Raw genomic sequence first — 144,179 nt, forward strand, 5'->3', positions numbered from 1 at the left:
TGTTCCTATAATCTCCACTCACTGGACCCCGTTCTGCTCTTTGGGGCCATACTAAGCAAAGTAGAATTCTTCTAGGCAGCAGCTGTCCAGATGTTGAAAACAGCAACCATGGCCCCCCAGCCTTTTCTTCTCCAGGCTAAACCTCCCCAGTGTCTTCTACTGTTCCTCCCATGACCCTTTCCGGGGCTTCTCCTTTCCCTGTGCCTCCTGGAATTTAGCACCCCAAACACAATAATAATGCCTGGAGTGAGCGAGCAGCTGAGCATGGGAGAGATGGAGTGTTGGCAGACGAGTGTCATTCACAACGTCAGTGAAAACGATGCTATGGCTTATTAATACATAAAAGAAATGTATCCATACAGAGATACAGATACTATTTTCTGAGGCAAAGAGAGTCCTCAGAGCTTGCTTTAACTGTTGCTCTGGATGCAATGGGCCATCTGATCTCCATGAAGTTTTTGTCTTCAGAATGACTGTAAGATGCGTTGAGTGGTACCATGTTGTCTGTGACTTACAGTGAAATTTGAGGAAATGGGGCCCGTGGGTGTTGCAGTCTTCAGGAAAAGGATCAACAACACGACCGGTTAGCGAGGTCATGCAATTTGATTCAATATTTATAGGGCACCTACGAACTTCCACACAGTCTCCGCACATGGGATATCGGCACATCGAATTAAAGAGCCAGGTTTTTACATGAGGTACAATAGTTTGGCCGGTTGCTTGACTGCGTCGGACACTGTTGGCGTCATACCGGCTAAGTGTGCAGACACCCCCTTGGGGCCCAGTGAGGTTCCCAATGGCCAGGGGCTGTTTCTTTCTTTTTTTTTTTTTTTTTAAGATTTTATTTATTTATTTGAGAGAGAGAGAGAGAGCACATGAGAGGGGAGAGGGTCAGAGGGAGAAGCAGACTCCCTGCCGAGCAGGGAGCCCGATGCGGGACTCGATCCAGGGACTCCAGGATCATGACCTCAGCCGAAGGCAGTCACTCAACCAACTGAGCCACCCAGGCGCCCCCAGGAGCTGTTTCTAACAGCAAGATTCAAAATACGTTTCACCAAGACCAGGAGTTTTAGCCTGCGTCAATCTAGGTGAAGTGGAGTCAGGTACTGAACGACCATTAGAAGAATGGGATCAATGCAAATAGCCAATTGAGTTGTTCAGATTCTAGAAGCCAGCTTTCCCCTGTGACAGGGATTTCGGACCGTTGTACTCTTCCTTTTGTGTAACCTACTTCCGCCCTGTCTCTATGACATAGCTATAGGACTAGACCAGATAGTTCTGTGGGCTGTATGGTATTGCTTTGGCCTGACAGTTGGCTTTTGGTTTCATTTCAGGTGATCAGGACCCTCAAATTGCAGCCCACGTCATAAGTGAGGCCAGTAGCAATGCAGTGTCCGGTAAGTCCAAAGCCTCCGAGCTGGTCACCTGGGTGGGAAGGCTGGGATTCGCAAGCAGGACAGCCTAATGACCAGGCTCCTCTCTTCCTCTGGGGCCCAATTTACCAACCCACCCATACACCTCTCATATGCTCTCCTTTGTCTTCAAAGTGTGCTCAGATGCACAGATGGGACTTGAAGGGACAAAAGGAGGTGGGAAGCAATCCCGATGTTCTCATTATGTTCTTGCTCAATGGCCGATTCTAAATGATGAATTGCTGGGTAGAGGGACCATTATTCTGAGAACATAGAAGAGATGGCAGGTAGTGACCTCCTGGCTGGGAGCATCCCTCATGCTAACCCCTCTTCGCTGTGGGTAAATGGGCCTCAGGGGGTACTTCCTGCCATCTGTCAATCCCTGTATGATTAACCCCAGCCTCACGGGGGCCAACCTCAGGGAAATTAAAGGTAAAATCATTCTGCAAAGATCAATAGGTGCCAGGACGTTAGATTTTCCAATGAAGTAACAGCAGACGACATACTGTAATCTTTTCAACTCTGAATAAGTTTATTTCCATATACGTTCTGCCATCATTCTAGCTCTTAGATCTTTTTTCCCAAACCCGTACCTTGAGAGAGCTGGTGCTGGAGAATGTGTCGCATCTGATAAATGGATGGAAACATGCCCGCGAGCACGAAACCCCCTCGCTAGATAAATGCAGTCTGAGGGCTTCAGAGCAGTCTTGGAAAAATTTAGCACAGTGTTCCAGAAAGGAGTTCTAAACAGTGCGTGTGTGTGTGTCTGTGTGTGTGAGTGAAACACACATACAATGAGAGAGATAGACAGAGACAGAGACAAAGAGAGAGAAGAGGAGATACCACTTCATCTCTGAGGCGGCTTGGGCTTCTCAGTGAGCGTAACACATACATGGTTATCACGGATCATGATACGGAAGGAAGAGCACTGGATAGGAAGTTTTTGAACTGAGATTCTAGAACCGTGACTACCACTTGCTAGGTGACCTTGGGCAAGTCCCTTTCCTGCCGTGTCCCACCTCACTTACTTCACAGGGTCACCCTCAGCCTCAAATCAGCTGATGTGGAAGAAGGTCCTACTGTCATGTGGTAGACAAATGTAAGGTGCCGTTACTCAGCTTCCTTCACTATAGTTTAGATGTCAGAAGAGTCGCAGAAAGCCCTTCATTAATACCAGTTATTCCTACCATATTTAATAATCCTGCCAGGTAGCCATTCTCAGAAAATACACTTATGGGAGAACATCCCAGCTGCGGTGGCTTGTCCGGGGTGGTGGTCCACATGACACTTGCACACCCGGATTGCATGACCTCAACAGAGACACCACTTAGAAGAGTAGCTTCCCGCTGGTCTTTGCCCACCGGCGCAGAAATCCTTGCCCTTGGATAGATTTCATGGCCTCAGATTCTGCCAAAGAGTCCAAGATTGATATGGTCCCGGCATATTTCGGTCCGCCTCACAGGAGGTCCGCAGGGGATCAGGTGTGAAGACAACAACATCCCTCACCACCCCCCAGTCCTAACCCCCCCACTCCTGCCTGGTCATGCTGCCACAAGCTTGACCTGCACCCCACAGCAAGGACAAAGATTAGGTAAGGATTTACAGAGATAATCCTAGTGGACTGAAAGAGAACCTGCCCTTGGCTTCTCAAATGGCCTGAAAGTGAAAACATCATAAGGAAGTGTCATTTCTGGAGTGGTCCGGAGGGCCAAGACATGTCAGACATTTCAGGATGCCTTTCCTGTTACTAAAGGATGAATCTTAACAGCTTGAATCTCACACCCTGATAGATCGCCAAACAGGAATTTTTAAAAAGGGCTCAAGGAAGCAAATGATCGATACTTTCACTTCTCCCCAACCCCCACGCCCGGCAGTCTAGCTGGCTGTGGGAGCTGAGATTTGAAATCGGGTGCACACACTACTTTGAACCCACTCAACATCTCCACCGAGAAAATGGCACACCGTTGGTGGGTACTCAGGTTTAGCCACAAGAACACAGGTACTTTCAAGTTGGTGGCGCCCACTACAATGGAAGATCAAAACACACAGTGAAATGACAGGTTCATTTTCATACTTCCTTGCCTAATTTTAGTCCTTGCTGTGGGAGGCAGGTCGGGTTTGCGACAGCATGCGCAGGTAGGAAGAAATGGGGTCTTTCTTTTTGTCAGCTGAGGCTGAGCTACATAGACCGGCAACTCTTTGACTTTGTAAGATCCAAGGAAGGCGAGATAGTGGTGTTCATATCAGCAAGGATTTTGTCCAAATGTCTTATAAGTGTGCATAGTTCAGGCCATGGAATTTTGAAATCACTCACACTTGAAGTTCAAGGGCAAATTGGCTCTAAACGCTCTAAAGGAAGAAGGAAACTCACTGTGCCCGGTTGCTGTATTTAATCTTCAAAACAAGTCTCTGAGAGACTCTGTAATACTAGCCCCGTGTTACAGATGAGAAACTAAAAGCTCAGGGCGATTGAGGGTCTTGGCGCGAGCTTGACTGAAGTCTGGATTGGAGCCCAGCTCCATCCGACTGTGAAGCCCCTGCCGATCGGTCAGCCCCCAACGATCACGTGTGTATGAAGCTGGTATCGAACCTTAGACTCTCTGTTCTGGAGGAATGGGAGCCATGCATGCCTCACCTCACCACGAACTCCCCCTCTCCGTTACAGTTCTCCAGTGGGCCCCGAAAGGATACTACACCATAAGCAGCAACCTGGTAACCCTCGAAAATGGGAAAGAGCTGGCCGTGAAAAGACAAGGACTCTATTACATCTATGCCCAAGTCACCTTCTGTTCCAATCGGGAAACTTCGAGTCAAGCTCCGTTTATAGCTAGCCTCTGCCTGAATTCCCCGAGCGGATCCAAGCGAGTCTTACTCAGGGCTGCAAACACCCGCAGCTCCTCCAAACCTTGCGGGCAACAATCCATCCACTTGGGAGGAGTATTTGAATTGCATCCAGGTGCTTCGGTGTTCGTCAACGTGACTGATCCAAGCCAAGTGAGCCACGGGACGGGCTTCACGTCTTTCGGCTTACTCAAACTCTGAACAGTGGCCCCTCGCAGGCTGCGGCTGAGCTCATGCTGGTGGTCTTCGTAATACAGCAAAGCAGTTAAGGCCACCCCCTGTTGAACTGCCTATTTATAACCCTAGGACCCTCCTCGTGGAGAACTATTTATTGTACACCCCCAGGCATGTAGGGCTGCGGGCATCCAGAGAGTCCCATGAAAAGACGAGACCATTATGCGCAGATGGAATTGTGAGTAAACGGCAGATCATTAGTCAAGTTTCATTTCGTTTCTTTGCATGCAGTGTCTTTCCGTGGATAATGTATTTGATTTCCCAGCGAAGACGCGGAAGGGCGACGGGGAGCCTCAGCCCTGGGTCCCCGCGGCCCTGATGGAGGGGGCAGGCTCTAGAAAGTCTGATGCAGCGGAGAACTGAAAAACCCTGCCCCCACCAGCCACCCTGACTCTCACCCTCTCCCTCCTCCGCCGCCCCGCCCCCCAGACACACACGGCCAGGCTGTTGCTAATCGGTTATCTTATTTCAACCCTGTCGCGTCTCCAGCACTGTAGGCGGGAGGGGAGAGCAGAGGCGGAAGCTCTGAGGCTGCCCACTCCTCCTCCCGAAATGACTGTATTTAAAGGAAATCTCTCGTATCTACCTGCAGTCTCCCTTGTTTCCAGAGTGAACTGGTGATGATCTTGTTATTTATTTTTTGAATAATAAAGTGCCCTTAATGTTATTGTTGTCATCTAGCACCTAAAGCCCTCGGCCAGGCTGGGCGGGAAGGGTGGAGGAGGAATTGTTCGGAAGGGTTCTTCCCAACCTTGGTGAGGGGTTCATAAACTCGGTTCTCAAGCTTCTTGCACCACTAAATATCTTGGCGACCGCACCCTGCCTGGCAGTCTCCGATAGGCTTTGATGGATTGACGTGAAGCTCGTTCGGTGAAAAGCAATCTGGGTCTTTATTTCCAGCCTGCTCTGGAAAGGCTGCAGGGGATGAAAAAGAGACTTTTTGTTCTTGATTAATCACGGCTAAGCGAGGCTGGAGGGAGGGCCTTCAATGAGAAGCAGTTGCTGATCTTTTTCATAGCTGGCTAGGTGGTTGTACCTTGGGTGAGAGGCAATGGAGCTGGGACAAACTGGGGAGAAGTACTGGTCCCCTGTTCTTCCACCGAAGCCAACAGAGCTATTCTTGGTCACCTCCAAGAAACCCAGAGTGGCTTGTTCATTTTTATTGGTAGAGTTCGTTGCTTAAAGCAAACACCTAGGTTCAAGCAGGAAAATATTACTGTAGGAATAGGAAAGGGGAATGGGGGGGGGTCCACTCTGCCCACCGGCCCTGCTCTTCGGTCCTGTGGACCACACAGCCCCTCCCGGACTGAGTGACTTTGAAGATGTCCTAGCATGAATTGCTAACACCAGGCTGAAATCATGCTAGTTGAACTTGCTTGGCTGCATACCGTCTTCAACGAGAGAACTTTGGTATGAGCAGAGGTGACATTGCTTGATTCAGGGACTCCTGGATATGTCCTCAGTGCTGTCTTGTCCTCCGGAGCAAAGATCCTTCTACAGCAAAGATCCTTCTACAGCCTTGTCCTCTGCACGGGACCCTTGAAGGAAGTGGGGCAGGGGCATGGCAGCAAGGAGACATTGGTCATGAGATTCTCATAGGTATGGGGCTCCCTTAGGAAGGTCAGGACCCCAGGTCCAGCTGAGAAGAGGGCCTGGCCCAGTCCACAGAGAAGAGACAATCCACGGGTCATGATTTTCCCTCCCTCACGGTACCTGAGTGCCCACTTTGGGGAACAGTTGTACTTGCCCAGCTCGCCCGGGTGAGACATGGGGGCGGGGGTGGGAAGAGGCATTACCCGTTTAGTAGGGTTCCTGCGAAGGGAATCCATGTCCAGCCTGGACAAAACTTTTATAGTCTTCGTATACTCACACGCTCTGATTTAAACATCGCCCTTGCACTTCACCCTACCTTCTTCTTTGGACATCATATCTCCCAATTATCTCTGCCTCTGGCAACCAAGTTGCTAACGATATCTGTTATCAGAAGGAATGCTATAGGTACAAAAACTACATGTTCTAGTCTATTTCTTCTGCTCACATGCTTCCTACTGCTTACTAAAAGACACCTCCCAGAGCTCCCATCCAGAACTGTCCCCTGCATGTCAGCCTCACCTAGCCAACTGCCTTCAACCTCTCAGACTACTTCCTCATGAGGTCGCCTTGTCCTTTCCAAGAACTCCAGTCCCATCCTTTACCCTCGTATCTTCCTGTCCTACATGCTCACAGTGGGCTGTCTCCTCAACCCCGCCAGCTCATGGGTTCAACCACCACCTTCATGCCTTTAGTCCTGACCTGCCTCCTGCAGTTAGTCCCCTCAAGCCCAGTGCATCCAAATGGAACTCCTAATCTTTCCCCCAACACAACGGGGTCCACTTTGCCAGTGAATGGCAGCCTCATCTGCCCTGCTTCCCAAGCCAGGAACCTGGCTTGACTTCTCACTGTCCTCACTCCCATGTGCAATCCTACCAGCATAAATACATCACCCCTATTTCTTAAATAGTCTTTAAATTAATCTACTTCTTTCTATCTCTGCTGCCACTATCCTAGTCCCACTACCGTTCATCTCTCTCCCAGAATACAACAACAGCCTCCTAGCCTCCCTGCCTCTACCATTGCTCCCTCTCATTCATTCTCCATGCACCACCAAAGTGAATTCTTAAATGAAAGTCTGATTTGGGGTGCCTGGGTGGCTCAGTCGGTTGGGCAGCTGCCTTCAGCTCAGGTCATGATCCCAGGGTCCTAGGATCAAGCCCTGAGTCAGGCTTCTTGCTCAGTGGGGAGCCTGCTTCTCCCTCTCCTTCTACCCCTCCCCCTGTACTCTCTCTCTCTCTCTCACTTGCTCTCGCTCTATCTCAAATAAATAAAATCTTTAAAAAAATAAGTAAAGTCTGATTTTTCCACTCCCCTGCTTCATCATCTCCTGCAAATACCTCTCTCAATGTCTTAAGTTCCAACCCTCAGTTCCGCTAAGCAAGGCTACACGTACTCTCCTGCCTTGGGACCCAGGCATGCTGTTTGCTTGGAAGCCCCGTCCCCCTCCCCACTGCACCCTGCATTGAGCTTCACGGCACTTACCAAAGTTGAGGTTTTTCCTACTATGCTGTGAGCTTTTTGAGAACCAAGACCTTGTCCTGTTCACCTGCTCATGGTGACTCCAGTGTCCACCACAGCGCCTGGCATAGAATTGGCCCTTGATTCATTGTATGAAGAAAAAAATGAATGAATAAATGCCCCTGCTTATAACTTGGTTAAGTAGTTCGTGAAATAATTCTGGGTGTTGGATAAAGCATAAATTTGCAATACTGTAAAAATATTTTATGTCCACAACATGTATATGATAAAACTGTACTCAAGGAGCACAGAATGACTGTGAATTGTACTGTAGATAAAAATAAATAATCTCTTTTTCTGGGGCGCCTGGCCAGCTCGGTCGGTGGAGCATGTGACATTTGAGCTCGGGGTCCTGAGTTCGAGCCCCACGTTGGGTGTGGAGATAAAAATAAAATCTTTAAAAAATAAATCATCTATTTTTACTATATGGTTCATGATAGTTTGCAAAACAGTACATGAAGTTGGTCCAAACTTCACTTGAACATTTTCAAAGTTGTTCTAATAAATGATGGGGACTTGAGTACCTATAATATTCTGATCATAAATTATCTAATATCATCCCATTTTTATAAACATGTTACTTTTACATTCCATCTAAGGGTTGGCAGGAAGGGAATGCTTGAAATGACCACTGATTTTTATTTCCAGGTAAAGAGAAAATGAACAAAGTACGCAATATCACTATCACTCTTACTTGGTAGGAAGCAAATGTCTAAACGATGCAAACAGTGTGCCCTAGCAAGCTGTGGGTACGGGGCACCCCAGTTAAAGGAAAACAACACATAGACTCCCGGGATCCAGGAGGGAACGCATTTCACGCTGAATTTGACTATTTCCACAGGGCCTGATGCCACTGTGTTGGAGGCCACGCTGACGTAGGCCTTTAAAGCAGTCTGAAGTAAGAGATGCAGAAACCTGGAACATGAAGCTAAGTAGAATTTTTTTCTCTCTCTCTGAAACACATTTCCAGTTAAAAAAACAAAACCAGGCATGCCTGGATGGCTCAGTCAGTTAAGCATCCGACTCTTGATCTCGGCTCGGGTCTTGATCTTGGGATCGTGAGTTCAGGCCCCGCATTAGGCTCCACGCCGGGCATGGCCTAATTTTTAAATAAGTAAGTAAGTAAATAAATAAATAAAAACGTTTTTTAAAAACTGCAGAAAGGGGCGCCTGGGTGGCTCAGTCGGTTAAGCATCTGCCTTCGGCTCAGGTCATGATCCCAGAGTCCAGGGATCGAGTCCCGTGTTGGGTTCCCTGCTCAGCAGGAAGCCTGCTTCTCCCGCTCCTTCTGCCTATCTCTCTCTCTCTCCCGCTCTCTCTGTCAAATAAATAAATAAAATCTTTAAAAAATAAATAAAACCCTCAGACATAGTCATTGTAGTGTAGTGGTTGCTTCTGGAGTCAGAAAGACACCGTCCTAATCCAGGCTCCGCTCTTTTACCACCTTTATAACCATGGCAAGTCATTTCTCCTCCTCTGGGCCTCAGGGTCCTTGTCTGGAAAGCAAGGTTTGTGAGGGTTTAACGAGATCATTCACAGAAAGTCCCCAGCAGAGCCTGCTCTCTGGAACAGAACACCAGTCTGAGACATCTGAGACCAAGGAAAACAAGCCTCGCCCATTGTAGTAGACCAAAGACCACACCCAGTTTGAAGGAAAGTAAAAGAAAAAAAAGGCAGGGGATTAGATCACAAACCTAACTACAGTAGACTTATGTGTAGCAAAGACTCTTTCTTACGGTTTCATTGTCAAAAACAATGAACCACTGGAGGCTTGGGGTTGCCAGATATGTCAGTTGGCTTGAGCAGTTCCACATTTAGCATATTTAGGAAGGTTTTTTTTCTTTCTTCTTCTTCTTCTTTTTTAGTTTCAGGGGTAGAATTTAGTGATTCATCAGTTGCATATAACACCCGGTGCTCATCACATCACGTGCCCTCCTTAATGCCCATCCCCCAGTTACCCCATCCCCCACCCCACCACCCCTCCAGCAACCCTCAGTTTGTTCCCTGGACTTCAGCATCTCTTATGGTTTGGCTCCCTCTCAATTTTCATCTTATTTTATTTTTCCTTCCCTTCCCCTGTTCATTTGTTTTGTTTCTTAAATTCCTCACTGTTGGTGGGAGTTCAAACTGGTGCAGCCACTCTGGAAAACAGTATGGAGCTTTCTCAAAAACTTAAAAACAGAACTACCCTACGACCCAGCAACTGCACTACTAGGTGTTTATCCAAAGGATACAAACATAGTGATCCGAAGGGGCACATGCTCCCCGATGTTTCTAGCAGCAACGTCCACAATAGCCAAACTATGGGAAGAGCCCAGGTGTCCATCTACAGATGAATGGATAAAGAAGAGGTGGTTCATATATACAAGGAAGGTTTCTTTTAAAAAAGACTGTGATCATTGCTTCCCGATCTAAAGGATATCAGCACACAAATGTACCCCTTCCATACCACACTCCTCTGAGTAACCCCGATAGGCAACTCGGCAACTCTCAAGAACACCAGTGAAACACACAGCGGGTTTCCCATCGCCCACTCCTGGAGTTACACTGAATTACCTTCCCACTTCCCTGCCAACGTAACCCCACTTAAAGTCCAATAATTTTTGTCACAAACTCTGTTCCTATCTTCTGTACTTCTCTGCTGTAAACCTCTTTGAAGTTCAATGTGCAACCTTTAACTCAGATTTTTTTTTTAAGATTTTATTTTAATTTATTTGAGAGAGACAGAGATAGGGACAGAGATAGCAAGAGAGAGCACGAGCCAAGAGGAGAGGGAGAAGCGGGCTCACAGCTGAGCAAGCAGCCCCACTCAGGTCTCGATCCCAGGAGCCTGGGATCGTGACCTGGGCCGAAGGCAGACGCTTAACTGACTGAGCCACCCGGGTGCCCCTTTAACTCAGATTTGATTCCCATTTCTTGTTACTGGGTTTTTTTTCATCCATCCACGCACCCATCCAACGCTGATTGACGTTATACCTTCTGTGCTAACATGAGACGAATGTGATCCAGTCCCTGCCCTCAAGGAGCTTACAGTCTTCTGCATATCAGAGGTGCAAACATTTAAAGCCCAGGGTCCACACTGCAGCAGGGGTTAGGGACCAGTGTTGCACGTGATACACGCAGAGGACACATGACTCAGACAAGCAGAGGAAGGCCGGTGTCAGGAAAGGCTTTCCGGGAGTGGTGGCACAGAAGGGTTCAGGGCAGCTCCCAGAGGGCCTTGCGTGGGAACCAGTCTGCTTTCCTGTCCTGGAGGGGCTGACTCCACAGCATCCTGGGCTACGGCATGAGCTCATGCGGAAGCCCAGTCAAGGAAGAGGCCCGGAGCTCATTTGGCAGAGATAAACCGCCCTTGGGCCTGCTTTCCCGGAGGGGCTGACTCCACAGCATCCTGGGCTACGGCGTGGCTCAGGTGGCCCGCGGGGCAAGTTGTGAGAAGGTGGCCGGGAGGCTTGGGCCACAGACCCTGCAGGCTCGGAGGCCGCGGACCGCTTAGACCCCCCAGTTGGCTTCTGTTATGGACACTAAGGCAAGTTTTCACAGGTTTCCCATTCAAATTATTTGGAACATTTGCTCGTTCAACAAATGTTTATTGAGTAGGTACGATGGGCTGGCCCCTGTACCAGGCCCTGAATTGGCAAAGGCGACAGGAGTCAATCCCTTAACATTTCATGTGGGAGAAGACCCAGGCAGAGGCTGCACAGTTCAGGAAAAGGGCTGTTGGAGTCTGGATTCCCTGAGGAGGCCAGACTTGAGCTCACTCTTTTTTTTTTTTTTAATAAATTATTTCAAAGTTACAGAGAAGTTGCAAAAATAAGAGTATAAATAACAGTGTATCTTTTTCCTGAACCACTTGAGGGCCTCGGTGTATTTCCCGAGAATAAAGATATTCTTCTTTATAAGCACAGCACAGGTTTGGATTTTTTTCAGCAAATGGAATAAATGTATTCGCTCTTCTTTAAGATTTTCTTAATAACATTTGCTTTGCTTTGGCTTACTTAATTGTAAGAATACAGCATAGGATACATAGAACATACCAAATATACGTTGACTGTACGTTATCAGTAAGGCTTCCAGTCAACAATAGGCCATTAGCTTAGTTTGGGTGGGAGGGGAGTCAAAATTATAGGTGGATTTTTTACTGTGGGGGCGTCAGCGCTCTTACCCGCAGATTGTTCAAGAGTCAACTGTACACTTACCAACTTCCATAAATTTAACATTGATACTGATCTGCCATTTGTATTCCAATTCCATTAAATGATACAATAATATCTTTTATATCACTTTGCCCTTCCAGTACAGGATCCAGTCTGGGGTCAGGCACTGAATCTAGCTGTCATGTTTCTTCAGTTGCTTTTCATCTGGAACATTTCCACAGCCTTTCTTTGTATTTAATGACATGGACATTTTTACCTTAAATAATAACAATCTCTCTTCCTTAAAAAAAAAAGAATGTTCCTTATTTTGAGTTTGTCTGATGCTTCCTCGTGGTCAAGTCCTAGTTATGCTTTCCTGGATGGCAAACCACATACATGATGTTGTGTTCTTCTCAGCGTATTACATCTGGAGTCACATGATGGCCATTTGCCTCTCATCGCTGATGTGGATTTTGATCACTTGGTGAAGGAAGGTGTTGTCTAGTCTCTGCACCCTATAGTTATCATTTTCACCTTTGTAACTAGTAAGCAGTCTTTGGGGAAACACTTTGAGACCACGCAAGTATCTTTCTCATCATCAACATTTTCCCCTTTATTTAGCATCTGAGAGTCATTTTTGCCTGAATCAGTCTTTAGTATGATGGTTGCAAAATAATGATTTTCCAACTCTGGGGTTCCTTCCACATTTACCAGTCAACACTCAGCATGGTCCTGTAAACAAGAGCTTTCCCTTTCTCCCCACTTACTTATTTATCAGCATGGACTCATAGATTTCTACGTTTTTCAATGTTTTCTAATTCATTACTATCCTTATTTTGGTGCTCAAATTTACCTTTATTTGGCCAGTGGGAGCCTCTTCAAGTTGGCCTCTGTGTCCTTGAGATGTGGCCCTGTCAGATTCCTTTCTTAGCATTCTGGTACTTTCTGGCACAACAAGATGTCCCAGGCTCATCTTATACCTTCCCTGCTTCAGCCATAGAATCAGCCATTTCTCCAAGGAGCTCTGATTCCTTTCAGTACAGAGTATAAGTGTTTAGAAACCAAGTTCTGGGTACTAACTGTGTTCCTTGCTATTAGGGTGTCACTGCTCCTAGGAAATATATATATATATATACACACTAATAACTATAAATATATATATTTATACACACTCACACAAAAGCTGTCAGAGTTAGCAAATAAAAATTCTGGATACCCAGTTATATTAGAATTTCAGGTCAACATTGAAAAACTTAGTATAAATATATCCCATGCAATATTTGGGACATGATCTATACCAAAACAGTATTTGTTGCATCGCTGAAATTCAATTTTTTTTTGAAATTCAATTTTTTTAAGTAAGCTCTAAACCCAATGTGGGGTTTGGACTCAAGACCCCAAGATCAAGAGCTGCATGTTGTACTGGCTGAGCCACCCAGGCACCCAGCTGAAATTCAAATTTAATGAGCATCTTGTATTTTATCTGGCAATCTTAATACATACAAACATTCATAGTGCATACATATAAATGTACACATACACATGCAGAGACACACATATATACAATGCATTTTAGAAATCATGAGTTCACATCGATACTTGAGCTGACTCTAAATGGAAAGGAAAGAATTTGCTTGATGGACAGGGATGGGAAAGGGATTTTAGGCAGGGCAAAAGGCATATTACAGGACTTAAAAGAAATTCATGGAGATTAAATTTTACTGTGTGGTGGTGAGTAGCAAGAGATTAAAAATTTTTTTTAAAGATTTTATTTATTTATTTGAGAGAGAGAGAATGAGAGAGAGCACATGAGAGCGGGGAGGGGCAGAGGGAGAAGCAGACTCCCTGCCGAGCAGGGAGCCCGATGCGGGACTCGATCCAGGGACTCCAGGATCATGACCTGAGCCGAAAGCAGTCGCTTAACCAACTGAGCCACCCAGGCGCCCAAGAGATTAAATTTTTAAACAGATGAATGACACTGACCTCTTAGGTAAGCATGCTACTGGCACCAAAAAGGACAGACTAGAGAAGGTGGCCCAAGAGGCAAGGAGACGCATTAGTCCGAGGGAGAGATGACAAGTGCCAAAAACAGGTGATGGTCAAGAGGACGGAGAGGAATTCAGGAGACACAACATTGTTAAAAATGTTAAGACTGGATGACTGGACTTATAAAGGGTTATAAATTTATACAGGGTTGAGGGAGAGGATGGAGCAGAGGATCATGCCCATTTTCCTGACTGGGGCAACGAAGTGCCAGGGGTGCTGTTCACTGGGATGGGAAACATTGGAGGAGCAGATCTGGGAATAAAAATGAGGAGTCCAGTTTTGGACATGTTGAGTTTGAGGTGCTGTAGGACACCCAAGTTGAGACTGTCTAGGAAGTAGCTGCATCCATGGGTCTGGAGCTCAGGAGAAAGATCAGGATGGAAAACTATGGACATGGGAATCATCTGCATATTGATCAATGAAGTTATAGGAGTACGCGAGGTTGTCCAGGAAGAGGCCATAGAAAGGAAGAGAAGAAGAAAAGTGTCGAGGATCAGCAAATGTTCAAGGGACAGGCAAAGGAGGTGGAGGCAGCAAAGAAGACAGGGGTGGTCAGAAAGGTTGAATGAATGTCAGAAAAGTTGGGATCAGGAAAGCCAAGGAAGGAGAGATTTATCAAGGAGGAGAGGGTCAAATAACGTGGAGAGGTCAAGATAGGAACTGAAAAGTGTTCCCTGGATTCTTCAATTAAGAGCTCATTAGTGACTTCACGAGAGTAGGTGGCTGAGATAGTAGCCTACTTAGCAGGTGCCAAGTACAGAGGAGAAAGCATGGTGGAAAGAGCATGGATCCCAGAGCTGGACAGACCAGGGCTTCGAATCCCAGCTCCACACATACTAGCATCTTGTTCAACATCTGTGCCTCTGTTCCTTTGTAAGATGGGGCTAACCAATACCTCATAGGGTGGTGGTGAGGGTTTTGTGAGCTCAGCCATATAAAACACTTGTGATAGAGCCTAGCACATGGAGGTGTGATACTGTATCTACTGCTTCAGAGTAGGAAACAGAAACTGCCAAAGGCATCCCAAGCAGAAAGGTAATACTCGGTGCCTACAAAATTGTTGGCAACAGAAGTGGAAGTCAGGGGGCTTCCATTGGACTAATGGCTTCAAGGTCATTTTATTGTAGTTGTGACCCAAATCTAGTTCAGGAAGTTTCTGCTCCACCACCGCTGCCATGACAATCTCCCACGCACAAAGCTGTGAGTGGACACACTGGAAGCTAGAGTACGGAAGCCACAAACACATCTCTGGAACTGCCCGCCAGCCACCAAGCCCAGGAAGATGTCCTCTGCCTAACGTGAGCCTTCCAAACATCGTGCAAAGGCATCTCATTGGCAGAACTGAAAATGTATCAGAACCCACATTGTATAGAGAACCCTAGCTGCAAGGGAGTCTGAGATAGGTCTTTTTTTTTTTTTTCTTTTCTTTAGGCTTCCAAGGAGAAACACAAAAAGGGTAGGAGGGGATGCTGAGTAACAACAGATAATATCCAGCACATCTGTCTCGAGGTGGATTTTCATCTTGACAGCTGATACCAGCATTCCAACTGTGGTCAAAATGTAGGCTATCACTGGTTGACAAAATCCTGATACCGGACAGAAAATGGTGTACAAACAGTCCATAGGTTGGGACCTGAAGGACAGGGGTGGAGAAGTTAAGGAAGGTTCTGTCTTGTGGCATGAATTATCACTGTAAAGTGGGGAGCAAATATCACCTGCCCTGACGGAAACAGGTGGAAGGCGGCCAGGGGACCCGATGAGAGCGGATGGCTAATGAGTACATGGGGGAGGAAGCTGCCACCGCGTGAGAAATCCTTCTGCACACTGGCTAGCAAAGAAAACACGGGACTTAGTTTATAAAGCATTGTTATTCTTATTTATTGAAAATGTCCATTTTAAAAGTCTTCAAAATAAAAACAAGTTAGAAAATTTGAGCTTGTGTAAGAAGGGACATGACAGAAGAGGAAGTAAAAAGCCTCTAAGGGCAGCAGTTTAATTACAGGGTAACAGGAACCCACTTACAGAGTGTTGTAAACAACACAACTATGGAGACACTGCTCTCGGGTTAACATGGCTTCATTTCCTTTACATTACTGCTTAATATGTGAGTGCGGACACCACTCTGAGTACCGAGGGCCTCTCCTCAGAAGGGCCAAGTTCCAAAAACATGCATATGTACACGTTGCTTTAAAATAAAGACCTTTCAATATTATAAGCAATCCTATACCTTATCAACTATTTTGTAATCACAAAAATGTTCCCTATGGATGTAGTTTGCGCATTTACTTCAAGCCATTGATTAACCACAGGCGGGGCAGATGCTCAGATCTGTGTGGTTGTTGTTAATTTTTAGGTGAAGGACGGCATATCTAAGCTGTTGGGCTTAAAAACAGAACAACAGCCATTTCTAGAAATCTTCTTCACTCTTGAGCTTCCAAAGATGGCTGTGTGTGGTTGGCTGATGGCGGACTGTGGAATCATCCTCTTCCTGTGGGGAGCCCTTCCTGTGCAGCAAGCAATCAATAGCCCTGTACCGTGTAGCTATGGGAACTTGAGAGCCCCCCCCCAATACTAGAAAGAAAAAGAGCTTAGCAAGCTGGGGGATTCAAGCTTCAAGTGTGGTTTCTAAACACCATTTGCAAAACCCACATTTATAGGCACCCATCAAATGTATCTGGTAGACAACCTTGACCAGTCCATTGGCCCTTTGCCTCTCTTTCCAGTGATCTACCCCACCTGCCCAATTGCACCTGTCTTGGGGAGAGAGAGGGGCAGGTTGCACTGCTCTGTCCTGGAGCCTTGTGCCGACTTTCATTTGTGCCGAATTTGGATGTGTTTTGTTCTTCTGGGACCCTCTTCTAAACCTGGTTTACCACAGTTCTAATTTTGGGGACACTTACAAAGGTGATCGTTTGATTCAATGAGCAACATTAGTAGACCAGTTCCAAATACTGAGCTTCGCTAGCAACCAGCACACGACCACTAGAGGGGTCCCTTCTTTCTGGATATACAAACTGGACCAACAGCACATTTCTGCAAATAATGCTTCAAGTCCTACTCAAAGAGGCTGATGAATATTACAGCTTCTCACTGCATAGAGCGATAGAGTGAATTAAAGCGGTCTACTAGGGCATGATATCTCCTCAATGCAGATTGTTTTAAAGGATGAGAAGTCACATGTTGAATATGCAATGTAGATGAAGTAACTGCTCACAGTCTATATTTTCAAAAAAGTAAGCAAAGTGCACACATACTAGTTTACACACCGCTTCGTACGGTTGGCTGAAAGCACTGGGGAAATAGAAAACTTACACACGAGGCAGACGGTTAGGGGGGAAAACCTATCATGCACTGGGCAGGGATGGTCAACTCTGCAGCTGAAGGGGAAGATTGTCTAGTGCAATTTGCTAATGGGTCTGGTACTGGTGGGGGTGACCGGAGCTTCTGCCCCACAGAGTTAAAATGTAAACCCACACAAAAGGAATAAGGGTGCTACTGTTTTCTTGGCCTTATAGACAACACAGGGCAGTAATTAAAATAAAAAGTGTGCATTGAGGGGTGGCACATGATAGTCAGGGCAGGGTGGCTGGGTCACTGGGCAAATGTGCTAGTCTTCCATTCATCCTACCCTAGTCATAGCTCAAGGAGCTTTGCCCTCCTTAAACTGGGTACTGAGGGCCTTCCAGATACAAGAAAGCATGAGAGAAAAAGTCAAGTTCACATTTACTAAGCCATGGCCAGCCACTCTGATATGGCAGCCAGCCCCAAAAGAGTGACGGGACGGGGCGGGGCAGGGAGGAAGGTAATGGCTGGTGAAGAGGCACTATGAATTGAAGGCCATCTGAAGACCATTTAAGTCATTTGCCTATACTAGTTGTCCTTTTCTTATTAAATGGAAAAGACTCTGGGGAGACTTCCACCACTACCTCTCGCTTTTACCCCAGTCAAAAAGAAAACAACCAATAACCGAACGACAACAAACACTCAAGCAAACAGAAAGACAGAGAAAGAGAGAGAGCGGGAGAGAGAGAGAGAAAGACTGACTCAGGTACAAAATAAAAACCAAGGAAGTGATCAAACGAATCATTCAGCTGGACATTTTGAGATAACCCCGGAGGCACGTGTGCCCAGCTGCACAGTGATGGTTATGGAAGAATGGAGGTCTTGCTACTGGACTCGGCCCGAATACACTCATCAGTCTGCTTCAACAGCCTCCGGACCAGCTTTTCTAGGTCCCTTCTTGATTTCAATTCTTCTTCCAGGCATTGCTTCATTCTTTTATTTTCCTGTGATGGCAAAAGACTTGTTAATTCCCCAACCAAGAAGCGCCTTCCAGGGCTCCTCCTGCTCATCCTTTTAGCAGCCTTCACCACTGACTGTACTTTCCTTCCTCAGGCTCCTTTCACTCAGCTTCTAAGACAAGGCAGCCCCCTGCCTCTCTGACCCCTCTCTGGCCGAGTCTTTGCATTCTTCTTGCTTGCAGTGTAAGCGTCCTCTATGGCTCTGGCCTGGGCCCTCTTCCAACTCAGCTCTCTTTTCACTTAGTGTCTCTTTTCCCTCAACTCAACTCAGGGGCCTCCCGAGTCCCTCTGACACTTGACCTCATCTCACGAGCACTAGGTCCACAGTCCCCAGTGTCAACTTGATATTTACAAGCACCTCAAACTCATTATGTCCTAAAATGAACTCAGTGTCTCCACCGTCACCCCAAACTTCTCTTCCTCCTGTGGCTCCTGATCTCCATGAAGGGCACCACCCTGTCAAACTAGATACCCATGTAAAAAGCTTCATCTTCAATCCCTGGCTCTCCCTCTTAATCCCAACATCACAGCATCATTTTCCACAGGCTCTACCCTTGCGATGTGCCTTCCTTTATGTTCATTTTCCTCTCTCTACAGCCTCAATGGCACTGCCTCAGTTCAGAACTCTATCGTGTCTCACCCTGAGTTTTGTGATAACCTCCCAAGTGGTCTTCCAGTCTCTGTTCTCCCCCCTCCAGTCCATCCTTTCCCCTGTCACCAGGTACAGCCAGTCCCCAAACACCAGGAAGAGTGTGCATCATGGAACACTGGATCACATCTGCAGAGGATCCCACAAATCAAGATTTACGGTTCTCTTTACACTCACACACTCAGGGATGACTTATCTTTGTTAACAATCTGTTCACAAATGTCAGAGAGCATGAAAGTTGTAACTAAGTATGGGACCCTATTGTAAACTGCTAAATAGGTATATGAGCAATCCTGAGAAATTTAAAGCCAAGACCACGTGGTAAAATCAACAAAACCCACCATGAAGACACAAGAAAAATCCCCACCTCACCACCTTGTTCCTGTTATGTGACCCAAGAAAATGACTTTTCTATTTCATTACCTGTTTCAGTTCTTTGACCTCATCCTTCAAGGCATACACAGTGTCGACCAGACTCCTAGAACATAAATTTCAGAGATTAAGAGCCGGCACTGAAATACTATTAAGAAAAACTTAACCATAAAAGCAGCTTTCGAGAACTACAGCTCCTGAAGAGCAGTGGACTTTCTAGCTGGTCGGGAGATACACTGCTGTGAACGGTCCCCATGGTCCCTATTTTCAGGGGCAAACAACCACCAGCACATGTGGTCATTCGAATGCCATGTCATGGCACCTTTTCTTTTCTTTTCTTTTTTTTAAAGATTTTATTTATTTGAGAGCGAGAATGAGAGACAACATGAGAGGGAGGAGGGTCAGAGGGAGAAGCAGACTCCCTGCTGAGCAGGGAGCCCGATGCGGGACTTGATCCTGGGACTCCAGGATCATGACCTGAGCCGAAGGCAGTCACTTAACCAACTGAGCCACCCAGGCGCCCCATGGCACCTTTTCTATACTGCCCTCCTCCTTGGCCGCTTGCTTCCCAGCTTGGGAGAGTACAAAAAAAGAGAGACTTGGGCTCATCATAAAGTTTTGATTCTTCCTTTGGGGCAGGAACGAACATCACCTAACATGTAATGTGGGGTGTCATGAGACCTGCCTACCTTATGATATCTGTGCAATGGCAGAGCTGTTCTCACCTCTCCGACCCTACACGACCCTACATGACACAAAGTTAGGAGCATTCTTTCTGTCCCAAAAGAGGATAAAGTGCCCTGGCTGAGTCATGGGACAGTTACTTCTCAGATGGCTCTCTCCCTGGACAAGAACTCTGGAGATCCGGGTTCCAGTTTGGATCCTCCCACTTACCAGTCCTCCAACCTTGGGTAACCAGTTTCTTTCTCCTCCTCTCCTTGTCTGACTTTCTTCACATACAAAATGGCAATAATACCACATTCCCCGCAAGCCTCACAAAGTTGTTGTGGGGATTAATATAGCTATTATAACAATTATTATTACAACTGTTATCATTTACTGAGTGATGACCATGTGCCAGCCTTTATACTTATTCTTCCATTTAACCCCACCACAAACCTTAAAGTATTACTATCATACCCATTTATGGATGGGGAAACCGAGGCACGGAGCGGTAAAGAGGCTGGCCCCCATGTCACACAGCTAACACGATGCAGAATTTGGACTTGAACCAGGGCTGTTCTCTCAAGCCCAAGGGCTTTACCATTTTGCCACATCACTTCATATACCAGATGGGAAAATACATTGACGATGTCGAGCACTTCGAAATATGCTATCCTATGCAAATTTAGGCCTGACTTCAGAAATGACTCAAGTTTAAACAAATGAATTATTTGGCTACTTTGTATTTATTTTATGAGCCCATAGGTACTTAACCTGATTTTCCCCCATTGGGCCACCCTCACTAGTGTGCAAAGGAAACCTCCGGAACATCATTACCCTGAGCCTCAACTTCAATAGAAGTGGTGAAAGTAATGCTTATCTCACTGGGTTTCTGTAGGATTCTAAATAGGTCAAGTATGTGAAAGTCCAGGGTTTGACTCAGTAAATGTGAGAAGCAACCCTCTGGCCATGGAAACTGGTGCTGTCGCCTTCCCAAGTGCCACCTAGACCCATCTGGAGTGCTATTCTTGCGTACCCTAGAGCACCTTCCCGTGTGGGGGAGCCACCATGCAGAGAGTTCCACCCCCTCTGCCTCCCCTCCCCACTTCCCCTTGTTGGGGAGCAGCCCTCTCACAGGTCCCAACTGCGTGAGAGCAAACAGGGCTATATTCCCAGAGAAGGAGGGACTGTCCTTCAGTGCAGGCTTTGCAAGAGACGCACTTTTCCAGCCCCCAGACAAATCAGAAAAGGTAGCCCACTCTACTCACTTTTCTTCGATGATAGTCTGGCCATTGCTCCTGGTTTCTTCAATGATGAGTTTCTCCTCCTCGGGGAGTAAGACTTGTGGGAGCGAATCTTTGCGCGCACCTACAAACAAGGGTTGCGAGAGGAGAGTCACCCGAGACTACCCTAGGTGTTGGCCCCTTCTACTATTGTCACTGAGGGGTCTTTGTTGATGGCACATTGCTGCCCTGCACCCAGAGAACAGTCATCCAACATTTGCTGACTAAATCTTCCTGATGTGAGAAAATAGACAAATACATCGATTCGATTTTGGCCAGGGTGGGGGGCATTTTGTCAGTGAAGTCCATTCCAGTCAAAGGTGGAGCAGGGGGTGGGCGTTACCACATCAGCACAAAGACGTGGGCATGTTTATGGCTCTGCTCAGACTCTCTCCAGGCTCTGGGGATGGAAGAGGTGACAGAAGAGACAAGGGACCGGACCAAAGAGCTCTCCTGCACCTCCAACCCCCCCCCTCACTTCTGGATCCTTCCTCTTGGAGCTTGAGCCCTTAATCTTGAATCTTCGAGTTGTGTGCACTCACTGCCTCCCCCTTGCTGAGGTGGTGGTGTCTCTGCCTTCCACAGGGCCCAGCACTCCGTGGGTGCTTACTAAGTAGGCTGCAGACTGACCAACTGACTGGTTAAATGCACTCAGTTCCCCGGGAAACAGGACTTCTGGCTGGAGAGAGGGACAGAGGATGGGAGGCCGCCATGATGCTAGACACTTGCCACGTGTCAGGGGCAGGCTAGGCAGGAGGGGCGGAAACACTGCCTCCACCTCCTACAGATCTGCGGACGCTGTCGATGTGAAGAGAGCAGGTTCAGGGAGCAGATGAGGTCATGTTTTGTATGAGGGATGCTTCTTCTGGTGTCTCCCTGTCCCCCTCTCTTTCCTAGTTTTCACGCCCCAAACTGCTCTCACTTTCCATTCCTGCCTCCTCGAAACTTGTTCTCAGAGCCAAGATCTGTCTGTGAAGCAGAACGTAGGATAGTCCTCTCTTCACGGTCAAATGTGTCAAGTCTGACATCAAATGTTTTCCTCACGCCAGCCTTGGGGACATGTTACTTTGAAGGCATCGGTCAAGGCCATCAGCCCAAGCGATCCCCACCCCTACTCAAGTGATTGGTCATTAGCTGTCCAACAGGGAGCATTATGGAGAACTCACTTCTTCTGCAGATGCAAACACCTTGCACCAGGTCTCCTGAATGTCTATAATCACGGCAGACAAGACAGAACTGATGCGACCTGGTTTTTTAAAAAGCTCAAGGAGCAATCAGAAAAACCTCATCTGGCTTTCAGTTTGTAGCCTGAAAGGTGCTGGGAGGTGGTCGTGGGGGGGTGCCCTTCCCTGGTAGCTCCCTGTAAACTGCACACATTCCAAACGGCCCCTGCTGAGCAGCTACATTTCCAGATTTTCAGAGCAACTTTGAAACCTGAGCTGGGTGAAGCACTGTTCGCTTAAATATGCAGCTGATCAAAGATAGTATTGTGACTTCCTTTCCAAATCTGCCTATGAGAAGAGATTAGCATCAGTTCACAGACACAGGAACTCTCTGGGCTCTTTAATTCCTAACTAGTGCTGGTGAAGGTATCTGTGTACTTCAAAGGAGAAGGACTTTAAAAAAAAAAAATCTTCTTTTTTTTTTTTTTTTTCCTCCTTTCTATCACCTCCAACTTTTTTACTCTTGCGTCTCTCTTTCTCTCTGGGTGAAAAGAAACAGCGGGTAAACAAACCGCCTGGCGCTCAAAGCACCTTATCGGAAAGATGCAGTTCTGAAGCACTCCTCTGCACCCGGTCACCTGCTTTTCTCTTTTTTCAAAGAGGCGCTGAGCAGTCAAAAAGAAATAGCGTTCATTAGAGAAAGTGGTTTGGGAGGGAACCTACTTGAGCCGTGGCCTTGTTGGAAATTTGCGCTGGTGCAGTACGCTTCGATCACTTTAAGGATCTGCGCATCCTCTTCCAGAGCAGCGGTACCTGTCGGATTTAAGGAATGAGGACTTTGCGGACACAAATCTGCCTCTGGACCCTCGAGATGACGCGGTGCACTCCGCTGCTGGGGGCTGGCTTCCCTGACTGGAAAGCCTCCTCTGGCCGCTTTCTTTCCATTTTTCTTTGCTGAGGAAACGTTTTCATCGTTTGGGGGCTTCTACTAAGACTCCGAGGGGCCACGATGACCGCGGTGGGCGTGGCCCTAGCCTCGGTTCTCACCTGAAATACACCACCACCTGCCTCCCCTCCAAATTGTAAGGCTCCCCTTCTCTAGGAGGCTTTCCCCCCTAGGCCCCACCCATTTTTTCCAAGCAGCCAGCAGAGTCATTGATGCTCCCTTCCTCCCTCTCCCTCTCCAACTCGTTCTGGAAAGGACTGGGGCATGGAACCCTGCTAGAGGGCTGATGCGCGCCCCCAGGGGCGGGCTGGGCTATGCAGAAGCTGGAGTCCGGCAAAGATTTCTCCAGACTGTATTTTTGGCTGAGACACTGAGGAGGCATCCCTTACTCCTTCATGTGTGTCCCAAAGTACCTCGGTCCCAGCCATAGAGGCCAATGCACACATATGGACTGGCCAACCGACTCTGCAGTCCGCCTGGGAATCAAGCCGTTTCTACACGGCAGCAGGCTGATACCTTGGCTAACTGGGAACGTCACTGAGCATTAAATTTCCAGAAGGATTTCAGCCTTCAGGTCTGTTTAGTCTATCTCAGTAGGGGAAAACATCTTGGGCATCAGAAACTAAGGGAGAAAAAATGTATCCATAGCAGACGTGGCCCTTTAGTGGTTCTCAACCAGGCGGGGCAAAATCTTCAACGCGATGATCATACGGAGGGCGTTTGGCTCAGATCACATGAAGTGCAGTGGGAGGCAGCTCGTTCAAAAAGCTCAGAGGTGACCAAACCCTAGAATGCGTGCATTTTTCTTTGTGTAACAGGTGATACAGAGGACAAACTACTCTCCTCATCTGCTTCCAACAAAATTCTTCTGCTAGCTCATCCATAGCTGACCGTCAAAAAGTATAAAACACATGGCGCCTGGGTGGCTCAGTCGTTAGGCGTCTGCCTTCGGCTCGGGTCGTGGTCCCGGGGTCCTGGGATCGAGCCGCGCATCGGGCTCCCTGCTCCGCAGGAGGCCTGCTTCTCCCTCTCCCACTCCCCCTGCTTGTGTTCCCTCTCTCTCTCTGAAAAATAAATAAATAAATAAAATCTTAAAAAAAAAAAAGTATAAAACACATACTTTTCCGAATCACATATTCCTCCTCCGATGGCTTTCTTTCTGTCTTTCTTTTGTGAAGAAACTTCTTCATTGTTTTGGGGCTCTTACTAGACTCCTGTAAGGATAGAGGTTTCTTTATGAATTAGAATTCTCCCCCCGAAAACAAATTAAAAATAGCAAATGAAATTAAACCGAATGGCTCTCTCTTATTTTGACAGTTTCCAGAGTGCATCAAAATTTAATAACGGACACAATAAAACTGGCTCCAATAAACTCTAAAAGCTTACATAAAACAGAGGCAATGACATTGTCCTCTCAATTGCCATAGGGACAGGAGCCATCTGTAGTGAAAGTAGTGGGTGTTGATCCTAGGGAAATAACCGTATTCCTAACGTGGTCTATAGTCCTCACTGATACGGTTTTAAGGGAATTAAGTAACAACTGTAGTACATACTGCTTTTCAAAGAGCTTCAAAGCGGTTTAAATCTATTTTCCTTAGCAACAGTCCCCCAAAGAAAAATATTAATTTCCATTTGTCAGATGGGAAAATTAAGGCAGGGGGACCTAATACTTTCCCTGAAGTCAGGGAGAAGAGCCAAATGAGGGATCTCCGGATAAATAACTCAGGGTCAGGAGTCACGGGTGTAGACCTAAGCTTAAATATACATATATAAAGCCATATTTTTAATTAGGCGATAAAAGAGCCATGAATTATTGAATTCGCTTCTGCCATCTGAATAACCAGTGCCCATTATCAGGTATCCAAGTAAACGGATTAGAATCTTAGACCCTGGTGACCATTCTTCTCCCAATCTCCCATGCGATGCATATCTGTGATGTATGGATAATAATTAGTACCTTAAAATATACGGAACAAAGAATTTAATTTCTTCCACTTAGCCACAGTGACCCACTTAGACTTACTTGAAAACAGACAGACATGGAAAACTCACACGTGACAAAAAGAACAGGAAAAACAGCATTAAAAAAACACACACACACAAGGAAAAACGGGCATTTTTAGGGCATCTAAGACGACGTTTTCAAACGTATTTCACAAGAGCCTGCTTTTTTGAAGAAAGTACTTACATGTCAGATTTGCATCTTCACATTTTAGCCACCAATTAGAACAAGGGACAAAACAAGCATAAAGGAAAGCTTCATTCATCAAAGGTTACAGCACAGCATTATGATGTCACTGTAAGCCAAAGATATTGTTCTACCCTTACCTTTAAGATATAAGACATCCTCTAAAGTGAATATGTAAAGAAAGAGAAGATGAGCGTGAGAGGTCGATGGTTATAATGACCAAATCCATTTATCAATAATTCTAAAACAACATTTGAAATGTTAGTGTTATCATCAATTACACAGAGAGAATATCATCATGTTTCCCACATTAGTCTCAGATGCAATATCATCATGCAAAAGCCCAGGGAATACAGTTCTGTGCGGAATAACAAATACTGAAAATAACCGAAATACACACTATGCAGTAAGAATATATTAATAACTCTCTTCTCCCAGCAGAAACAACATGATCATGCCTTAGTTTTAATGGATTAGTTCTGTGAAGGATTAAGTCAACTTTACCCTTCAAGGCTCACCTGCATTTGAACTTAGTAACTGACAATTACAAAATATCCATCGTTAAAAAGGGGACCCAGGTAACTATGACGTGGCACTCCTGGTTTACGTAATCAGAGAAGAAAATTGGATGCCTGTGGGTATCACTGGTCGATTTCCAAAGCAAACCTGTGGGACTATTTCCTGGCCCAATTCTGGACGGAGGTACATAATAAGGATTCAGCTCGAGCATTATTTCTTCTGTCGTGCCCAGCTGAAACGATCAAAAAATCCTCCGGTGTCCAAAGACTGTTTTATTTTTACTGCACTCGGAGGCAACAATTAATCAAAACAGCAGCATGGTGTTTGAGATCGGGACAAATTTAAAATTGAGCTAAATCTGTGTCACGCATCAAAACACATGTTCGAAATAGAAATATATGCTGTCTTTGCCCCCTAATTCTAAGATGTGCCTCATAACCGTCACGGACTTAAACCTTCACTCGGTAAGACCTAGGTAAAGAAGAGTTCCTAATAAATGAGGCTCTTTACTGAAAGCTGAAATGATGAGAAACAGCTTAGGGGAAAAAAAAATTAAAAACACTGTTTGGATGGAAAAAGTAACACTCCACAATCACAGGAGCGAGTGACTGACATTTCCTGACTGCAACTTTCAGGAAAAAATAGAAAGAACCTTCAAGTGCCCACACTACCCAAATATCCAATGCCCTTTAAGGTTGTTGCCTAAAAGCCTCTGCTTAAAAGACATTCTTTTCATTAAATTCTTTTCCCTTCCCAACTGCAACAAAAAGTCCAGGCCCTCATAGTTCAGACTCATGGCCTGGTCCCATATGACTTTCCTGGTTTGGCTTAATAGATCAAAATGATCCAAAAATGCAGAATTGGGTCTGCTTGGGTGGAAATTCAGGTCGAATGAAGTGGCTCTTGTTTGAGACGTGTGGATGTGATCACCAAAGTATACAACTGTCGTGTCATCAGAAAGGTGAAGCAGAGGCACTTTAGGAGGGGACCAGGGAACTCAGGCAGTGCACATAAACCCTGTGGATATTTGATAAATATCTGTACAGGGACACTGGAGAAACGGGAAATTAAAAAAATAAGAAATCCCTGAGTCTAACAATTCACAAGTGACTGACATCTATCCCCTAGCATAAATTCTAGCACATTGCCACAGAACTATTTGTAATGAGCTATGAAATGAGCTTGTCAGAAGCATTTTATACCATAGGTAGCAAAATTACCTCTTTATAACCTAGTGCTGCTGATGGTCTAAGTGGAGGTGCAGGTCGTAGACAACTTAAACTCCACGGTTTTATAATTTGAGGAGGTTCCAGGGGTCCTCGGGGCTGTCCAGTAGAGCTAAAAGACTGGGAAAATGTCTGATGAGATGTTGGCAATCTGCCATCTGAACCCGACCTTGGGCCACACGGCGAGAGAACAGCAAAAGTGTCATTGGATCAGCAAAGCCAGCCATAGAAAAGGAAAGGTGGGCAAACAAAAGTCTCCAGTTTGAGAACTGGCACTTTCCAGTCCGGCTTATGGGGTCTCTAAGGAACAGCACCACATGGACTCAAAATCCTATGATCCTGTCTTCCCTCTCTCTTCTAGAATTTCACTCAAGCCAGGGGTGGCTTTCCTTTAGAAGAGAGGAAAGCAGAGTCAAGACTGAATGGGTTCAGTCATGCGTTGGGCGCTTGACTAGGTGCCAAGATAGGTTATTTCAGCGGAACGACCAAAGACAAACCTCAGCAAAGTAACTAGCTGGCGACCGACAAAGCCAAGATTTGAACTCAGGTCTGATGTCAAAGCCCTCGTTCTTCCCACCACAACACACAGTGCTTGAGACTGGAGTTTTGGCATCACCAGTTGGAGTGTTAACAGACAACACGGCAACCTTCACTCTCACTCAGCAAGTACGGTAAAATCTCACTGATTCCAATTCCAGGAATTCCAAAGTTGTGATAACTCAGAAGAAGGCAACGCTGAAAGTTTACCCTCGAAGGTGACCTAGTGAATGTGGTAGCATCGATGAGATTGCATGGCGGGGCTTAAGTAATGGGGAAGGGAATCTCTGTGTTTTGACTCAGCATACAATGAAAAGGAGACTAACGGTCGCTAATTAAAATGAATTTTGTGTATCACTGAAATATCTTAACGGGACTTGTGATGAGAAAAACTTTGCCGGCAGTCAAACAAAAGTGCACACCTCTTGGTACACCTTTGTCTTAATTTGGATGGGTCTCCCTCCAAAACAAGAAATGAGAATTCGAGAGGTTTTACTGTACTTTGAAGCCTACAAATATAGGTGAGCTGAAGACTAAGGGCATGCTCACTGCTTCTCATAAGTCCTCTGCAGGCAGGTCTGACGAGAGCCTCAACAATCCCCGGACAGCGCGAGTGGACCACTTACGGAATGACCGCTGCAAGATGATGATGAGGTCTTGGATAACGAACTGCAGGAGGCGGGCCCCCGGATCAGTCGGCAGAGATGCTCCAGCCACTCCTGCAAGTCCTGGTTGCTGCCGCAGTGGATCACGGTTCTCTCTACATTACCTGCATCGCCCGTCGGGGAGCATTTGGAAACAAGAGCGAGCAGAAGCCTGAGCTCGCCTCCTTCATAAACAGACTCGACGCAACTAAGACTCGGGTGTCTGTTTTTAAGGAGGGTTCACACCTAGGGGCTAACCCTGTGGAGACGTCTATGTCGGGGACAGGTCATGAGGTCAGGAAATACATACCTGTATCTGATTTCTAAAGCTGTCCTTGACTTCTACTGCTCACAGAATCTGAGGAAAGTAGTCTAAAACTTTAAACAAACTCACAGGGCAGAAAGTGCCTCAGACACTATTCAAAGTTGAATCAACATCTAATCTCGGGCTCCCTACTGGGGAAGAAGGGGGTAAGGCCCCGGGGCCGACATCCCAGTGTCAGCCACTGTTCTGTGTCCGTGCAAAACGTGGAAATCACACAGGCCTGGCAAAAGGGATCCCAGGCCGAGAGGTCAGGCCTGGCATTTTGCTTGGTTTGTGCATTTACATCAGTCCGATTTGTTATTTCTGAGTCCCAACAAGTGGCTCTCTTAGGCAAGAAGAGATTGAAACTAATGGCAAAGCCAAGGCTTCTGAGTGACCAGGAGACTGTTCTATCGCTGGACCCTAATTATCCCGGGAGAGCTAACATACTAGGCCGTGCCCAGGTAAAGCTCACTCATAGCCTTATCACAGAAAATAATGGCATTTATTTATTCAAATCCCACCTTGTCTCAAAAAGGATTTCAAGTAGCTACTTGAAAAAAGAGAAAATTACCTACCTGTGATTTCAAATGTGTTGTCATTCCCTTCGATTTCATCTAATCTAGTCACCACCATTCCTGCTACTGGTATTTTTCCCTATCGGAAAAAGAACATTCCCATTAATTCTGTGGTTATATGCACCTCTGCTTATGTCTATTAGATTTTTCTGACCCTCTCAGGAATCCCTGCTGAATGACGGCTAGACAGATTTCTCTGGCCTGTCAATAGATAGTATGTTTCCCTGCTTTCAATTTTAATTAGACAAGAAAGCAAGGGGGAAATATGGGTTGTGTTTTGCTAACACGCCCTAAACCATACGGTGGAGATTTACAAACAGCTTACTTTTTTCTAACACATTTGCAGGAGACTCAGTCAACAAAGTAAAGACTCAAAAAAAAAAAAAAAAAGTCCAATTTTACGAAAATCAGTAATTGCTATGCCAGATATAACAGGCAACCGTAACTCACAGCCCTCCACATTTGGGGAGCAGGCTGAAGGAAGTTTAACTTCCTAAGGAGTTTCACGACTTGCACCTCCGAACCCCGAATCATGTGATATGACTGCGACCAGACAGTCACAGGAGTGGGTCCCAGCTTTATAGCTTCTCAGCAATAATGATATGAGATGAGCCCGTGAAACATGGCTGCTAATTTATCCACTTGCAGACTTAGAGTTCTATTTAAACATTCATAACCTAGCTCACAACCAGAGCAGTGGACATGGAAGATAAACTCATTACAGCAATATAAAGGTTTCTGATCTAAGGAACATCTGTTCTTATAAGCAGTTTAATTGCAACAAAGGGTCAGAACACTGTGTTCTCTGGCTGGAGCTTTTAATGCCATAGTGGAAATATTGCATCTGGATGGAAACCTGTTTTCATTCTGGGTCCTGCTATTTGCTTTATATGAAATCTACTAACCTGATAGATAAAGCCACTCATCCGAGGACTTGCAGATAACATTATCAAGACACTTGAGAACAACAGGAGGTACCGCTCCTCTTTTTCCTAAAGTGAAATGAAACATGCTAAGCGGAGAACAGAGAGTGGACATTTTATTTGTTAAGATTTTCAGGAGTCACTGTTATGTAACAGAGAGCTTGTGAGGCAACAAAACACGAACAGTGAGCTTTTAAGAAAGATACCCAACCTCAGAGCACCAAACTAGTTGAATTTTGCTTTGAAAGGAGTACAAACCCACGGTTTATCTTCTTCCTCTACATAACAGTTAGATACAAATAACCATGCTTCGTTCCCAAGTACGCACGCCTGAGACGTCACAGGGTTCATGCCAAGGCACAAGGCTCTGGGGTCACAAAATGAAAATGATTTTACTTTGAAAAGGAGCAAAACAGAAGGGGCTTTCAGGCGATAGTAAGTCTCCTATGCTCTAGCATGTGTATTAAATTCTTATTCATAAAACTACTTTTAATCGGTAAGAACAAGATAACTATCAGACCCCTGTAATGGGAAGAAGTAAATACTTTCTGAAAATGGCAGGAAAGAAAATTTCACACAGGAGGGCTTCTCTGAACCCCTTAAACAGATAGGCGATTAATAGGTGCAAAAAAATTCTGTTCGGCTTACACGCCCAGCCGTGTTAGCTACAATGATCCTTATGCCTCTCTCCATCTCCTTCCTTGCACTTGAGAAGGGCAATCCTTCGAGGCTCACTCTCCTAGCAAGTTCTCTGCAGCCTCTCGCATCTTTCTCTTGCTTGGTTTCCTTCTGCAGACACTTCATCTCTTCCTTCTCCTTCCAGCAGCCTCTCCTGCTTAGCTAGTTTCTTCTCTTTTGCCTTTACCATCTGCCCATCTCCTGTCCTTCACTGGCCCCTGTGGCTCCTTCTTCATAACACGGGCCCGCCTCGCTGTGCTGTGCTTCGCAGATGCTGCCTTTTTTACGATTGAAGGTCTGTGCCAACCCTGCGTGGAGCAAGTCTACAGGCACCATTTTTTCCAACAGGCACCATTTTTCTAGCAGCATTTGCTCACTTTGCATCTCTGTCACGTTTTGGTACTTCTTGCCACATTTCAAGCTTTTTCACTATTACTGTATTTGTTCTGGTGATCAGTGATTATGACTCACTGAAGGCTCCGATGATGGTTAGCATTTTTTAGCAATAAAGTATTTTTGATGGAGGTATGTACTGGGTTGCCCGCTTAATAAACTACAGGACAGCGTAAAGAAAACTTTTACATGCACCGCAAGACTGAAAACTTGATTTGACTCGCTTCACCGTGCTGTTGGCTTTGTGGCGGGGATCTGCAACCGGACCTCCAGTGTCTCCTAGGTATGCCAGGACCCTGTGCCTTGACATTCTCTTGCCAAGTTACTTGCTCCCTTCATTTTTCCCCATTGATTCCTTCCTAACTGCGGCCCCACTGCCCTCTCGAAGTCATCAATAACTGCCTTCTAGCGAAATCCAATGGCTTCTTCTTGCTCTCCGTACTCCTTGACCTCTGACCCTTCGGCAGCACTCAGCGGGCTGACCACTTTCCTCCCCCTTCCTAAAAGACATAATCCATCTTCAGCCTTCCGTGCCTCTCTCTGTATATTTTCTTCCTAGGAAGGCACATCTGTCAGGAACAGCTAAATCTCTGCCTCCAACTCTGCCCTCCCTCCCACGTTTCTCTACCTTAGTAACAGCCGCCTACAAGATCTCTCCACCTGGAGACCTACGGCTGGTTACCTGCAAGTGAACAGGTCTAAGATGACACCATCATCTCCAGCCCACAGGTCACTGCTTCCTCTCCACTTGCCCTCCTAACCGGGGCTCAGATTTGCCCCCTGCAGTTTTATTTTCTCCTCCACCACCTTCGTGGGCGGGGGGAGGGGGTGCTTCTCACTTTGCAACCCAGCTGGTCCTTCTGTGGCCAGCCCCCTCCCCTCCGGTTTCCATGACGCACATGCTTGTCAGATGTAAGCATCATCAACTCCCCCTTCGTGGTGTTTCTCTACGACTTGAGCCTCTAACAGCTCCCTGCTGCCCGCTGTGTGGATCTGAACGGCTCTTGCCCGATGCCTGGGGTTCTCAAAACCCGACTGTCTCCCTCCGTCTCTTTCCCTCTCCCAGCACGCTTCCTCTGCTCCTGACCGACTGGCTTCCCCACTGTCCCATGGCAAAAGGCCACGCTCCTGTTCTCTCCTGAGATAAGAATGGCCTCTACCTTACAAAATCCTCGCCTTTCTTCTTTGTGGCCCTCCTCCGCCAGTCCTAGCTCCATAAGGTCTTCTTGCTCTCCCCCTTCTCCGAACTTCTGTGGAATCCACTGTGGAGATATGCACAAGCTACACCGACTCCTTGGGTCTGTTTGCTAGGTGCAGCTTAGCTTGCAAACAAGGCATTCCTTGAAGGCAGGGATCACCGCGGATTCCCTCGCCTATCTCCCGCAGCACCTAGCAGAGTGCTGGACAAGGAAGAGCTGCTCAGTTTCTTTGAACGTTCAAGCACTTGACCTTGACGGAAAGACAAGTCAAAGAAGAAAAACAGGAAGGAGGAAAGATGGAAGCAATGGCACTGAGGTCTGAGACGTCTTACCTCGCACGTTCCCTGCTGCACCATTACTTGTGACATAAACAGCACATTTCCCAAGGTTTTAATACTCTCTCCTTCCCAGGCCTGAATGGGCTCAGAGAGTATCTGCAACTCCAGCTGTTTTCTCTTTCTCAGATCTTGGCACTGTCCCTACAGAGCCAAAGCAGAACATAATGGACTAGGAATTCTTGCGAAACAGACCCAGATCAAGACTTAAAGTGAGATGAAGTTTTGGACTTCCGGATTTCCAGAGTCCCTACTCCTCAGCATGACGTGTCCCCAGCAGACAGCAAGATCCACTATCCTAACTCTCCAGCCAGAGGTTTTGTGAGGAAGAGCTACTTTGGCCAAAACATCAGGATAAAGCGGTAGCAGGGGCCATGCATTTGTTTCGTTATAAGATAGATTCGATTCACTGTAGCACGGCCCTGTACTTTAGGGACTAGTAGTAGACTGGTACGGGGAAAAAAATACTAAATTAATTTTTACTCCTAAGAGGACTGAGAAAAAGAGATACAACTGAATTTTACGCATACAAACTGAAAATACAAGCCAGGAAACAATATGTGGGATATGAATACGATATATATAAATATCACTGCTTCAGAAAGCATGAAGCTATTTCTTAGAGTAATTTAACAGTATTCATTCCAAGTTGAATATGAAAATGAGCATATGGTTAGTTATGTTACTGTTTCCAAATAAATGTCATAGTTTTTTGGGGTGTGTTTTCTATACAATCTCTGCTGCCCCTTTTAGCTCATACATGGCAACTGGAGGACATCAGTTCACTCTACACACATTTGTGAAGCATCTAAACTTGGCAATAAATATACTATGACCATCAAAGCAAGCTTCGCAATGTGGAAAATGGTCAGAGAGACCTATTATTTTTTTATTTTATTTATTTATTTTTATTTTTATTTATTTTTAAAGATTTTTTATTTATTTAACAGAGAGAGACATAGCGAGAGCAGGAACACAAGCAGGGGGAGTGGGAGAGGGAGAAGCAGGCTTCCCGCAGAACGGGAAGCCCAATGTGGGACTCGATCCCAGGACCCTGGGATCATGACCTGAGCCGAAGGCAGACGCTTAACGACTGAGCCACCCAGGCGCCCCGAGACCTATTATTTTTTTAAAAAGGAATGTTACATTCAATTTACATAGGAAAAAATAAAGGGGACACAAAGAGTCATAAAGGCCATGGGTGTCAGTGGGCCGTTCGATTAGGTTGAGCCATGTAACTGTTTTTGACCTACGACAACAGCAATTTTAACCTAATACCTTACTCTGGTTTTCAACTTGCTGTTTACCTGTGGACACATCAGGTACTGATCTTTCGACAGCAATAAAAATGAGGTGATGGTGAATGTCCCATCACAAGCTTATAGCAAGACTCAATAACTAACCGTGGATCCCAACTACTTGGAATGCTACAGAAATGTCTAAAATGAAGCTAAACTTGGGGTGCCTGGGTGGCACAGTTGGTTAAGCACCCGACTCTGGGTTTCGGCTCAGGTCACGATCTTGGAGTCGTGAGACTGAGCCCCACATCCAGCTCCATGCTCAGTGCAGAGTCTGCTTGAGGTTCTCTCTCCTTCTCCCTCTGCCCCTCCCGCTTGTGCTCTCTCTCAGACAAATAAATAAATCTTTTAAAAAAGGAAGCTAAATTTAATCAATCACCCAAAGTAACACTATCTTTTCTCCTAAAATGCCACCAAGTGGTTTTACATCAGTGGGTTCAAGAAGACATTAACCATCACGCTCAAGATACAAGATTACAGGTAGCTTTGATAGCAATCTATATAAAGCAATTGCATTTTGGTAGGTTTTCTCCTTTTAGATTTGACGAAGGATTTCTTTTTCATATGCAAAGAATAAACTCACACCTTTTGGCATAAATAGATGAATCCAGTATCAATGCCAATCAGTAAATGACAAGCTACACAGACATAAGGTGAACAACACGGGGGGAAAGACAAAGAGACAAAAGGAAACCCCCCACCTACACAGCAATGCTTAATGTGGCAGAGACTTCAAATGTGAGTGCTTTATACCCTCAGCCTGGCAGCCTTTCATAGGTAAGCATGATTTTTTGGAAGACAAAATTAAATGAAGCAATCACTGCGATACTGTTGCTAAAGTGTATTGTTTCCATTCTAAAGACCTTTGCATAAGGAAAGAAACGTTACACACAAGTCACTCTCTTAGGAACAAAGCATACAGAACGGAGAATTGTAATTTGAGAGCATTACCTACCATGAGAGTTTTGAATGCTATGATTGCTTTCAGAATATCCTGATGATCTGGATGCGTATCCTATTAAAGGAATACATTGTAAAACAATATTAAAGGAGAACAGATCAGCCGTTGTCAGGGGTCAGGGGTGGGAGGAGGGTGTGGCCACAAGGAGACAGGAAATCTGAGCGGGTGATGGAACCGTCCTGCATCCCCATCGCTGCGGTGGTCACAGGAATCCACACATGTGATAAAAGCCGTAGCACTGCACGCCCAAAGTAGGAAGTCCATTTCACTGTAGGCTAATTTAAAGATCACAAAATAAGACAGCACTTGAGCATTTGGCATCTCAGCACCTCCAGTGAGCAGGTGACCAAGAAACCAAGACAGCTGGTGGCGCTTCACGGATTTGGCAACAACATCCTAGGTGTGGTTCCTGAGACTTCAGATAATAACTAATCGGCAGTCGGGGGCCATCATCAGGCCATGTTGTTAATAAATGACAAGAGGTAGGGAACTGTGGGAACCGAGTGGTGGGTAGAGAAAAATCAATCCCATTTCACTTTCCTTCACAATCCTTCATTTTCCCTCTGCAGGCTCAACATGGCAGGTGGGAACAAAATTCCAGGTTTTATACCATTGTGCTCCTTACGACCCCGGCAAGCAGACAGGTTCAAGAACGGCTTTGAGGAATCCTTACGTTCATGACTGCTCATGAAGGGAAAGGGGAGATTCTTGGGGAGGCTGTAGACCTGACGTGGGGGTAGATGTCTATCTAACCTCTGGGATTCAGCTGGAATAACGGAAGGGCAAAATCTGCTGCTCCACCAGCCTTTGGTAAGAAGACACAGAGCCGAACGGACCCAGGTCAGGAGAAGGCATCTCAGCAGATGGCGAACTAGCGCTGAGGGAGGGTGTGGGTTAGCTGATGGTGGGAAATGGAAGGCAGGAGTGTAGACAGGCTCCAATTCAAGGAAGCCCAAGATAGAGGGTCCAGGCAGTGGGGGGGTGGGGGCGCATCTGGGGCTTCTCCGCCTCCAACTGAGTGTGTTTTGCTCAGAGGACGTGCTTTCAATCCTTACAAATGCTGACAAGACCGGCAGCGTGCAACCTTTTTCTTTAAAGATAATCAAACCCTTTAAAACCTCAAAACCTTTCCCCAGACACAGGAAGAGCATCTAGGGTAAACGCAGCCTCCCTCAGAGGGCCCTCCTCTCCCACCCACACCTCAAACACCCATGCTCGATGGCACAAGGACGACTCCAGAAGCTATCCCTGTTGACTGGTTTTTAATAAAAGGATCGGGCCTCTTGCTGAAACAGTATTCCATGATCAGGTCTTGTTGCCAGTCAACTCTAAGTTGATAAACACAAATGTGAGGGAACTTTGATGTAGGTCCATGGATACAAACACAGATAAACTAATACTGGACCCATTTATAAATCTTTAAGGAAATTCCAGAATGTTCCAGCATAATCCAGAGTCAGAAAGCTTAATGATCACAGGGCTCTCGAGATATTTAACCCTGTCTGTAGTGAAAGTGATATTTATATTTTCTATTGTTTTGCTTTGTTTATCTCCCCAAATCAGGTTGGTTCATAGACCAGAACAACAGAAGTTCTTGGTCGATCTTGACTGAACCACCATCTACAGAGGAGGAAAACGTAAGTCAACTTGAAAAAAGCAGCAGCACCGAGGCTGGGAGGGAAAATGATCATGAATATTTAGTAGTAAAGGAAAAAAATTAATGACTCTGTGAATTGATAGAGGTGTGAATTAACTTGCTCATGGTAATCATTTCACAATCTCTGCATATATTCAGCCATCCCATTGTACACCTAAAAAAATCCCATTGTACAACCTAAACATATACAGTTTTTATGTCAATCACACCCCAATACAAGTGGAAAAAATAAATAAGTAAAAATAAAAAAATCTTCAGCAGGGGGGGTGGGGAAGAATGCCCCCTCTTTATTTCACTGCATTAAGAGGGAAACTAGAAGCCCAGCAAGAGGGAAGACTGGATCAAGTAAAATGTGAAACCAAGGCTTTTTCTGAATTCCTCAGTGAGGTTAGTCTGGAGGGAGACTGGCGGCTTCCTCCAGAGCAGAGGCCCATACCTTGCTTTCCCTTACCTCCATATGCCGTTCCAACTCTTGCAAGAGAGTAACATACTTTTCCAGTCGCATGAATGGTTTGCTGAGGCTGGTTGTTAAAATGAGGATACCTGGGCTGGATGCACCTTGACTTTCCATGAACTGTTCCAGATCATCACTAACAAAAGAACGACCGTGGTTTTGTTACTGCTTCGTGTTCCAAGTAAAGAATTATCAACCAAATTATTGATTTATTATTAGAAGACTATTATTTTCTTGTATTTCGCACAATATAAAACCGAACAGAAATAAGTTTCATTAATCCAAATGCCGTCCGATTCACGTCAACTCCGTTCAGTAAACCTTTATTGAGTTCCTGCTATGTAATCAGCCTTGTGTCCAGCACTGGGGCTCAGGACCCCCAGCTTCCTCTGCTCGTACGACAATCCTTTATTGACATCTACTAAGTAACAGGCTCTGGTCTCTGTTGGGGGATACAGCAGTGAACAAAACAAAAATCCCTGCCCTTAAGGAGACTACCCCCATGGACATGGGACATACAGTCTACCAGATGGCCTCAACGTACGGTTTTAGTCACTTCAAACGTTCTAGTTATTGACTGGTCAATTGCCAAGGGTAGCAACTCACCACATACTCCCTATCACCGGGCACCCACTTGTAATGTTCAGAATCAAGTTCAAAACTCAGATAGCTGCATGTGTGTCTGACTAACCACAAAGTCACAGACAGTTCTATAAGGCGGCAGCTTGGTTAAAGGAAAAAGACTATTCATATGTCACGAACTCTACCCTATAAGCTTGTGCTTTTTCTTTCTTCCTTTTTGCACCATCTGGAGTGTCTCCTTTCCAGCAACGTGATACCGAGTCCTGGGGCTGCAAGCTCATTTTAATATTCATTTGTGCAAGGACCCCCACTGTCTACGGGATGGCATGTTCTGAAACTTCTGCTTCTGCCTTGGCCCCTTTTGCCTCCTTGCTTGCCCGTGCATATCTAATCAGTCTCAAGTTTATTCCTTTCCATTCGCACTGCCACTGCCTCGGTTCAGACCTTTATCTCCTCCCATCTGGTTCACTCCAAGAGTCCAACTGGTCTCCTGGCTCCTGGGCTTTTTGGCTTCCCAGCCGTCCTGCAGACCACCGCTCTAATCCTGTTGCTTTCTACTCAGGAACCCCTGCTTGCCTGCAAACCTGAGCCTGCACTTTCTAGCCTCCCACAGGTCCCACCCATCTCTCTCCTCACTCTTTCACGAACCCTCCACTATAAAATGACTTACTTATTCTCCCTAGAAGACAGCTCAGGCAGGACAGTGCCTAACCATGGCGTGTTGCAATCAGTGGTGAAACATGTTCAAAGAGACTTGCTATCAGCAGTAAAACGCTGAGAGGGGGAAGGGATGGGGTGGATTGCAGGTTACCCCTATTCATAGTCACACTCCCTCCTTGGGCTTTTGTGAGTGGGAGAGGAAGGGATGGGGTTTCGACTAATGCCCTGGCAACCGGGAGCCATGTGGGGTCACACGTATGTCAGAGGGAAAATGGGCTGGGAATCACTGCTTTCACGGAAGCTGGATCACGTCTGAGTGGTCACACCTGACAAGCCACGCAGAGGATTGTATCTGTTTTTGCCCCAGAAGCCCCTGGGAGGAAGGAGGTGCCCTGGACCTGGAGTCATAAAACAGGGCTGGTGACCCTGGATCAGTTACCTGACCTCAGCTGACTCAAACCTACTTCCTACTAAAATTCTGAAGATTCGCCATTGGGGTTTGGAAGGTGACTGTTCCATGGTAAGGTCTTTGGGAGTGCGTTTAATCCTACTTAATATGTGCAACGGCCCTTTCAACCCAGGTGTTATCCTCATTTTACAGATGAGAAACCTGAGTCTCAGGAAGAGTGAGTAATCGGAAGTAAATGGCTAAGTTGGGGTTTGTGCCCAGGTCTGAAGTCAAACCCTCAAGTCTTTCCATGACACCACACGCCTCTGTATAGAAAAGGATTTTGTAAACTTAAGTAGTTTGTAAATGCATTTGTATTACTATTATTACTGTGCCAAGGCAAATACCTTGCTAAAATCACATCTTTAGAAACTACCATTAAGCTGTGATTTCCAGCTTAATGGAAACTCAATTGAGGTTAAATTTCCAACCAAGAACATAAAGTGCACAAAGAGGCTTAAAAATTCATTGCATATAAAATATAATTAGGAAAATACTTGAATTTGGAGAGTGTATTTGAGTAGAAATATAATTTAGAGAAAATCACTTTCCTAATTTCTTTTCAATTTGGTAAACAAGTCTTATTTTTTCTTTCCATAACCGAATAAGTGCCCCCCCGTCCTCAATGTTCTACTCTAATTGATACAAGGCTTGCGACAATTAAAAGCAAATACTAACATGTACTTTGTTATTACTTTCCATGCAGCATTCTAACTTTTAGGCTTGCTAAATATTATAAAAGAGGTTGTTTTTTTTTATTTTACAATTTAACACACATTCATTGGCTGTTGGGAGGAAATGAACATTTTACTGTGCAACAAAAGGATAAAACTACCTTAATAAAGCTGCTGCCCATTACAATAACTAGATCCTGCAAGACACATTTTACTGAGCCAAATAAACTTAATCCGCAAATTAATGTCATTATACAAAAACGTAAAACTCAACTTTATATTGTTGTACCAAAGAACAAGCTGTCTTTAAAGTGCGGTTTTTAATTTTATACAGCCTGTTGGAAATGTCAGTGGGTTAAGGCTTGTTTTTCAAGCTTCACATGTTCTGTACACATGATGTGATACAAGAGAAGCAGTTCTCAATGTATAAATGCTGTCTTAGACTCAACATACGTTTATCTCACAGAATGCAGGGTGCATGGGGCTCTGGGATGCTCTGGCTTGGGCTGGAAGGCTCCAGGAAACTATCTTACCTTCTAATACCTCTACAGAGCTTAACCATATCATATGAGAGTGTTTCTGCGGAATCTTTGCATAGATTTCTACTTTGAATGATGAGAGGTCTACCTAGAACATCCGGGAAAGGATCAGATATTCCCCCCCACACACACATACACCCTCCTGCCCACACCCCTATCATGGAAATCACTGGAAAGGGGGAAGTGAGGCCTGAGGAGCTGAAGGCCCCAGGCCTCTGGCCAGTGGAAAATCCCAGGGATCCCGCAACTGAGTTGGGTGGATCCCTATTATCCCTTTTTCATTAATCTAGTCCCAGAGAGCAGGCTGTCTGCTTCTTTTTTGTCCCCACCACTTTTTATTTGTGATCAATCTCACTCACTCCCTTTCCCGGTTCCTCAAAGACACAGACAGGACCGAATCCAGTCTCAGAATGGTCCCTACGCTCCTTGTCCCCGAAGCAAGTACCTAACACAACTCTGGGTTTTGCTCAAAGTCTTCATTGCTGACAACAGGGTAAACAGAGTGACAACTAGCAAGAGGAAAAGGGCACAGTGGTAACGCAGTGGTGTCTGTCGCTGCAATGGACTTCACACCTGTCTTAGCACTCACTCTCCCCTCTTCTTGCTCACTCTTTCAATCCGGATCCCTTTCCCTCGTGAAAAGGATGGGAGCCACACCAAAGCAAGGGAGAGAGGTGGGTATTTTTGTAAGAGAGAGCTTATTCCCAGGAAGAAACAAGAGCTACACTAAGAAGCCTGAAGGGGAGAGAGAGGGGAAACCCCAAAAGACCTCAACCAGGGGATAACAAAAGACTGGGGCAGCCATTCAAATATATGTAAATATGGGGACACATCAAAGTTGGGGTCTGCTTCTATACCCATATTCAGCTAATACATTACTGCATTTTTAACAAGGTGCCAACAGGCCGTGAACTTTAAAGCTGTAGATCTTTGCCAAATGTCAGGCGCGTTGCTGGTATGATACTGCCATCTGCAGGCTGAAGGGAAGAACTTCAACTGACTGGCCTGTTCAGGCTGGAGGGATTTTCCAGTGTCTAATCACCCACAGATTCAGCAGGGAAAGAACAGAAATCCACCGATGTCCTTGTTTCAGCTGACACCTTCATCTAAAACAGGATTTTAGGGGCGCCTGGGCGGCTCAGTCGGTTAAGCATCCGACTCGGTTTCAGCTCAGGTCATGATCTCAGGGTCATGGGATGGAGCCCCACATGGGGCTTCATGCTGGGCAGTGAGTCGGCTACAGTTTCTCTCTCCCTCTCCCTCTGCCCCTCCCCCCACTCACCCTCTCTCTCTAAAGTAAATAAATAAATCTTTTTTTTTTAAAGATTTTATTTATTTATTTGAGAGAGAATGAGATAGAGAGAGAGAGCATGAGAGGGGGGAGGGTCAATGGGAGAAGCAGACTCCCTGCTGAGCAAGGAGCCCGATGCGGGACTCGATCCTGGGACTCCAGGATCATGACCTGAGCCGAAGGCAGTCGCTTAACCAACTGAGCCACCCAGGCGCCCCTAAATAAATCTTTTTTTAAAAAGAGAATAAAACAGGATTTTAGACCAAAATTTCTGTAAATTTCATTCAACTCTGCCTTGCCTCTACTAGCCAGCATAAATCACCACAAGATGCATGTAACAGAGCTGAGATTATATTAGAAGCACATCTGGGGAAACCCCCAAGCATTTCAATTTAATTTTTACCCCTTCCATGCAAATTACAGGTAAGATTAAAAATTCAGTTCTATGGGACTCCAATGAGTCTTCCATCATTTCAAGGGATATTTTAAGATTCTCAAAAAACACCACTAACCAAAATGAAGCAAATAGGATATGATAATCCCCCCAAAGTTGAGAACCTCTAAATTAACTTTAAATCATAATGTTTGAAGGGATCTGTACTGTTATTATAAAATTAAATTCCTAATGTGGGTAAATGCAGTCAGTAACATTTCAGCACACAGAGTTACAATAGAAACTTCTCTGAACACTACCATTTCTTTCTGGAATTGCTATTCTCAGATTAAAAGGAAAAGAGGGGCATCTCTTTTTATTGGTATTAAGAAATTTGCCCTTATATACACAAGATGTTTATGTATCCACCACAGGAAAAATGCTTCTGGATCTTTTTTTTTTTTTCTTTATTGAAGATAGGTAGTCAAGTACGAAAACATTCCTGGAAATGATAAAACCAAATTCAGGACTGTGGTTCCCTGTGGCATGGGAGGGAGGAGCAGGAAGGAGCAGGAAATAGGAGAGAGTACACACAGGACTCCAACTGCAGTTAGAATTTGTTAAGCTGACTGGTGACTTGATTTTATCTCTGTTTTTTGTCTGCTGGAAATACCGCATACCTTTCTTCTAAAAAGCAGCTAGTAGTGGTAGAAGATGAATACAGTAGAAATAAGGAGTGGCTACAACTACCTTGTGCTAGATACTGGGTCCCTTGTAGACATTATCTCATTTAATCCCCATACAAACCCACTTTGAGCTGAAGAAGCCAATTCTTGCCCAGTGTGGCTGAGAGGTTGGAGGCTTCCTTCTCTACTCAGCCCCCCGCTCACACACACATAGGGAGGAGGCTCTACCCCAGGACTGGCAGGCTGAAAACACTGGGACCCAACACCCTCACCCCCACTCACTTGTTGGGCAGAGGTTCTATGCTGGGAGAGGCAAGCAGAGAAGACCAGAGGCTAGTGGCACAAAGATTTTGCCCAGGGAGGAAGACAGCCTATAGGAACAGAGAGTTCTGAAGCTCTCCCCAGAGGAACTGGTTTTAGTTGAAAAAGAGTGGGGGGGAGGGGCGCCTGGCTGGCTCAGTTGGTAGATTATGTGACTCTTGATCTCAGGGGTCATGAGCTTGAGCCCCACTTGGGGGTAGAGCCTACTTTAAAAAAAAAAAAAGGAAAAAAGAAAAAGAGTGTGGGGGAAATCCAAGCCTAAAAGCTCTTGCAAAAACAATGAAGATTTTGGTGGCAAGCAAATAAGAGGATGCTGGCAGTTCTTCTTAATTAAGAGCAAGAATCTAAACCCTAGGCCAGTTAGGTCACGAGAAAGAACCAAGGAAAGAGACAGCTAAGAAGGGTCAAAACAAACTTCAAAGACTGGTCTCAAAAGCTACTTCGTTGGATCAGATGACAGATCAATTTATGCCCCCAGGGAATTGTCAAAAACATGGGAGCAATCAGCCGGAAATTAGTGGAGCCTAACAGCTGGAATCGATATGGAACTGAGGTAGACAGCTTATCAGGAAAATCAGGGCAAGATGGGCAAAGAGAACCCTGCTAATAAAACCACTGTCCTTTCAGGATGACTGTGTGCATGACCAAGGCTGGGTCCTCCAAGGAATGACATCAGAGGTGCACACTGTGGGCAAAACAGACCTCACTAGAAGAGTCTATCAAGTCACTAGACAAACAAAGAAGCAAACAACAACAAAAAAACACAGCCCCAAGAGGGGAGAAAGGAATCAGTGTCCAGAGTTGCTAAACCTAAAATTATTGCATAAAGTGTCTAGTTTTCAACAACAAAAAAATAGTAACACACAAAGAAACAGGAATGTGTGACCCATATATAGGAGATAAAAAGAGACAACAGAAGTTGTCTGTGAGTGACAAAATGTCAGACTCAACAAAGACTTCAAAGTAGTCATTATAAATGTGTTCTAAGAACAAAAGGAAACCAACCATGCTTATAGAATTAAAGGAAGCTATAATGACAATGTCTCACCAGAGAGTATCAGTAAAGAAACAAATTATTAAAAAAAAAAAAAAGAACCAAATGGAAATTCTAGGGTTAAAAAGTACAGTAACTGGGGCGCCTGGGTGGCTCAGTTGGTTAAGCGACTGCCTCCGGCTCAGGTCATGATCCTGGAGTCCCTGGATCGAGTCCCACCTGCTCGGCAGGGAGTGTGCTTCTCCCTCTGACCCTCCCCCCTCTCATGTGCTCTCTCTCATTCTCTCTCTCTCAAATAAATAAATAAAACCTTTAAAAAAAAAAAAGTACAGTAACTGAAATTTTAAAATTCGCTGGAGCTGCTCGATGGTAGATCTGAACTGGCAAAAGAAAGAATCAGTGACTTTAATGATAGATTCATAGAGATAATGCAATCTGAGAAAACGGGGGGTGGGGGGAACAAATAAAGAAAAATGAACCAGCTTCAGAGAAATGTGGGACATCTTTAAGCACAATAAGACATGCATCTTGAGAGTCCTAAATGAGAGGAGAGAGAGAGAATGGAGCAGAAAAAAATATTTGAAAAAAAAAAATGACTGAAAACTTCCCAAACTTGAGGAAAATGTTACTCTACATAGCCAAGAAGCTCAATGAATTCCAAGTAGGAGACATGCAAAGAGATCCACATACAAATTATAGTAAAAATGCTGAGAGACAAAAACAAAAGAGAAAGAGAAAAACAACTCATCATGGGCTATGGAACCTGAATAAGAATAACCGCTAATTTCTCCTCAGAATTAATAAGGGCCCGGAGGCAGTGAAATGACATACTCAAAGTAAAGAAACAAAACTAGGGCGCCTGGGTGGCTCAGATGGTTAAGCGTCTGCCTTCGGCTCAGGTCATGATCTCAGGGTCCTGGGATCGAGTCCCACATCGGGCTCCCTGCTCCTTGGGAGCCTGTTTCTCCCTCTGCCTTTCTCTCTCGCTCTGTCTCTCATGAATAAATAAATAAAATCTTTAAAAAAAAAAAAAAGAAACAAAACTGCCCACCAAGAATTCTATATCCATCCGAACTGTCTGTCAAAAACGTAGGTGGAAAGAAAACATTCCCCAATAAACAAAAACAGAGAATTCTTTGCTGGAAGACCCACCTTACAAGAAATATGAAAGTTAGATGATAAAATCAAGTAAATCCAGATGTAAATTCAAATCCACATAGAAAAAAAGAGCACCAGCAAAGGTAATCATGCAATTATGAAAGACAGTATAAATACCTATTTCTCCTTTTTCTCTTAACTAATATAAAAACAAATGTATAACGCAATTTCATATAATCATATCATGGGGCCTGTAACATATAGAAATGTAATATATTTTACAACCACACCACAGTGGAGGTGGGTGGGAGGAAAGCTCTATTGGATACCATGATACCAGATAGTAACTCAAATCCATAGGAAGAAATAAAACACATAGTAAATGAGAATGTTAATGGAACAGATGCTCTAAATATATTCTTGTTCTCCTTTCCTCTCTCAGTTTCATTAATACACATAAAATTACATCAAATAATATTTATAGCAATGTTACTGGGTTTGTAGCATAGAGATGTAATATGTATAACAATAGTAGCCCCAAAAAGGGAAGAGGACACAGAGCTATGCAAGGAATAACATTAGTATATCTCACTAGAATTAAGTTAGTGTGAATATAAAGGAGATTCTGGTAAGTTAAGATAGATAGATAGATAGATAGATAGATAGATAGATAGATAGATAGAAAGTCTCTGAGCAACCACCAAAAAAAGGAATTCAAAAAATCACTGAAAGACTTCTGGTTTCAGCTCTGACATGTAAAGAGTTTGGAGGGCATCATTACTATTCTCACAAGAAAAAACACTGAACTATCTGAAAATCAATGACTTTTCTTAGATCCACTGGGAATTGAGATCACAGGGAAAACCATCCCCTTCCAAATCTGGAAGGACCGGTAAATACAGAGAATTAAAACAGAGATCCACTTCCCTGAAGGAGAAGCCACTGGAGCCAGTAACTAGTTGCAACACTCAAATGCTAATTTTGATGAATTTTAAGAGTCTAAGTGTGGACTAGCTGGGCAGTTAAAAACTCCCGACCCAGTCTCGGGATCCCAATACTTCTGTGGGTTTTGCATCTAAGAGCCCATGCAAGTTCTCATGGTAAAGATTGGAGAAAAATCCCATTGCTTACTGTTCTTACACTTAAAAATTTGTTTAAGAGGGTAGATCTCTGGGGCACCTGGGTGGCTCAGTCGGTTAAGCATCTGCCTTCCGCTCAGGTCATGATCCTGGAGTCCCAGGATGGAGTCCCAGGATGGAGTCCTGCATCGGGCTTCCTGCTCAGCGGGGAGTCTGCTTCTCCCTCTGACCCTCCCCCCTCATGTGCTTTCTCTCTCTCACACTTTCTCTCTCAAATAAATGAATAAAATCTTTAAAAAAAAAAAAAGAGGGTGGATCTCATGCCATATATGTATTTTTGCCACAATAAAAATAAAAGGGAAAAGTTTTTTTAAAGTGGAGGAGAGGGGCATCTGGGTGGCTCAGTCACTTGAGTCCGACTCTTAATCTCAGCTCGGGTCTTGATCTCAGGGTCATGAGTTGAAGCCCCGCATTGGGCTCCATGCCGGAAGTGGAGCCTACTTAAAAAAAATAGTGAAGGAGAAATAATACTTCCTCAGGCAAACAAAAACTGAGGGAAATTATGACCAGTAGACCACCCTTGCAAAAATTGTTAAAAGAAGTTCTTCAGAGAGAAAGAAACTTAGATCTATATAAAAAAGGAAGAGTGTCAGAGAATAATAATAATTAAGAGTCAGATTCATAACCGACTGAGCCACTTTACTAGTACAATATGCTAGGAGAGAAGATAAAATGAAATCATATAAAATATTTAACTAAAACCAGAGAAGTCAGTAAAAGGGGGGTAGTAAAGAAACAAAGAACAAGTACAATGAATAGAAAACAGTTATAAACATGGTAAACATGAATCCAACTATATCAATAATCACTTTAAATGTAAATGGTCTCAATATGCCAATTAAAAGACAGAGATCATCAGAGTGGATTAAAAAACAAGACTCGGGCGCCTGGGTGACTCAGTTGGTTAAGCGACTGCCTTTGGCTCAGGTCATGATCCTGGAGTCCCGGGATCGAGTCCCACATCGGGCTCCCTGCTCAGCGGGGGGTCTGCTTCTCCCTCTGATCCTCTTCCCTCTCGTGCTCTCTGTCTCTCATTCTCTCTCTCTCAAATAAGTAAAATCTTTAAAAAAACAAAAACAAGACTCAACTGTATATTGTCTATAAGACATTGATAGAATAAAAGGAAAAGGACGCAAAAGATATATAAAAAAATAGCTGGATTATCTACATTAATTTCAGAAAAAGCTGACATCAGAACAAGGAAAACTATCAGGGATAAAGAGGGAGCATTACATAAAGGTAAAGGGCCAATTCTCCAACAAGATAAAACTATCCTTAACGTGAATACACCTAACAACAGAACATCAAAATACATGAGGCAAACATTGATAGAACTGAAAGGAGAAATAGATAAATCCACTATTGTGGTTAGAAACCTCAACATCCCTCTATCAATAATCAACAGATCCAGCAGATAGAAAATTAGTAAAGATATAGCTGAACTGGACAGCACTGTCAATCTAGTAATCTAATTTATGTTTATAGAATACTTCATCTAACCACAGAAAAATATATATTCTTCACAAGCTCACGTGGAACATTCACCAAGATAGATCCAATTCTGAGACATAAAACAATGTAACAAATTTATAAGGATAGAAGTCAACAAAGGGTGCTGGGACATTAGACATAGACACGCAAAAGAATGAAGTTGGACCCCTACCTCACACCATATGCAAAAAGTAACTCAAAAATAGATTAAAGAGCTAAACGTAAGAGATAACACTATAAAATTCTTAAATAGGCATAACTCCTCATGACCTGGATTAAGCAATAGTTTTTTAGCTATAACATCAAAAGCACAAGCAACATATATCGGACATCATCAAAATTAAACTTAAAATTAAAACTTTTGTGCTTCAAAGGACACCATCAAGAAACTGAAAAGACAACCCACAAAGTGGGAGAAAATTTTTGCAAATCATCTATCTGATAAGAGGAATGTAAAGAAGAATATATAAAGAAGTGGTGCAACTCAACAATGAAAAGATGAATAGCTCAACTAAACAATGGGCAAAGGATTTAAACAAACATTTTCAAAGAAGATATTATAGCCAACAAGCACGTGCAACTGTGCTCAACATCATTAGCCACTGGACAGAAGGAGAGTGACTGCTACTGGCTACACAGTTGCTTTGGGGGAGATAAAAATGTTTTGAAACTAAACGGTGGTGATGGTTGCCCAACCTGGCAAATATATTAACAACCACTCAATTATACGCTTTCTTCTTTCTTTCTTTCTTTTTTTCTTTCTTTCTTTCTTTCTTCTTCCTTCCTTCCTTCCTTTCTTTCTTTCTTTTTCAAAGATTTTATTTATTTATTTGACAGAGAAAGAGAGACAGCGAGAGAGGGAACACAAGCAGGGGGAGTGGGAGAGGGAGAAGCAGGCTTCCCGCCGAGCAGGGAGCCCAATGAGGGGCTCGATCCCAGGACCCTGGGACCATAGATCTGAGCCGAAAGCAGACACTTAACCGACTGAGCCACCCAGGCACCCCTCAATTATACACTTTAAAATGGTGAATTTATGGGACACCTGAGTAGCTGAGGCGGTTAAGCATCCAGCTCTTGATTCTGGCTCAGGTCATGATCTCAGGGTCCTGGGATTGAGCTCCGCGTGGGACTCTGCACTCAGCGGGGAGTCTGTTTGAGGATTTCTCTCCCTCTCCCTCTGCCCCTCTCCCCAGCTCGTGTGTGCATGCATGCACTCTCTCTCTAAAACAGATAAATAAATCTTAAAAAAAATAAAATGGTGAATTTGTGGTATGTACATAATTTCTCAATAATAAAACAAATAATCCAATTTTAAAATAGGTGAAGGATCCAAATAGACGTTTCCCCAAATGAAGATATACAAATGGCCAATAAGCCCATGAAAGATACTTAACATCATTATTCATTAGGGAAATGCAAATCAAATCACAATGAGAGATCACTTTACACCCATAATGATGGCTATAATCAAACAGACTGATAACAAATGGTGGGGATGTGGAGAAAATGGGACTCTCTGACACTGGTGGTAGGAACATAAATGGGTGCAGCCACTCTGGACAACAGTCTGAAGTTGCTCTGAAGGTGAAAACAGAAGAGTTATCATATGACCTCGCAATGTCACTCCTAGGAATCTACCCAAGAGGAGTGAAAACATACATCCACCCAAAGACGTGTAGCTGATGTTCAGAGCAGTGGATTATTCACAATCCATATGTCTGCAAATTGGTGAATGGGAGAACAATATGCAGTATCTACATAATGGAATCCTCTGTGGCAATTTAAAAAATGAGGTACTGGGGCGCCTGGGTGGTTCAATGGGTTAAGCGTCTGCCTTCAGCTCAGGTCATGATCCCGGGGTCCTGGGATGGAGCCCCACATTGGGCTCCTGCTCAGCGGGGAGCCTGCTTCTCCCTCTCCCTCTGCCCTTCCCCCTGCTTGTGCATGCGTGCTCTCTCTCATATAGATAAATAAAATCTTTTTTAAAAAGTAAAAAGTAAGGGCGCCTGGGTGGCTCAGTTGGTTGGGCGACTGCCTTCGGCTCAGGTCATGATCCTGGAGTCCCGGGATCGAGTCCCGCATCGGGCTCCCTGCTCAGCGAGGAGTCTGCTTCTCCCTCTGACCCTCCTCCCTCTCATGCTCTCTGTCTCTCATTCTCTCTCTCGCAAATAAATAAATAAAAAAAAATCTAAAAAAAAGTAAAAAGTAAAAAACCGAGGTACTAATAAGTGCTACAATACGGATGCAGCTTGAAAACATTACAAGAGAAGAAAGCCAAACACAAAAGGCCCAATGCTGTGTGACTCCACTTAAATGAGATGTCCAGAATTAGCCAATCCAGAGTGACGTAAAGGACTTTAGTGGTTGCCTTGGCCTGGCAATGGAGGGCACCTGCTAATGAGTATGGGTTTGTTTGGGGAGTGATGAAAATGTTCTCCAATTGATTGTGGTAATGGCTGCCCAACTCTGAATATGCTACAAATAATTCAACTGTATGCTTCAAATGGGTGAATTGCATGGTATGTGAAGTAGGATTCAATAAGGCTGGTAGATAAAAAAGGAAATGGTAACATTTTCTTTCTCTTTGTTTTGGTAATGTTTTATTTCTTAAGCTGGGTGGTGTGTACATGGGTGTTCATTTTATTGTAATTCTTTAAATTTGCATTTAAATTATTCTTTGTAGGTAAAATATAGATCTCAATAAAAATACTGTTTTTAGGGGCGCCTGGGTGGCTCAGTCATTAAGCGTCTGCCTTTGGCTCAGGTCATGATCCCAGGGTCCTGGGATCGAGCCCCGCATCGGGCTCCCTGCTCGGCGGGAAGCCTGCTTCTCCCTCTCCCACTCCCCCTGCTTGTGTTCCCTCTCTCGCTGTGTCTCTCTCTGTCAAATAAATAAATAAATAAAAATACTGTTTTTAGAAGTCTGACAGACCTAGATGCTAATTCTGGCTCAACCACTTAAGAGCTATGAGCTCTCTGGCTGACTATTTGACCTTCCAGGGTCTTATCTGTAAAGCAGGGATGGTAGTAATGGTAATTCCCTCATAGGCTCTTACGTCATGTGCCTGGCGTGCTGTCAGTACTATTATTAGCCAACATTAGCTCTAAGGAGTTAAGCCACTTGCCTAAATAACTCAGAATCATGGCCTCTCTTTCTTTAAACTCCAACTTCCGTATTTGCTATTCCACAAGAATTCATGACTTCGAATAAAATGGACCTTCAAGTGGGACCCACTGAATTCTACCTTTAAAATGTCCTTACTTAATGGCTCTATAAAGTCCATAAAGCTCCTTTTTAAAAGATTCATTCAGGGCGCCTGGGTGGCTCAGTCGTTAAGCGTCTGCCTTCGGCTCAGGTCATGATCCCGGGGTCCTGGGATCGAGTCCCGCATCGGGCTCCCTGCTTGGCAGGAAGCCTGCTTCTCCCTCTCCCACTCCCCCTGCTTGTGTTCCCTCTCTCGCTGTCTCTCTCTCTGTCAAATAAATAAATAAAATCTTTAGAAAAAAAAAAAAGATTTATTTATTTATTTATTTATTTATTTATTTATTTATTTATTTATTTGAGAGAGAGAGAGTGAGAAAGCACCAGCAGGGGGAGAGGGAGAGGGAGAAGCACACTTCCCGCTGAGGGACTCGATCCCAGGACCCTGGCATCATGACCCGAGCCAAAGGCAGATGCTTAACCGACTGAGCCACCCAGGCACCCAAGTCAATAAAGCTCCTAACAAACCAGGACAAAACCAAAATTTTCATCACTTCTGAGGGTTTGTGTCAACTGGTGTTCCAGTCTGGCCCTGGGGGTTCAGGTCTGAGCCAGATTAAGAAAAGAATATTCTTTCCGGTCGTGAGCAGCCTCCAGAATCCATATCCATTCTGAGTCTCGTCTCCAGGTTACGTCCTAACAGACTCTGTGTGGTGAGAGACAGCCCCCCTGCCCCTGCCAGATCGCTAGCACATGATTTCAAAGTTCAAACTGCATCTTTAAGCCTATCATCCAGGGTTCTGGCCCAGATGAAGGCATCTGTGAATGCGTCAGGGATGGGGAGTCAGGCGGTAAGGAAGGGCAGGAGAGATATGAACTTATCTGGGTCCCTTGCAAGGACTCTTAAAGGAGATACTGTTCCGTTGTTCCCCATGAATTGGAAACAATGTATACTCACGTACAAATATTATCACAGCCCACTGCTTAAAATGCTTGCCCAATAGTTCACCCTGCTAGTCTCCTTCCACCTTTCCATGTTAATGAGTATCTGCCTCTGAGCCATAGCGCTGTTGGAAATTTCCCCCACCCGCCAAAGGGAAAGTGAAAAAAAGAGACGAAGCCAGGCACTCGAGCTATCTGCCAGTAACTCAGATACACCATTCGCCGGGACAGGGGAAGGCGAAAACACTGGATCTAAATAGAGTTCGGCTTTAGGAAAGCCTTCCCTGATGTTACCCTCACCCCACACGAAGCTGATACCACGATGCAAAGTCTCATGGCATCTTTTTAATTTACCCTTTTGTAATACCACATGTTTATGACGTTTAAGTTCATGTCTGTATTTCTCTTGAGAGTCTATGTTCCAGGAGGGGAGGGACTTCCTCTTCCTTGTTGACTACTGTAACCCCCATCAGCTAGTACAGGACCCTGCCCACAGTAGATGCTCAGTAAATTATCCATTGCACTGACAGACAAGCAATCCGTGGAACAATGAATTAATTCCTGCAGTGATGCAGGAGGATGATCAAAAGTTCAACTGGAGACCTTGGGTTTCCAAATGAAGCGGTCCTCGGAAAGGATCTCACTGTGGAACAGCCTATCTGGGGAAATGGTACCACTTACCTGTGTTGTGTGAGCACATTGACAGCTGAAGGATGATTTGCACAGTAAGCCAGGTACATAGATTTAAAATGAGGCATGAGGTTCAGTAGGCAACCTCCTACTTTGTGTTGATTTTCCGGAAACCTGGAGGTAAGACAAGATGAAACACAGAATGTAAAATAAGAAAGAAACAGGGGGATAAAGGAAGAGGATTCCAATCAAATCTGGCGACACGCAAGCCTTTTGAATTCTTTTGCCAAACTGAAAAGAGAAACTAGATTATAAGCACTTTTGCCATGGAATGCAAGTTCTTGACTGCCACTTTATTAGTATTATTATTTTTTTAATGGGGTAATTGACCATCACTTCAAACTCGAGCCGCCAAACATAGCGCCCATATATAGGGGCCAGATACTTACTTGAAATGACCAGGTAGGGTTGTTTTTTAAAGATATTTGTTCAAATTACAATATTCAAAATTTTAGCCGGGCACACACAAAAATACTCTTGGCTAATTTATATGAAGTTCAAGTACAGAAAAAAGTAATCAAATCCCAAACTGACACATCAGAAAGGAATATTATGTAGTCTTAGGGGCTTGGTGGCTGCTAGACAGGATGGCCTGAAGATTTTAATTTTTTTTTTTTTAAAGATTTTTTTTTTTTTTTTTTATTCATGAGAGACAGAGCGAGAGAGAAAGGCAGAGGGAGAAACAGGCTCCCAAGGAGCAGGGAGCCCGATGCCGGGCTCGATCCCAGGACCCTGAGATCATGACCTGAGCCGAAGGTAGACGCTTAACCATCTGAGCCACCCAGGCGCCCCAAGACTTTAATTTTTTTAAGTTACAAGCCACCTGTTTTCATTTGTAGACCAATCAGAAAAGTGCAAGAAAGAAAAAAAAAATTACTCAGTATTCCACCATTCAGAGACAGCTATTAGAACAATTTTGGCATATTCCTTGGTCTTCCTTCTACATGTTTTTCTATAAAATGGAAAATAAAGATTACAAACCTAGTTTGTAATCGGTTCTTCTCACTTAGTGACTTATCTTTCCATGTCAATAAGCTGGATCCCTATCAGCATTGAGGACAGCCCCTCAGGCCTCTGGTGTGGGCTCTTACCATCTTCCTTCCTGGATGACCACCTGTGTCCCAGAAAGCTCAAGAAACAGGCAATCACCCCAATTTCCCTATAGATGATGAAAGTTGCCAACTTCTCTGAGATACAGTGCTTGGAAAATTAATCTTGCTACAGAATTATACTGCCTGAAGATCATTACAATCCATTCTGCAGTATGAAGCTGAACACCTCAACCATCAAGCTAGCCTTCCAATACGTATTGTGGTTCACATAAAGATATACTTTCCTTTCCCCACTTTTTGTGTATTTCAACTGTTAATATAATAGACAAGATACCAGGCGTGATTTAAAGAGAAAAAGCAGCTTATACAACTGAATGAATCACCTGACTAACTTTTCCAAGTAATTTGCAATGTACAAAAGAAAATATCGAATCAATATCAAAGGCAACGTCCCTGGTCAATGGAGACCTTATCTGTCTCTCATACTGACCAGGAGCAGTAAACCGATGCAATCTTTAAATAAAGTCAGAAATAATTTACTGCATGTAGAGCCCTGATACACAACCAGGGGTTTGGCTCTCCCTAGCGCATTTTCTCTGTACTGGGACAATTTATCAACGTTGTAACAAATGAGTAAATACGAAGTGTCCCTATCTAAGACAACAGCTAGCAGGAAAAGAAAACACACCAAAGAAATGGTGTTGCTAGCTATTCTAAAGGCAACATACAACACTTACTTGGAACATTCTTCCAAGGCTTGGCAGAGCGTCTGTTGAAATGCGCATACTTCCTCGAAGTTCCCCAGTAAAGATGTAAATTCCACAGTACTCAGACTGAAAAAAAACCAAAAAAACATACACAGTTTCAGTGGATAGAACTTCAGGATGATTCCAGTTATCCATCTCTAGTCTAGTGAGCTGATAATTTGCTAAAAAAATTGGCAAATGGGATGAGGGAAGCAATCCCTAGATTTTAACTTTCGCTTTTTAACTTACACCAGCTCTGTGGTCTTAAACAACATTTAAAAGCGTCTTTCCTTGATTTCCTTTTTCTACAATAAGAATAATGATCCTAAAGCAAACAAGTGTTTACCAAAGACATTTACGTGTTTTACAATGTGATGAGTGAACGGATAACAAGTGCGTAATAGCTAAGTATCTCAATAGGCAAAATACATCATGGCTGGGGATAAATGCAAACAAGTTTGAGTATTCTGGAGGAGCTGGGAGAGTAACTGAAAGATATTATAAATGCTCATAGACTGCACAGGGAAAAACCACAAAATCCAGTTTCTTTCGATTTAAAATGCTCATAAATCAACAAAGGGAAATCTTTATCAGAGGACGTAGAGGAAGAAAACAGTACTGATTTGTTTGTTTGTGGAATGGAATGGAGCAAATAAAGGCAAACTGAACAATTTTATCCAGAGCCTCTGTGCTATGAATTTTCTCCATTCTTCCCCTACCAAATGGTAGGTGATAACATGCACCAACACTACTCACACAAGCACTTAACACCTCTGCAGGTGTCTCACAAGTACTTTTATTTTTTTATATTTTATATTATTCTATTTTTATTTTTTTTACATTTTATATTTTAACCTGACAACAAGTTCACGAGGTAGGTGCTCTTGTTTCCATCTTACACGTAAGGAGACCCAGGCACAGAGAGGTTAAGCCAATCACCCAATGTCACAAAGCCAGTGAAGGGTGAAGCCAGGATTTAAACCACCACATTCTAGCTCCAGAGGCCATGCTCTTAAACACTTTTTGGGAGAAGACTTTTCTGAAGACTTAAAAGGCCAGTGTCAGCCACGTGTTCTTTCTTCACATCATAATACGAGGGGAGTGTTTCCAAGAGAGTGATTTTTGCTGACAAAGCAAAGGAAGCCCCACACAAACGATACCAGTAACCCCTCGAGCATCAGAAGCGCCCAGTTCCTCTGCCATCATGCCCTTCTGAACCACAAGCTGGAAAACCCCTAGCCATGGGTGTCAAAAGCGAAACCTTCAGCCGGCCAGTTTCCCTGACTTTCCTCCGTCATGGCCCCAAGAAGCTGACTGGGGGGCCAACTTGAACCTGATCAGGGACTTTCTTGGCCCCCTCAGGATCAGACAGTAAACAGTCTGGTTTGCTCCAGTCGCTCCGGGGTCCACAAGACAGCCGGTGGAAACTGACCCTGACTGCATTCTGAATTTATATGGCAACAGGGAAGTTCTGAGTCAGGCTCCTCGCCTCCTTCATTTGAAATCTTACCATCTCCCCTCCCAGGGTCACCACCTCGGTTTCCTGCCTCTGCCTGTCACCCCCACAAAATGGAAGGCACATTTCAGTCAGCGGCCGGAGGCGCGGTGGGTCGAGTCTGGCAGCTTACTGGCTGTGTGATGGCTATAGCAGTAAGCCTCTCTGGACTTCAGTTTTCTTATTTGTTCAATGGGGACAGTCATTTCTTCCAGGGCACTAGACCCAGTGATTCATTGAGGTTCCTTCCATTCAGCTCTAAGAAGTATGATTCACAGGATTCACTTCATGTTTTACATAATCATAACAAAAGACACTTTGTTGTTGATCGCATTTCAACTCTTACAAAACACAGGAATACAAAATCCTTTCATACTGAAGTGAGATTCCCACAGTGCCATGGAAAATAACCAACTGGGAAATTTAGCAAGACCTTATGCCTTAGCGAACATGATTTGGAAAAATAAAAAGGGGGGGGATCGCAAAATATGTTAAACTTATTTAAGCCTGAAGTCCAGTAGTTGAGACAGCTGTCCAGCAAAAGTAAACTCTGAGGGGAAAGAGGAGGCTTTTGTCCTCCAGTATGTGGGCCCATGGCTCAATTTTCTATTTGACTTATAGATTATAATCTCCAGTAAAGTATAATCAATTAAAATAAAAATAGGTCAATATTTTTCTTCTGTGAAAACGAAGTTTTCAATTCAAACCTCAGCCACTTCTAAGACCAGAATAAGGTTTGAGTATTTTATTTAAAACAAAACAAGACATTTGAACAGCTCTATCACTCTCTTTGGCCTGGGTGAAATACGAGCTCAATGGTGCCCTCACAAACATTCACAAAATGCCACACTCTTTCCACTCTCAGACCATAGGAAAGAGTTTCTGCCCCAGCAAGCCAAGGTCAGGGGGAGCGTGAAACTTTCCAGTTTACAGGTTTTCTGCATAAAAACACCAGCAGGTCCTGTTTGTGCAAGGTAAAACTGCATGTATCGCTTCTAAAATGTACAAGATAACAATTGTGGCAGACAGAGATGCAGATGTGCTCATTCCTTCCGCAGCTAAAAGAGACAGAAAGCCAAGCTCTCCAGCAGCAACATCTTGCGTAATTTCCGCTGCCTTGACCATGTTCTTGGCAACCTGTGCTCTATGGAAATTCTTCTAAAGGGCAAAATCAATTATTCAGTGACATAAGAGCAATGACTCTGGATACTGACATTATCTTGCTTTATTTAGCAAGGGGTTTAAAATGTAAATCTTACTTGTTATTGGACTGCAGGGGTCTTAAGTAAGTGACAAGTAGAGACTGAAGTTCTTTAGCATAATCCTTTTCAGTGTCCAAAATGTTCTGTAACACCTATAGAGAAACAAAGGTCAAGGTCAAGGTGAAGATCTTGTATTTGTCAGGGCAGTCCAAGGTAAGACAGAGCTTTAGATCTTTGAACCAAATTACTAGGCTAGCACTGTAGTAAAAGTAAGAAGCGCAAAATCTGACTGCCCTTTGTTTCATTCTAGCAAACTACTTTAATAATTGTACGACCACTGGTTATATTGCATAATTCATATGAATACAGTTTTTCACAGTTACTCATAACCGGAAGGACCTGGCCATTTATTTACACAGCGCTGTTCAGAATGCTTTCATGGGCTTTAAATCATTTATCCTCGGGAAAGGTCTCAGTTAGCTAACAAAGGATCATATGCCCATTTTATGGATGAGAACATTGAGACCAGCTACCTTAAGACATACAGAGTCAATGTCAGGATAATTTCACGATAACTGAGGTCAAATACCACAAAAGATTCTTCTTTATGTTTCGATAAGACCTTTAGGGGACAATACCTGAGGCCACAGGGTATTGTTAAGTAGAGTTAGAACGGGTCTTTTAAGAAAGGCAAAAAGTGCTAGTATGAACAGTTCAAAGAGAAGAGGAAGCTGAAGTGGGAGGAATTTAACAAGGGGAATAAAGCATTATGAAGAATAACCAAATTAAAATCCTCCAGGCAAAACAACCAACGTACAGAACGCAAGGTCTCTTGCCCCACCCGTCCTAGGGGCCTGCCCCTTTCCCCAGCCTCTTCTGCAAGTAGCTACAACCTACATTTCAAGCTCCTAGAGCTCGCCAAGCTAACATTTCTGTATGTTGTCTCTCCTAGCTCCTCATTCCTTCAACAGAAATGTACTGAAGGGGGGCGCCTGGGTGGCTCAGTCATTAAGCGTCTGCCTTCGGCTCGGGTCATGATCCCAGGGTCCTGGGATCGAGTCCCACATCGGGCTCCCGGCTCAGCGGGAAGCCTGCTTCTCCCTCTCCCACTCCCCCTGCTTGTGTTCCCTCTCTCGCTGTGTCTTTCTCTGTCAAATAAATAAATAAAATCTTAAAAAAAAAAAAAAGAAATGTACTGAAGGCCCACCCCGCCGGTAAACAGAGGATCACAGGACAATGTGAAGCAATCTTAGCTGCAAGGAGCCCTGCAGGCATCCAGGGTTCCAGACCCAGACTCACAAGACAATGCATGGCGATCCGGTTTTGAAAGGTGGAGTGGACAAAGCGAGCGGAGGCCCAGGTCACTGTGGGCTTTGCGGGGAAACTACCGGACTGGCAGGTGGTCGTCCAGGCTCTGCTACTGAGGGACAGGTGGCTACAGTTTTAAGGCTTCACTTGCCTCACCTCAGATTGTGACATTTCACCTACCTCAGGACCATTGTGAAGAGGCAGTGAGACGCTGTGCAGGCAGGTGCTGCAGGAGTGGGAAACAGTCCTGCCAGTGGACGGGCTTAAAAAAGCTACTGACACCAGAGAACCCTTGGCTGTGAAGGGCCGCCCTGGGCATTATGGGACGTTGAGCGGCGTCCCTGGCCTCTACCCACTAGATGTCAGCTGCACGCCCCCCCCCCCCCCCCCCGGGACGGCAACTGAACACCACCTGAAGGACAGTATCGCCGCAGGCGAGAAACCCTGGTTGAGAGGCCACTCATGTCTCCTTTCAGTTCCTCTATTCCTCAGAAACTACTCCCAAAAGGCCTAAGTGTCAATAAACCCCGGGGCCTGGAGGCACTAATGCTCTCTGAAATTAATCCAGTGACGGGATAGGAATGATCCCCCCCCAGCATAGAAAGCTGAAGCACCACCCAGGAAATGGGCAACTATCTGGAGATGAACAAACAAGAAAACACAGCATAAAAAACTCACGGGGGGCGCCTGGGTGGCTCAGTCGGGTAAGCGTCTGCCTTCGGCTCAGGTCATGATCCCAGGGTCCTGGGATCGAGCCCCGCGTCGGGCTCCCTGCTCAGCGGGGAGCCTGCTTCTCCCTCTGCCTGCCACTCCCCCTGCTTATGCGCTCTTTCTCTTTCTGACAAATAAATAAAATCTTTAAAAAAATTAAAAAATGGGGCGCCTGGGTGGCTCAGTCGTTAAGCGTCTGCCTTCAGCTCAGGTCATGAGCCCAGGGTCCTGGGATCGAGCCCCACATCGGGCTCCCTGCTCAGCGGGAAGCCTGCTTCTCCCTCTCCCACTCCCCCTGCTTGCGTTCCCTCTCTCGCTGTCTCTCTCAGTCATATAAATAAATAAAATCTTAAAAAAAAAAAAATGAAAAAAAACCCTGGGATGCAGTTAAAGCAGACAAATATATAGCTGTAAAATGTCCATATCGAAAAAGAAGAAAGAGGACTTCTGGTTTCTGGCCCAGCATTTAAGCAACGTGGCAGTCATTACTCCATCCTAACAATAAGTTGATAGCTGAACTAACTGGGAAAAAAACCCAACCCGCCTAACTTTCCTTCTATCTGTCAGGGAATTGAGGCCATGGGGGAAAATGCTACCCCCAAAAGTGGAGAGACACACAGGCAGATGCAGAAAATCAAAACTTGCTGGAGCAGAAACCCACGAGCAGAGTTCTCCACGGAAATCAGGAGCGGGGCAGGAAAACCCGAGCTGTAACTGAATTGCTGGGGGCGCAGTGTGGACAAGTCTGAGAGTTCAGACCCCCAGGGGGCCCAGTCACAGGGCAGCACACCCACCTTTTGTGGTACCTCCGGCAGCTCTACCAGGCTGTCACAATGAAGAGAGGAGGAAAATCTCCCTCCTGCTTCGGAAGCGGGAAAGGAAAGGTAGCCATTTTGAAATACACCAGAGCATTCTGTCCATCCTAACAAGGTCTGCCCTCAAGAGAGAAACGATTTGGGCGCCTGGGTGGCTCAGTTGGTTGGGCGACTGCCTTCGGCTCAGGTCATGATCCTGGAGTCCCGGGATCGAGTCCCACATCGGGCTCCCTGCTCGGCAGGGAGTCTGCTTCTCCCTCTGACCCTCCTCCTTCTCATGCTCTCTGTCTCTCATTCTCTCTCTCTCAAATAAATAAATAAAATCTTTAAAAAAAAAAAAAATCCTTTAAAAAAAAAAAAAAAAAGAGAGAAACGATTTTACCAGAGCTTAACCTATCAGGTTTTTACCAGAGTCTAACCTAGCTGGGGGAAGGGAAATACCCTACCTCAGCTTCCTCTAGCCTTCCTGTCCCCCCTAAAGGAGGAAAACAATCTGAGAAGCACTGGTGAAGTTCACAGTCGAGAGACATAAACTCACCAAAAGACCATAGGTCTTTTTTTTCCCAGTTAGTTCAGCTATCTACTTATTGTTAGGATGGAGTAATGACTGCCACGCTGCTTAAATGCTGGGCCAGAAACTGGAAGTCCTCTTTCTTCTTTTTCGATATGGACATTTTACAGCTATATTTGTCTGCTTTAACTGCATCCCTAATCGTTGGACTTCAGAATCCCTCCCCAGCCCCCACCACCGTATTACTAAAGGCCTACTTACTGCAGTTCCTTTTACCCAGTATGTCATGTTTGGCTTCCAACAAAAAGTTATAAGGCATACTAAAAGGCAAAAAACACAGTTTGAAGAGACAGAGAAAACACTGGAACCATAGTCAGGTATGGCAAGAATGTTGGAATTATCAGACTAGGACTTTAATATGACTATGAGTAATACGCTAAGAGCTCTAATGAAAGTAGACGACATACAAGAACAGACGGGTATTGTAAGCAGAAAGATAGAAATACTTAGAATGAATATGAAATGGTAGCGATCCAAAACACTATAATAGAAATGAAGAATGCCTTTGATGGGCTCATTGGTACACTGGACCACTGAAAAAAAGAATCTCTGAGTTTGTGGATATGTCGACAGAAGATTCTGAAACTGAAAAGCAAACAGAAAAAAAAAAAAAAAACTTAAAAAATGGAACAGAATACCTACGAATTGTGGGATAACACATGTTTAATGAGAATACCAGAAGGAGAGGAAATGGAGAACGGGAAAAAAGAGATACTTGAAACAACAATGACTGAGAATTTTTCCAAATTAATGTCAAACACCAAATGAGAGATCCAGGAAGCTCAGAGATAACCAGCAGGATAAATGCAAAAGACAAACCCACCTAGGCATGTCATATTCAAAGTCCAGATAAAGCAAAGATAAAGAAAAAACCCTGAAAGAAGCCGAGGGGGTGGGGGGAACCCAGCTTACCTATAGCGAAGCTAAAATAAGAATTATATCCAATGTATCCTCAGAAACCATACAAAGAAGAGGCGAGTGCAGTGAAATATTTAAAGAATTGAGGAAAAAAAAAATTCCACCAACCTGGAATTCTGTACCCTGTGAAATTTTCCTTCAAAACTCAAGGAAAAATAAAGATTTTCTCAGGCATACAAAAATTGAGGGAATTTGTTGCCAGTAGACCTGCCTTGCAGGACATGTTTCAAAAAAGGCCTTCAGAGAGGAGGAAAATGCTATAGGTCAGAGACCCAGATCTACATAAGGAAAGAAAGTATGAGAGAAGGAATAAGTGAAGATAAAATAAAAACTCTAATTTTTTATATTCTTAATTGATGTAACAGGTAACAGTTTGTTCAAAATAATAATAGAAACAATGTATTCAATTATATATGTAATTAAGATAAACATATGTGTATATGCTTATAAAAAAGATAAGCATATATATGCTTATAGATGGGCATATATATAATGCTTATGTATGCTTATGTAGAAATGAAATGAATGACAGCAAGGATACAAGGGATGGGAGGGAGGAATCTGGAGTACTCTGTTATTATAAGGTACTCGTGCTACCCGTAAAGCAGTATAGTGCTATTTTTGCACTAGTTCTAAATATACATTGCAAACTCTAGGTCAACCACTCAAAAAAGTAAAAAGAAAATTCTAGAATGATACAAACTACCAAAACTGCCCCACAAAAGAAACAGAAAGTCTCAACACCTGTAACAAGTAAAGACACTGAAAAAGCATTCAAAACAATTCCCATGAGTTAAAGCCCAGGATAGATGGTCTTACTGGTTGATTCTACCAAAAGTTGAAAGAATTCATATCAGTCCTTCACAAACTCTTAAAATCCTGGAAAAGAACAGAGTAGAGGGTACACTTCCCAATTCCAAAACATACCACAAAGCTACAGTAACAAGATAGTTTAGTACTGGTATAGGATAGATATATAGATCAGTGGAGTAGAATTGAGAGTCCAGAAATGAACCCACGGTCAACTGATTTTTGACAAGTGTACCAAGACCTTTCAATAGGGAAAGAACAGTCTTTTCAACAAATGGTGCAAGGACCACATGTCTACACGCAAAAGAATTTGCACCCCAAATCTATAACATATACAAAAAATAATTCAAAATGGACCCAAGAGTTAAAACTACCAAACTCTTAGAAGAGAACAGAGGAGGAAATCTTCATGACGTTGGATGTGACACCAAAAGCACAAGCAACAAGAGAAAAAACATATAAGCTGGAATTCATGAAAATTAAAAACTTTTGTGTGTCAAAGGACATTATCAAGGAAGTGAAAAGACAAGCCACAGAATGGGAGAAATATTTACAAGTCATATATCGGCTAAGGGTCTAGTATCCAGAATATATAAAGAACTCTAACAACTCAACAGTAAAAATAATTACTTGAAAGTTGGCTAAGGATTTGAATAGCCATAGAGTTTCACCATATGACCCAGCAATTTAATTCCTAGAGAAATGAAAACATACGCCCACACAAAAACCTGCACATGAACCTTCACAGAGCATTATTAATAACAACCAAAAAGTGGATACAATCCAAAGGTCCATCAACTGATAAATGGATAGACATAACCTAGTATATCTATACAATAGAATCTTAGCCATAAAAAAGAAAGAAGTACAGGTACATTCTACAACATGAACAAACCATGAAAATAATATGCTAAGTGAAAGAAACCAGATAGAGGAACAAACAGTGTATGATTCAGTTTATATGACATGTCCAGAATAGGCAGAATCCATAGAGACAGAAAGTAGATTAGTGGTTGTCAAGGTCTGGAGGAAGTGACTGCTAATGGGTACAGGGCTTCTTCTTTTTTTATTATTTAAATTCAATGTAGTTAACATATACTGTATTATTAGCTTCAGAGATAGACTTTAGTGATTCATCAGTTGCATATGAAACCCCGTGCTCATTCTATCATGTACCCTCCTTAATGCCCATCACCCAGTTACCCTATCCCCCCACCCACCTCCCCTCCAGCAACCCTATTTGTTTCCTAGAGTTAAGAGTCTCTTATGGTTTGTCTCCCTCTCTAATTTGTCTTATTTTATTTTTCCCTCCCTTCCCCTATGTTCATCTGTTTTGTTTCTTAAGTTCCACATATGGGAGTGAAATCATATGGTATTTGTCTTTCTCCGACTGACTTATTTTGCTTAGCAGAATATGCTCTAATTCCATCAATGTCATTGCAAATGGCAAGATTTCATTCTTTTTGATGGCTGAGTAGTATTCCACTGGAGATACCATATGATATGATATATATATGGGAATATATATAATATCACCTCTTCTTTGTCCATTCATCTGTCAATGGACATCTGGGCTCTTTCCATAGGTTGGCTATTGTGGACATTGCTGCTTTGGGTACAGGGTTTCTTACTGAGGTGATGAAAATATTGTAAAACCAGACAGTGGTGATTGTCACATAACTGTTAACTTACTAAAAATCAGTGAACTGTACAGTTTAAAATGGTGAGTTATGTGGTATGTGAATTATATGTCAATAAAGCTATTTTAAAAAGTCAAAGCACACATTTCTCAGCTGCTAATAGAAACTCTTTCTGGTTTTTCTCTCGGACTCCCAAGTCCTCATCCAGGAAGGTGTCCTTTCCAAACTCGAATCTGCCCATCGTAGAGCTCTCTGCCCAGCTGGGCCGCTGTTCACAGCAGTGCCTCAGCTCATCACCTATATTCATGCTCAGCACTAATATTCGTTTTGTATTCTTAGAAATGGAGAGAACTGCACCAGAATTCAGCAGTATCATCTTTTTTTAAGGAAGAGGTAAAACATATGCAGAGTGCTTTATTAACAATATTTATTTGTCTGTATGTATTGAGAGCGGGGAAAAGGATGGTGGCATGCCTTCCTGCTCACGTTCAGGAAGGAATGAAGTCATCTAATCATCTCCTTTTGTTCACATTTTTCTAAAAAGACCATGTCTGGAAACAAGCCATCCCACATCCTCACCCTCCCTTCAAGCACTGTCGCCTATAACTGTCACCCTACCCAAATTATAATGTCTGCTGGAAACAAGAAAAACAAAATAAAAAAAATCAAACTCGATCCAGTCATTCATTGCCTGAAGGGAATTTTTAAATGAGAAAAGTCAGACATTATTTACATCATAAAATGTGATTTTTACAACAAACAACACGGCTTTAATCCGACCTCCCTCTCACCACTGAAACAGCTCTATTATTTCAACTTCCTCTAAAATGCTATCATCTGGGGCTCCTTTAAAAGAAATCGCTAAGATTTTGCAAAGAAAAGAAAAGAAAAAAAAAAAGAAGAAATCACTACGATTTTGCAAGAAGGGTACCAATTGTCCTGCTCCAATGGGCTTATCCAATAGGTGAGGCAGCGCGCTCTGGAGAAGCTTCATTCTTGAAGGGGCCACTAGCCTGGGACCCACAGAAGGCAAAGGTGAGTTAGTGGGTGGACACCTGCTGCCTTGGGGTGAGTTCTGGAGACCTAACCCGAAAATGTATTTTAACTCATATTGTTGCAAGTTTTGAGGGTGGCTGAGTGCTGACTTTACAAATTAAACTGACAAAGGTGGTCAATGAATCCTTCATTAAGTAGTGCAAAAAAAAAAAAAATTGAATGGTAACATACTAAATAGCGCTGCCCTTGCTGTGGGTTGATTAGTAGAAATGCTCATCTGGGTGGATGCTTGGGATTCTTTCCCAAATTCATTTGGGCTTTTATTGCTTTCCTCAATCTCAAAAGACCAAGTGATGAACTTCTGAGACTGGTTCTTTATTTTTCAGGCCACGGGGCATCTACTGTAAAAGGATAAAAAGGGAAGCAGACAGAGGAGGCTATGTGTTCCCAAACAGAAGGCCTCAGTGGTGAGTCAGAAGGCAAGGGGTTTGGCAAGCCAACCAGCTGCAGAGCAGTACAGTTTGATCGAGATGAAATCCATTCGACCTCACTAAAATAGACTGTGCCCAGACATTGTCTTTGCCTCCCTGACTCTGTCTTCCCAAGGACAACTGAGTATCCTTTTGCTCCATTAACCTCTGACTAAATTCAGAATAAGACAGATGGTAAGAAGCCATAGCAAAAGAGGTGGAGGCCTTTTGTACCTCCATCCTGGGCTATTGATTTTCCAGTAAAATATATTTCCCACGTTTCCTGGAAAGGCTTGAGAGTGAGTTCATTTTTATAACTCTTTCTTCCAAAAGGAAAGAGTCATAGAGTATGAAGGAATTCTTTTAAGAGGCGAAAATGCATAAACCAAGGCTGAAAACGGAGAGCTGTCCCATGATCAAGGGGGACTCTAATGGCCTCAGGAAACCTTAAATCAAAGCAAAGGCATCATATTATAGGAATTCTGAGATAATTGTGATGCCTGTGAAAATGAGCTCATGTTGATAAAGTCCTACGGGACCTAAGAAGGCACCATATTACTGTATTTATATCATCTTTGGCTTATATGCTCCTCTCTTACGTCTGAGTACAGTGATTGGTTCCACGCCTCCAGGTCCTTGGCTTTCCCGAAACAAACAGCACTATCTCCCTATCAACAGACTCTGCAAATCCTGTCACCACCTCCACCCCCAGCTCTCAGATGGAAGATAAACAGTTGACCCTCGAACCACACAGGTTCAAACTGCGCAGGTCCACTTAGACGCGAATGCTTTTCAATAAATACAGTACAGTACTGTAAAGGTATTTTTTTCTTCCTTATGATTTTCTTAATAACATTTCCTTTTCTCTAGCTTACTTTGAGAGTGTAGCATATAACACATATGACATACAAAATAGGTGGTAATCAGCTGTTTGTGTTATCGGTGAGGCTTCTCGTGAACTGCAGGCTACTGGTTAAGTTGTTGGGGAGTCAAAAGTTATACATGGATTTTCGGCTGTGCAGGGGGTCAGCGCCCCTAACCCCCGAGTTGCTCAAGGCTCAACTGTATATGGATGGGTAAGACAGGAAATGGGTAGGTGAAAAAGTACAAGGAATATGGAGAAAGAGTAAATGGGTAGGTGTATAAAGTAGTTTAGGTCGGTAGATTAAAAAAGGGAAGGTGCACAGAGGACTTTCAGGGCAGTGAAAATACTCTGTATGATCCGCTAATGATGGATACGTGCCATTATACATTTGCCCAAACCCAAAGAACATACCACACCAAGAGTGAACCCTCATGTAAACTATGGACATTGGATGATAATTATTCTTCAGTTGTCACAGATCCCTACTCTGGTGGGAGATGCTGGTAGTGGGCGAGACTGTGCATGTGTCTGGCTGGGGGGCGGGTAGATGAGAAATCTCTGTACCTTCCGCTCAATTTTGCTGTGAACCCAAAACTGCTCTATAAAATAAAGTCTTAAAAAGGTGGGGGGCGGGGGCGCCTGGGTGGCTCAGTCGTTAAGCGTCTGCCTTCGGCTCAGGTCATGATCCCGGGGTCCTGGGATCGAGCCCCACATTGGGCTCCCTGCTCCGCGGGAAGCCTGCTTCTCCCTCTCCCGCTCCCCCTGCTTGTGTTCCCTCTCTTGCTGTCTCTCTCTCTGTCAAATAAATAAATAAAATCTTTAAAAAAAAAAAAAGGTGGGGGGTGGATAAGCACTAGAGAAAGGTAGAGAAAATTCAGGGTAGGAGCAAGTGGGCAGGTAGATGAGTAAGAGAGAAAATGGGGTAAGCAGAAGGTGGGTGGTGAGAGCAGAAATTGCAAGAGGTTTCCTGGCATTTTTATGGGATCTAACATGCCACACACGCCCCACCTTTCCTACCAAATGCAGGTTCTTTAAGACACACCCTTAAGGCATCTGCCACAAGTTACAATGCAGTAGAAGAAAGTTAGAAAAAAAAATAATGCTGCCTATTACTGCTTGTATTTGCCTGTTTGGGAGTAGGGAGACATCACCTCTCCCTCTGCAGACTGATGCTCATGGCCGGGATTGAACATTCGGATCCCTGCGTGTGGCAGTGCAAAGGACAGCATCCTTCCCATGCCCTGCAATGAATGCAGTGAATAAAGCACTGCACCTTCCCAGGGACATTTCGATGGGCGAAGAAGAGAGTGCAGTCCACCCTGCGACCTGCGGGACGGACTGCAGGCGTGCACACTCTCGCCTGGGCGACTGTGCCCAGATAGTTCCCCCCGCACGTGAACTCCCTTCTAGCTCTTCTCCACTTATCTAAGTCTTTTTTTTTTTTTTTTTTTTGAGACAGAGAGAATGAGAGAGAGAGAGCGCACATGAGAGGGGGGAGGGTCAGAGGCAGAAGCAGGCTCCCCGCCGAGCAGGGAGCCCGACGCGGGACTCGATCCCGGGACTCCAGGATCATGACCTGAGCCGAAGGCAGTCGCTTAACCAACTGAGCCACCCAGGCGCCCCACTTATCTAAGTCTTAACATGCTTAAATCCCTTCTTTCACTGAACCTTTCCCTTTATTGGTTCTCCAACATCAGTTTAGTGAGTTTCAGAATCACATGTGGGGGAGGGGCGAGGAAGGGGCTGAAGGCCTTGTTAAAAATGTGGTTTCCTGAGATCTGGGGCCAGAGATTCTGAGGTATAGCAAGTCAGGTGTGGGGCCCAGACAGCTGCACGTTTAACAAGCTTCCCAGGGGGCTTCGGATGCAGGATCCCTCGACCACATTTTGAGAAACCCATCTTAGGACACTTTATAACTTTTCATCATTCTCTGCCACGTGGCTTACACGATCACGTCCGTCCTGCCTTCCCCATGAGGCCGTGGGTGCTAAGACTTAGGTGCTGCATGTAAATTAAGCCTGATAATGAAGCCACTTAGATTCATTTTTTCAGTTTTACTGAGGTACAATTGATAAATAAAAAGTATATATATTGGAGGTATATAACTTGATATTTTGATATAGGTACACATCACAAAATGATCGCCACAATCAAGCTAATTAACATCCTTCCCCTCACATTGTTGCCATTTTCCTTTCTTGTTGCTATTGTTGCTGTTGTTCTTTATTTTTAAATACTTCCTGGCACATAACATCAAGTTATGATGGGGAAAGAAAGTCAAGGAGCAGGATAAGATTATCAGAAAAACAGTGACTAGAAAAATGATACACTGTTTTGCAATGGTGAAAAAAGCTCAACAAATGGCAGTGTATCTTGAGAACACAGAAGGAACCAAGATCAGGGGCAGCACAAGTCTCCTCTGGCCTGCCATGGCCCTAAAGGATGCTTAACACATATTCAAAACAACAAGCCAGTCTCAGACACATTGCACCAAAGCCTGAATGGGGCAGAAATCAGCAGACGATCCCTTGGAAACTTGAAAAGGGGGAGATGATATCCACAGACTTACCAATTCAAGAGGTCTCTACCCTGCCCAAGTTTATAGTATATAATGGTTAATTTAATTTTAGTTTTTAAAAGATTTTATTTATTCACTTGAGAGAGAGAGAAAGAGAGAGAGAGAGAGCACATGAGCGGGGGGAGAGGCATAGGGAGAAGCAGACTCCCTGCTGAGCTGGGCACCCGACATGGGGCTCCATCCCAAGACCCAGAGATCACAACCTGAGCTGAAGGCAGATGCTTAACCATTGGAGCCAACCAGGGGCCCCGTGATGGTTAATTTTACATGTCACTTCACTGGGTCACAAGGTACCCAGCTTAAACATTATTTCTGGGTGTGTCTGTGAGCGCATTTCCAGATACGATGAGACTTTGAATTGGGAGAGTGAGTAAAGCAGACTGCCCACCCCAATGTGGGTGGGCATCATCCAATCTGCTGAGGGCCTGAATAGAACAAAATGGTAGAGGAAGGGAGAACTGTTCTCTCTGCCTGACTTCTTGAGCTGAAACATCAGTCTTCTCTTACCCTCAGACTAGAACTTACACCATTGGTTCTCCTGGTTCTCAGGCCTTTGGACAATTCAACTTCTAGGAATCCACTCTACACATCTTCATATAGTTTGCCAAAGTCCTATGTATAAGATCTTCACTGCAGAATTGTTGATATAGCAGCAAAGAACCAGAAGCAATGCACATGAACTCCAACAGGAGTTGGGAGAGACAAACTGCAGGACATCCAGAATTTATATATAAGATTTACATAAGATCCATAAGAATCACAGAAGTTAATGTGCCTTGGATAATCCCAATGACATTTTAAATTGGTAGAATCATTGCATGTACATACTACATCTTCTTTATCCATTCATCTATCAATGGACACTTGGGCTGCTTCCATATCTTGGCCATTGTAGATAATGCTGCCATAAACATAGGGGTGCACGGATCCCTTTGAATTAGTGTTCTCATATTCTTTGGGTAAATACCCAGTAGTGTGGTTGCTGGATCATAAGGTAGTTCAATTTTTAACTTTTTGAGACACACACACACACAAACATACACACACACTGGAATATTATTCAGCCACAAAAAAGAATGAAATCTTGTCATTTGCAACAACATGGATGGAGCTAGAGAGTATCATCCTAAGTGAAATAAGTCAGTCAGAGAAAGACAAATACCATATGCTCTCACTCATATGTGGAATTTAAGAAACAAAACAAATGAGCAAAGTGAAAAAAGACAGAGAGAGGCAAACCAAGAAACAAACTCTTAACCACAGAGAACACAATGATGGTTACTAGAGGGGAGGTGGGTGGAGTGGGGGATGGGGGAAACAGGGGATGGAGATGAAGGAGGGCACTCGTGATGAGCACTGGGTGATGTATGGAAGTGTTGAATCACTAAATTGTACATCAGAAACTAATAATACACTGTATGTTAACTAACTGGAATTTAAATAAAAACTTGAAAAAATAAATTGGTAGAATCAGCAGAAGCAGAGACAGCTCCAAAGCAGCTTGATGGCATACTCCAAATCCACAGGGAGAAGAAGCTATGGTAATATTCTCATCTACCATTTGACTGCATCCTTTCTTTAAAAATTAAATCACTGGGGGGGGTGGGGGGGGCGCCTGGGTGGCTCAGTCCGTTAAGCGTCTGACTCTTGATTTCGGCTCAGGTCATGATCTCAGGGTCATGGGATTGAGCCCTGTGTCGGGCTCCATGCTCAGTGGGGAGTCTACTCTCTCTCTCCCTCTTCCGCTGTTCCTCCCCCAACTTGTGCACCCATGCGTGCTCTCTCTCTCCCTCTCTCTCTCTAAAATAATAAATAGGGGCGCCTGGGTGGCTCAGTCATTAAGCGTCTGCCTTCAGCTCAGGTCATGATCCAGGGCCCTGGGATCGAGTCCCACATCGGGCTCCCTGCTCAGCGGGGAGTCTGCTTCTCCCTCTCCCTCTGCCTGCCACTCTGCCTACTTGTGCTCTCTCTATCTCTCAGTCAAATGGATAAAATCTTTAAAAAAATAAATAAAATAAAATAAAATAAAATAATAAATAAATCTTTAAAAAAATTAAATCACTGGGGTGGGGTGGCTGGGTAGCTCAGTCAGTTAAGTGCCTGACTTTGGTTTTGGCTCAGGTCATGATCTCATGGTCGTGAGATGGAGCCCCCCCATTGGGCTCTGCGCTCAGTGCAGAGTCTGCTTGAGATTCTCTCCTTCTCCCACCCGCTCTGGCCCTCCACTTGCTCAATGTGCTCTCTCTCTCTTTCTCTCTCTCAAATAAATAAATAAAATCTTAAAAAAAATTAAATCACTGGGGATCACCTGGAAGCTAAAAGAAATGGTCAGAGAGGAAGGGAGAAGGGAGCCCAGCTCTGTTGGGTAATATATTTTAACCTCAGAAATGTAAGAAGAAAAATAGTGATAAAATTGTCCCCTATTATTATTGTCCGTGTCACCTATGAAGCTCCTTCCTGAGTTTTCATACCAACTACTGCTCACATCATCATTATGGAGCAAATTCACTGAAGAGCGCAATTCTGTCTTTTGAAACACAATGTATGGAGATGTTTAAAAACTATCCATGCGGGCGCCTGGGTGGCTCAGTTGGTTAAGCGACTGCCTTCGGCTCAGGTCATGATCCTGGAGTCCCGGGATCGAGTCCCGCATCGGGCTCCCTGCTCGGCGGGGAGTCTGCTTCTCCCTCTGACCCTCCTCCCTCTCATGCTCTCTGTCTCTCATTCTCTCTCTCAAATAAATAAATAAAATCTTTAAAAAAAAAAACAAAAAAACCCAGAAAACTATCCATGCACAGAATGAAAGGAGTGTGCAGTCCAAACGCATATCCAATATTGGGTGAAAAGCGACACTATTTCAGCTGAGGTCAGGGACGACGATGAAGCTACCAGACAGGAAAACGTAGAGGTTATGTTGACTTGACCTTTTCATTAGTGACTGGGCCAAGTCTGGAAAGGAGACATGAAGGAAAGCAGAGAGAAGATTAAGGAGAATAATAGGATTTTTTTTTCAAATGGGAACTTATTTTGAATATTGCACATGCCCTATTTATAGCTAATAGATTTTGACATATCTGTGTTCAAGCCAGAGCTATTTCATTCCTCCCTCTGTGCCAAAGGGCAGTCTTCCCTTCAGGCTCTCCTCAAACACAAGGTTGATAATATTTCCGAGGACATCATAATGGACTGATTGATTCTAAAATAAGATCACAGTATACGATCACTTAAAACTTATTGCTTAGAGGAACTTGGTAATTCACCTTCTAAATATCTGGTAAGGCTATATCTAATGGCTGAATTTCCTCATGATGCCTACATGTGAACTGATTTCTCTTTCGGCACTGTTTTATAGGCCTTGCTCTGAATCTTTGTGCTACCTTTGAAATTTTCAGTACAGTGGATATAAAAGTTCTAGCCATCTGTACAAGGCCTATTGACATTAGACCCTTGCAATACTCCGCCGAGTCTCCCATAAGTGTCACCTCAACGCATCTGTGGCTCAGCGAGTGAAAAGGTTCCATACAGACAGTCAAGAAATTCTTTGGTTATGATCTGAACACTCACCACAGTATAATAGTTCTTGGTAAGTGGAGTAGTTTCAAATCCTTTGACAGCTTTGGGGGAGAGAGGTCTCTCTGTGAAAAAGACATTTAAATTATGTTAATAACATCCAAGGCGAAGAGGAGCATTTTATAACGTAGGTCAACTAACCTACTACAAATATTGTAAAATGGAAAGATCAGTGGAAATGTACAGTCCTCAACAAGTGAAACTATACTTTTACTAAACTCTAGATGGTCCAAGTTAGATCTTATCCAGGCCCCCTCAATCTCTGAGGAGTTGACTCCAGGAAACAAACTGAGGGTTACAGAAGGGAGGTGGGTGGGGGGATGTGGTAACTGGGGGATGGGCATTAAGGAGGGCACATGGTGTGATGAGCACTGGGTGTTATACGCAACTAATGAATCACTGATTATATCAAAAACTAATGATGTACTACCATACATTGGCTAATTGAATTTAAATTAAAAAAAAAAAAAAAGCCTGACTAATGAATGGCAGGGCCAGGGCAAGCACTTTTCTCCATTTGGGCGTGTTTAATTACTGCAGTCTGTCTCTCCACTCAACTTATTCAAAACAGATAAGCAAAGCCAACGCTAACCAAATATATGTATTTGTAACTTGTAAGTTATTATACGAGTATAATATAATATAGAGAATAGCGACCATCCTCTCTTGGGGCTCTCTACTGTGCCAAAAATAAAATAATTAAAATCTCTAACACACTGAAAACTAGCAGGAAATTCTTGTTTCTTTTATGTATCATTTTAATATCATAACATTCAGTGATAAAATGCTTTCTTTTACAAAGTTACTCTTACCTACCAAACTCATGACTAAGACATCCTAACACATTCTTTCTTTAAAAAAAAAAAAATTTAAGATAAATACAAGATGGTGATCTTTTCTACCCTCATTTTCTCCTTTGCTTCATTTTGTTTTATATTCCATTTCTATCTTGCTATATTATATGCTGCTTTAAAGTCTCTCTGAAGTATGGTGGAGTATATATAAATAACCAAATGATAAGATAGCATCACACTTGATTTTTCCTTTAAAAAATATTTTCTAGTTTTAAATCTACTACATTGCCACCCTAAAAAATGCAAATTTTAGAAAAGAAAAGAAAAACCGATGATTAGCCCATCACTCAGAGCTAACTATCATCAGAGTAACATTATAAAGCGTGTCTTCCCATCCTTTTTATATATGTATTTGTGGACACACACACACACGCACAGGGATCTTTCTTACTTTACTTACAGCTTTGTAATTCTCCTAACAACCTTTTTAAAAAAAATTTTTTTTTATGTAATCTCTATTCCCAATGTGGGGTTCGAAGTCAAGATCCCAAGATCAAGAGTCGCACGTTCTACCAAATGAGCCAGCCAGGCGCTCCTCTGTAATTCTCCTATCACAACGTTATTTCATGAATATTTTCTCATCTAACCTTGACTTTTAATTATTATTATATTAAAAATACCCTTTACGTGATGTAATGAGCACTGGGTATTATATAAGATGACCTCTACCTCTGAAACCAATAATACGTTATATGTTAATTAATGGAATTTAAATTTTTAAAAAATCCTTTATATTTATTTGGCACTTTGTAGCTTTCAAGACATTTTATTTGATCCTCACAACAGCCCTGTCAGGCAGAGATGATCTCATTTTGCAGAAGAGGTCACTAAGGTCAGGGAGATGAAGTCAGTTGCCTAAGGGCACGTATCTGGGAAATGGCAGAGGCAAGGCTGAAGCCCAGGTGTGCCTTAAGAAGAGCCTGCACTCCTAACCCATATGATGTGTAGAGATAAAGCTACTGAAGGGCTCGGTTGATGGCATTGGCAGTGATCCCTACTGGAGATCAGAGGGGCCATCAGTTTGAGCTGGGATGGTCAGAAAAGACTTTGCTGGGCAGGGGGCACTTTTTTTAAAAAAAAGATTTTATTTATTTATTTAAGAGAGACAGAGCAAGCGAGAGAGAGCACGAGCAGTGGGAGTGGCAGAGGGACAGACTCCCCGCTGGGCAGGGAGCCTGATGTGGGGCTTGATCCCAGGACCCCAGGATCATGACCTGAGCCGAAGGCAGACACTTAACCATCTGAGCCACCCAGGTGCCCCATGGGGGCACTTGACCTAGTCCTGGAAGGTGGTGAGAATTCAAACTGGGAGAAAAAACAGTAGAGAGTTTTCCAGGTAGGGAAGATTCCAGAAGCACAGCTGTAGAAATGGCAATGCTCAAGGAACAACTGTTCCTATGACAGTGAATCGTCCAGCTGGGCCGTACTGGGTAGAGTGAAAATAAGGCAAAAAAGGCAGCAATCTGGGCCAATTCTGTCACTTCCAAGTGATGACAAGTGGGGCATAGCCAGTTTCTGGGAGCTTTACGCTATTTTGAGATCCTCGATCGACCTGGTGGCTTCACAAGGCCTAAATGGGCAAAGCAGAGCAATGCAGAGGCACCTTGCCTATACTTGAGATTGTAAGGGGCTGAGCCAGGACTTGAACCAGGTACTGAACTGCCAAGCGTGCTGTGCCTTCCAGTCTGCCACAGTGTTATACTCTTAGGCATATTCGAAAGTGGCCGCTGCCAAGTGCTTTTGAGTTTTTTTAATCAGGCACGTTTTCTACAGTGTAGCAATAATGGTTCTACTGAGAACTCAGAAATTTTGTGCAATGATGATGTAAACCAGTCTTGATAAAAATGGAACTTTCTAGCGATACCAGCAAGACGTGGTCACCTTTCAAAAGGCAGGCTGAAAGGGAGGGTAAACAGTAACGGAGAGCCTGCCAAGAAGCGGAAGAGGGAAGGAAGGGCCACAGGAATGGCGATTGCAGTTGAAACAAAATGTTAACTATGTCAAGTAGAATGGAGACACATGAATCGAAAGGAAGGAAGTGGCCAGTCCGGAGATTCCTGGGTGGCCAAACATGATGCAAAGACACAGCTGGTGCTTTGGTAAGATCAATAAAATTGTCAAACCTCTAGCAAGACTGACAGAGGAAAAAAAAGAGAGAAGACACGAATTACCAATATCAGGAGTCAAACAGGGGCTATCACTTAACAGCCCCTGGAGATATCAAAAAGATGATAAAGCAATAGTCTGAGCAACTCTACACATATACATTTGATAATTAGATGTGAAATGAACTACCTGTCCAGAAAACAAGGACTATCACAACTTACCCAATAGGAAATGGACCTTATAACTATCAGGGAAACTGAATTTCTAAATTTAAAACTCGCGAAAAAGAAATCTCCAGGCCTGTATGGTTTCGCTGGAGAATGCTATCAAATGTTTCAGGAAGAGGCAATACCAATTCTTCACAATCTCTTAGAGAACAATGAGAGGAGGGTTAACCTTCCAACTCATTTCATGAAGTCACTATTACACCGATCCTGAAGCCAGACAGAGAGTCTAAAAGAAGAAAACTGCAGACCAACAGCCCTCATGAATATAGATGCAAAAAACCTTAACAAAATGTTAGCAAATAAAATTCAGCAATATTTTTAAAGCACTGTAGGCCATGGAATTCATCCCAGGGATGCAAGGTTGGTTAAATATTCAAAAATCAATGTGACCCACAATATTAATAGTCTAAAAAGAAACATCGCAAGGCGTATCAATCAATGCGGAAAAAGCACTTGACAAAATTCAGCACTCTTCAAGGGGAAAAGACTCCCACCCTTCTCCAGCCCCCCAAAACAGGAATGAAGCGGAACTCCTTCAACTCAATAAGGAACATCTACCCAAACCCTGCAGCTAGTGTTTACGGCAATGGTGCGAGATGGAAAGCTGAGCATGCGCCCAGCTTTGGCAAAGCCTTGTAAAGTGGTCCCTCTCATCACTCTTCTTCAATTCAGTCCAATCACTGACATCAATCAGCGTTAGTGAAGAATTCAAACGGGTTATGTGGCATAAGGGAACTCAAAGAACAGCAGTACCACACAGACAGAGCCCTAAGAAACCCTCCTAATCCTGATGTAAAGATCTTTCCAATTAACCTCTGGTCCCTTCCCCTCCCAAAAATACATCTAATGACAACTAGTTTTTCTGGATAGGAAACATCCATGTGACATACCCAGGGGACTACAACAGGAAATCTAAATATAAAGCTCAATCCTAGTTTTGGTTTACGATCAGTAGGAAGAGCCATTTCTTAATCTGCCTTAATACAAATTTAATTAGAATGCTACCTAATCTTCTCATTTGATATCTATATTTACCTGCTAATAAGAAGTTTTAGAAGAAGGATTTAATGACCCTTTGACTGAACCAGTGGCAGAAGACAGAATTTGCTTAAAATATCTGTTCCGATCATACTTGCTTCAATACTTCCTTGGCATGGAAATTTTGCCAGGAAAATTTTAACGCCAAGTCCTGACAGAACCCTTAGTTTTTCCCTAAGTCACAAAGACAAAAATGAAAAAGAGATATAATTTACCATGTTCCTGATGTATTGGCAGAAATTTCTCTAAGGTATAAATAACATTAATTTATAGGTCACCACTGATTTTTAAGTAAAGGACTGAAAATTGTATCAATGGCTAATTTTCTTTTTCTTTTTTTTTAAAGATTTTATTTATTTATTTATTTGACAGAGAGAGACACAGCGAGAGAGGGAACACAAGCAGGGGGAGTGGGAGAGGGAGAAGCAGCCTTCCCGCTGAGCAGGGAGACTGACATGGGGCTTGATCCCAGGACCCCAGGATCATGACCTGAGCCGAAGGCGGACGCTTAACGACTGAGCCATCCAGGTGCCCCATCAATGGCTAATTTTCTTATTTATAATAAAAAAAAAACCCTTTTGGGGCGCCTGGGTGGCTCAGTCGTTGGGTGTCTGCCTTCGGCTCAGGTCATGATCTCAGAGTCCTGGGATCGAGCCCCGCATCGGGCTCCCTGCTCGGCGGGAAGCCTGCTTCTCCCTCTCCCACTCCCCCTGCTTGTGTTCCCTCTCTCGCTGTGTCTCTCTCTGTCAAATAATTAAATCTTTAAAAAAAAAAAACCCTTTTGTTCAAATTAGGGTTTATTTTTCTCATGTAACAAGAAATCAAGAGGTACACAGCAGGACTGGGAACGATGGCTCCATAATGTCACTACTGTCTGGGTTCCATAATCCTTGGCGAGAGGCTTCTCATGGTCACAAAACCTACTCTACCTTCAGCCTCAAGCTCATGTTGAAAGGACTTCTGTGTGTGTGCGCACGCACACGCGTGCGTACGTGCATATGTGTGTGTGTGAGAGAGAGAGAGAGACTCAAATATTCTATTTTTGAACTTTCTACAGTAGTAGATTGGTGGTTCCACAAGTCTTCTGAAACCAGCTTCCTCCTGAACAGAGGGAAGAAGCTGCCCCCAGGGCTTTGGCCATAATTATCTTCTCGACAAAAGCTACAGTGGAATCTAAAACTTAAAATCCTACTCCCCAAGGGCATTTACCAGAGCACAAAGTGCTCTTGTCCATGACAGGCTCAAGGGAAGGAAACACAGCAATCTGCAGGGCGAGGGTTTGCACGGGGCTAGGGTTGCTTGGTTTTGTTTTTAAGACAACACAAATGGGTAATGTCGGCCTGAATGAACGGTACCCAAAGCGACCATGAATGAGTTGGTCAGAATTACGGACTATTTGAGTGACCTCAGTGTTACATGTCTGATCCAATGGTAAGCAGACAGGGATCACAGGAGTCCTTTAGTTTGATGCCTGGTTCAACTTCTTGGATGACCCACGAGGTTGTATTGCCGTGAGGTTTAAAACTCAAAATGGACATGGGGCGCCTGGGTGGCTCAGTCGTTAAGCGTCTGCCTTCAGCTCAGGTCATGATCCCAGGATCATGGAATCGAGCCCTACATGGGGCTCCCCGCTCCGTGGGAAGCCTGCTTCTCCCTCTCCCACTCCCCCTGCTTGTGTTCCCTCTCTCGCTGTGTCTCTCTCTGTCAAATAAATAAATAAAATCTTGTAAAACTCGAAATGGACAGTGTCGTGTCTATGGAGAGATTCATTTCATCTATGAATCATTTAAAAAAAAAAACTCCTTAAAGACAAATCTCCTTTCCTCAGCTTATATATCAGTATGAGCTTCGTGGAAAGAAATTTAAAAATGGACAGGTATTTTCTAAACCAAACACAAAACAGCACAGCATCGAACTTAAAATTCCCTCAGCAGCATCCTCGATCTTCCCAACAAGACATCTTCACTCCATCAAGCTGATCTCCTCTACCATCCCCCAAGCTCCCTCTGCTCAATGCTACCACAGATCCTCTGTGGTTTTTGTCCTGTCCCCACCAATCGCTATGAGTTGGATTGTTCTCTCCTCTCATCTGGGCCTATCCACAGCCTCCATGTCTTTGAGGGCTCAGCTCAAGCCCTACTCCTCCCCAAAGCCTCTTCCCATCTCTCCACCCACAGCGCACTCCCTGTCCACTGATGATCTGCTATGGGGTTTACACATTATCATCATCTATCACTTTACACGGTCTGTTATTGGTTTCATCTCCAGCTGTTAGTTCTCCCCCGGACTCTAAATCCGTAAGGACAACTACCTGCCGGAAATCTTCTGAACTATGATTCTCTGGTGCCTCTACTCCACATGTCCAAAGCAACTCTTCATCTTCAGTGCCAACCACCCACCCAACATACACACACACACACACACACACCCTCTTCATCTTCTCTATTAATGGAGTTCAGCATGTATTAAACATTTCCTATATTTCCTGTGTCAAAACCAATGTGTTAGGCTCTCTGGAGACAGAAAGCTGACAAAGATGAGTAAGTCCCCATCGCCCTACGTGTCCGGTGAGTCAGGCATCCCTCTTTGGCTCACCATTCTCCACAGCACCCTGCATTTTAACTCCATCACTGAGCTTATCCTACCACATTCTAAGAGATCTCCCCCCACTTGCTAGACTAAGAACACAAGGGCAAAGCTCATGTCTCGCTTTCTCTGCTTCACCAGTGCCCAGGACAGAGCCTGATAACCCATTCGTGGCAAAGAACCCTTTGCTGGCTGGCAAGGTGCATGATACCACATGCCCTTAAAGAGCTCACCCTCAGGCTGGACCCTTAGACTTGGAGTTATCCTCACCTCTTCCCTTTGGCTCATAACAAATCATCAGCGAATTTTCTCGATTGTATTTTAACAGTGTCTACCGCACCCACCCACTTCTTCTGCTCCACTATCGCAAAAGCGGCTCGTACCACTACCTGGACTGCCTAGATCTGAGTAAGAGCCTCTACTGGCTTCCCCACACCCTCATTGCTTATCCCCCACCACGTCTCGGCCACCCAGCCCCCACACCACCGCTAGAAAGAGCTTTTGGAACCACAAGTGATCCCCCGCTTTCCGTTGACACCCTTCTTCATGGGGCTCCAGCCAAGGTCCCACTCCTCTTGACTTGCCTTCCCCTCAACCCAAGTCACCCTACCACCCACTCCGTGCCCTCCGACTTCCATTCTTTAACTTACTAACGCCCTCCAACCTTCCACCTGCAGAAGCTTCTTTTCGTCCCTCAAGACTCAATTTAAGTGCTCCCCCCGCCCCTGGGTTACTGTTAACAGAATCATTTCTTTACTCTCCAACAGCATCTTATCTAGGCTTAGAGCTTTGCCTGTGTTACTTAGCTTATGCTACCCGTTACAGTCGCTTATGTCCACACCTAGCTTGACCACTAGACTGTAAGGTCCTTGGAGGCAGGGTCCGTGAGGGCAGACTATTATAGCCCCCCCCCCACTACTACCCAGTATCTAACTGACGCTCAGTGAACAAGCCGAACAGAACGTAATGACCTGCCCCACAGTATTTGTTCATTTTACAGAGATTTCCTGAGCCTAAACAAAACAGAAGACCATCTCTGCCCTCATGGCACGTACATTCTCATGGTAAGATACAGACAGTGAATGAAATAAATAACCACATGTATACCACATTAGATGGAGAGAAGTGGTAAACAAACAAACAAACAAAAAAACAGAGCGGGTAGGGGGACGGGGCAATGGGCATAAGGTTCAGTTTTCTCGGGTGATCAAGAAGGCCCTACTGCGAGGCAGACAAGTAAGCAAAGACCTGAAGGAGGTGAGGCGCAGCAAGGGAGGCAGGTGCCTGTGTGGCTGAAGTAGAGTGAGGGGGAGAAAGGTCAGAGAGGAGGTCAGAGGGGCAACAGGAAGCCAAATCCTGGGGGGCCTCATAGACTAGTGAGATGACCTTGGCTTTTACTCTTTTTGAGATGGGGAGCCATTACCCAAGTTCCATTTTGAAAGAATCACTCTGGCTACTGAGTTTAAATTAGGTTTCATTTAACTAGCAGGCTTCCTGGCCCCAGCTGTCCAGGCCCATCCTTGACGGGCGGGTAAGATGCTTCTAAGGGTTACCTAGGTGCTCAAATCAGAGCCAGAGCTTGCCACGTGAGTCCTTCACTGAGTTCCAAACCAAAGAGAGTATAGGAGAAACTTGAAGGGAAGGGTCCAAAGCTCAGGACCAACAGCGCAGGGCAGTCCACAATGCAGCAGGCAGACTGCAGTACGAGGCATCTCAGTGAGGGACAGGACAATGAGGACGTGCTGTCTGTCCACTTCCCGAGTCCTCTCAACAATGCTTGGGGGTCCCAGGCAAGGCGGCAAGTGCTGTGGCCTTTAATTTGGCAGATGAAGACACTGAATCAAGGAACAAAGCTAGTGTGAATCTGGAAAGTTAGAGAGCCTGACCACCAGCTCAAAGTAATTGAAAGATGTAGCAGGGGTAAAAATCAGCTGTGAGAATCATCAAAACCAAGGAAATTCCAAGCAAGGCCTGTGAAAATATTTCAGGGCTCAACAGAAACGTCGGGATTCCCAATAATGAAAAATGCTAAGGGGCGCCTGGCTGGCTCAGTCGCTAGAGCGTGCGACTCCTGATCTCGGGGTTGGGAGTTCAAGCCCCACATTGGGTGTAGAGTTATGTAAAAATAGAATCTTAAAAAAATGCTGAGAAGTCTACACATACACATATAATTATAAATCCGTTAGCAAACATTTATTCCATTAAAGGAGATGCCCCCTCCCCACCCCCACTGCCCTTAAATGAACGCACAACCCAGAAAGTGTGCAGATTAAACTTTCTCTTAAATGCTTTAGGGGAAAAAAAGCTCCTAACAGTGGTTATCTGGGGGAGGGTGCAAAGGAGAGAGGAATTCGTATTATCTACATTACACGTCTCTGTAACGTTTTAATTCATTTACAGTGAGCCTGTAATTATATTAGTTAATAGTATTAATTTTTAGGCATTAAGAAAACAATAAAGACATCTACGAAAGGAAGAAAATGCACCGAGGAGCTAACTGCTCCTCAGTAGGAGTAGTACATATTTTGGGGAAGTGAAGAGATACAATAGTGGGAATAACTGAACACTATGTTATGTATATTGTGACATAGCTTTATACATCAGGGCTCTTTGGTAATATAGGCAGGGCCTACTTTCTTAAATAAGAAAAGGCAAGGAAGTTACCTAAGAAAGTTCTAGAAAGACTACTGAAGAATTATTAGATTTCATTCTCTGGATATTATTATGAAAGAGGATAAGTAGTTAGCAGTATGCAACGAGTTAAGGACAATCTTCAGAATCAAAACAGCCAGACAGCTTGCAGTCCTACGGTTGTTATTTCTCGAACACATCTCTGAGGCATTTAGACTTAGGTCTGCTTAAAGGGCTTAGGGCTAAAAAAAGGAAGTTAGCACATGGCCTCTCTTATTATTGTTTTCTACCATGGTGAGTCTTGGAGCAATGTAGTCCATGGGCCAGAATTAGTAGATAGAACGGGACATAGTTAAGGTGGAACAGTTGTTTGAGCTTTGAATTCTTTGGCTTTTTTAGGCTTTTGCTGCCTTGATGTAATCTAAATACAACTTTGTTTCAAAATATCTAATCACAGATTTTTCCCCCCAGTTCTCTTCTACCCTTATTGTTGGCATGCATGCGCAAATACAAAGAGTTTCTGGGAACCAATTAAAACTATAAGATTCGCAGCAGGAATACAAGAAAGTACAAGAGTCACGTTCAAAAAGGCTTTTAAAAGATCCACTTACCACTGGATTTAATTTCTCGGACATAATTACTAGGGAACCAGCCTGTTCTGCCATTTAATGTGCCTTCCCACCAGCCTCCTTCTTCCACTCTGGTGACATAAATGATGTCCCCTTTACAAACCGACAGTTCATCTTCGTTAGTCTGCTTAAAGTTGAATCTTGCCTTTACTATCAACTGATGGCTTCCATTTTCTGTCATCTCCTAGAGAAACGAAAGCCAGATTAAGCAGCCCTCTAAATGGGGCAGGGGCAGAAATTAAATGAATTGAGGCAAATAAAGTGGGGTGAGCAAGGATGAAACCCCAGGTCTACCTCGGTCTTGAGTTGTTAGCTGAGGAGTGGGACTGGGGGGTGGGGGGAGGTTAAGAAGCTGCTCAGAAGCGCATGCAACCTTTTGCATTTCTGAGAATGTGTGTTTTGAAGGGGGTCGTAGCTTTCATTTCCCTCTCCCTCACCAATGACCTGAAGATACTTGTTTAAATGAGCCGGGAAACAGAGTAGAATGATAAACCATTCCACCCTGCCTCTACCCAACACACAGACACGGTCTTACATAATTACACGGCCAAGATTAGGTACGAATCCACCCATAACATCTGCCTCCCACCTCCCGATTGCTAAGAATATCTTAAATTGGCTAAGATTTAGTCATACGCAAACATCAAATACCCCACTGTTACCTGAGTCGGGATTTGTTAACCGGTCATGGGCCCCTCTGAGAAGCTGATGAGCACAAGGGATCTTTGCTCAAAACACAGCCCCAGAAGTTCACACGCAGGAGATTTTGCATCCAATCTGAGAGGGTCCCAGGGCTGTGGAACTGTAGTGTTCATCAGCTCCTCAGAGGGATCGTGATCTCGAAAGGTTAAGCACTTTGGAAGTAGTTAAAGTGCCTTGGAAGTAAGAGCTCCTGATGGCTTGGAGCAAGTGGGTGGCTTCTGATAAGGAAGAAAGTCTCTAGTGAGCAGAAGACAGGCGGTTCCTCCCAAAGAAAAGCTCCCGTCAAGACCAAATGCAAAGATAATGGGGCTACAGCCCATGCGGGAGCTCCTCACAGGCTCCCTAGGAATGCAAGGAGAAAAATAAAACGGCCATCACGATGGTGAGAGCAAGTAATAGGTATTGACTGCCTCTGCCGTGCCAGGCCCAACCTCATTCCCCTAAGAAACGACAGCAAACTGCCATCCGGAAGTCGTTACCATGACTTCCATTTGCACAGCCTCCTCCACCACACGACTCACTCGGTTTGTGGAAGGGAAAGAACTCTGGGGCTTTAACCCCGGGGTCTCTGACCCTGTGGCCCACAGGCCTGAACTGGCACTGGGTTTCAGGGTAGTTTTGGGGGCGACGCCCCCGACACACAGGCCGGCTATCTCATCACAGATGCAGAGGAAACCGGGACTGGGGGCGGGGGGGGGGTCTCATTTGACGGATTCCAGAAGAGGCAAGGGGAATTGGGTTCTATACTCACCGCCGCCTTTGACTGCCTCTGCAGGCCTGGGGCTGTGCTAACTGTTGTCTGCGGGTTTGTCTGAGAACTGTTAGCAGCACTAAGAGAAGAGGAACGTCCACATGGTCTCTCTGAGAGCTGATCTGTGAAAAGAGGAAAAGGCAAGATAAAGGGAACGGCTCATGTCAGAAACACAGCTACAACATCACATCATCCTCCGTGGGACATTATCAAAGGCCCCCGGGGCCGTCCTCCTCACTGTTACCATTAGGAACGTGCCCAAGTGTATTTCATTCCGCCCCACCGCCACCCCCTCCAGTTTGGTGGCCAACGTCCTTCTGCGGAGCCTTACTGGCCATTGCTGTCCAGTAGAATGAAAAACAGCGACAAAGCCACATTTTCGCTTAACCCATTTCCCTACCACTCTCCCCTCTTGAACCAGTTGCAACAGCATGCCCTGTTAGCCAAGGCAGAACTATATTGGGTACCAAACAGCTGTTTGTGGCTCTTATTACTTTGAAATATTTCAAACTTCTCTCTTTGTGTTTTGGCCCTTAACGGGGTGGTTCTGTCTTCCTCGTAGGCAGCAGTGCATGTGGTGTCTGTAATGTAAACTCTCCCCCGGAGCCTGGGGGTGGGGGGTTGGGGGGGGGGAGAAGGCGAATCGGAGAGAGAATGTGTGTCTGGGAGAGATGCAATCTTGATACCAGGATTCTTCTTCTAGAAAATCAAACTCCAGAATCTTCTCTTCCTTGAAACCTTGTGAAATTCGATCAGACCAGCGCTGAGCTGGATGTTTTCCGTGTGCTCAAGAGAGGAGCTGGCTTCTTGACAAATTCAAATGAGGGTTCTTTTCCTCTCCATTTATTTTTAAAAGACATAAACTGCAAAACTCTAAAGCCCAAACATTCCCTAGGCGACAAGCTCAGTATCCAAGTAATTTCCTTGATGCTGTGGGCTTTAACTTTCACCTCCTTGTATTTTATAAATATCTGTGGCAAGGGAAGAGACTGTAAAACTTGCTAGCAGAGTTTGGCAAAGGAACGTATAATTTGTATGGCATAATGTTAGAATTATACGATCCTCCCTGCCCAACACTGGGTAGTTGTCATGTGTGTTAAATATAGTTACTTGAATTAGCTGTACTTTCTGCTATACGCCTTGCAATAGCTCAAAAGCATTTTTTTTCCCAAATAGCAAAAGAACAACTCTAGAGAAGTATTTTTACATTTATTGCTATTATATACAGCTCTTTTGACTAAAACTATAATTACTTGATAGCTTCCTAGATGTTCCATTCTATTTGGCAATTGACTAGATTGTCTGCTCTTGTTTGCTAATTGTTTCACGTGGGTAAGTTGAGTCTCCCTAAACAGACAGTCTGTTCTCAAGGGCTGGGACCATATCTCCCACTTCCTTTGTGGCGCCTGGCAGTGTGGGGCACACAGCCTATTGACTCTCCAAGGGTATGAACAGCAAGAGTCATGCTCGGGCATAAGGGTCCTGGGGTCAATCCGATGGGGGCTGGATCCCAGCTCTGCCACTTTCCAGCTGGGCAACTGTGGGCCTGACTTCCCTTATCTGTAACATGGACCTAATAATAATACCTACCCCCAGAGTCGTTTCAAAGATGAGACCACTGATGGTTCTTAGAATTGATTAGACCCATGGTGAGGGCTCGACGCATTTTAACTCGGGTTATTTCCACCCAGCTGTAGGTAAGATGCTGTGTCACAGAAGGAGTGAAGTTATACTCCAAGGTATCAGCATTTTCTTCACATTCATTAGGATTTATATTCAATATCTCCAATGTGGTGGCTATTAAGCATTTAAATAAAAAAAATACTCTTCACTCACTATGAACCTGAGGTTTCATTTCCAGAGCGAGGTTACTGACAACTTCCTTTACATGGATGGATACACACAAAAATCTATGAGAAAAACACATCTGTAGGGGGGACAAGGAAGTAACAGCTATCTTCTGTAAAGTTTATGAAAAAGAGAACTGGTCTTTTCCTTTTCATTTTCTGTCTTGTTACACTCCGTTGCTTATTCCGTAGCTTCGAACGAAATAGTTTCTTGGTTCTTATCATTATGTGAAGGGCATTACAGTAACATCTGTGAGAGGCATGTTAAAATCCTCAAGTATGAACAACTAAAGCATGTGACACCCACTGGGATTTATTTTCGAGGAGAGGAGCAATCTGCCCCATTCGAACAGTCCTGGCCACGGCTGGCTCCTAGGGGAATGAGAAGCCCGTGGGTCCAAACATGTCACGCACCACTCATAAATCACAAACCCTGCTTACCTTCTGTTGCTTTGTTGACAGCTAAAAGAGTGCTCAGAACCTTGGAGAAGTTGACCCCTGAATAAAGGTCATCAGGATCAAATACCTATGAGAAAAGAAATTGAAATTGTCAGACACTGTAAGGATTCAACTCAGCAAACCAAACTATCAAACGGCCACTTCCTCCGGCTCTCAGGAGACAAAAATGTACAAGCCGAGACCCAAACCTCTGTATACCTTCGGGAGAAGTGAAAGCAGCAGCTGAGCCACCCAATGACATGTGGCAGGCCATCGGTGAGTCAGAGCGAAGCGGTGATGGGAAATGACAGCCAAGCTGAGAAGCCAGGCGCTCGCCTGACCTGAGCATGTCAACACTCAGCCCGGTTCCAGGAAACCCGAATGCATGGGTTCCAGGTCATGCCCGTCACCTACACAACGTCCTTACAGTCCGCCAAGAAGGTGCTGGAGCCTTTCTGAGATGTTTCCAAGTGCGCAGTTCAGTCACCGGCTTCAGTAGGGCCACCGTCCACACTGCCTTGTCCTCTGCTCCCTGTCCTCCCTGCTGCCACCCACTGGGTCCCAGCGGCCTGGAATCCTAACTCCATGCCGCCCAAACTTTTCCAAGGCCTGCCTTTGGCTCCCAACCTCGGTTCCTGGTTTCTGCTGCTTGACCTTGCCCCTCTCAGCTCGTCTTCATGGATTTGAACCTGTGCCGGCTCTTCCTGGCCTCAGGTGACTTTTCCAGATAGGACCTCTGGCCTCGCGAACACTGCTCAACCATCAGCAACAAATCATGAAACAAATACATTTCACTTTGCCTTCATTCTGATATGCCACTGTCCCTAGGGAAGACACCAGTCAGCTGTTGTTTTAAATACAAATTAATTGTTGATTTACAAATGTATTCCACGTATGAAAACGTATGGACAATTCTTCTAGTCTCCTATATGTGTATTTGAAACTAGAAGTATTCTCAAACATAGGCACAATCTATGAGTTTGCCAGCCAACAACGTAGATACACTTATCTATAAGAAACCCATGTTCTGGATGGAAATGCACCTTCTAAAAACATTTCTTCCCAGGAGGTCTAGAAGTTTGAATCTTCTCTTCCCAGATGCAGTGATAGGAATAAAATGTACCTTTTCATGGGGGACAAGACTGGTAATGGGCTTTCCCATTAGATAGAGCCAGCCGTGTCATTCCTAATCTGCGTGTTTTCTGGGAGCCACGTCAAGGCAAAATTTTCTCTTCTTTGTGTACATATTCTTCAAGACCTAAACTCTGTCTCTAGAATGAAAATATACAGTAGCCATTTTTTTTTTCAAATTGGGAGGGGGCATCAATATAGATAATATAGATATATAGACAGATACAATATAGATATATAGATCAATATAGATAATATATGCAAATGTGAGCCTATAGAAGTCTGCCTATTCTGGGATTCAATGACTGTACTATTCGTTTAATCAATGAATGTTTTGCATTCAAACAATATGACTGAAGAACCCAGTCACACCTAAAAATGACACACTTGGGGCGCCTGGGTGGCTCAGTCAGTTAAGCTGCCGCCTCTTGATTTTGGCTCAGGTCATGATCTCGGGATCAGGACTGAGCCCTGCCTCAGGCTCTGCGCTCAGCGGGGAGTCTGCTTCAGGATTCTCTCTCTCTCTCTCCCTCTGCCCCTCCCCCCAGTCACATGCACACACTCGTGCTCTCTCTCTAAAATAAATAAACCAATCTTTGAAAAAATAAAAATAAAAATGACACACTAATCTCCTTTTAGTGAAGGGGTAATCCCAATATTACTAAAAAGCCAAACGACACTACAGTCCAAATATGTTTCTGAATGCTGCAATATAAAATTCAAAGTTGTCCAAGAATAAATGCGTAGGCATTCTGCTTTAGTTTGCCAAAGTCTGGGTGAACAAGATACAACAGACCCTGGAGAGAGAACCTAGTATCCCAGAGGATTCCAGATTCACTGAACCTCCCTTAGAGCACATCAGTGGGAAAGTGTTAACGACATGTATGCCAAAATGGTAACAAAGCAAAAAATTCAGTCGTTTTTAGCCCATAATTCCTAACGGGAGCGTGAATATGTGTGTGCGTGTGGATGTGTGTGTGTTGGGTAGGTGTGGTGGAGATGGGGAGAGCCTGAAATACGAAGCAGAAGGAAATGTTAGCAGAATGAGGCAGGAGAGCAAAAACGGTGATAAAAAACCTCTCCCTTTCTTTTTCTGTTGCTCCTTATCCAGGTTAACTGACTGCCCAGATGTGGCAACACTAGCGTTATTCACTTATATGGGCACTTGGCTGAAATTAAGACAAATAATCTGATCAGAAAATGAAACGTGCATCATCAGCAAGAGTCACTGCAAATGCTTGAGGGGAGCTGCCTGGACTATACAGAGTTTCCTTTTTAGAAAAGCCCGATACACTAGAGTTTACCCACGGACACTGTTTTTCTCACTGCAAGCCTATTCTGTAGCACTAGGAGCTACACAGGAAGGAGCTGGAAGAGGCCTCTAGGGAGGAGTAGAGGAAGCAAAGCCTAAGAGTTAGGATTTCAGAGCGGTGGAAAGATTAAATATAACCAGGAACACTGTCCACAGCACCACACCCTTCCAAACCCCAAACTGCATGCTAGTAAACATTCCACTCTGGACTCTGCCTCCATGCACGGAGACCGGTCCCCTGCTAAAACGGAAACATGTGGAGGGAGCACAACACGTTCAGCTGTTAATAGTCTTTTAGACCTTCATGGAAATGAGAGGCATGAGACCAAGTTTAGAGATGATGGTGTGAAAAACCTAAAGGCACTGGTGCCCAGCTGGGAAAAAGCAGAATTGTCCAACGTGGAGGGGGTATGGGGAGAACAAGGAGAAGTAGGCTGCGGGACAGGCCACTTGCCTCGGACTAATCCCGACCATTTATACATACAAAATGGAGAAGCAATTCCCCTTTTCTATCTGCAAAGCACTGGGGCTTGTGAAAGGAAATGCAGATTTGCATATTTACGTTGCCTGTGCTTTTCCAACATGAAGCCGTGATGATACTCATCTTCTGCTACGCTGTGCAAGCCTCACTAGCCTGTTTAGTATGGCATGAAGCTGAGTCCCAGATGAGCGGAACTTTCTCTCTACCACTTGGGTCCAGAAATTAGCTGGTTCGTTTCCAGTTGGATGTGCCAAGGTCAGATGAACAGCAGGATTCCCTCCCTCCATTGACCACAAACAACCGTGATGCAGACAAGAAAGAAAGGATTGCTTCTCAGACTATTGCTAGATGCTTTCAAGGTCACTCCTGCAATGGGATGAGGCAAGGTTCAAGGATAACAGCAACAACAAACATTTACTCTACTCTGGGTAAGCGACAGGAGGGACAGAGATGAAATTTCACGAAAGATGGTTTTGTTTGTTTGTTTGTTTGTTTAAGTACTGTTGACCCTTGAACAATACGGGTTTGAACTGTGCAGGTCCACTGACACATGGATTTTTTTCAATAAATACAGTATAGTACCGTACATGTATTTTTCTCTTCCTCCTGAGTTCTTAATAACATATTCTTTTCTCTAGCTTACTTTATTGTAAGAATGCCGTATATAATACATATAACATGCAAAATACATGTTAATTGACTATTGATGTCATCAGTGAGGCTTCTGGTCAATTTACATAAGGCTACCTAAGGTCCAATTCTACATTAGCAGCTGAACTCAGACAAGACATTTTGTTTTGTTTAAAGATTTTATTTGGGGCACCTGGGTGGCTCAGTTGGTTAAGTGTCTGCCTTTGGCTCAGGTCATGATCCCAGGGGCCTGGGATCGAGCCCCGCATCAGGCTCCCCATTCAGTGGGGAGTCTGCTTCTCCCTCTACGCCTCCCCCTGCTCATGCTCTCTCTCTCTCTCTCTCTTTCTCTCCCCCCCCACAAATAAAATCTTTAAAAAAATAAAATTTTAAAAAACATTTTATGTATTTATTTGAGAGCGAGAGAGAAAGTGTGTGCATGGGGGGAGGGGCAAAGGAAGAGGGAGAGAGAATCTCCAGTAGACTCCTTGCTGAGTGCAGAGCCCAACGAGGGGCTCGATCTCACAACCCTGAGATCAGGACCCGAGCTGAAACCAAGAGTCGGATGCTTAACCGATCCCACTACCCAGGCCCCCCACAAGACATTTAATCTTTAAATGTTTCTGCACATTTTAACATTTTGGATATCCACAATGACAGCAAAACTTCTTTTCCATCCACTAAACACCAGGTGTTAATTCGGAACGGTTAGGGATCTGGCAGTATAAGTTTATATTTTCATGGCTTTACATATAGACCCTTTTGGAGTAGTTTTCAGTTTCAATATGTAGGCTATTTTATGACATTCTCCCTAAACTGACCAACACAAGGAAGCACATGAGAGGAAAATCTCCAACCCCCCCCCTGCTCCATTCCCTCACTAATCTTACAGGGACAGGGTCCTGATTTCCTGAGCCCCTGCTATGCGCTGACACCGTGATTGCAGATAATATATATATATACACATCTCCATTCATTGCACGTGATTCTCCCAGCAAGCCTGTCATGTAGGTACAACTATTTCCCCCATTCTACAGATGAGCAAACTGCACTCCGAGTGGTTAACTCACAAGGCAAGAGATCCAAGAAAGTGCTCTGAGGGGCAGTTTAGCCCTGTCTGCATACTTTCCACTGTCATGAGGCATTCGAAAGAAGAAAAAGAGATCTGCGCCTTTATGCACAAAAAGCAGTCCCTTGCTGCTGTCGCTATGATCCGCGTCTATACCATCTGCAGCAAGTCTGTTACAACCTCTAAGATGACTAATTCCACTAATCGTATGACAAGCCTGTCTCCAAGGGGCCGTGCCTGATTCCGGCGCTGGCCTTCTCATTTCAAGGCCCGACCAGACCCGGAAGGCACCTGCTCCTGCTTGCGGGAAGTGGGGGAGGGCTGCACCGAGTTACCCCTATTCTATCTGTTCATCTGGTTCCACCTTGCAAGCCGCCGTCCATGTTTGTGAGGTGTCGGCTGGGCGGGGGTCCAGCCCGTGGTTACAGGGCCACGCTAAACCATCCCCTGGCACCTTGCTCTAACCATCTGAGATAACCAGTGACAGCCCTGGCCACATCCTTGTTCAGAGAAGCCACACCGCATACTCGTTCGGAACAGGGGACCATCTCTAAAGTCATGGGGCTTTGGTACCATTCAATCGACTTCCAATTAAAGTTAATTGAGGGTTTGGGGTGATCACAAAAGGCTCCGTCACTCAACTGTTAAAATCTCATCAGCGGAAAAGCAAGGGATTCAGTGGAACCACATGGACATAGCTTCTGTTTCGGGCCCTTTAAAAAAAAAAAAAGATTCCAAATATTTTAAGAACATTCCATGTCTCCCTTGTTCCTGCTGAATAAAATCTCAAATTAACTTAGCCCATCTTGAATCGCATTCTCCAATTCTCACAGCTGAGCATGCTGCCTCTGTTAACCCCTGAACTTTGGAGGAAATGTCATTACAAAATGCACCAGAGCAAGCAAATCGGAGCTGCTTAGTCATATTTCGCTGGGTGGCACTGCTCCTGGCTTTGTGAGCACAACAGGGATGCTGCCACATAGCTCCCCCTGAAAGCAGTCACAACGTCAGCAACAAATAATGCTCTTAGCTCAGAAATGGCACTCAATGAGCCACTGGTACTCCCCTTCCTAGAATACGGTGGATGGCTTTTGCATTGTGCCTGGTTTTCAATAATAACTTCCTTGACAGGGAGCAAACTTAAAGAGAGCAAATCCTGCTCTCCACTCCTCTCTTGTTTCCTTCCTTCTCTCCATTTCAGCCATTCAGAGTGGCAACAACATCAGTGTCGGCAAAGAGCTCCGGCGTGAGGGTCAGGAGACCTTGATTCCAACCCTAACCACGTTCACAAAAGGCCACTGCATCAACCAAGTGGCCAATTCGCTAATTTCTGCTCAAAGAAATAGACCATTAAGAAGATTGGATAGTCCCATTTTATGGCCAGCATATCATTCTCTCCCAAGAGAGAAATCTGCATGGTAAGCCAAACCAGAATTAGAAACTTGTTGGATAGTATATAATCAAAGCAAAGGGGGTCGGGAATATCACAAGATAATGTAATTACTACCTGTTTATAAATGCACTTCTTCAAAATGTCATTTTAAAGATGACCTACTGGGGCGCCTGGGTGGCTCAGTCGGTTGAGCGTCCGACTCTTGATTTTGGCTCAGGGCATGATCTCAGGGTTGTGAGATGGAGCCCCTCGTTGGGCTCTCTGCGCTGGGCGTGAGAGTCTCTTTCTCTCACTCTTTGGCCCCTCCCCCATCTTCCCACTCTAAAAAAATTAAAATTAATTAATTAATTAATTAATGGCCTATTTATAAATTCTGGCTCTACCTTGCTGCCACCGCCTAGTGGCACTTGGCCTGTGATTGTGGACAGCTTTAACCAGTCTACGTTCTTTTGTCTCTGGATTTATATAGTGTCATTTTACGTAAGTAATGTGTGCTTCTGGATTGCCTGGACCTTATAGAATCCAGAGCCAGCAAGTTCAGCTCCGTAGAGCTCCTATGACCGGAGCGAAGATCTGAGTGGAACCCCTCATCGCTCACACCTCATCACAACATCACCAGATCCTCTTCCTGATGGCCACTTCAGAATCACCAACACCTTATGGCCTCCATTCTTCCTTGTTAGCACTCCTTTAGGGGAAAAAACACTTTCTCCACAACAGGGAGTTCTCTTCAATTGAGTACTTTTTTTAAAGATTTTATTTATTTATTTGAGAGAGAGGGAGCGCACGTGCGCACAAGAGAGCACAAGCGTGGAGAGCCAGGACCCTGGGATCACCACCTGAGCGGAAGGCAGATGCCTAACTGACTGAGCCACCCAGGCGCCCCTCTTCAATTGAGTATTAAGTGTTCGGGAAAGAGCGGAATGAACAAGGAATGACAGAGGTATCTTGGCCAGGACGGCCACAGGATTAAAAAGAGAAAAAGACAGAATAACCGGCTTTGGATAATTTCACCATGAAGGGAAGAAAAAGATGAAATCTCTCTTGTTAATAGGGCTTGCCAAGCCCAGGACAGGAAGCAGGGCGCCTAGGACCAGGCGCTGCTCAGCCAGACGCCATTGCGGCCTGCCCCCCACCTCCCCCCGCACTCCTGTCACTAGAACCTTTGAGGGAGCTGCACTGGCTGCCCGTTTTGAGGGGTGGGGTGGACGGGTAATTCCTCAGCTGCCAGAACATCTGGGTGCCAGACCAGGGGGTGTCCTCCCCAAGCTCCTCACCCCCACCCCTTCAGGGAAGGGGACTTATTTCCTAGCGTTCCAAATTGGAATGCGGAACCCATTTTCCCAGGGACATAGGGCCACATCTGCCACTTAGTGTGTGAATTCTACAGCTCAGCCACACTTATTAAACAGGCCATTGTGGGCCAGCCGGAAAACTTAATCAGCACGTAGAACCTGATTTCTAGGGGGAAAATGTTTTCTGTGTTCCTAACAGTACCTTACAAATCAACTTTTGGAAAAGACTCCGTTTTACATTGAAGAATGCCTGGTCGTGTGGTCCCAAATTAATGTCCACCTCTGTTATACTTTCTCCTTGTCCTTTCAAATAAAGGATGAACAATTACCCTGGACACTCCAAGCACTCTTTAGTTTGGAACTGCCCGTGATTCGAGAATCAAGTGATACACAGGAAGACGATGAGAAGAGCCTCAGAAATGGTAACAGTTGACAAGTCCCGCCTATTTAACGGGGCCAGCCAGTTAAGGAGGAGATTCCCATGGGAAGACAGGGCTCCTGCTTTCCCAGGAGTCTGCTAGGGCTGGAGCCCGGGAGCCTAGCAGAACCAAGGGCTTTGCTATAGAGTCCATGCACGGGAGAGATTGGTGTTAAATGAACGCCACACAAAGATCAGGGAGGGAGGAGGGCCATGAAAAGAGGAAGCACTGCAGGCTGCTCTCCACGGCAGCTCCTCTAGCCGGTTTAATCTGCTGCCTTCCAGAAAGTTCTGCATCGCCTTACCCTAAGGCTTCTGTCTTGGGAAGTGCCCCAGCCTCCCAGTCTGTAGAGATGCTGCACACACTCGAGCCTTCAACCACCTACCACTGTAATGTTCTCTATTTATTCTGTGGGTGTTAGGATTGGCTCTGGATTTCCAATGAGAAGGCGGGCTCTTGGAAGCCCAAACTGGCCCCCACAGACCCAGCCGGGGGTTCAACGTATGTGAGAGCCTCGATAAATAATTATTCACTGGCTGATCAACAGGATGTACTGGCAGAGAAACGTAAACACAAATCAGGCCTCATGAAGCCAGTTCTTTAAAAACTTTTTCACTTCTGAATAAATAAATAAAATCTTTTAAAAAAAAAAAAGGGGGGGGGCGCCTGGGTGGCTCAGTTGGTTAAGCGACTGCCTTCGGCTCAGGTCATGATCCCGGAGTCCTGGGATCGAGTCCCGCATCGGGCTCCCTGTTCAGCAGGGGGTCTGCTTCTCCCTCTGACCCTCTTTCCTCTCGTGCTCTCTGTCTCTCATTCTCTCTCTCAAATAAATAAATAAAATCTTTTAAAAAAATAAATAAATAAAAAATAAAAAAAATAAAAACTTTTTCACTTCTGGATCCTCAGTGTTTAGAAGAGTGTCTGTCACATAGCAGGCGCTTAATAAATACTTGATGAATTGAGGAAAGTTTAGAAGCTCTTGCCAACAGATGATTAATCACAATTGAAGAAAAAGCATTGCCAAAATTACAATAAAGTTCAAAAGAACAGGATTAAGGAAGAAACAAGTTCCACGTGACTTTCCAGGAAACGCCTATTAGCTAACGTAACAATACGCTTGTACTCGTCGGCAAAATTAAGCCGCTCAACTGGGAGATGACCAAAGGTGCTTCAGACTCCAAGGTTGTGGGTTTCATTGAGTTATATGCCCAGTTCGGGCCAAGGCTGCAATTGCTGGCCTGTCCTGGGTAGGTCAGGGGCCTTTCATTCTCTTCACAAAGCGCCATGACCTACGCATCACAGAGAAAGGAAGTGGGGAAAAACTGGAGTTGGCTATATTTTTTGAACTGTTTTGCGTTGCTGGAGTTGGCTATATTTTTTGAACTGTTTCATGGTAAATCGCTTAAAGGACAAACACTAGCAGCCAAGCTCACCTGTTCATCCCTTACTCCAAAACAGGCTCTGAGTCACAACCAGAGCACAGTGGGACGTGGCAAAATATGCCAAAGGAACTCACGAGAAGCAAGAAGGGGTGAGAGGCAAATCGAAAGCCTACAATCCACATGCCCCAGCTTACACCAGCTAATCTGGGTAGGACGGATGTTGTGCCAAAGTTACAACCATTTCCTTTATTTAGAGATCACCCTCAACAGTATATTTGGCAAAGACTTTTGGCACTCCTTGCCAACAGTCTATGTGTGAGCCACCTGATTTTCAAAAGTATGTCATTTTCAGAGATGCCCATCAATGCCTAACAGACATCAATCAATTAATTACTGTTCCTCCATCTGATCTCAAACAAGATTTACACCTAGGATACATAATCCAAACATGGTGAGGTGGGTGTTTGGGAGTTCACCCATCAGACACGTCAGGAATGGTGCTTTCCATGAATATCCATGTCTCTCAGCCTAATGGAACCCAGCCTTTAAGTGCCTACAGAATCCAATCCCCAGTCTTCAGGCTGGCATTCAGATTTCTTCTCAAGCCCATCATTTCTCACCATCGTCAACTTGTATGCCCCAGAATCCTTCACTTTCTTCACTGTGCCTCTCTCCGATGTGCACACTTCTCCTTATGAAAAAGTCCCCTCAACCATTTGAACCCCAGCTGTCCTTTGGGGCCCAGACGGCATCACTCCCACTCCACGGGGTCTGCCCCAGGCACTACACCTCAGTACACAATAGGCTTCTTCTTCTGAACTCTGTGTTACGGTCTAGACTCTGGACCCACTAACCTGGATACCTCGCCACATGCCGCCATCAACACTGTTAAACTCCACGATGTCCCATACTGCCTCTTCCCACGAGGCCACAGGCACAAGCACCCACCGTACAGACGGCAGACAAGTACTTGCTGACTATGATGCTTTCCTTTTCACCTGAAAGTTAAACAGGTATTTCTTCCACCAGAAACACCTGTCCTTCTGGCATGCCTTCCCTGAAAGGAAAGACGGAGAAAAGGTCATTTTTTTTTTCTAGTAGAACCTGATCAATCAGGGCTCATCTATTTTTCCATCACTCGGTAAAACAGATTCTTCTTTGGAAGGCTGTGATTGAGAGTCGTGAAGAATGTTGACAAAGCATTTATCTCACCAAAAGGAAGTGAAGGTACTGCCTGGGATCACTTGGGAGAATCACAGTTACAGAGTTCTAAGGTGCAAGTGTCACACCTTGAAAACCCAATGAAATCAAGACAGTTTGGGTAACATGAGAAATAAGAAGTGTGGGGTGCCTGGGTGGCTCAGTCGGTTAAGCGTCTGCCTTCGGCTCAGGTCATGGTCCCAGGGCCCTGGGATGGAGCCTCACATCGGGCTCCCTGCTCAGCGAGGAGCCTGTATCTCCCTCGGCCTGCCTGCCTCTCTCTCTCTCTCTCTCTCTCTCTCTGACAAATAAAGAAATAAAATCTTAAAAAAAATAAGAAGTGAGCTGAGGACTGGAAAAGCAGAGAAGGTCTTCCATATCACATTATGGGACCTAATTCACATACCATTAATTTTCTTTTCTTTTTTTTTAATGAAACAGGTACTCTAGCTTCGCATAAAGAAACAGAGTAAATACCGTATTACGAGAGACTAAGCTTGCTTTTATCCTTATTTTCATTCACTAAAGAGTCATTTCTATGAAAGACAGTCAACTCTTGATAATCTACATATAGACTCTTAGATATACACGCTATCTAAAATACATTTTTAAAAATTCATCCGGGGGCCTCTGGGTGGCTCAATCGGTTAAGCATCCGACTCTTGGTTTCAGCTCAAGTCATGATCTTGCGGTCGTGGGAAATAAAAAGGATAGTATGTAAAATCTGGCACATAAAGGAGTCACCCATGAGCTCACCAAAACCATTGTTTTCCATTCTGTGGTCTTTCCCGGAAGGGAATTTTGCGATCCCAAATCAAGATTTTCCCCACTCCATAACACATTCCTAAACACCAGCATGTCTTCAAAGAACGCAAAGTGGTCATGCTACAGCGCAAATGTTTATTCACACGATCACAACATACACGCCCCCAAAGAAACGGTTACACTTCTTCTGTTGTTAAAATACTGCATTCTCTTGGTTTGCATACGTTTCTCACAAATTATTGGTAAATAGCCCCAGTTTGCTGGAGACCTAGCCATGAAGAATAGACAGATTTTAAGATGGAACGTTCCTTAGTGTTCAGGCCTGCTTCATAGGCTGGGCTCTTCATAAAAGATGTGAAGAGCTTGACACCTTAATGATGCCTCTTAAAATAATGTCCACGCTTCCAAGGGTGGAAAAACCTGCCTGCTATTGTCTAGAGTGAGACAAGCCCTTAATAACAGTGTCACTCACTGCTTTGCAAACTGCTGCCTTCCATCTTACCTTAATTTAATCCTTTCTTTTCCCTATTGCCCATTTCAATCCTTCGGCTGATATGTCTGATCTCTGTAATAATATTCAAGTCCCCAAGAAAGTATAAAGCTGGGATTTCACTCTATTTGCTTTTAAGCAGAACTTAATTAGGAAGGTATATCTTCTGCCAGAAGTCAAGTAGAAATGATGGGTGGCTCTATGCTCTTTCGGATGAGCCCTCTCTGAACCCATACACCCCTCTGCGTGGTAGGGTCCAAGTCGGCCAGGCTACGACAAAGCCTGGAGCTAATCAGACAGATGTCTGACATCCTAAGTCTTTCTTCCAGACGACAGCAGAGGAAGGGGCAATGTCACTACTGAAATGCAGAGGTGAAGCAGCTTCTGGACTGGGTGGACATATATCCCCTCTAAAAAGTTGGTAAGCCAAGGCCCCACAAAACTGACCAAAAGTGTCCTCACCCTTCTTCATTTGCAGTTCAAAGGCCAGACCTTGCACTTCCTTTTGGTATTAACCCCAAAGTCGTCACCAATCGTCCTGCATACCTTCTGCTGTGCCAGCAACGACTGACCCTCGGGGGCTGCCTCGATGATAACCTATGACCAGATAAGAATGGGGCCGGAGCAGGGGATAGCTGGCCAAGATTGTGTGGTTCTAGTAAAGAGCTATATTGTGCTCTGGTGCCCCCAGAAACAGCCTGGATTAGAATCAACATTAAAACCAAATTAGAGGGGGCGCCTGGGTGGCTCAGTCGTTAAGCATCTGTCTTCGGCTCAGGTCATGATCCCGGGGTCCTGGGATTGAGCCCCGCATCGGGTTCCCTGCTCCGTGGGGAGTCTGCTTCTCCCTCTGCCCCTCCCCCCTGCTCATGCTCTCACTCTCAAATAAATAAAATATTTAAAAAAAAAAAAACAAATTAGAGTGAATGGGATTTAAAACAAGATAAGGGAGACTCAATTGATCAAATTTTCTAAAAAAATGCATTCCATTTGGTATTATCAATATACATTCAACCCAATCCACAAATGCCATGTTTCCTTCTTAAGTATTACATACCGTGGTTTTTTGTATAGAAGCAACTGATTTTGCTTTTCACCCTCTACTATGCCCAATTTGACAGATTTATTACTTATTTCCCTGGGGCAAGGGGAGACTTTTTTTTTTGTCGGTCCTCACCAAAAATAGAAAACCATTTGTTGAATTGTTTAACTAAAACAACAAGCATCTTGCTCTGGGGTGTATTTTTAAATTTCAAGCTATTGTAATTATAAAATGGATGTGTTTGTTTTAATAGACACAGAAGTTAAAAATAAAACAAATGAAAGACACAAAAATTAAACTACTTCATCCGGGCAGTAAACATGAGAAACTGAAAATATTCTTTTATCACCTTCTAGTTTACGCATAGACTAGAAAAGAGCAAAAAGCATTCCTGATTTTTCAATTCCGAGAGGGATCCATCCAAACTGTTTCTATTATTAGCACACAAAATGGTAGCTAAAGAAGTTACTGTGGTTAACAACTGAATAATTCATAGTCTCTGAAGAATTCGGTTGCTCGGTCTTCTCCAGGTCCTCCTTAGAACTGAGTTCTTATAAAGGAAACCATATACAAATTGTTTCCAGCAGTTAAAAATTGGCCACCCTAAGCATTCAGAACAACAGCAAGACAACCAGCTGGAGACCTTTACATGAAGTTCTACAACTGGTTCCTAAAACTCTTAAGATTATACATAAATTGACAGAAATTATAATTAAAGGTTGCAGTCTCTGTTCCGTGGGTATCACTGAGCCACGATATCTCTGAAATTTAAACTCTTTATGTAGCCCTCCAAATAAAATATGTAAACAAATTAAACAGGACATGTAAATAATTTTAAACACATTTCAGTACACTCTAATCTAAATTCAAATTATTTTCTATGATGTGAGGCACTGAGAATTTCAAGTACAAAAAAAGAAAAGCACTTCAATTAGTGAGTGAAAGATGTTAATAATGTTGAAAGGCCTGATGCGTGCTGGTCAACACGAGAACAGAGGCCAAGGCCGCCACCACGATTCATCCAAAGTTCCCAGAAAACACTCAACTCGGTTTTGCCTTCAGAAGAGGGGTGTCAAGTATTAGAAAATATGTGGGCATTTTACCTTCAACTTTACTTTTTAAAAAAATGTTTTTTTCCACAAGCAAGCAGTCTCTGTCCAATAAAGCATGGAACCAAGGAACAAGATGGCTGGATTTTGTTTTCCTATTTTAAGGTTCCTCCCTGTATCCAAGTTTGTTTGTTTTAAAAGATTTTATTTATGTGACAGAGAGAGACACAGCGAGAGAGGGAACACAAGCAGGGGGAGTGGGAGAGGGAGAAGCAGGCTCCCCGCCGAGCAGGGAGCCCGATGAGGGGCTGGATCCCAGGACCCTGGGATCGTGACCCGAGCCGAAGGCAGACGCTCAACGACTGAGCCACCCAGGCGCCCCATGTATCCAAGTTTTTTGTTTGTTTGTTTCACTAGGCTCCACACCCAGCGTGGAGCCCAAGGCGGGGCCTGAACTCACGACCCTGAGATCAAGACCTGAGCTGAGAGCAAGAGTCAGACACTTCACCAACTGAGCCACCCAGGCGCCCCCCAAGTTGTTTTCAATGTTAGGATTTCAAAAGAAGATCTCTCTCTAAAGCATGACTCACTTCTTAAGAGTTTGCTTAACATAACTAAAGACTTAGGTGAACTTTTTTTTTTTTTTTGATAACGCTATGTTATCATTCATGAACACTAGTCTACTGGGATATATTAAAATTCCAGTTAGGAACTAGCTTTCATTGAGCCTGATGAGTGCCAGGCACTGTGCCACATGCTTTCTCTGCTTTCTCTCGTTTCCAGAAGGGGTAGTGCATGCCTGACAATAACAAAGTAGCACAGACCTAGTATTACCTACTGCTGCCACCACGGAAGTGGCCGACCCAGGTCAGTTCAAGTCCAAAGCCCAGGCTCTTAGGCACTGCACTCCTCATGCATGCAACTCCTCAAGAACACAGGTTTCGGGGCGCCTGGGTGGCTCGGATGGTTAAGCGTCTGCCTTCGGCTCAGGTCATGATCTCAGGGTCCTGGGATCGAGTCCCGCATGGGGCTCCTTGCTCGGCGGGGAGCCTGCTTCTCCCTCTCCCTCTACTGTTCTCCCTGCGTGTGCTCTCTCGCTCTCTCTGTCAAATAAATAAATAAAATCTTAAAAAAAAAACAAAACACAGGTTTCCCTGACCAGGATTCACACCCAGACCAAGATAGGGAAAGTCACAAATTCGAGCCACTGGACTGCACAGCACGTGCTGAGTTGCCTGACCCCACAACAAAGCGCCCCAGATGGTTATGTATTCGGGGGTCTGCTTTTTAGAGTTTTCCCGCCTCCTTTCCTGGCGTGCTGTTGATTTCACTGCTTCCGTGCTGTGCCTGGATATGTACTCTTTCTACTGCTGCCAGCAGGCTAGTCCCCGGCAACCCCCCTTCTCCCTTTATCACGGCCTCCTATCTCGATGCTGTTCTCCAATTTACAAAGTGCTTCCACATACCTTATCTCATCTAATCTAATTTTCTATTTCTAATCCGTTTGGGGATGAGCAACCAGATTACCCATAATTCCAACACGCTTAGATAAGTAAAAGTCATTAGGCTCCAAGTGAGATCCTGAGGCAGTCTCCCAGGAATAAAGTGTGGAAGCCTTAGTGCAAAGATGGTGGGGGGGGGGCATCTCTTCTGCAGTCCAGACCTTCCCTCACCACTCACTCATGCTCCTGGTCATTCATTTAATAAACATTTACTGAGTACCTGCTATGCGCACATGTTATATTGAGTGCTGGGATTATAAGAATGATCAAACTCAGCTTCCTGCCTTTGAGAAGTGCCAAGACTAGGAGAGAGATAAACGTGTCCACAGATCCCTATAACGAGAGTGGCCCGCCAGCATTAAGATAGCCTGGCACAAAGGATTATGGGAAGGGGGACGAGAGTTGCCCAATCCAGCAGAGAAGATTTTCTAGAAGATCTGAGGCTGTGGAGGAAGCTTGGTATCTCTTTCTTCATGGTTCTCAGCTAGGTGGCAGACACTGGAGGTAGCTAGATGGCTGAACTCTAGATAAACCGTGGAAATGGTTCTCAAATCTGGATGCACATCACAATCACTTGGGGACCTTTCAAAACAAACTAATTACAAGACATGGTGACTCTGGGAAACTGTCGGGCTGAACATATACATACCCTGTGGCCCAGCTGTTCCACTCCCATGTACAAACCCAACAGAAATGTCCACCAGAAGCCAGGCACAAGACATGCACAGCACCCAGCAGCACTGTTCACAGCAACCCCAAACTGGAAACCCAGATGTCCATCAACAGGTGAATGGATAAACAAAAGATGGTACATCCACAGGATGGGATACGACTAGCAATAAAAAGAATGAACCATTCAGATCCACAACATGGGTGACTTGGACAAATGTTACCCTGAGTGAAAGAAACCTTATACAAATGAGTACCTACTGTATGATTCCACTCATATAATGTACTGAAACAGAAAAAAAAAAAAAAAAAAAAAGAATCTATTGTCTTAGAAGTCAGGGCAGTGGTGCCCAGTGGTGAGGGGTGTGTCTGGGAAGGGGCATGAGGGCGGCTTCAGGGTGCTGATAAGGTTGTGTTTCTTCGTTGGTGTGCTGATTATATGGATGTGTTCAATTTTTTTTTTAAGATTTTATTTATTTATTTGAGAGAGAGAGAATGAGAGACAGAGAGCAGGAGAGGGAGGAGGGTCAGAGGGAGAAGCAGACTCCCCGCTGAGCAGGGAGCCCGATGCGGGACTCGATCCCGGGACTCCAGGATCATGACCTGAGCCGAAGGCAGTCGCTTAACCAACTGAGCCACCCAGGCGCCCTGGATGTGTTCAATTTGTAAAGATTCATCAAACTATATACTTAGAATTTGTGCAATTTCCTGAATTCATGTTATATTTCAATATGACGTTTATTTAAACATTAAAAAAAAAAAAAAAGAAATACCAGGGTGCCTAGGTAGCTCAGTCAGTTAAGTGTCTGACTCTTGATTTTGACTCAGGTCATGATCTTGGGGTTGTGAGATCGAGCCCGGTGTCGGGCTCTGTGCTCAGCGGGAGTCTGCTTCATATTCTCTCTCCCTCTCCCTCTGCCCCCCCCCCATGCACTCTCTCTCTCTCGCTCTCTAAAATAAATAAATAAATCTTTAAAAAAAGATTCTCTCTCTCCCTCTCCCTCTTTCTACCCCTTTCCCTCTGTAAAAATAAAAGAAAGAAAAGAAATACCCAGGCTTGGGCCTCACTACAGACCAGTTAAGCTCAGTGGGGTGGGGGTGGGGGAACCCAACATTTGTATTTTGTAGAAGCACCCCAGATGGCTCTGATGTACAGCCATATCTGAAAAGCCAGGGGCTTGGTGTTCCTGTATTTATCAATAGCTCCTTTTGGGGGGCAGCCTGGCACATGGCAAAGGGAATGAGTTCTGGAGTCAGGCCCATCAGCAATGACATTCTGATTTGCACTGACGGTGTGGGGCATTTATCTGGATGATCCCCAAACCTCAGTTTCCTCCACTGTATAATGGGCACACCACCACCTCCCTCCCAGGATTGTTGGGACTTAAAGCACCTAGCACAGTACCTAGAATATAGCAGATGCTTAAGAAGTGGTAGCTAAGTGGTAGCTACTCCACTCCTGTTCCTCCTTTGCATCTAAGTTCCTAAGTACAGTGATGAGCAGATCGCTGTAAATGCACAAAACCCACGCTCTCCAATTTCTCCTCCTGAATGAGTTTCTTTGTAAAGACTGAAGTAATATTATACCTGGACTAATGATGTCAAACGAATATCGGACATTTCCGGGCCCTAGTTTGCTCCCTCTATTCAGCACCTGCTATCCCTGAAGATGAATGGAGAGGACACGGACCGTCCATAAATACAAACCACAGACCCTCCTTTGGAAGGCTTTACTCCTGCCCTCATCCTTAAGAACAGCGCCAGCCCTGTGCGAGCAAAGACAAGGCCAAGATGTGAGTTGGCAAAAAGAACAGAAAAAATGAGTAGCTTGGAAGACATACCATCCGTAAAATGTGCCAGATGAAATGCTTTTGTATAAAATGTCATCGTTTAGTAAAAACAAACCAAACAAAATCCTGAGCTGAGAGCAGAAGATCCAGGTTGGAGTTCTGATGCTATGACTGGTAAGCTGGATGACTTTGGTTAACTAACTTTTCGGTTTCCTACATGCTTTACAAGGGCACTGTGAGTTTCAGATAAGGTAGGTAGAAGGCATTCTAAAAAAATTAAGCGGGGAAGAAATGCAAGATGACCATGCAAGCTGCAAATTTACTTTGTTCCAAACTCCAATCACCAACCACCACCACCCCAGGAGACTGAGAACTCTCTGATATTAACCACTCCGAGCACACCCAGCCTGAAGCTCGCTTATGTAAGAAGGGACTGCAGCACTGCCTGGCATGTAGCATAATACTTTGCTTAAGAGAAATCCTTGGAAATGCCTCAGCTGAAGTACAAGGGCAGGCCCAGGCCTTAACGTTTTGGAGAGAGGTGCTCTCAGTCACAGAACACCAGAACTGTGGCTGGAGCAAATGATGTCATCCAAGCTCCTCTTACCATGGTCAATGTCAAAATTAAGATAGGAAGTTCAAGGACAAATTGTGAGCTTTCCAGGCAAAGAGAACTTAGAAAAGCAGTTTGGACCTTAGAATCTTGTGGTTAAAATTGTTACTACTTTACAGAACATCAACCAAAATGTATCCTATTCTGTGATTTCTTCGGGGGTTACCGGAAGCTTTTATTCACAAAACCGTAAGTAGTTGCGTAGGTAAATATATTCCCTTATTCCATTTGTATTCCCACTACACATTAAGGAAAGAAAAAAACTCGCGTGAGTCACCCCTATAGCCCAAAACAATAACAAACCAAAAATAAGATTTTTGAAGAGACAGAGATAAACTTAAGGGCTCTCCACTCTAGAGCTAAGAAACGAAATAGCTCAAATACCTGTTGGGTTCCTAAATGACTGGAAAATGAAAACTCGGAATTAACTACGGGCATGTTGGCACACCTTGCAGAGTACGGGTCTTCCCCCATCCACAACCCATTCCTGCGACAGACCTGTGTACTCGACGCCGAAAATATCCGCAAACGTGCGGATGCCGGGGACTGAGCTGGGGGGGGGGGGGGGGGGAAGGCATCAAATTAGTATCGAAAACAGTACTGTTGACTCCTGCCCTGGTTCCGAGGGAAAGAAGGAATCCTGTCCGCTGCAAAGCCGGCGGCCAGAGCCGGACAACTCGCCCCTAAGTTTGGCGCGTCCTCGCTCCGCGCCCTCGGTCCCCCGTCCCCCCCCACCCCCCCGCGCCATCCCGGCCCCCGGGATCCCAGGGCACTGCCAGGCCCTGGCCGAGCACCGACCCCGCGGCTGGGGCTGCGAGCCTCGGCAGGGGGAGGAAGGGCGGCTCCTCTGCAACCCGGGTCCTTCGGCACCACCCCGGCCCTCGCGTTTTCCCCTTCCCTTGACCCCCCCCCCCCGCCCCCAGGCAGGTCACCTGGCTCGGCCGCTGCCCGCCGCTCCTCCCGCTGCTCGCTCGCTCGCTCGCTCGCTCCGGCCGCGCCGCCGCCGCCGCCTCCTGGAAGCAGCTCGCCCTCGCGAGTCACGGGGCCGGCGAGCGGGCGGGCGAGCCCGTGCCAAGGCTGCGGGAACCGTGCACCCCAGCCGGAGCTGGGACCCTGCCCTGAGCGCGGCCGCCACCCGAGCGAAACTGGAGAGCTGGGCTCGGCTCGCTCGGGCGGGGAGGGGCGGCTGCAACTTTGCTCCCGAACGCGAGCGAGGAGGGGGCGCCCGTCTCCAAACTCCGTGCAGCGCCCGCCACCTCTCCAGCCTAAGGATTTTCTTTATGCCTTTTTTTTTTTTTTTTTTTTTCCCCAATCTAAAGGGAAGCCGGATTCTTGCCCTCAAGTTCTTGCTTCCAGGGCCGGGCGGCGCGGCGGGCGGGCGGAGGAGCGCGGCGCCGAGCGGCTGCGGGAGACGCGCCCGCCGGGTGCGCTGGCGGCGAGCCGGGCCAGGGCGGGCGGCAGCCGCTGCCCGGGGACCCCGCTGGGCTGCGCGCGCTGGCCCCTCCGGGCCGGGAGCCAAAGCCAGGCAGGGAGAGCGGCCTGGAAGGACCGGGCCAGCGGCGGGGAAGCGGTGACCCGGACCTGGATCGCCGAAGTAGGAACTGGAAGTGACAGCGGCAGGGCAGCCGCCGCCGCCGCCGCCCGGGTAGCCGTGGCAGCGGCAGAAACCGCGGCGGAGCGGCGGCGGCGGCCACACTGCGCATGCTGCTGCCGCCTGCAACCTCCGAGCCCGGGGCCCGCTGGCGCCCGGCCTACCGCCCGCCACTGCCGGAGCCCCGGGAGGGAATCCCGGCCTCGCGGGCTAGCCCTTCCTGGCGGCCCGCGTCCTCCTGCCGCTCGCCGACGCCACTCGGAACCCCCCCGGCTCTGTGCCGAGCCGCCGAGACAGCGGGAAAGGACGCGCTCCCCGGCGGCCCTCCACATCTGTCCCTTCCCCAACTGTCCTGCTTGCCCTTCCTGGGCTCTCTCCTAACAGGACCCAAGTCAAAGGGGCCTGTTAGGAGCATAAAAAGGTTCATGACAGATGGGGAATATTTACCGCCTTACTTGAAGTCCAGTTTTTACAGAAATACGATGCAGTCAGTAAAAGATTAGGATGGCCAGAGCCCTGGGTGTCAGTCAATGTAACTCAGGGAAATTCCATTAGGAGTGTCAGATTTGCTCAACAGAAAAACAAACAAACAAAAAACAACTTACCGATATCCTCTTTAGTCTTCCCACTAGTACAAATTGAGCAGCTAAATATACAAAGCTCTGCCCAGCAGAAACTCATGGACTTGAGCCAGTTAAAAACAGAGTGTCCAACAGTTAGACATTACCAATCCCTACTCTAGTCTCCTTTCACAGATGAATCAACTGAAGGGGGGGTGGGGCGGGGAGGCTCTGACTTCACACAGGTGGCAGACTTAGCCTTGAAGGAGGGCCTGATTGATACCCATTACAGCTACTGACCTCACTCCTCCAAGATGGTTCTGCTCTCCTGGAGCTTGAGCTCCCTTATGGGAGATTTAGCCTTGACTCTTGGTCGTTAGTAGATCTGCCTTCCTTCCAGAACTGCCTTCATGCAGAGCAGTCCCTGGGAAACGGCAAATCGTCCATCCCACAGGCCCCACTTTGGGGATGGCACCCATGCTGTTCCAGTGACAAGGCAGATGGAGTGACTCAGGGAGACAGGAGGCAGTGAGGGGGTGGGGGCAAAGAAAAGCCATACTGATACCAGCTGGTACTGGAAAGAGAAGGAGAGAGAAAAGAAAGAAGGGAGGGAGGGAGAGAGAGAGAGAGAAGCACTAATTGAGCCTCATATACATTCAGTGAAATCCTTCATGAGCAAAACATCTTTTTATAAAAGTAGGCTTGGCCCAGGAGCAGAATAGGAGATAGTAGGGTATCCCCGGCAGTGGGTTTGTAGTAAAGGTGGCAGGGGACGAAGCAGGAGTACCAGCTGGGGATGTGGCCAGGAGGAGAGCACGAAGGCTGTAGCCAGAACAGTGTAGTCAAAGAGGTATCACCCCAGGCTACTCTCAATTGATCAGAAGAACTGTATCTGTCCCTCCTCCTCCTCCCAAGTTCAAAGGCAGAATGAAAACAAAACCACCATTGCTAAAATAGGTTGTCAGAGGACTTCCTGGTCACATTAGTGACACTCTACCTAGATATGAGGGTTTTCCCATATGTTCTAGAAGATCTTCTCTTGAGGCCTGAGTGTCCTCCCTGCCTTCTCCATTCTATAAACAAATAAAAAAGATAGAGCTGGTTCACAGAAAAGGAAATACAAATGGACCATAAAGGGGTCAGAAGATGTCCAAACTCACTAGGAATCATGAACCTCAAATTACAGCGGTAAACGAAATACCATCTTCACCCAACATTTTAGCAAACATGAAAGATAAATAATGGGACATGAGGAAGAAGGCACTTCCTACTCTACTGGTGGTAGTAGAGCTTCAGATAGCATTTTGTAGGGGTTTGAGAATATCTATCAAATTCTGACACAGTAATTCCATCTCTATGAAGAAAAGTGCTTCAGGAATAATCACAGATGTACACAAATCCATCTCTATGTGCACATACAGCCCCATGACCCGCTGGGACTTATCCCAGCAAAGCAAGATTGATCTAACATATGAAAATTAATCAAAGTAATATAACATATCAAGATAATAAAGGACGAAAACCAATGGTCATCTTAACAGATACAGAGAAAGCATTTGACAAAGTCCAGCACCCTTTCATGACCAAAAAACCCCCCCAAAACCCTCAAAGAACTAGGAATAGAAGGGAATCCTTCAATCTGATAAAGGACATCTATGAAAAACCCACAGCTAACAATCCTACTTAGTGGTGAAAGACTGAAAGCTTCCCCCTAAGATTAAGAACAACACTAGGATGTCCACTTTAATCACTTCTATTCAACATTGAACTGAAGGTTCTAACCAGGCAACTTAGGCAAGAAAATGAAATAAAAGGCGTCTAGACTGGAAAGGAAGAAGTAAAACTATCTCTATGCACAGATGACATGATCTTGTACAAGAAATCCACAAGGAATCCAAAAAAACCATTAGAACTAATGAAAAAGTTCAGCAAAGCTGAAGGATACAAGATCAATAGGCAAACATCAATTGTATTTCTATACACTTGCAATCAACAATCCAAATATGAAATTAAGAAGACAATTTCATTTACAATAGCATCAAAAGGAATACAATTCTTTGGAATAGACTGAACCAAGGAGGTATAAGATGTGCACACTAGAAACTATAAAACACTGTTGAATGGAATTTTAAAAGACCCAAATAAGTAGAAAGACATCCTGTGTTCATGGATCAGAAGACTTAATATTGTTAGGATGGCAATACTCCCCAAAGCCATCTACAGACTGAACACAATCCCTATCAAAATGCCAGCTGGTTTTTTGGGGTTTTTTTTGTGGAAATGGACAGGCTGATCCTAAAATCCATATGGGCACACAAGGGATCCAGAATAGCCAAAATGATTTTGAAAATGAAGAACAAATTTGGAAGACTCATGCTTTCTGATTTGAAAACTTATTACACAGCTACATTAATTGATTGAGTGGGGAAAAGAATAGTCTTTTCAAAAATAGTGTTTAAGAGAATGAATTTGGGAGATGCCTGGGTGGCTCAGTTAGTTAAGCATCTGACTTTGGCTCAGGTCATGATCTCAGGGTCCTGGGATTGAGCCCCACATCGGCTCTGCACTCAGTGGGGAGTCTGCTTGTCCCTCTGCCCCTCCTCCCATTTGTGCTCTCTCTCTCTCAAATAAATAAATACAATCTTTAAAAAAGAGACAATGAATTTGGACCCCTACCTCACACCCTACACAAAAATTAACTCAAAATGATTCAAAGACCTAAATGTAAGAGCTAAAACTATAACATGCTTACAAGGAAACATAAGTATAAATCTTCACGACCTTGCATTAGACAATGGTTTTTTAGACATGATACCCAAAACACAAGCAACGACAACAGAAATAGATCAATTTGACTTCATCAAATTTAAAAAACTTCTGTGTTCCGAAAGATACTGTCAAAGTTGGGGAGGTGCTTTAGAGAGTGCTTTGTTTCTTAGATGTCTCAGCAGATCTCCCTGACCAGTTGCTAGCTGTGTGATCTTCCAGAGACCCTAGGATACTACAGCCATCTGAGAACACAAAGATGGAGGTCCCTTGGAGAGGCCCACTGGCCACCCAGAGGTTCAGAAGGCCGTTGCTCTTTAATGGGGCCGCCATGCTCCACGGCCAGTACTCAAGATGTCACTGTGCTGCCCCATCTCTGGTTTCATTTTTCTACATTTCCCAACTGACCCTTTCAAGCCAGCACTCTGTCTTTAGATAAATAACAGTGTGTTCTGGGGGCGCCTGGGTGGCTCAGTCAGTTAAGCCTCTGACTCTTGATTTCGGCTCAGGTCATGAGCTCAGGGTCTTGAGATCAAGCCCGCACATAGGGCTCCATGCTCAGCGGGGAGTTCTGCTTGCGATTCTCTCTCCCTCTGCCCTCCCCCCACTTGTGCTCTTTCTCATGCACACTCTCTCACTCTCTCTCTCAAATAAGTAAATAAAATCTTAAAAAAGTCAAACTCGAAAAAAAAACAGTAAAATGGTGGTTACCACGGGATGGGGAGATGGGGAGATAAAAATTGATATTGTTTAAGGGCACAAACTTGCAATGAGTACTAAATAAGCCACAGTGATCTAATGTCCGGCATAATATTGAACATAGACAACAATATCGTACTAGTATTATGTGACGTGATAGATACCACTTGCAACCAATCATATTACAATATATAGATATAGCAAAGTAACATGCTATACACCTTAAACTTACATGCCGTATGTCAAATATATTCAATTAAAAATTTAATTTAATTTTTTTTAAACTTTCTTATGCTTATGTGAATCCCCATACATTCCATCATTAGTTTTAGACGAAGTGTTCCATGATTCATTGTTTGTGCATAACACCCAGTGCTCCGTGCAGAACGTGCCCTCCTCAATACCCACCACCAGGCTAACCCATCCCCCCACGCCCCTCCCCTCTAGAACCCTCAGTTTGTTTCTCAGAGTCCATCGTCTCTCATGGTTCGTCTAAAGATTTAATTTTAAAAACTTGGTAAATATTTGTGTCTCGGTCTGTCTCCTAGCTAGCTACCTGGGAGCTTGAGACTGGATGGTCAGTACTCCTGGCTGCGGGGTGCCCCCGGCTCAGCTTTCAGTCTCATGCCTTAGGTGCATTATCTCATTTGATCCTTAAAACAATCCTACGCAATAGATATTATTAATGTCTCCTTTACGCAGATGAGGAAACTGAAAGAGAGGGAGGCCAAGTAACTTTTCCCGGAGTCCACAGTCAGTAACTGACCAAGCCAAGACTCTAACCCAAGCCTGTCAAACTAGAGAAAGTTATGCGCTTAGCCATAGTGCCAGATACCACCTTATTCCAATATCCCTATGATGTTCAAGCCAGCCTCAATGATCAAAGAGAGACAAAAATATGCCCAGTGCCTTTATTCAAGAAATGAAAATTAGCATATACTTTTCAGAAAGATTTGTACCCAAAGTGGGTGAAAATATTTTAAGCATTGGTACTTAAAGGAGTAAGCATTAGTTATCATCAGAAAAAGCTACTTCTGTGAAACGACTCATTCTCCCACAGTGCTAGACCCAGGAGGTGTTTCTGTATTATCTAGGATTCTTAGAACTGCAAAGAAGCTCAGGATACCTTCTGGCAGCTTCATAGCGCAGAAATCATCGGCAACCTCACCACGTTTTTATTTGTCAAATAAAAAAGAAAATACCATGATCTGTTCCATAGGAGACATTATCCTAGAAGATATATAGAGAGGTCTCGGGCTACACCTACCTCAAAAGCCACACACACACACACGGCAGAGACACACAGCTAACAGTGGGCAATAGGGACACCTGGAAGAAAATATTCTGAGACAACTATAGCCTGATGCTGTAGCTAACTTTAGGAAAAATTCTGAAGCAAGCCAAGTTTATCTGGGGCAAAGCGACTTGTATTACTACTAATAATAATAGCTAACACTTGGAGAAATACTTACTAGGTGCCAGGCACTCTTCTGGGGACATGAATTCATTGACATCTTATACTGATCCTATGAGATAGGTGCTGCTATTATTCCCATTTTATAGGTGGGGAGACTGAGTCACAGTCAAGGAACATGCCCAAGGTCACAAAGCTACTCCTGAGAGAAAACTTAGTGTTTGAACCCAAGCAATCTAGCATCAGAGTCCATGATCAACCCACTACTAATACTTCTCCACAAAAAATACTGCTAAAAACGTGTCTATACTTCTTATGTCCCTGGTTTTCTGCTGAGCACTGTACATACATTATCTCATAGATCTTTTTCAGGTCCAAGCTCTCAGCTCTAAATTATTATGTAGTATCTCATTTGATCCTTTAAAACAACCCCATGAGGTAGCAATTATTGTGTCCATTTTACAGATCAAAACACTGAGGCAAATACCTGAAGAAAACAAAAACATGAATTTAAAAAGATATGCACCCATATGTTCATTAAAGCATTATTTGCAATAGCTAAGATATGGAAGCCACCCAAGTGTCCACTGACAGATGAGTGGACACAGATGTGGTATATATGCACTCAACCATAAAAAAAAAAAAAAAAAAAGAAGGAAATCTTGCCATTTGTGACAACATGGATAGACCCAGAGGGTATTATGCGAAGTGAAATAAGTCAGACAAAGAAAAACCATTACCATATGATTTCACTCATATGTGGAATCTGAAAAACAAAACCAAACATAGCAGAAACCGACTCCTAAATACAGAGAACAAACTGGTGGTGGCCAGAGGGGAGGGGACTGAGGGGATGGGTAGAATAGGTGAAGGGGTGGGGTGCCTGGGTGGCTCAGTTGGTTAAGCGACTGCCTTCGGCTCAGGTCATGATCCTGGAGTCCCGGGATCGAGTCCCGCATCGGGCTCCCTGCTCGGCAGGGAGTCTGCTTCTCCCTCTGACCCTCCTCCCTCTCATGCTCTCTGTCTCTCATTCTCTCTCTGGCAAATAAATAAATAAAATCTTTAAAAAAAAAAAAAAAAAGAATAGGTGAAGGGGATGAAGAGGCACAAACTTCCAGTTATAAAGTAAGTAAGGCACGGGGATGACAAGTACAGCATAGGGAACATAGTCAGTAATTTGTAGGGGCGGCTGGGTGGCTCAGTCAGGTTAGGCAGCCAACTCTTGATTTCGGCTCAGGTCATGATCTCAGGGTCCTGGCATCAAGCCCCATGTCAAGCCCATCATTGAGCCCCCCATTGGGCTCGGTGCTCGGTGGGGAGTTTACTTCAGGATTCTCTCTCTCCCTCTGTCCCTCCCCACCCCCAAATAAATCTTTAAAAAAATAATATTATAGTAACATTGTATGGTGACAAATGGTAGGTACACTTACTGCGGTGAGCACTGTGTAATGTATAGAATTGTCGAATCACTACGTTGTACATCTGAAACTAACATAATATTATATATCAACTACAATTTTTAAAAACCTACAATCTTTTTTAAATGAATGTATAAGACTTCAGCATCATTTGAATGTACTATAACTTATTTGACTATTCCCCTATTGCTAGATACTGATGTTGTTTCCATGGTTTTTGCTTCTGCAAATAAAGATGTCTCACACGCACACACATAGACACACAGGAACAGAGAAGTTAAGTAATTTGACACTCAGACAAAAGTATCACCTCCTTTCCAGCAATACCCCCATACATACTCTAAGGATCCATATAATATAAAACAATGTAATGTAATTTAATATACAATTTCTACCACAGGGGCAGGTTCTCTGGGATTTTCAAGGCCTCTGTTCTAAAGTGTTAATGGGGTGGGGGGCGCCTGGGTGGCTCAGTTAAGCATCTGTCTTTGGCTCAGGTCATGGTCCCAGGGTCCTGGGATCGAGCCCCGCATCGGGCTCCCTGCTCCGCGGGAAGCCTGCTTCTCCCTCTCCCACTCCCCCTGCTTGTGTTCCCTCTCTCGCTGTGTCTCTCTCTGCCAAATAAATAAAGAAAATCTTCAAAAAAATAAATAAATACATAAAGTGTTAATGGGAAAAAGTGACAATATGCTTTCTTCTCTTCCCAACTCAGGGGGGTTACAGTGACCCCCTAGAGCAGCCAGTTCCCCCTAACAGGGAAGCACCCCATACAACCTCTGTCACCGGAAGCCTTGCTTTCAGGGCTCGGATGCTGTATTAAAAGATAATCCTATCCTGAGTTTTGATTTGGTTTGGTTTGGTTTGCTTTTGGCACTGGTTTCCGGAGAAGACAAACTAGCAAGCCACCCCTGGAGACCACCAATCTTAACCATGGTTTCCATAAAATGCTACCCCGGTGTGACAGTCAAGATCAACCGAGGACTTGCCATACAGCACCATCCTCACCAGCTCACCAGTGGGGCGAGGCACCCCGGGCGGGCTTACCTGCACTTGAAGTGCTGCACATCCTTTCAGGAAGTCGCTGATATTGCTGAGGCAATCAGCTTCCGTTTGGGGCTCCGAGCAGTACTAGAGAAACAGAGTCAGAGGTCATTTGGACACTGTCGTCCCATGCCAAGCATACCATAGTCCTCATGTTCTGATAACTAGATAGGTAGGCTTTCTAAGGCAGGGGCCACATTGCTATCAATCCAGGAAGAGAAATAACCACTGGAGGAAGTGATGTAACAGTCTAAACGGTCGGTCTCTTTCAAATGTCACCAAACTTTCAGTCCCAAACCATCTATCTCTACCGACAAACCCTTTTTTAGCCTTCTGCCAAAGTGTGGGGGTAGTGAATTGGATCCAGACTGTTTTTTTGAGCTTTGGTTCTTGCTTTTAATCTATTCCTTTGCTCCCTCCTCCCCCATGATAATTTACTAAAATCCTGTTCTCCCATTTAGTGTTTGCTACATTTGGGAACAGTTCTGTATGCTGTATTACCGTTTTAGTACTGTTTTTCTTTTTTTCAAGTTTAAGGAAACTTATAAGGAAATCAATTTGCTCGATAAAAATACAAACTAGTTCAAGAAGGCAAAAGAATTCAGGTTATGCTCACAGTCACATCCCTTGCTAACCTTAAGAAAAGAGCTGTAGGATTCAAGCTTTAAACTTACTTAAAGTGCCTACTTTAGAAATTACCCATCCTCGTGATCATGGCTTTCCAACATTAAAACTTTTGGCTTTTTAGAAGAGGGTAAGGTTAGTTTCACTTTGAACACATGTTGCATTCAAAACACGTATCTGGTTTCTACTGTTTTAGCAAACCTTTTCTGACATTTTGGATTATTTCTCCTGGTTGCCTCTGTTTCAAAGGGTATTTTATTTCTTTGAGCAGAAAATCGACATCGATTCTAGCCAAACTGTCAATAAATACCATCAATATCTGTCATAAATCATCCCATTATTACGCAGACTCATATATACCCCAAGTTCAAAACACTCCCTTGGTACATGGGGAGGTAGAACACGTATCTCTGGACGGAGCAAACGATAGGGGTATTTTCTCCTTGTCCCCTGGCACCAACGGTGTATCACGCTTTTACTATCTTTGGGGGCCCAACTGCGAGAGGATAACCTTTCATTTTCTGAGTTTCTCAAACAACAGAAACAACGAGAGAAGGCCAAACTCTTAGGAAGAGATTCAAGGGGGCGAGTCCCATGGCCCGGGCAACAGAACATCTCAAGGGTTACATTATTGCTGCTCTCTGGTGGTGAGCAATCCCAAAGAGACTGCCCATTTCCCTTACCTTTTCTAGAGAGCCCGGCCTAAGTCTGTTGATCAGTTTGCACAGCACTACCCCATTCTTCAGTGAGGACTTCAAGAACTCCTCCGGGTCACAGACGGTCTTTTTGGGGGAATCTAAAACTCCCAAGGATATAAGCCATGTCACGATTCGCTCCTCTGGATTCATCACTGAGGACCGCACAGCTCCCTGGGGCAGGGACTAAGCCACATCCGTAATTGCATCTGCTACTGCCTTCCGTTTTTATAAGTTCTCTTCTGTGGCTTGCAGAGCAAAGCGTTTCGACAACTTTTCTTAGATAACGGTGGAACCCACTCGAATTACGGGACCTTAAAGCCACAGAGATCACACTTAAAAGATGAAGAAATAGAAGGAATAAAAATCCTTGGATAATGCTGGGTTTCTTTTTCCAAACCTGCAAAGCAAATTCATGAGGGTTAAAAAAAGAAGAAGAAGAAGAAACACACACAAACACCCCCCCCCCAAAAAAACCCCAACAGTGCAAGAAGCTGTAAAGGAAGGAAGTGAGGAGGATGCTGGGGAGGGAGGAGAGAGAAGGAAGCAAGTGCTCTTGGAAAACAGAGGGGACCTTGGAAATGAGATACTCATGGGCCAGGCTGGGAAAACACTGTCAATAAATAGTCTAGCCCCAGTGACAATCTGGCTTCTGTCAGGAGGAAGATGCCAACTGGCTCTTAGGTCAGACAGATCTGAGCCTCGTGGGGAAGGTAGGCTGAGAAAATTCTTCTGAGAAATGGCCGGATGTCCCCATCCTGTCTCACAGAGCTGGTGTGTCATGATCATTCCTCCTAGAACACCTTGATTGCCTGGTGATAATGTGCCAAGCACGTGAAGACTGCGCCTGCTGTCAGCCATCACCATGTATAAGCAGAAGCTAGAAGAATGGCATTTTACTTTGCAGCCAAAACGCTATGTTTAGGGAAATAGGCTAAGGATAACATCTGACATCCTGTTTACTTGCATTCTTTAGCAATTCTTTTTCTGGACCTGGTTCCACTACACAATCCAGCTGCAGTACCCCTAGCAAAGGCGCAGACACAGTCCCATGAGCAGTACAAAATACTTGAAAACAGAACTTTTGAGAACAAAAGAGCGCTTGTCCTCTGTCTATACTACAGTCTGGAAAGCTGATGCGTCCCCAACAAGAAACACTTTGCATTAAAAATGCTGCTCTGAAAAAAACAAACCCGGTCTAGAACAAGAGATCTTGTTATTCTCAAACATTTTCACAACCAGTTGAAAGAGTCATACTATTGGGAAACGTACGAGAAGACTAATGTGAGCAGCATAGCCTTAAACCGGCAAATGCATGGACCTCCCCATCAGTCACTGCCCCTCCTCACGCCGGGGATCCTGCTAAGCTTCCGAATCCTTCTCAACACAGCTTTAAACATCTACCACCGAATAATCAGCTTAGATAATCCTGCTGAATGTTTTCAAAGCTTCCCCTTCTTGCCCTGTTCCTACCTCTTACCACACTTCACTATTATTACTTGTTAATATGTTCCCTCCACCAGAATGTAACCTCTCTAGAGTAGAAGGCTTTTCCATCTTGTTTAACACTGTTCCCAGCAGCTCCAGGTACACAGTAGATGTTTAAAAATGCTGAATGAGGGGCGCCTGCGTGGCTCAATCGGTTGAGTGTCTGCCTTTGGCTCAGGTCATGATCCCAGGGGTCCTGGGATCAAGCCCCGCATTGGGCTCCCTGCTCCTGGAGGAGTCTACTGCTCCCTCTCCCTCTGCCTCTCCCCCTCCCTCCCTTGCCCCCCCCCCCCCCGCCCCGTTCCTGCGCTCTCTCTCTTGTTCTCTCTCTCAAATAAATAAATAAAATCTTTCTTAAAAAATGCTGAATGAGGGGTGCCTGGGTGGCTCAGTCGTTAAGTGTCTGCCTTCGGCTCAGGTCATGATCCCAGGGTCCTGGGATCAAGCCCCGCATCGGGCTCCCTGCTCAACGGGAAGCCTGCTTCTCCCTCTCTCTCTCCCCCTACTTGTGTTCCCTCTCTTGCTGCGTCTCTCTCTGTCAAATAAATAAATAAAATCTTTTTAAAAAATGCTGAATGAATGAATGAACTCATATGTCTTAAATCAAAACTTTTTTCCTTGCTAATGATTTTTACTTTTATTGGGATATAATTGACATATAAATAGCACATATTTAAGATGTCCGATTTAATGAAGTTTCACATATGTATACACCTGCAATACAATCACACACATACACACACACACACACACACAAATCCAGGTAAAACTTTCCATCATCCCCAAAAATGTCCTTGTGCCCTTTCAAACCCTGTCCCCCTCCCTTCCCTTCCAATCTGCTTTCAGTCCCTGTAGATTAGTTTGCATTTTCTAGAATCATATATAAATGGAAGCATAGAGTATGGTACTTCCCTTTCTCTGGTTTCCTTTGCTCAGCATCATCATTTTGAGATTCATTCATGTTGTTTTGTCTATCAATAGTTCTATAACAAGGATTTGACCTCCAAATGCTTGGTATGATGTAATTACACTTAGAAGCAAAATAAGTATAGTCAATCAAAAGTTTTAATTGACTTTTGACCACAGCCAAAGCTATGTCATAGAAAGAAATACAAAATCTATTCGGTGGTAAATTCAATTCCCAAGTCAGACCTACTTGAATACATTTTTCTATGTCATTTGGACAATTTTTCAAAACTGTACTCTACAGACAAACAAATCTGACAATATTATTGAGGTATCACTTATATTTTCTGATCAACAACAAAGCCAAAGTAATTTCAGGAACCCAGCCTAGCCCCAAACAGGCTTAAGCCCACTGAGGTCACCTGGATAAAAATCTGCCTCATTTTAGACAATGGCTATAGCAAATTACTCTAAGTACTAAAAGTAAAACCAGAAAAGCAAGGCCAGCTCCTCAAGGCAGTTCTATTAGTATGAAGATTGGGAGTTAGGGTCAGTATGGAGATTAAGGAATGCCAGGATTGTAGCAAGCATGTGGCTGAATGACTAGCCATGGAACCGAGGCTGGCTAGGAAAGCAGGGGACGCCACAAAGGAGCTGATGAACTAGGGGTGTAGGGTGGGACGCTGGAAGACTAGAGGTCACAGTGATACAAAGAGCAACAGGCTTCCCACGACAGCATGAGTAAAAAGAGAAAAGGTTTCTCACTCGACTGCCAAGCCTTAGTAGTATGCACCCTGGGCCACTGAGCCAGCCTCGTCGCTCACTGGCTTTCCCACCTGCGTCCTCTCATCCTAATGGACTCTGGCAGAGCACAGTCTGGTTGATTCTCCAGAAACACCTCTTTGATCGTGTAATACTCCTGCTCAAAAACCCTCAAATCTCTCCATCGGCTAAAGCCGTGATTTACAAAGAACAATGTACAAAAATAATCACCTCTTGTGAGGGAAGGCGGAGAAAAGAATGAAGACTTGGGAGCCCTAGTCCCCAGAACCCTACTTCAGAAGATCTGCAATGGGGCAAAGGAATCTATATTATTAAATACCCCACTTGAGGGGCGCCTGGGTGGCTCAGTCGTTAAGCGTCTGCCTTCGGCTCAGGTCATGATCCCAGGGTCCTGGGATGGAGCCCCGCATCGGGCTCCCTGCTCAACGGGAAGCCTGCTTCTCCCTCTCCCACTCCCCCTGCTTCTGTTCCTTCTCTCGCTGTGTCTCTCTCTGTCAAATAAATAAAAAAAATCTTTAAAAATAAATAAAATAAAAATAAATACCCCACTTGATTCTGATAAGGGGGATCAAGGTCACACTTGGAGAAACAAGTTGGCTTATAACCTTCCACTCCACCCCAATTTCTTTTTTATCTTTAAAGATTTTATTTACTTGAGAGAGAGCACGCATGAGCAGGGGGAGGGGCAGAGGGAGAAGCGGGCTCCCCACTGAGCAGGGAGCAAGATGTGGGGCTCATCTAGGACTCTGGGATCTTGACCTGAGCCAAAGGTTTAACTGACTGAGCCACCCAGGCGCCCCAACTCCACCCCAATTTCTGCCAACATCTGGGTCATGACCACTCAGTTCCTTGACTTCCCTATTTGTGACTGATGGATTACCTCCAGCCCCTCTTTATGCCTGCTCTGTGAAAATGGACCTGGGCCTTTAAATCATTTTTACTTTGCCAGCTGGCACGATATGAAGTTTTAGCGGTAGCTGGTGGCAGACATTGCAGGAAGGAGGGGTTTTACTTCCTGTTTCCTGTGTGCTCACTCCACAGGCTCTTGCCGAGCTCCCAGCTTTCTCAGCGCTCCCCTTCTGCAACACTGGCTTCCTCCAGTGCACAGTGGGTAGCAGTTTCCCCTGGCACCCTTTGCGGGGGTGGTGCTATAGCAAAGTATCTCTGGTGAGACACCTCCCCCGTGAATGGGAAGCCAGCACCCTCCCAGGGCACATTTTTAGCAAGTTCTAGAGGGCGGCTGTCCAGCGAGTTCCACCGACTCAGCCCCATGGCAACTTCTGTAATAAGGCGGGGATCTCGGCTGTAGGTGAAGAGGGGAGGTTCTCATGGCTCTAGGGAAGTGACCAGTATGTATTATTTCATATTGTACCTGCTATTCCTATACTCTTTTAGAGTTCTCTTTACTTCTTACTAGTCAATCCCTCATTACTCCAATCCCCTGTTACTGTTAATAATTATGCTAAACTTTTCCTGTTCAAATCCCTCTGTGGTTTCTCTGTCCTGATTGGACCCAGACTGACAGGCCTCGTTATCTTCAACAAACACTCCTCTGCTTTAGCCAACCACTTGCAAGGTCACAACTTGTACTTTTTGGCATCACACAAATTTCTCTGCTTCCTAAATCATGAATTCAAACATTACATTTTCTAACCACAATCTACCATTTTTCCAGCTGGCTTGTTTGGTTTCTCCCACGACAACTAGCCCTTAACCTTGTAGGGATCTTCAAAGCATTGTTTTCCAAAATGATTATACAATTTTACTTTCCTGAAATCAGATTCTGATTTCCCATTGCTCCATATCATAGCTAATATACATTTCAGACTTTTATTTATTTTTTTTAAGATTTTATTTATTTGACAGAGAGAGAGCACAAGCAGGGAGAGTGGCAGGCAGAGGGAGAGGGAGAAGCAGGCTCCCCGCAGAGTAAGGGAGCCCAATATGGGACTCGATCCCAGGACCCCGGGATCAGGACCTGAGCCAAAGGCAGTCGCTTAACCAACTGTGCCACCCACGTGCCCCATTTCAGACTTTAAAATTTTTATTTTCATGGGTGTAAAATTTACTTTTCTATGATTACTAATAAGGTTAAAGCATTTTTTTTTAAAGATTTTATTTATTTATTTGACAGAGAGAGACACAGCGAGAGAGGGAACACAGGCAGGGGGAGCGGGAGAGGGAGAAGCAGGCTTCCCCCCGAGCAGGGAGCCCGATGTGGGGCTCGATCCCAGGACCCTGGGATCATGACCTGAGCCGAAGGCAGACGCTTAACGACTGAGCCACCCAGGCGCCCCAAGGTTAAAGCATTTTTTAAAAATTCTTTTTTAGAGAGGGAAAGAGAGAGCGCAGGGGGAAAGAGAGAATTTTTTTTTTTTTTTTTTAATGAGAGAGCGAGCATGAAGGGGGGAGGGTCGGAGGGAGAAGCAGACTCCCCGCCGAGCAGGGAGCCCGATGTGGGACTCGATCCCGGGTCTCCAGGATCATGACCTGAGCCGAAGGCAGTCGCTTAACCAACTGAGCCACCCAGGCGCCCGAGAGAGAGAATTTTAAGCAGGCTCCACGCCCAATGCAGAGCCTGACCAGGGCTCAATTGCACAACCCTGAGATCATGACCTGAGCCTAAATCAAGTCGATGCTTAACCAATTGAGCCACCCAGGTGCCCCTAAAGCATTTTTTCATGTGTCAATTGGCCATGAATATTTCCCCTTTTGTGAAATACTTGCTCATTTCCATTGTCTACTTTTCCACTGGTTGTCCTTTTGTTATTGATTTGTAAAAGTTTGTAATACATCATGGATACTAAACCAATGTGTTTGTGAATATCCTCTTGTACTCTTGTTTTTCATCATGGTGTAATATGTGGTGTATTTTAGGAAATAGAAGTTCTTGATTTTCAAAAATAAGATACTTTATCTCACTCTCATGTAAAATAAATCCAGAATTTGGCAGTCCAAGGCTAGCATGCAGTCTCATTGGAGACCCAGGATTCTACTCTCCTGCTACTTCACCATCTTTAGCTTCCCACCTCATAGTTCAAAATGACTGTTTATGTCAACTTGGACTAGGCAATAAGGGTTTCTTAGATATCAGACCGAGGCCACAAGCAACAAAAGAAAAGAATAGATAAATTGGTCTTCATCAAAATTAAAAATTCTGTGCTTCAAAGGACACCATCAGGAAAGTGAAGAGACAACTCCAGAATGAGAGAAAATATTTGCAAGTCATATATCTAATTAGGGACTTGTATCCAGAATATAAAAAGAACTCTTACAACTCAATAATAAAAGGACAAATAACTAAAAGTGGGCAAATTATCTGAATAGACATCTCTCCAAGAAAGATATAAAAATAGCTAATAAACTCAGGAAAAGATCCTCAACATCATTAGTGGTCAGGTAAACGCAAATCAAAACCACAATGAGATTCCACTTTACACTCATTAGGGTGGCCATAATTAAAAAGACAGATATTGAGGTACCTGGTTGGCTCAGTCAGAAGAGTATGCGATTCTTTTTTTTTTTAAAGATTTTATTTATTTATTTATTTTAGAGGGAGAGAGCACAGTGGGGGTTGAAGCAGGGGTGGGGGGGGAAGAGAGAATCTGAAGCAGATTCCGTGTTGAGCATGGAGCCTGACAGGGGGCTCAATCTCACTGCGAGATCTGGACTTGAGCTGAAACCAAGAGTCAGACGCCTAACCTACTGAGCCACCCAGGTGCACCAAGAGCATGTGATTCTTGATCTCAGGGTCATAAGTTCAAGCCCCATGTTGGGTGTAGAGATTACTAAAAAAAATTTTTAATAACAAAAAAAAAAACCCCAAAAGACAATGACTAGTATTGGTAAGGATGTGGAGCAATTGGAACTCTCCTACATTGTTGGTGGGAATGTCAAATAGCACAGCTGCTATAGAAAACAAAATGTTAACATAGTCACAATATGGCCCAGCGATTCCTCTCCAAGAAAAATAAAAACATGTGTCCACATAAAAACACAAATATTCATAGCACTATTAGTCATAATAACCAAAAAGTTAAAACAATCTAATGTTCATCACCTGATGAATGGATAAATAAAGTGTTACAATCAAATATTACTCAGTCATAAAAATGAATGAAGTGCTGATACAGGCCACATCATGGATAAACATTGAAAACATACTAACTGAAAGAAGCCAGACAAAAGATCATGTTATATGATTCCACTTACATGAAATGTTCAGAATAGGGAAATCCATACAAACAGAAAATAGAACAGCAGTTGCCCAGCACTGGGGTGGGGGTTGAGGGGAAACTGGAAGTGACTGCTAATGGCTATGGGGATTTCTTTTGAGGGGAGGTGAAGAAAATGTTCTAAAAATGATTTGGTGATGGGGGGTACCTGGGTGGCTCAGTCATTAAGTGTCTGCCTTCAGCTCAGGTCATGATCCCAGGGTCCTGGGATCGAGCCCCAAGTCGGGCTCCCTGTTCGGCAAAGAGTCTGCTTCTCCCTCTTCCACTTCTCCTGCTTGTGTTCCCTCCCTCGCTGTCAAATAAATAAATAAAATCTTAAAAAAAAAATGATTTGGTGATGGTTGCACAACTCTGAATATACTGGAAGCCACTGAATTGTACACTTTAAGTAGGTGAATTATATACTATCTGAATTATGTCTCAGTAAAGCTGTTATTTTTTAAAAGGCAGTTGTGAGTTAAAAAGAAAAAGGCTGCTTGAGCTCCAGCCATCAAGTCTGCATTCTAGCCATAAGGGAAAAAGGAAGGGGAAATAAAACAACAGTCCTCCCCCCACACACAGTTTACTAGGAAAAATTTATAACTTACTGAAAAACTGAAAGAATAGTATGATGATCTCATTCATACCCACCATCCAGATTTAATCATTAGTAACATTCTGCCATATTTCATTTGCCTACATAGGTACAGTGGCTGTATTTTTAAAAATAAAATGGGGCACCTGGTGGGCTCAGTCAGTAGAACATCTGACTCTTGATCTCAGGGTCGTTGAGTAAAAGCCCCATGTTGGATATAGAGATTATTTAAAAAAAAAAAAAGTAAATAAACTATTCATAACACTTCACCCTAAATACTTTAGCATGCATCTCCTAAAATTAAGGACACTTTCAACATAACCAAAGATTTATATCACAACTAAGAAAATTAACAATAATTCACTAATGCCATCTAATTTTCAGTCCACAATATGTCTTTTAGAGATTTGTTTTCAAAGCAGCATCCAATCAAGTTGCCCTTCCTTCGGGTCATAGTACTGACTTTGTTTTGAGGCAAAAAAAAAAAAAAAAAATCTGAGTAACTGTAGTGTTCTCCATCATTTGTTTCCCTTCTCTTGGGGATCAACGTCCTGCACTGCTTGTTGTCTCAATATCTGGAAAGAGTTGGTTCATATACTTTATCCAGTTTTCTAGTTGTTTCTAGTAGGAGAAAAAGTCCGTACCACATAATCTCTCATGGGTAGAAGCAGAGGTTGGCTTAGTCTACTTTTAATTTTTCTTCTACATCATACAACAAATGAGACCTAATACAGTTCATTGTTGTGATAAGGGCTCTTTAGATATTCAGGATATTGACCTTTTGGCATATAGGTTTTAAATTTTTTCCTAGCTAGTATTTGTTTTTTATGTATTTCTTTTTTTTTTTTTTCAAAGATTTTATTTATTTATTTGACAGAGAGAGAGTACAAGCAGGGGAAGTGGCAGGGAGAGGGAGAAGCAGGCTCCCACTGAGTGGAGAGCCCGACGTGGGGCTTGGTCCCAGGACCCTGGGATCATGACCTGAGCCGAAGGCAGACGCTTAACTGACCGAGCCACCCAGGTGCCCCTGTCTTTTATATATTTCTTAACAACTACTCTACAGAATTTTAAAATTTTGTAGATAATTAAATATACCAATCTTTCCCTTTATGATGCATACCTTTTATATGCTTCAAGTCCTTCCTCAAAGTCACTTCAGAAACTTATCCTAGGGTAATGATGACAAGTTCAGAAGATATATGTTGATGACAATAAAATCACAATCTGGGCGCCTGGGTGGCTCAGTCGGTTAAGCATCTGCCTTCAGCTCTGGTCATGATCCCAGGGTCCTGGGATCGAGCCCCATGTCTGGCTCCCTGATCAGTGGGAAGTCTGCTTCTCCCTCTCCCTCTGCAGCTTCCCCCACTCATGCTCTCTCTCTCTCTTTCACTCTCTCTCTCTCAAATAAATAAATAAAATCTTTAAAAATAAATAAATAGGGGCAACTGAGTAGCTCAGTCAGTTAAGCATCTGCCTTCAGCTCAGGTCATGATCCCAGGGTCCTGGCTCCCCACTGCTTGTGCTCTTTCGTGAGCACACGTGCTCACTCTCTCAAATAAATAAATAAAATCTTTTAAAAAATACTCAATTGAAGAGAACTCCCTGTTGTGGAGAAAGTGTTTTTTCCCCTAAAGGAGTGCTAACAAGGAAGAATGGAGGCCATAGGTGTTGGTGATTCTGAAGTGGCCATCAGGAAGAGGATCTGGTGATGTTGCAATGAGGTGTGAGCAATGCGGGGTTCCACTCAGATCTTCGATCCGGTCATAGGAGCTCTGTAAAAGCCCACTTGAAGAGGATGAGAAAAACAGGCTATAAACAGGGCGAAAATATCACAAACCACATATCTGATAAAGGCCTACTATCTAAAGTACATTTTAAAACTCTCAAAACTTGGGACGCCTGGGTGGCTCAGTTGGTTAAGCGACTGCCTTTGGCTCAGGTCATGATCCTGGAGTTCCTGGATTGAGTCCCGCATCGGGCTCCTGCTCGGCAGGGAGCCTGCTTCTCCCTCTGACCCTCCCCCCTCTCATGTGCTCTCTCTCATTCTCTCTCTCTCAAATAAATAAATAAAATCTTTTAAAAAAAATTAAAAAAAAAAAAACTCTCAAAACTCAACAGTAAAAAAAAAAAAGGAATCCAATAGAAAATGGGCAAAAGACATGAACAGATATTTCATGAAATAGAATGGGTGGATGGTAAATAAACACATGAAAAGGTGATCAATATCATTAGCCACTAGGGAAATGCAAATTAAAAACCACAGTAAGATATCACTACACACATAGCAGAAGAACTAAAATAGAAAACACTGACAACACCAAATGGTGCTGAGGATGCAGAGATACTGGATCACTCAGACATTGCTGGCGGGAAGGGAAAATGTTACAGCCACTCTGGAAAGTAGTTGGCAGTAGTCTGCACTTGCCATACAACTCAGCAATTACGTGCTTGGGCATTTATCACAGAAAAAAATAAAAATATAAAATGGAGTCTTTAAATAATAATAATAATAATAAAACCTATACATGAACATTCATAGCAGCTTTATTTGTAGCAGCCTCAAACTAGAAACAACCCAAATGTTCTTCCTTCAACAGGTGAATGGTTAAACAAACTGTGGTGTATCCAGACTACAGAATCCTAAACAGCAATAAAAAAGAACAAACTACTGATACACACGACAACCTGGATGGATCTCAAGGGAATGATGCTGAGTGAAAAAGAAGCCAATCCCCAAAGTTACATACTGTATGATTTCATTTATATAACATTCTTGAAATGACAGATGCCCAGGGGCCTCACAACGCCAGAGGTACAACACACATGGAAAACCCTTGATGTCGACAAACAATACAAAGACATATAGTATTATATAGTCTGCTTCCCCAAGAAGTGGATTTTCTCCTTCTGGAGGGGCAACTTGAGAAAAGGCATCATATAGTTCCCCAACAGAGCCATTAACTTTGCCTTTAAGGTTAAGTTTAAGCAGGTATTCTTGGGATGAGTGCAAAAGCACATAATTTTGGAGGTATTCTACTGACAATCTGGCATTCTGTGGTACCCTGGGGGTCACATCTTTCAGCTTTTTCTACTCCTTACATTTTGCCAGAACCCACCTGGCAGCCAATATTGGGAAATCTGTCAAGGAAAGAAAATTCAGCTCTCTCCCTTTCTCCACCATCATGGCGTGTGTGGTTGACTCTGTTCCTCACCATGTCTCCTCGCAAGACTTTCAAGATCAAGCAATTCCTGGCCAAGAAACAAAAGCAGAATCGTCCTATCCCCTAATGGATTTGGATGAACACTGGTAATAAAATCAGATACCTCTTGAAGGGGAGACATTGGACAAGAACCCAGCTGGGTCTATGAGGAGCTGCACGTGAGATGGCACACATATTTATCCTGCATCAAGGTCACTAGTGTCTTACTATATCAAGCTGGAAACACCACCACTATCTGGACAGCTGGTCATGTTTTATTGGGGAAGTGATTGTTCTCTTTGTTTCTATGCTTCTGCACTAGTAGGTTGGTTCAGTAATAACTAGTGAGAACTTTTGTTTAAAAAAAAAAAAACTCAAAGGCCTAGGAGACTGTCTTATGAAAATCACCAATTTGGATGGCCAGTGTGGTCTCCCCATTCCATACTGTGAAGTGGTAGGTGATGATGCAGTCTGGTCACAAAGAACTGACATCACATATGAAAAGAATTGACATCACATATGATGGGACCTTCATATATAATGGGTAGAAGATTTTCAGAGGTGAATGTGGAAAAGCCTTTATCAAGAGTGTATGGTCCAGGAGTGCCTGGCTAACTCAGCCAGTAGAGAGAGCATCTGACTCTTGATCTCGAGGTTGAGTTTGAGCCCCACATTGGGTGTAGAGATTACTTTAAAAAAAATCCAAAAAGCAAAATACAAAATAGCATGTATGGTATGATCCTCCTTTTGAAAAATAAATGCTTAAATATGCCTAAAATTGAAGCATATAGGGGCACCTGGGTGGCTCAGTTGGTTAAGTGTCTGCCTTCTGCTCAGGTCATGATCCCGGGGTCTGGGCTTGGGCCCCGCGCTGGGCTCCCTGCTCAGTGGAGAGCCTGCTTCTCCCTTCCCACCCCCCACTTGTGTGGACACACTCTCTCTCTCAAATAAATAAAATCTTTTTAAAAAATTGAAGACTATACCACAGCTGTTATCACTGAACACTCATTAAATATTTCTTCATCTTCAGATGCAGTGTTCAATTAATCATACTCGTCAGTTTACCATGCATGTAATCCCACATGAGGACTCCCCTCATACTTTTCCTTCATTCACAAACTCTCCTCATGGACACCCATTCCAGTGCGTGTGATAAATGTCATTAAATATCCATGTTCTCTCATAAGGTTTGTAGTGTGCTTTACATAAATGATATCATACCATAAATCTTGTTCTCTTACTCCTTTTTTTTCATTGAACATAATAGCCTTTAGCATCTGGCTAGCTTTGCTGTCTTTCTTTGCACCATGACAACTGCCACAGTTCTTGGTAACTTCCATATCTATATGGATGACCAGTCCAACACTGGCCTCTGACTGCCTTGACCTTCTCATTTCCCATGATCTTGGCTTTTACTTTCTCCACCCACTCTCATAAGCATATTCAAATTCCTATCATTACCAAAATTGCACCAGCTCTGAAATCTCAAGTTCAAACATTCAGCACTCTACAATCTTATAGTTTTCCAGATCATTTCTTCTAGTACCCCTAGCCCAACCATCTTGTTATCCACTTGAGCCAACACCTCTTTATGGTCCATCACTGCCCTCCTGTCACCACTCTCCTTGCTTTTTTTTAAAGATATATTTATTTATTTTAAGAAAGAGCAAGAGAGAGAGAGAGAGAGAAAGAGCATGAGTGGGGGGAGGAGCAGAAGGAGAGAATCTTTCAAGCAGATTCCCTGCTGAGCGATGAGCCCACCGTGGGGCTTGCTGAGGGGCTTGATCCCACGGCCATGAGATCATGACCTGAACTGAAACCAAGAATCAGACGCTTAACCGACTGAGCCACCCAGGTGCCCCTACCACTCTCCTTTTTAACCAGCTTAGATTCCATGGTCCATTGTTAGAATTATTTCCTTGCAAATTCCCTCACCTTTCTTCCTCCACTTTCCCTCCACCATAATCATCTGCCAAAATCCCAACCCTGGCTAAATTCAACTTTGCACTAGCTGAATGTGACCAGAGAAAAACTTTACAATAGTGATGACTGGACTCACTTCATTACTTCACACCTCTCCCTAAAACGTCACACTCATATATTCAACTGCTTACTTGTCATTTCCACGTCACTGTAGCACATATTTGTGAATATACTAAAAACCATGAATTTTACACTTTAAATGGGTTAATTGTATGGTATAGGAATTATATCTCAATAAAGCTGTTGTATATTTTAAAAAGAAGGAGGAGGAGATAAACTCAACCCATCTCACCCCCCCAAATTGTCGAGATTATTTTTAAAAATAAAAATAAAGAAGGGATTTTTACCCACAAGATACCAAGACATACTATAAGGCTATGATAATTAAATAAGTGTGGTGTTGACTCAAGATTAGGTGAAAACAAACCAGTAGAAAAAAATAGAGAGCTGCCCAGAAGCCAACTCTTGCCTATGTGGGAATTTGGTATATGATAGACATAGTATTTTAGATCAATAGGGAAAGACTGCCCCCTCAATAAATGATGTTGAGACAATTGGCTACCCATTTGGAAAAGAGGTAGATCACCAACTCATACCACAAACAAAAATACATTTTGGCCTTGGGATAAGGTACTCCCAAAAAGGGCCTCTCCCCCCCAAAAAGAAACCCAAACCAGAAACACAGGCTTTCTTTATACTGCATCCCAGAATTAGGCAGACTCACTGGCGTGGCCAAAGCTGTTTTCCTATTTTCTGGCCAGCACATGCATCCGCCAGCTGCTGGGAGCGCTGGGGTTAACAGCTCACACATGCAGCCACCTCCTTAGAATTGCTCTAGCTGTTGGGGACTACCTTGCTTTATTACTTTTCCCTGTGGCAGGACCAAAATAGCTACAATTTTACAGACTTGCTATCTTCCAGTTCTACAGGTCAGAAGTCCAACATAGGTCTTGCTGGGCTAAAATCAAGGTGTCAGTAGATCTATGCTGCTTTTTAGAGACAAGTTCTGGGGAGAATCCATTTCTTTGTCTTTTCCAGCCTTTGGAGGCCATCTGCTGCTATGGTCTGAATGTTTGTGCCTGCCCCCTCCCCAAAGTTCACCTATTGAAATCCTCACCCTCAAACATGATGGTAGTAGGACGTGGGGCCTTTGGGAAGTGAAGAGGTCATGAGGGTGGAGCCCTCATGAATGGAATAAGTGTCTTATAAAAGAGACCCCAGAGTGGGGCGCCTGGCTGGCTCAGTAGGTAGAGCATGCGAATCTTGATCTTGGGGTTGTAAGTTCAAGCCCCATGTTGGGTACAGAGATTACTTAAAAAAATAAAAATAAAAGAGGCCTCAGAGAGCTCTCTAATCCCTTCCACCAAGTGAGGACATAGGGTGAAACCACTTAGAATCTTTTAAAAAAAGGGGGGGATGGATACCTGGGTGGCTCAGTGTGTTAAACGTCTGCCTTGGGCTCAGGTCATGATCCCAGGGTCCTGGGATGGGCCCTACATCAGGCTCCCTGCTCCATGGGGAGCCTGCTTCTCCCTCTCCCTCTGCCTGCCTCTCCCCCTGCTTGTGCTATCTTGCTCTCTCTCTGTCAAATAAATAAATAAAATCTTAAAAAAAAAAAAAAAAGCAAGCAAGCCCTGGCTCTGAACCAGGAGGAGGGCCTTTACCCAACCATGCTGGCATCTTGATCTTGGACTTTCCAGCCTCCAGAACTGTTAGAACTTGTTTACAAACTACCCAATCTGGGGTATTTTATTATAGCAGCCAGAACAGACTAAGACACCTGCATTCCCTGGCTTTCAGCTCCCTTTCTCCATCTTCAAAGCCAGCAACAGCAGGTTGAGTCCTCATATCACAGCTCTGCCCCTCTCTTCTCCCCTCCCTTCCATTTTTAAAAACTCACGTGGTTAGATTGGAACCACCTGGACAATCAAGGATCCTCTCCCCATCTCCCTTAATGACATCTGCAAAATCCCTTTTGCCACCTAAGGTAAAAATTCACAGGTCTCAGAGATTAGGATATAGACATCTTGGGGAGGGGTCATTATTTTGCTTAAGCTGGAGAAGTACAATTTTTTTAAAAATGAGATATTCTCCAAACCTAGAAATCGTTCCCATAATGGTAGTAGAGAAAGAGAACACTTTTATCATTAAATAAACATTAAACCAGAATGTGATGTGCATCATAGGTAATCTACGAAGAGATTGCAAAGACAGAAAGATATCTCACCCCTTGATGTAGCCAGGCAAATACAACCTATTACACGCATGTTCTGAAGATAAATGATAGCCTACTTCTTAAGGAAGAGTGCCTCACGGCACCATTTGTCACACATAGCTAATCCTAACTTTAATTTGTAATTGGTGTGAATATCTGTTAGCTAATTGGCTTTATCGAGATAGAAATCAACTTCTCGGGTGCCTGGCTGGCGTAGTTGGTAGAGCATGGGACTCTTGATCTTGGGGTTGTGAGTTCAAGCCCACATTGGGTGTAGAGATGACTTAAAAATTAAAATCTTAAAAAAAACAAAAAACAGGGATGCCTGAGTGGCTCAGTCAGCTAAGTGTCCGACTCTTGATTTCTGCTCAGGTCATGATCTCAGGGTGGTGGGGTTGAGCCCCATGTTGGGCTCTGCGATGGGCATGGGATCTGCTTAGATTCTCTCTCTCCCTCTGCACCCCCCCAAAAACAAAACAAAACCAAAGAAAAACATAAAAACCAATTAAAAAAAACCCAACTTCTCATATCTTTATGGCAGGAAGTAGTTTTGCAACTTGGAGCAAGGCGCCCGCTGAAGTTAGGCTCCTACTAGCCTCCTGCAGAAGCTAGGACATAGCTCTCTTAAGGATTTTTTTAAAGATGTATTTATGTATTTGAGAGAGAGAGTGCGGTCGTGCACACACACAGGCAGGGGAGGGAGGGGCAGAGGGAGAGGAAGAGAAGCTCACTCCTCGCTGAGTGCAGAGCCCATATTGGGGTTCAATCTCATGACCCTGAGATCATGACCTGAGCAGAAACCAAGAGTCAGATGCTCAACTGACTGAGCCACCCAGGAGCCCCAGGGGTGCTATCTCTCTAGACGTTCACATCAAAGAGATATTCCCAGGTCCTTGAGAAAGACACTCCTGAGTCACAAAGCTGACAAAAGGTCTATGTAGTCTTCAAAAGGATTTACATACATTTCAGACATAAGAAAGTTCTTAAAATTACAAGTTTCTAAGGTAAATGCTTTGAGAAAAGAAAGGGGAGGGAAATATCATACCTTATTTTCAACAGGGAAAACTTAAGCCCCTTATTTTAAATGTGTATTTGTCCTTATAATCTCCTCCCTGTATTACTATAAAATAATCACATTAAAAATTTTTTAATCATCTCCATTATTTTTTTTCCTTTCTCTGGGGAAGTTGTAGCCATCTAAATCAAGCAAATGCATAGAAAACACAAAGCAAAGCATTCATCAAAATTGTGATAGAGGGGTGCCTGGGTGGCTCAGTTGGTTAAGCATCTGCCTTCAGCTCAGGTCATGATCCCGGGGAGGGGGGGCAGGTTCAAGTCCCGCATCGGGCTCCCTGCTCAGCAAGGAGTCTGCTTCTCCCTCTGACCCTCCCCCTGCTTGTGCTCTCTCTTCGCTTGCTCTCTCTCAAATAAATAAATAAAATCTTTAAAAAAAAAAGAGTCAAGTGCTGTTAAAATGCCCTTTTATTCAGATGGTTTTGTTGATGATACAACACTAACTGGGCCATAAAAAATATTGTCAGGTAATTCCCATAGCCCGGTCAAATTTGGCTTCTGTTTCAATCCATTTGCCCATTTCCTTTGGTGAAACACATTATTTATTTATTTTTCACATTTTTTTTTAATAACAAAAGTTTCTTACTGTAGGAAGAATAGGGCTTCTAAACTTGGAGTTTGCCATGTTTCCACAGCCCTGTTGCAGCTATAGTCAGCAAAATGAATTACTAGGAGCTGAGCATTTCGCTGTAAAGCCCCTAACGAATCAGCTATCAGTTTTCCATGAAATATTTTCCATGAGATTTTTAGCTTAATAAAGAAAAATCCTCTACTGTTTTCTAAGTTGTGCTGTTGCATGACCAGCACCAAACATAGATTAATTAATAGATTTTATATGTTGGTTTTAAGTCCAGAACTAAGAATTGCAGCTGGGAACTGGTATTGACTTGTCTGCTTGTGCAGGTTTAATTCCAGACAAAACGTGAACTTCCCAGGCCATATAAGTCATCATAGCATAGGAGGCCTTACATCGGCCACTTTTAGGCAGAGCACATTACCCATTGGTAAAGATTATTATATCTGCAATTTGTTTTTTAAGATTTTTATTTATTTATTTGACAGAGAGAGAGCGAGCACAAGCAGGCAGACAGGCAGGCAGAGGGAGAGGGAGAAGCAGGCTCCCTGCTGAGCATGGAGCCCGATGCGGGGTTCGATCCTAGGACCCTGGGATCATGACCTGAACCGAAGGCAGACACTTAACCGACTGAGCCACCCAGGCACCCCTACATCTGCATTTTGAACAAGAACATCATATAGATCAGGTCAGAGTTTTCAAAATTTGGACTCCTCAACGCTAGGAGAGAGGGTATTATCAATTTCAGTTGTCCAAACCCTCTTCAGATTCTAGAAACCAAACCAGAACGTCTGGAGAATGATCATGCAATTGCTTCATGAGAGGTTGTATCTGCTCTGCAAAAACAAGAATCCACTGTCTACAATATTGTACTGGTCTCTAAATTGTCTAAGTTTTTTTTTTTTTTTTTTTTTTTTTGTAGGCTGTTTGATCTGCAAAATGGGTTGACTGCTAGATGGTCACACTCTGTGGCTGATAGCTGACAACAGATGCCCTAAACCTTCTACCTCAGATAAGCAATACTGCAATTTGTCTCATGAGGCTTTATGCCCTTGTAAAGCAAAAAAGTATAAGAAAGCCAAAGCATCAATCAGTTTTACATTGCTCTTTGGTTTCTGAGGCTGCCAGCAAACCATCTACATTTTGAAAATTATAGATCCCTCTAGTGGAACAAATTTCTCTAAGTTTCCCTGTAAATGATTAGAAAAAACAATAGGGGAGTCTCAAAACCTTTGAGGAATTCTTTGTCATAAATACCGGACTCCCTCCTAAGCAAAGGCAAACAAGGTTTTGGATTCTTCTGCTACAGGAACAGGAACAGGAACAGGAACAGGAACAGGAATAGGAACAGGAAGGAAGGAAGGAAGGGAAGGAGGGAGGGAAGGAGGGAGGGAGGGACATGAGGGATGTGAGCCAGGGCTGGTGATAAGTGATCCAATACAGAACTGGGCTCCCTAGTAGCAATTGGGGTGTTAGGACTCTGGAGTAGTTGAGGCCAGGTAATAGCACTTAACCATCAGAAGCAGGGTGGGTATAATTACCATAAAGTACAGTAAAGTTGGAATGTCACGCATGCCTGACCCACAGGTATCTAATGAGATGACTCATAAAACATTGTGTCCTAGGGGCAAGATATAAGAACAGCCAATAAGGGTATTGCTTTATATATGTATAAATATTTATATATTTAATAAAAATTCAATAAGCAGAAGTCTGAGGTGGCTATAGTTGGCTGCATCCCCCTCAAAATTCCTATGTTGAAACCTAACCCCCAATGTGAGGGAATTTGGAGATGGGGCCTTAGGGAGGTGATGAGGTCATGAAGGTGGAGCCCTCATGAGTGGGGTCAGTGCCCTTATAAAAGAAGCCCCAGAGAGCTCCCTCACCCCTTGTGTCATGTGAAGTTACAGTAAGAAGATGGCTTGGCTGTCTGTGAACCAGGAAGCAGGTTCACAAAAGACACGGAATCTGCCATCACCTTGATCGTGGATTTCCCGGCTTCCAGAAACATGAATAATAAATGTTGAGTTTATAAGCCCCCCAGTCTCTGGTGTTTTGTTCCAGCAGCCCAAACAGACTAAAACAGAAGTCAACTGCCCCAATGGAAAAGTCACAACCCCTTTCCAGAATGAAGCCAGTTCGAAGACCCCAGAACCCATAAAATAGAGGCCAGGTTCCTGTGAGGAAGCACCCTACGACATGACAAATATATCAGTAGTGATTTCCCCAGGCCTTTCTCCAAAAGCCTGTCTGACCACTTACTCAGCTAGCCAGGGAAAGGGGAATACACAGAACTCTTGAGGTGTAGTGCAACCAGGAAGTTAAGTAGACACTGATACCAAGCCCACGGTGTTATTGCAGCTACCCTGTTAGAGAGGATTTTATGGGGGCCAGGTAATAATGAGATAAGGAATATTGGCTCAAATCTCAGAGTGGCTCCAGCAGTCATCTACATGGCTCCCAGATGAAGAGCTGGAATGAATATATTAGCAGTTAATCAGAATCCTTGTATCAGTTCCTTGACCTACACAGTAAGAGCTACTGTAATAGGAAAGGCCTTATGGAAGTCCCTGAAACCCTTCCCGCCCCCAACAAAAAAATCCACCAGTGACCAATGTAGTAAATAAAAAACAACATCACATCCCTGGGCAGGGGTGCTGGGGATGGCAAAAATTAGTGTCACCCTCAAAACATTAAATGATGGAAGAGTCATGGTCCCCTGTCATATCTCCATTTAATTAGTCTGGCACCTGCCCAATAATAGTCCCAATTACTTTTACTGGGCTGGATGTGGTATCTTTACTGGAGTAGATTAACACAGCCTCTGGCAGATGGCAGGTGGCTACAGATTTGGGAAAATAAGTTCTTTCGTGCCCATCTGGAAGAAAAATCAAAAACAGTTTCCGTTCTCATGGAACAGACACCAATACAGATTCACAGTCTTACCCCAGGGCTATGTTATTTCTCCTGTTCTCTCTCATAATATAGCACCAAGGTACCTAAACCATCTGGCTATTTCATAGAACATCATATGGGTCCATCATATTGATGGTATGTTAATTAGACCTGATGAGTGAAAAGCAAAAGTACTCTGAATGCCCTAAGACATATGCACTCTAGAGAAGCAGAGATAAACCTTACAAAGATTCACTGATAAGCCACATGAGTGAAGTTTTTAGAAATCTAGGGTCTGGGAAAGGCCGAGACATTTCCTCCAAGGTGATTTTGAACTTTGAAACTCCTCCCTCTAAGAAAGGGTATAAAAGTGGACCTCTTCAGGTCTGGAAGAAACATGTTCCACCATTGGGAATACTACACTGGTCCATTTACTGGATGAACTAGAAGGCTACTAGTCTTGAATGAGGGCCAGTGCAAGAAAGGGCTCTGTAGCAAGTTCAAGCTGTAGTAAATGCAAATCTGCCACTTGGGTCAGATGATCCAGAAAGTTCTATAAGACTAGAGGTATCTGTGGGTTTTGTTTTTTTTATAGTTTTGGTTTTGGGTGTTTTGGGGTTTTTTTTTTGTAATCTCCACACCCAACGTGGAGCTTGAACTCAAAAGTCACATACTCTTCTGACTGAGCCAGCCAGGCACCCCAAAATATATCTGTGGTTAAAAAAAAAAAGTGCTGGGGCACCTGGGTGGCACAGTCAGTTGGGCAACCGACTCTTGGTTTCGGCTTGGGTCGTGATCTCAGCTCAGGGTCATGGGATCAAGCCCCAAATCAGGCTCCACGCTCAGCACAGAATCTGCTTGGGATTCTCTCTCCCTCTTCCTCTGCCCCATCCCCCTGCTCATGTGTGCTTGCTTGCTTTCTCTCTTTCTCTCAAATAAATAAATCTTAAAGGAAAAAGGGCTGACAAGCCCAAAATGGAGCAGTGCAGTGCAGATCCTTAGGGTTCTCTGGAAGCAGAGAACTATCATTTGAAAAGGAGCTCTTGACATGCTATGGGTCCTGGTAGAGATTTGAGCACTGACCTTGGGACATCAAGTGACATCATATTCCCAGAACTGCCCATCATGAGCTGGGTTCTGTCAGATTTACCCAGTCATAAGTTTGCACAGGCCCAGCAGCAGTCCATTTTAAGATAAAGTGGTACATGCAGCAGAATTAGGCTCAGGCAGGCCCAGGGGGCACAAGTAAGCTGCAGGAACAGGTGATCCAGACACGTAAGTCATCCACCACTCTCGTACCGGTACCTCTCCTTCAACTCACACCTATAGGCATACAGAAGGGGGAGCATCCCTTATGACCATCTGACATAAAAGGAAAGAACTCCAACTTGGTTCATGGATGGGTAGGCTCAGTTTGGGTTCAAGCTGAAAATGTGTAGGTGCTTCCCTCTGGCCACACTCGAGGATTTCTATGAAAGACACGGGCAGAGCTTTTGGTGGTACACCTGGTCATCCACTTTGTGTGGAAGAAGCGTCCTGGGGTTATAACATATATTGGTTCATGGGCACAGTGGATGGTTTGGTTGGCTGGTCAGGGGCTTGGGACGGAAAGATGGAAAGACTGGGGTAGAGGAGGTCTGAGGAAGAGGCATGTGGGTGGACTTAGAGGAAAGGCACATGAAGGTTTTGTCTTCTCACGTTAACACCCACCAGAGAGCAGAAGCAGCACTAAATGACCAAGGAGACAGGACGAACTGGCCAGCTGGCATCAGCCACGGTGACAGAGATGGAGGCCACACACGGGCCCAGTAGCATGGTCTTCCTCTTGCCAAGACTGATCTACATATTGCCGTGGCCAAATATCTGACCTTCCAGCAACAGAGACCAACACTAAATCCCCAATATGGCACCATCCCTTGAGGATAACAACCACTGACTTAGTGTCAAAATGATTTTATTTTGACCCCTTCCCTTTGGAAAGGTCAGTGGTTCATTCTGGCAGAGACTGACACATATGTCAAGTATGGATTTGCCTTAACTGCCTACAAGGAAGGCCTCAGCCAGCACCACTATCTACGGGTTCACAGAACATCTGATCTATCAACATATACCAAATTCCTAGTTCCAAATTCACAATTCAGCATGTCACTCCTCCTCCCAGGGAGGAAAGTAAGTGAAGGACACAGAGAAGTGTTACTTTAATAAATGTCCCTCTACCTGAAAACTGGGGGAGTAAGAAGTAACCTCCCTTGTCTCAGGGTGGGTTCTCCAGAAGCAGATGCTGAGAATTCATGTACATGGAATTTTTAAAAATTGATTAACAGAGAAAGAGCACGGTGGAGAGAGGCAGGAGAGGGACAGAGAGAATCTTAAGCAGACTCCCCGCTGAGCACAGAGCCCAACCCGGGGCTCAATCTCATAACCCTGAGATCATGACCTGAGCCAAAGTGAGACACTTAACCGACTGAGCCACCCAGGCACCCCCATATACAAGCAATTGACTTAAAGAAGTATTCCCAGGAGAACCTGGTAAGAGAATGGAGGAAGCTTAACAGGAAACAGGAAGAAGCTAAACAAGTGTATAATTTCTGGTAATATCCCTGTGGAGGATTGCTTCAGCATGATCCACCAGGGGGACTCTGAGCATAAATTGTGCTTCAGAGTTTGTCTCTACTTGAGCCAAAGGAACCAACCTTTCATACTCCCACATCGGCCAGTCATGGTGTAAAGACTGTCCATGGCTTGCAGGTGAGGACGAACAGTATTGTGTAAGGGTGAACATCAACTCATAGGCATTGCCAGCTCTCTGCATGTGCAAGCAAAACAGCTCCATGAACCACCCCCAGACATTCCCACAAATAATGTTGGATTACTTATCTGGGCACCCCATAGCCCAGTCAAGTTGACACATAAAATTAACCATCACAGGTACCTTGTGGTTTGGAGGAATTGGTACTTATCTTCTAAGTTTTCAAATTTATGAGTGCCAAGTTGTTCCCTTTTTTTATCCTTCCGGTGTCTGTAGAATCTGTAGTTTGATTCCTGATACTGGTCTTTGTCTAACTTGCTAGAGGTTTATCAATTTTATTATTTTAGAAGAATCACTTCTTGTTTCACTGATTTCTCTATTGTTTTCCTGTTTAATTTCAGTGATTTTTTAAGAGAGTGAGCAAGGGGGCACCTGGGTGGCTCAGTTGGTTAAGCGACTGCCTTCGGCTCAGGTCATGATCCTGGAGTCCCGGGATCAAGTCCTGCATCGGGCTCCCTGCTCTGCGGGGAGCCTGCTTCTCCCTCTCCCCCTCCCCCTCTCATGCTCTCTCTCTCATTCTCTCTCAAATAAATAAATAAAATCTTTAAAAAAAAAAAAAAGTGAGCAGGGGCAGGGGAGGGGAAGAGTGAGGAGAGCGAGGGAGAGCGAGAATCTTAAACAGGCTCCATGTCCAGCACAGAACCCGATGCGGGGCTTGTTCTCACGACCCTGAGATCATGACCTGAGCCAAAATCAAGAGTCACATGTTTAACCAACTGAGCCACCCAGGCACCCCTCAATTTCAGTGACTTTTGTCCTTGTTTTTATTATCTCCTTCTTTCTGCTTTCTTTGGTTTCATTTTGCTTTTTGTTTTCTAGTTGCTTAAAGAAGGAAACTTAGGTTATTGATTTGAGAACTTTCCTCTTCTAGTTTTTTTTAAGATTTTATTCATTTATTTGACAGAGAGAGCACAAGCAGGGGGAATGGGAGAGGGAGAAGCAGGCTCCCTGCTGAGCAGGGAGCTCGATGCGGGGCTCCATCCCAGGACCCCGGGATCATGACCTGAAGGCAGACGCTCAACCGACTGAGCCACCCAGGTGCCCCCCTCTTTTCTATTTTTTAAAAAATTTCTTTCATGGGATTGTAGAATGGTCTCACTTTGGAAAAGAATTTTGTATTAACTCAAAATGGTAAAAATGAGTTACTGTATCAGGAGAATTGAAAACATATGTTTACACAAAAACCTGCACAGGAATATTCACAGCAGCATTATTCGTGATAACCAATAAAAGTACAAACTACTCAAATGTCCATCAGTTGTTGAATGGGTAAACAAACAATGTAATATTATTTGATTAATAAAAGGAATGAAGTACTGGGACGCCTGGGTGGCTCAGACGGTTAAGTGTCTGCCTTCTGCTCAGGTCATAATCCCAGGGTCCTGGGATTGAGTCCCGCATCTGGCTCCTTGCTCAGCGGGGAGCCTGCTTCTCCCTCTCCCTCTGCCTGCCGCTCCCCCTGCTTGTGCTCTGGCTCTGACAAATAAAATCTTTGAAAAAAAAAAAAAAAAGGAATGAAGTACTGATAGATGCTACAACATGGATGAACCTTGAAAACATGTTAAGTGAAAGAAGCCGGTCACAAAAAGACACATATTGTAAGATTCCATTTACACGCAAGAAGAATAGGCAAATCCACAGAAACAGAGAGTAGATTAGTTATTTCTAGGGCCTAGGGGAGAGAGGAACAGGAGGAATGGGAAGTAACTGCAAATAGTTATGGGGTTTCTTTTTGGGGTGATAAAATTAAATTAGTGGTGATGGTTGCACAACTCTGTGAATATATTAAAAACCACTGAATTTTTAAAAGGGTAAACTATATCTCAAAAAATTTCCCTTCCAGCACTGCCTTAGATGAGTCCCACATATTTTGATACATTGTATTTTCATTCAATTCTATGTATTTTAAAAATTTCCTTTGAGATTTTCTCTTTGATCCATGGATTACCTAACAGTGCTAAAGTTTTATTTCCAAATGTTCATCGATTTCCCTGTTGCATTTCTGTTACTGATTCCTAGTTTGGTTCCATTACAGTTAAAGAGAACATATTTGGGTGTGGTAGGCTGAATAATGGCTCCCCACAAAGATGTCCATGTCTTGATCCTCAGAACCTGTGAATGTTATGTTACACGGAGAAGAGGAGTTAAGACTGCAGAGGGAATTAAAGTTCCTAATCAGTTTACATAAAATAGGGAGATCATTCTGGATCACCCATATAGGTCCAATCAAACCACGAGTCCTTAAAAATAGAAGACGGGAGCAGAAAAGGTCTGAGAGATGCAACATGACAAGGACTCAACCTGCCATTTCTGACTTTAAAGATGGAGGAAAGGGGATATAAACCAAAAAATTGGTATCTTCTAGAAGCTGGGAACATTCCCCAGTTTACAGCCTGTAAGTAACATGGTCATTAATTCTATAACCTACAAGGAAATGAAATCTGCCGACCACCCAAATGAGCAAGGAAATGGATCCTCCTAGTTGTTTCATTAGTTTGTCCAGTTTTACAATTGCTTATGGTGGGAAAGCAGGTTTCATACCAATTACTCCATCACTGTCAGAAGTGGAAGTTGCTTGGTTTATTCTTCTGTGTGTTGTACTTCAATATTTTTCATGTTTTTAAAAAGTTAAAGACTACTACCACACACAGGTAGAATCACCAAGGGCTTACCCCTCAGAAATAAAAGTTTAGGTCATACCACCAAGTAAATACCACCATTAACTGAGGTAAAAGGGAAATAAAATGGATCTTTTAGAAAGAACATTCTAAATACCAATATGGTCTTGTGACCTGTTATTAAAGCAAGTGTTGTAGATTCCACTCTAATTTTGTCCCCTGCTCTATCATACTCGTTTCCTCCCAATACTTTACATAGAATATTTGGAGATGGGGCACCTGGCTGGCGCAGTCAGTGGAGCATGGGCCTTGGGGTTGTGAGTTTGAGCTCCACGTTGGGTGTAGAGATGACTTAAAAATAAAATCTTAAAAAAAAAAAGAATGGAGATGCCTGGGTGGCTCAGTCAGTTAAGCATCTGCCTTCAGCTCATGATCCCAGGGTCCTGGAATTGAGTCCAGCATCTGGCTCCCTGCTCAGCATGGAGTCTGCTTCTCTCTCTCTCCCTCTGCCCCTCCCCACTGCTCATGCTCATGCTCTGTCTCTAATAAAATCTTTAAAAAATAAAATTAAATTTAAAAATTTTTAAAAAGAACGTTCGGAGATAAATGTAACATTTTTAGTCCATATATTGGAGAATATGAAGATAAGCCCCCAGAGATTTTGCACTTAGAAGTTGAATGTAATTATTCATGAAACTTTAGGGTATCTTTCTTTGGGGTGGCCATGAAGTAATATATTTGGGGATATATGCAAAATAAAGTGTGTTAGGTGGACACATTTTTGGAAGAATAAATATGAGAAAAGTATATTCATTCATTCAACACGTATTTGTTGAACTCCTACTGTGGCAGGCACTCACTTAGGCTTTTGGGATACATCAATGAACAAAACAGGCAAAGTTCCCTGATCTCATGGAGATTATATTCTAACAGAGGAAGACAGAAAATAAACAATGGATATAATAAGTAGGTAAATTACATGGTATGTAAGAAAGGAATAAGCATTACGGGGGCGGGGAACTAGAGCAGGGTAATGGAGCTCAGGCATGCTGGGAATGGGGTGAAATGGGGTGGACAGATGCAGTAGTAAATAGGTCAGGGTAAGCCTCACTGAGGGGGTGGGTGAGATGTGAGCAAAGACTTAAGAGAGGTGAGTGAGTCAAATGGTGATCTGCAGCAGGTGGTGGGTCGGAAGTCCAAGCAGGCCCTACTGCGTTCTCTGCTTTGGGTAACACATCAGGCTAAAATCAAGGTGTTGGCCAGGCTGGGCTGGGGGTATTCTCTGGAGCTTCTGGGGAAGAATCTGCTTTAAAGCTCTTTTGGGCTGATGGCAGAATTTAGTTCCTTTCCATTGCTGGCTGTCAGCCTGGGGCTGCTCTCAGCTTCTAGAGGCTATCTTTATTCCTTGACATGCAGCCTCCCTTACATTTGCAAGCAAGCAAGAGTAACACGCAATCCTTCTCATGCTCTAACCTCTGACTTCCTCTTTTGCTACCAGCCAGAGACAAGCTCTACTTTTTTTTTTTTTTTTTTAACATTCTCTGCTTTTAAAGAGCTCATGTGATTATACTGGGCCTACCTAGATAATCTCCCTTTTGATTAACTCAAAGTTGACCGATTAGTAACCTTAATTATATCTGCAAAGTCCCTTTTACTTTTTATTTTAGTAATCTCTATACCCAATGGTGGGGCTCGAACTCACAACCCCAATATCAAGAGTCATATGCTCTTCCGACTGAGCCAGCCAGGTGCCCCTCCCTTTTACCTGTAACATAACACAATCATGACTATGACCTATCATATTCACAGCCTTGGCTATTTAGAGAGAGAAATCTGGGGAGCCACTTTGGAATCCTGCTTACCAGACACACAAAAAGTAGTAGAAAACCTGAATAGACCTATATCTACTCGAGAAATTAAATCTAAAATAACAAAAAACAAATTAATAAACAGAAAGCAGAATCAGACCTATAAATCCAGAGAACAAGCTGATGGCTGCCAGAGGGGAGGAGGATGGGAGGCTGGGCAAAATGGGTGAAGGGGCATGGGAGGCACAGGCTTCCAGGATGGAATGAATACGTCACAGGAATAAGAGGCACAGTGTAAGGAATATAGCCAATGACACTGTAATAGCAACGTCTATCCTTGCGGTAAACACAGCATAATGTATAAATTTGTCTAATCACTAAGTTGTACACCCAAAACTAACACTGTGTGTCAACTAGACTCAAATATAATTTAAAAAATAACTTTAAACACTTTAAAAAATAAATTTGCAATAAAAAAATCTTCCCATAGAGAGCATTCCAGGCCCAGATTTCATTAGTGAATTCTATCAGACATTTAAAGACAATGCCAATCCTAAACACACTTTGGAAAACAGAGAAGGAAACATTTTCTAATTCATTTTGAGGCCAGAATTACCCTTCATACCAATTATTGACTTACTGCCTCTCAGCTCCAAATTCACATCTTGCTTGCTCTGTGAAAATCAATCTGGGGGGCCTGGGTGGCTCAGTCGGTTAACTGTCAGACTCGGTCATGAGAACAAGCCCCAGGGCAGGCTCCGGGCTCAGCAGGGAGTGCGCTTCAGGATTCTCTCTCCCTCTCCCCGCTCGCACACGCTCTTTCTTGCTCTCTCAAATAAATACATCTTTCAAAGAAGAAAATAATCTGAACCCTTTATTTTCCCTTTGCCAGCTGGTGTGTAACAGTATATAAAAGTTAAACTTGTTTCCTCTCTACTACTACTATCAATACTTCTGGCCACCAAACGTGGGTTTTTTTTTCCCACATTGATGCATTCTCTGGCAATAGCTGGGTGGCCTGCAATTCAATTCTATCTACCTAGAGTTAGCATCTACAAGGGCTCAGTTCCACAAGACTGCCTCACTTAAGATGCCAAGGACAAGTCTGGGTCTCCTATACTTCTATCAGATTCCTGCCACCCCTTCCTCGGGTTTGATACTTTTCTAGGACAGCTCATAGAGCTCAGGAAAAAAAAGCTGTACTCACGATTAACCATTTATCATACAGGACACAACTCAGGAACAGCCCAACTGAAAAGATGTATAGGGCAAGGAATGGGGAAGGGACACGGGGTATGCGTGCCCGCCTCGGGCAGGGTATACCATCTCCCCACCAACTCCACGTGTTCACCCACCAGGAGGCTCTCCAAATCCCCTTGGTTAGGTTTTTCTGTGAAGGTTGCATTACGTACGTATGACTGACTGATTAAATCATTGGCCACGGTGCTTGGCTCATCCTCCACTCCTCTCCCTTCCCAGAGGTCGAGGTGGAGCTCAAAGTTCCAATCCTCTACAATCACATAGTCAGTTCCTCTGGCAACCAGCCCCCATCCTTAGGGACTTTCCAAAAGTAAACTGAATTAACATAAACTCGGGTGTGGCTGAAAGGGGCTAGAGTTAGGAACAAACAAAAGACATTCTTTTCACCTTTATCACTCTAGAGTTATTTCAGGAACTGGGGACAAAACCCAAACAGAAGATGCTTAACCTTTATCACTCCAGAGCTGTTTCAGGAGCTGGGGATGAGAAGACCAAAAATCACAACAGCACATTAGGGGGGGGCGCCTGGGTGCCTCAGTCGTTAAGCGTCTGCCTTCGGCTCAGGTCATGATCCCAGGGTCCTGGGATCGAGCCCCACATCGGGCAACGCACCGGCCTTCCTGTTCGTTGGGAAGCCTGCTTCTCCCTCTCCCACTCCCCCTGCTTGTGTTTCCTCTCTCGCAGTGTCTGTCAACTAAATAAAATCTTTAAAAAATACAAAACAAAACAATAGCACATTAGGTTTTGTCAATAAAGGGCAAAGAGACACTGCAGAGAGAAAAAGGGTTTTGCATCCGAGTTCAGGTATGCTTGTTTGGCAGCTCTTACAGGATGTGCTTCTCTAGCCTGGGCAACTCCTCCAGGCCTGGCTCCTGCAGTGAGGGGCGTTCCTCCAGCCTCAGGCCCTTCCTGTGCTCAAGAGGTTGTCCGGGCACAGCAGCTTCCCCAGGCGGCCTCCCAGTCCGTTTTATAGCCCAGTA

At 44.3% G+C, this 144,179-nt stretch overlaps 2 protein-coding genes and 1 pseudogene across 13 annotated transcripts in view; 2 read left to right on the top strand and 1 right to left on the bottom strand.

The window, feature by feature from the left end:
* CD40LG (CD40 ligand) overlaps positions 1–5,089 on the top strand; it is an 11,736-nt gene extending 6,647 nt beyond the window's left edge. The window contains exons 4-5 of the mRNA XM_045869452.2: positions 1,335–1,397; positions 4,078–5,089. Coding sequence (XP_045725408.1) covers positions 1,335–1,397; positions 4,078–4,454 — 440 coding nt within the window. The 3' untranslated portion in view covers positions 4,455–5,089. The remainder of the gene's footprint in view (positions 1–1,334; positions 1,398–4,077) is intronic.
* A 10,580-nt stretch (positions 5,090–15,669) lies between these two features.
* Positions 15,670–115,158, bottom strand: ARHGEF6 (Rac/Cdc42 guanine nucleotide exchange factor 6). 12 transcript variants are annotated; one of them, XM_054509382.2, is made up of 22 exons: positions 114,766–115,158; positions 113,462–113,545; positions 85,741–85,825; positions 83,453–83,574; positions 81,982–82,183; positions 71,923–71,993; positions 56,734–56,828; positions 53,971–54,066; positions 52,173–52,295; positions 37,049–37,187; positions 34,935–34,994; positions 32,679–32,825; positions 30,059–30,145; positions 29,154–29,232; positions 28,254–28,396; positions 27,085–27,222; positions 25,486–25,506; positions 24,278–24,371; positions 22,935–23,024; positions 21,034–21,133; positions 19,154–19,208; positions 15,670–18,066 (listed from the first exon to the last, which is right to left on the bottom strand). In XM_054509382.2, exons 1-22 carry the CDS (start codon positions 114,928–114,930, stop codon positions 17,926–17,928), a joined length of 2,337 nt encoding a protein of 778 aa, XP_054365357.1. In that variant the 5' UTR covers positions 114,931–115,158; the 3' UTR covers positions 15,670–17,925. The 12 variants fall into 12 exon arrangements, with proteins under 12 accessions (XP_054365357.1, XP_045739148.1, XP_054365381.1 ...); XM_045883192.3 differs by having other exon boundaries at positions 27,085–27,210; positions 114,766–115,155; XM_054509406.2 differs by lacking the exons at positions 113,462–113,545; positions 114,766–115,158 and adding an exon at positions 106,166–106,303.
* A 10,818-nt stretch (positions 115,159–125,976) lies between these two features.
* On the top strand, positions 125,977–126,498 carry LOC123850038 (putative ribosomal protein eL39-like 5; annotated as a pseudogene).
* Positions 126,499–144,179: the final 17,681 nt, after the last annotated feature.

Source organism: Mirounga angustirostris, unplaced genomic scaffold (genome assembly GCF_029215605.1).
Source record: "Mirounga angustirostris isolate CCGP_5_RB_7025 unplaced genomic scaffold, mMirAng1.0.hap1 SCAF_11, whole genome shotgun sequence".
In the NCBI taxonomy this organism is placed as follows: Eukaryota; Metazoa; Chordata; class Mammalia; order Carnivora; family Phocidae; genus Mirounga; species Mirounga angustirostris.

Coding starts and splice junctions, on each gene's coding strand:
- ARHGEF6 (XM_054509382.2), bottom strand. CDS start 114,930: ATGAATCCAGAGGAGCGAATCGTGACATGGCTTATATCCTTGGGAGTT. Junction 85,826..113,461: donor GTGCAGCACTTCAAGTGCAG/GTAAGCCCGCCC, acceptor CTTTTCTCATAG/GTATTTGATCCTGATGACCT. Junction 28,397..29,153: donor CAACACATTTGAAATCACAG/GTAGGTAATTTT, acceptor CGGGCGATGCAG/GTAATGTAGAGAGAACCGTG.